Source organism: Siphateles boraxobius, unplaced genomic scaffold, assembly GCF_051911475.1.
Source record: "Siphateles boraxobius isolate OS27281-9 unplaced genomic scaffold, OSU_SipBor_1 120, whole genome shotgun sequence".
Classification (NCBI taxonomy): Eukaryota; Metazoa; Chordata; class Actinopteri; order Cypriniformes; family Leuciscidae; genus Siphateles; species Siphateles boraxobius.
The window spans coordinates 3,660,001-3,793,572 of NW_027508723.1; the positions used below are offsets into that span (position 1 = coordinate 3,660,001).

A 133,572-nucleotide genomic window follows, 5' to 3' on the forward strand; every position below is an offset into this window, starting at 1 on the left:
TTCCATTTCTGCTTGAGTCTTTAAAACGTCCTGTTGCCTTTCCAGATTACCAAAGGAAAACTCAGATTTTAGTGTTGGTAGTTTGCATGAGACTGGCTCCTGACTCATGCATATACTTGAGATATAATAATAAGATATAGATATTTATATACACTCACCTAAAGGATTATTAGGAACCCCTGTTCAATTTCTCATTAATGCAATTATCTAATCAACCAATCACATGGCATTTGCTTCAATGCATTTAGGGGTGTGGTCCTGGTCAAGACAATCTCCTGAACTCCAAACTGAATGTCAGAATGGGAAAGAAAGGTGATTTAAGCAATTTTGACCGTGGCATGGTTGTTGGTGCCAGACGGGCCGGTCTGAGTATTTCACAATCTGCTCAGTTACTGGGATTTTCACGCACAACCATTTCTATGGTTTACAAAGAATGGTGTGAAAGGGGAAAAACATCCAGTATGCGGCAGTCCTGTGGGCGAAAATGCCTTGTTGATGCTAGAGGTCAGAGGAGAATGGGCCGACTGATTCAAGCTGATAGAAGAGCAACATTGACTGAAATAACCACTCGTTACAACTGAGGTATGCAGCAAAGCATTTGTGAAGCCACAACACGCACAACCTTGAGGTGGATGGGCTACAACAGCAGAAGACCCCACCGGATACCACTCATCTCCACTACAAATAGGAAAAAGAGGCTACAATTTGCAAGAGCTCACCAAAATTGGACATTTGAAGACTGAAAAAATGTTGCCTGGTCTAATGAGTCTCGATTTCTGTTGAGACATTCAGATGATAGAGTCAGAATTTGGCGTAAACAGAATGAGAACATGGATCAATCATGCCTTGTTACCACTGTGCAGGCTGGTGGTGGTGGTGTAATGGTGTGGGGGATGTTTTCTTGGCAGACTTCAGGCCCCTTAGTGCCAATTGGGCATCGTTTCTGACCATGTCTATCCCTTTATGGCCACCATGTACCCATCCTCTGATGGCTACTTCCAGCAGGATAATGCACCATGTCACAAAGCTCGAATAATTTCAAATTGGTTTCTTGAACATGACAATGAGTTCGCTGTACTAAAATGGCCCCCACAGTCACTAGATCTCAACCCAATAGAGCATCTTTGGGATGTGGTGGAACGGGAGCTTCGTGCCCTGGATGTGCATCCCACAAATCTCCATCAACTGCAAGATGCTATCCTATCAATATGGGCCAACATTTCTAAAGAATGCTTTCAGCACCTTGTTGAATCAATGCCACGTAGAATTAAGGCAGTTCTGAAGGTGAAAGGGGGTCAAACACAGTATTAGTATGGTGTTCCTAATAATCCTTTAGGTGAGTGTATTTCAAGTATATACTGGATATCACAGTCCACTGACACACAATGAAAGCCAGAGCTTCCCACAACCTCGAGACTATGACGCTGGTACTAGTACATGTATAGCCTTTCAGATCATCTATAGAGAAAGAACAACATATCAGGTTTGTCCACTAACTTGTTTCAAAAATAATTTCATTACCCCATACACATATTTCTTATATAACATGTTAACTAGACCTATATAAGGGATAATCCACAGCAAATGTAGTAAAAAAAATTAATGCATGAGGTGGAGGCAACCCAGATAGCAAGAGCTTTTTTAGTCATTTGCCAGCATTGACAAATGTGACATAATGCATTGCAGTGGTCAATGCAATGGTGATGTTACATGCATGCATCCTCTCAGTGTTTACATGCTTTGGACTCTGTTTATCATGATGCATTGATTGAGGTTCATAACACATTTTAAACCCCAATCCAATCCACTTTATTTATATAGCACAATTTAAACAAACAACAAGGTTTCCAAAGTGCTTTACAGAAATAAAAACAAAATGTTCAGAATGATCATCATTATGTTCATCATGTTCATCATTATGTTCATAATAATATAAATAAAATAAAAAAACTCAAATAACATTAACAATGACAGCAACAACGAAGACCACAGCAGCTCATGGTGAATCAAAAGCCAGGGAATAAAAATATCTTTTTAAACGCGCTTTAAAGGTGTGGAGGGTGGGCGCAACTTTAATGTGTGGGGGTAAGTCATTCCACAGTTTGGGGGCAATTACTGAAAAAGAGCTGTCACCTCTGGTCTTCAGCCTGGTCCTGGGCACGTTCAGCCGCAGCTGATCACCAGACCTCAGTGACCTTAACGGGGTGTAAGTGTGCAGGAGCTCAGAGATGTACTGATGTGCCAACCCATTAAATGACTTAAAAACGAACATTAAAATCTTAAAATGTATTCTAAAATGTACAGGGAGCCAGCGGAGCAAGGCCAAAATTGGGGTAGGCCTAATGTGTTCGTGTTTCTGGGTTCCATTTAAAAGACAAGCAGCTGCATTTTGGACTAACTGTAGGCGTGAAAGGGAGGTTTGGTTCACGCCAATGTAAAGTGCATTAGTCCAAACGGGTCGAGATAAAAGCATGAATCACGTGCTCAAAAACATCAAAAGATAAAACGGGTGTAATTTTAGATAAAAGCCTCAAATGGTTAAAACTGGATTTAACAACCGTGTTTATCTGCTTGTCAAGTTTAAAATCACTATCAATTTTGATGCCTAAATTGGTGACTACTGGCTTTACGTATTGCTGCAAGAAACCAAGGTTTACGGGAGTGGAATCACAAACCCGACTGGGTCCAAACACAATGACCTCAGTTTTTTCTTCGTTTAAATTAAAAAAATTAAAAGACACCCAGGCTTTAATATCCTTAAGACATTCAAGTAAAGGAGTCTGGGAACTATTTGCATTTTTTCTCAGGGGTAAATAAATTTGCGAATCATCTGCACAAAAATGGTAGGAAATACCATGTTTTTTAAAAATGTTTCAGAGAGGAAGAAGGTACAAGGAGAACAGCAGTGGTCCAAGAACTGAGCCTTGAGGAACTCCACAGAGAATGGGGGCGGTAGATGATGTAGAGTCACCAGGTTTTACAGAAAAACATCGGTCAGATAAATACAATCTGAACCACTTCAGGGCAGTGTCTCGGATGCCTACACAGTGCTCTAGGCGAGAGATGAGAATGGCGTGATTAATAATGTCGAAAGCAGCAGTGAGGTCTAAAAGCACAAGAATAGCAGAGTCCCCACGGTCTGTAAAAAACTCTTAAAAGTACAGTCTTGGTACTATGAAAAGCTTTAAAACCAGATTGAAAAATTTCTAAAATACCATTTATATCTAAAAAAGATTGTAGTTGTGCAAAAACTGTTTTTTCTAAGATTTTAGAAATAAAAGGAAGCTTTGATATCGGTCTGTAGTCAGCTAAAATCGTAGTGTCCAACTGTTGCTTTTTAATTAGAGGTACAACAGTTGCTTCTTTGCAATAAGCTGGGACAGTTCCTGAAGTCAGACTGCTGTTAATAATCTTTTGCACACTTGGCCCTATAGTGGTCCAGACCTCCTTAAAAATGCGAGGGGGGTCAGGCTGAGGGTTTGAGCTGTGAAATTATTTTATTGAGGCAAGGAAGCGACATAGGCTCAAACTGATCAAATACTGTAAAACAGGTCAACATTTCAGAAGGGTCGGATACAGGTGGGTAGATATGAGCTCTAATGGAGGGGATCTTGTCTAAAAAATAGTATAAAAAAATCTCACAGACTTCAGAAGAAGCTTCCAAATTGAAGGATTGGGGTGAATTTAAAATTGAACCGATGCTTTTAAAAAGGACACGTGGTTTGTTTAAATTTTGGAAAAAAAATTATTTTAGATATCTAGTTTTTTCAGCTTTAACTATTTTTTGATACATTCTCCAGCTTTCCTTTAACATTTCATAAGAGAGATTAAGCTTGTCTTTCTTCCACCGGCGCTCTGCTCTCCTGCACTCTCTCCTCGCTGCACGGGTAGTGTCATTAAACCATGGCTCAGATTTAGGTCTGGGGCGCAAAACTTTTAGTGGAGAAACAATGTCAAGAATGCTGGCACATGTGGAGAGAAAGGAAGAAGTTAATTTCTCTGTGTCAGCTAAGAGACCAGTCTCAGACTGACATGACATTTGAAAAGCACAAGAAAACTGAGCAGCAGTGGTCGGCTTAATCACACGTGTAAGGGCAGTTGGTTTAGATTTAAGACAGGACAAGGTAAAATCAAATAAAACCGGCATGTGATCGGAAAATACAGCATCCTGTGTCTGGATATTTAAAATGGGCAAACCATAAGATAACACAAGATCTAACGTGTGCCCCTGCTCCTGTGTGGGTCCACTGACATATTTTAAAAAAAGTTAAAAGCATCAATCAAAAAATCTTTGGTAAGTGGTTTAGAAGGACAACAGACATGTACGTTAAAATCACCAACAATTAAAACTCTGTCATAGTCTATCATGATACTGGCCAAGGCAAGAAGTCAGAGAACTCTTTTATAAGTTTGTTGTATTTCGGCGGGTGATATATCACCACACACAGTACGGGATCTGATCAAACCCCTCACTCATCATTGCGAGTTGTATGCTTGTGTTGGATGCTCTGTAAAATATATCTAAAATATATTATATATCTGTAAAAAATGTGTAGGTAGTTAGTTATAGCCTTCGGTCTCATGATATTTTCTTGTTCCAGTGGTGTGGACTGAACTGGGAAAACAGGCATTTAAATGTGCAGCTCCTTCTGCCTGGAATAATCTGCTAAATAAGTTGAATCTCAGGGAGTTGGTTTCATTGGACATTTTTAAAGTGATTTAAAAAAAACTTGGAGACAGAAACATCTGTTTGTGTGCTTTGCCTGACTTATGTATTGATTTACCCATTTTATTTCTTAAACTTGCCTGTGTGTTTTCTGTATGGATGTATGTTACTTGTTAAACTCACATGAGTTGTGTGCTGATAATCTTGCTGTCTAATAGCTGTCTTGTATGCCAGCGGGAGTGCCCGCGTGAGCAACTGGAGGGCACTCTCTCCTTGTGTTATGTTTTCACCATGGACTCATTAAGTTTAATTATGTTTCAGTTGTATTTGATTACCGGATATTGAGTTCCTTATTTAAGCCTGAGTGATCCCTGTGTCTGGCACGAAGTCTTGTTACATTGTAAGCGTACATCTCTGAGCATTATCCTTGACCCTTGCCTGTCTTCTGGACTGTTTATGAACCTGTGCTGCCTGCCTCTACCTAAGGCTGTTATCACCACAAGTTACTGGTTTCCCCTTGTTTAACTGTATGCCTGGGTTTAGGTCTGCTTATGTTTAAGTTGATATAAAATGCTGCACATGGATCCGACCGCCTCTGTCCGTGCGTTACAGAAGACTTCACCTCCACAGGATCCAGCAGACTTTCAGCCTTTATCCACTGTGGTCAAGACCCAAGCTTCGATGCTAGCCTCTCATCATTTACAGCTGACGAGACTAACATCTCTCCTCGAGGCACTAGCAAGCTCTATGCAATCGTTGTCTCCGCAGAGCTCAAGCACAGCTAATTATCCTTGACCCTTGCCTGTCTTCTGGACTGTTTATGAACCTGTGCTGCCTGCCTCTACCTAAGGCTGTTATCACCACAAGTTACTGGTTTCCCCTTGTTTAACTGTATGCCTGGGTTTAGGTCTGCTTATGTTTAAGTTGATATAAAATGCTGCACATGGATCCGACCGCCTCTGTCCGTGCGTTACAGAAGACTTCACCTCCACAGGATCCAGCAGACTTTCAGCCTTTATCCACTGTGGTCAAGACCCAAGCTTCGATGCTAGCCTCTCATCATTTACAGCTGACGAGACTAACATCTCTCCTCGAGGCACTAGCAAGCTCTATGCAATCGTTGTCTCCGCAGAGCTCAAGCACAGCTAATCAAACCCAAGCTCCCGCTGCACCTGTTCCACCTCAACCCAGTGTGAGTACTGCACTTAGCTATCCCAGTCTGTCACTTCCTAAAAAGTTCAATGGCTCACCTGTGGCGTGTGAAGGATTTCTTCAGCATTGCAGCTTGTATATGAATCATCAGCCCAAGTTTTACACCTCGGATGACGACCGCGTTTCTTTTATCTGCTCACAGTTCACTGGAAAGGCTCTGGAGTAGGCAGGTGCGTTCTGGGAACAAGGTCGGGTGTCGTTCCCTTCTTATGACGTGTTTATCGCCCTATTCAGAGAGGCCTTTGAACTCCCCGCAGGAGAGGAGGATCCTGAGGAACTGCTCTTGTCCCTGCATCGGGGAGGTTCGTATGCAGCGGATTTCTCTCACTCATTCCGAATGCCGCTAAAGCCCCATCTCGCCAAACTGTTCGATCCTCCCTTGATGACCGTCAGAGGGGCTTGCAAATATACCGTTTCTGCCAAACCCACTCATCGTGTCGGACCCCTCGAGCCTGTATTCCGCACTGGTCCTGTTGAACTTGCTAATCCAGAGACAGCGGAGGTTTCGCCGGCCGAACTGGAGTTTGAGCGCGTGCCAGCCGACTCGAAAGAATCAAGTATTGAGTCGAGTGCATCAAGGGGGTTAAGCGAGTCAAGTGAACCAAATCCCGAGTCAAGTGAACCGAATCCCGAGTCAAGTCCTGAGTCAAGTGAATCTAGCCCTAAATCAAGATGATCAAGTCTTGAATCGAGGGAATCCAGTGAAGAAAGTGAGTCAAGTTCGGCTGAATCTATGGAGTCAGGTCCAGTTAAGCGAAACGAGTCTGTTCCCCTGGATCCAGAGTTACCAGTTCCAACAGCGCGCCGCCGCAGTAGGAGAAGGACTCGCTCGGCTCGTCAGGTTCCGGTGAGCGTACCCAGACTCCTCGCCCTGCCGGCCCCGCCTCTGCGCCTCGCACTGCCGGCCCCGCCACTGCGCCTAGTCTTGCCTGCGCCCTTCCAGCTCCAGGAGGCTTCTCTTGAACCCGTTTACAGCCCGGAGGTTACGCCCGTGGATTTCCCCAAGTATTTTTTTGGGGGGGGGGGGGGCAGTAGGTACCCTGAGAGGGCCATGGAGGTGGCGGTGACATGGACCTTGTCTGTGCTATCTCCTCTTGAGCCTCCCATGCCTCTAGTCCCGTCTGGTCCTGTGCTTCTCATGCCACTGGTCACGTCCAGTCCTGAGTCTGCTCTGCCCTTGTCTCCGTCTAAGTGTGCTCCGTCCTGGTACCCTTCCAAGTGTGTTCAACCCTGGTCTCCTGTCAAGTGTTCTCCACCCTGGTTGCGTGCTTCCCCATGGTCTCTTGCCCTGCTCTGGTCTCCAGGCCCCAGGTCTCTCCATGGGCCTAGCCTCCAGCCTCTCCACGGGTGTCTGGAAGCCGCTCCTTTGAGGAGGGGCTATGTCATGTATGCCAGCTGGAGTGTCCGCGTGAGCCACTGGAGGGCACTCTCTCCTTGTTTAATTATGTTTCAGTTGTGTTTGATTCCCGGTTATTGAGTTCCTTATTTAAGCCTGAGTGATGCCTGTGTCTGGCGCGAAGTCTTGTTACATTGTAAGCGTACATATCTGAGCATTATCCTCTGTTTTAGTATTCCGTGTTTCCCTGGAATCTTGACCCTTGCCTGTCTTCTGGACTGTTTATGGACCTGTGCTGCCTGCCTCAACCTAAGCCTGTTATCACCACGAGTTACTGGATTGCCCCTTGTTTAACTGTATGCCTGGGTTTAGGTCTGCTTATGTTTAAGTTGAAATAAAATGCTGCACATGGATCCGACCGCCTCTGTCCATGCGTTACAATAGCGGTCATTCCAGTAATTTTTTACCCTTTTGTAACTTTGAAAAATGTTGTTATGGAGTTATTGGTATAATAATGGAGTATTGGTATAAAAAGTTATAGAAGATTTTCACAAAATGGGTAAAACTCACACACTCTATTAATTATAATAACCGGGTTAGGCTTATACTACACAAAAATGAACAGGATGGAAATAAACACCAAAAATATAAAACTTAAAAAAACGTATTTTTCAACTCTAACTTTGTAAAGAAAGTTTTGTACAGATCATATACATGAGGACTTGGACTTATCATTCTTTGAAAACTATTACAGAACAATGTTATATTTCCTAACACTCATAATTAATGCATTATTTTAAATAGTTTTTTGAGTGTGATTAATCATTATTTTCTTTTAGACACATGGCAGCTCATGTTCCTTTTTGTTTTATGCTTAATATGCATTTTATGGTTTCAAGCTGTGTGCCAGGTTTTTTTTTTGCCATCTAGTATTTTCTCTCAGAATTTGTGCAACTATAACACAAATATCTTTATGCAAAGGTTTTAAAAATATTAATTATCTGAGACTTTCAAGAAATCACTTCGGGTTAAGGTTAGGGTTAACATATCTTATCAAAACATTTCTTAGTCCCAAAATACCAGAAATAACCAGATATTTAAGGACAAATCGAAAGGGAACGTAGTGTAAATAAATGAAATCCTTTTGGCTTTATAAAAATGATAACATAAAAATAGTAAAACATGTGAAAATGTAGATGTGGTGTAATGTGACGTGTGACTAAGCGAGGCGAGGTAATACTTCACGTGAGATTAATCATGTTTCTTTCAGACACAGCTCCCGTGACAATGTTCCTGTTGCTTTAATGCTTAAAAAGCATTTTATAGTTTCTATAACTGAATGCAAACTTAACATAGATAGATAGAATGATAGAACGAGATAGATAGATATATAGATAGAAAGAATGATAGATAGAACGAAAATGATGTCCTCCATTATAATTTATGCAGCTGTATTGCAGAGTTTTTAATTGTGATTATTATTTGAGACTTAATATTCTAGCTGATATTTCAGGAATAGACACACAAAACTGTCTGTTTGCTTTGAAGACTCAAAGATTAAATAAATCTATTAATTACAAATGAACCAAGTCTGATTTTCTAGCTTCCCCAAATATATATAGACACTGTGATCAAAAGTTAAGAGCTTTTTATATAGCGAACAGTTTGCATGTAATGCATCACTGAATTTGACTGAGGATCAGAAACAGGATATGAGAAATAGAGACTCAAAATCTCCTCAGTTTGAAACAGAATCTTTTTTTTTTCTTTTGTCTGAACTGGTTAATGGTTGAGATTTTCAGGAGGTTGATAACTAGTTTGCACTGCAATATCAACATCTAAAGAAACATGAACTGGTTTTAGTGGGCATCTGGCTTGAATGTTGGCATGTTGTAGTTCATTTGCAAGTGCAACTGTTCAGATTTAGTCATGATGATTAACTACATTTCGTTCAAATTCTCATCTTATCTTGAAACAAACAGTTATTATATTTAACTGCAACAGCTCACCAGTTATTTTGTTGCATACACGTTCAGATCTTAGAAGAGATAACGGTTTCACACGTTTTATCAGAATACACTGTAAAAGTCATAGCCTATACACTAAATTTGTAAGAATTTCTCTTCATATGACATTCAAAATGTGTTTATGTACCCAGGGAAGTTTATTAATAGTAATTTATATGTCTGAGTTTAGTAATAACAGCTAATGTAGTTGTACTGTATGCTGGTGATGGTATTATTACTGGCACATTCTTTTGGAGGGTGTAAATGAAACAAAGACTTGAAATTGAACAAATGAAATTTATTTCCCTTTATTTTAGAAGCAGCATCTTTAAAAAAAACAGATCTGTATAATTTGTGCAATTCTTTCACCTCAATACAACTTTTGTAAAAGTGGAAAAAGATCCTATAAAACTAATCTACATACAATAGGCACAGTATTGGGTTCATTTTAATGATGCACGTACGAATACAACTTTTGTAACAGCATTAGTTGAGTAGATCACATATTTTAACCTATTCCGTATGCAGTGTGTGTGTGAGAGGGAATGAGACACTGATTGAGAAGATGCACTACGTGTTTAAAAGTATTCAATGGCATCCTGCTGAGATTTTGAGGTCTGAATGCCGTGCAGTTGTAGTTTTTCTCCAGCGTGAGGCAGTGCTCTGTGAACCCTCAGATGAACGAAGTCTCCCCCTACATCCACCTGAAGAGGATAGGACACTTTAAATACACTTTCAGCAAGTATCATTAACACAATATGCAGGTTGTGACATGGTACAACAAGTTTACCTTGATAAAATAGTTGGTCCCAGCCACAATCTGTGCGGTGTAAGATACGGCAGTGAAAACGGTAAAAGTCTTTCCAGTCTTCTTTTCTGCAGCAGGCTTGACCTGAAGCAAATTATGCAGAATTCATATTTATGGCAAATGTGGTTAATCTAAATCGGGTCCAAAAATTTGCTTAATTATTTTATAAAAAAAATAAAAAAAAAATCTTGTTTTTTTTCTCTCTCTTTTGATCCAGATATGCTTGTTATATTCACCCTTGTATTATTATATATTCTTATGCTACATTTATTTAAAAATAAACCAAAAAATCAAAGTATAGTAAAAACCAACTGAAAAAGCCTAACACAAAGAGTGTATAAATTGCTGTGACACACCCATCTCAAAACAATGGATTATTAGTTTAATTGTGTTTGGTTGTGAATATAGAGATTCTCATGAGTCTAGACACATAAAGTAATGCATACATTTTTGTAAACTTCGAAGGGATGACAGTACAAAGTGCAAATAGTGCATTTTTATAAAAATATTTAAAAAAAGATCCCTTTTGATCCAGACATGCTATTGACATTCACTCTTACATTATTATATATTCTTATGCCAATATATATATATATATATATATATATATATATATATATATATATATATACACACACACACACATATACACACACACATTCTCAATTATTAAACTCAATTTTGCCTAAACCTGATATACAATGACAATAGTGCAAAGTTAACAAATGAATTTTACTTTGTCACAGTGTAGATTCCTTTGGGTGTGTCACTGATGAATTACCGTGACACACCCATCTCAAATCAACACCTACCGAAGATTAGTGATTCATTTAGGTGCTGAATCAGTATTTATTGTGTTTGGGAGGGAATATAGAGATTCTCATGAGTCCAGACACTATAAGTATATAAAGAAATACATTCATTTTTGTTAACTTTGCACTATTGGCACTGTATATCAGGTTTAGGCAAAATTGAGTTTAATAATTGTCTCTTTGAAGACTAGCTATTAAATTAAACCATTCTTCCATAATACACCACACAATGCAAGTTAATATAATATAATATAATGAAACATATAAATTAAATATTAAGGTGGTTGACTGTTTAAAGTTGTATATTACTATTATTATTATTTTTTTTTATTTACATATAGCACAATAACATACAAACTTCTGAATACTATTAAATAGCTAATACTAACTAAAAAATAAACATCAAGTGCACTCCCACATCAGCTGACTTACACCATCAAAACAAAAGTAAAAGCTCCAGTTTTACACCATCAAAACAAAAGTAAAAGCTCCAGTTTTACCTCATCACAGATCTTCTGCACCTCTGGAGTGGCTTTCTTCACCTCGGAAGGCCCTCCAACAACCGTTTTGGTGGCCATTGCAATAATGTGTCGTTGATCGGCGTCGAGATGTAAAAAAGGTGCTAAACAGTATAAAATCACTGACACTGCAACAGTATTTATGCTGCTTAGATCATATGACTATGAGGCATCACCAGAATATACCACGTGTTCAGAATAGGCAGGGGAGGATAAAAATAACTATTTTATAAAATGAGGCTAAAACCGTAAAATGATACATAACTATATCACATATAAAGCTAATATGGTTAGTTTTTAAAGTTAAATAGATTTATGAAATATAACATTGGATCTCTAATGTTTCTTTTTAGTTTAATCTGAGGCAGGACGAGTTCAAAAATGAGCAGAAAAAACAATTTGGGGCGGGACTTAGTAGCCCGGGCGTTCGCTCTGATTGGTCAAGTCCAATGGTATTTACAACTTTTACCATTATAATTACACAATGTAAAATTTCCCGTTTGACATGCTAATAAAATTCCTTAGCGCCATTATTAAAGAGTAAAATATTGCCCAGACCAGTGCAGAAGAACAAATATAAGCGACAGTCACGTGGTAAGTGTTGCAATTCTCAGCGCTTTTCAGAATGGACGAGTAGTAGGCTATGAAGCTGCAGACTCGGAGACCCATAGATATCATGATGTCTATGCGGAGACCTGCATCTACAGTCCCCCTGCACCCAGAGTCCCGCATTCTCAGACCCCTCATTTTTCGAGACAGCGCCTCCTATCAAATTGTATCGGATAAACATGTGAAGAAAATCTGAAGAACTTAAGGCAAAACGTGAGTAGGCTACCTTCAATTTTATTTAGCGAATCGTAGTAGCCTACTCGTTTGATTTATATTTTAATAAAACTAATTTAACTCAATCGATACAACATATGAATAGTCCATTTAATATTTGTAAAGATAGTTTGTAACAAGATTTGAGCCGTTAATGTATGTTTTTTCGCCCTCTTCCCCCCCCCCCAAATATTTTGATAGCTAACGTTAGCCTTTAACCTTGGACTTTTTGTATATGTCACAAATGCTGCAGTGATTTTCACTGCCCATTTTGTGCCCCCATATATTTCAAACCCACAAAGTGGTCCAAAGTTCAAAAACATCTCAAGGGACACTTCAACAGAGCAGTGCAACATGAAGGTAACATTAGCAAACATCTTTTTCCTTTTTTTTTTTCCCTTTCTTTTTGAAACATCATAAGACCTATACTGTTGTAGGCTATTCCAGGGTACACCATACATCGATGGAGTCGCCCCTGCCGAACCCAGCAACATATCATTTTATGATTATGCAAAGCGACTTATAACTTAGTTTTTTAATGCAATTGAAGACGAAAAGTAAAGTCACGAACACAGTTTTTTCTTCCTTTTTTCTTTACAGCAAGATGATGTTTAGGTGATCATTAAATAAAGTAGGCCTACAGAATTGTTTATTTTTGGTGTTTTGTCTATTTTGATTTGTTTTGCTTCGCATTCAAAATATCAAAAAACAGATTTTGTAATGTTAGCATGGTAATGTTAATTAGACCATTATAGGTTGAACTGAAATAAAAATTGGAATTTGAATAAGCAGGAGCCGCTGTCTCGAAAAACGAGGGGTCTGAGAATGCGGGACTCTCGGTGGGGGACTGTAGATGCAGGCTCCGAGTCTGCAGCTCCATAATATTGGAGTGGACCGACCACAGTCTGAGTATGATTAGGCTACTACATAAGGATTTGTCTTTATTGCATTTAAAGGACTGGTTTTGAACAAGTTCCATGGTTATATCATATATTGCTCATTGAATTATTAGGTTTAAACGATTATAGTGAAACATCTCCAGTAAATCATAAACGCCCATATATATAAAAAGGATCAATAGAGCAAGCGGCTTTTGAGCAACTGAGCGCCACCTGGAGGAAAACATGCACTCAGATCCGTGCGTGTATCGTCTCAGTCATACGACGATACATGGTCAATCCATAGACTGTAAGGGTCAAACCAATACACTGCTGTAGACCAGGCTTTTTAGATTTAATTCTATCTGTACATACGAGCACGTATCGATCTTCTCTTAGATAAGATAGACATGAATGCAGTAATGCGCGTGAGTTCAGGTGTGCGCGCTCTCGTGGCGCTCCTGCTTCTGTCTGTCTCAGCAGATCAGTGTGAAAACGGAGCTGATAACTGCGATAAATGGACTAAAACATCCAACAACCAACCTCTAAATACAGGTAAAGTATTGAGTTTTCTATGTATCTGAGTTAATAATCACTGGCTTATATCAGAAACAAAATCATTTTGTGATAGGCTAACATAACATCATGCACAGTAAATCATGTGAGTTTGCACGTAGGGTCAGTGACTCATGGGTCAACAAAAGTTAAATGTTGCATCATGTGATGAATAACATGTCTGATCTATGCTACTACATTAGAAAAAAGTCATACCTTGGTAAATCATAACTGTGACAATAAATTATGGCATAAAAAGTAGTGATAAAGAAGTCAATTGACTTTCCAATTATTTGTATCTCATAACTTTTTAAATGTCGTAATTATAGTTTACCAATGCATGATTTTTTATAAAGGGCTTCCATAGGTAGGCTATCTTTATAAGGTCAGGGTGATTATATCATTTTAGATTAAATATACATAATTCCAGATATTTGCATATTAAAGTTCATGCACTTCATGTAGGCCTGCAAGAGGGATATATAATACAAATGCCCTCAAGTTTATACAAACACTTTAAACTGGTGTTTCAGCAGGTACATATTGATGGCAATATGAAAGTAATAACACGGCAATTAAAATAAATGCAGATGTTATATTTAACGTACATGTTTCATTATCATGAACAATGTCTAAAAATAATATAGTCCTAAAATGTTCTTTATTACGATCCAGACGTGTTCTTGGCAGGTTTGTGATAACTGTTCTATTAATATGCTACGTTTATTTTTGGTGTAAACAAATTAGTAGTAAAAACCAACTGCCATCCAAGATATCCATGTATTTCTTTCCTCAGTGGAAGAGAAATTAAGTTTGAGGAAAACATTTCTGGATTTTTCTTCGAATAATGAACTTCAATGAGGGAGGCGTACAAGATGGCGCCCTGAACACATACGTTTGTGAGCTCGGCAATCCCAAACTGTTTTATAGTAATTATAACGAACTTTAGAGTTTTTTTTGTTGAGAATTTCCGTTAATTAATGTTTTGAATTCTTGGAACAACAATAATGGGAGGATCTGATAAGAGGAAAGATGCGAAGAAGTCAGGGAAAACAGTGCCGGACACTCCTGCTAGATCTGCTAGAACAGGTGACGATAAACAAGCAGTTTGTCCTGCATTCGGGGTATTGAAGGACAGTTTGCATGATTATTGTGAACAAAATGATGAGTCTGAAATTATGCTGGCGGAGGAGGTGATTCCGCCGCTTCCCGACACTCCGTGCAGTTCTCCGGCCGTTAAACTTCGAAGAACTGATAACGTAAATACGGCAATTATTTCCACACAGCTCTCTGAGCTCTCTCAGTTGGTGAAAAATAGATCAGACGGTTTGGAAAAGTTGATTGGCGAAAACTCGCGGGTGATTAAAGACATGAAGGAAGAGATCTGTAGGAATACGGAACGAATCTCTGGAATGATGGAAACCATTGAGTTTGTTTGCAGCGAGGTTAAAAGTTTGAAAAAAAGAGTTGATTTTATTGACTCGCGCGCAAAGAAAGAAGAAAATAACCCCACTGAGCGAGAAAATCGCCTGGCTCATCTAGAAGCCTACACACGCAGATCCAACCTGAGAATCCAAGGAATTCCAGAGAAAGAAAGAGAAAACGTCCGTCATGAGGTTATCAACGTGTGCCAACGTCTTCTACCACAATTTAAAGATACATTTCCTGAAGTTGTTGATGTGGCGCACCGACTTGGCCGTGTTAATTCAAATAATAAAGCTCGTGGAATTATCTTCCAATTCACCTCGCGTTTTTACCGAGATGCTGTCTGGCGTGCCGCCAAGGACGCAGAGTTTCTGATTGAGAACCGACTGAAAATCACGGAAGATCTGTCACCGGCCGATAGAGCGAGGAGGATTACGCTTTGGCCCATAGTTGAAAAGGCCCGTAAAGAGAACAAAATAGCTTTTTTCGTCGGCGGACGAGCATTTGTGGATGGTACGGAAATATTTCCTCCTGCTTAAAAGATAACGGATTTGAATTCCGCATTGACTGATGCTATGCTGACTTGACCTGAACATCCACTTTGAGCCAAAATGCCGTTACCCACTTTGACTGTGGTGCGTTTTTTTTATTTATTTTTTATTTATTTTTTTACATCCACTTAAAAGAAATAGGATTATTTCAGACTTTCTTCGATCTAAGTAATAATGTGAATTACTTCAACCCTTAAAATGGGAATTATAGTTGTTGTTCCTCAATTGTACATATTTTCTAGATAGATTAATGAAGGGATTGTTGAGCTCATTCCTTGCTTGTTCTGACCGGTTAGGTTCTGTCTCGGTGACTTAGTCCTTATACTTGTTCTTAGAACTAATTCTTTCTTCTATTATTGTTCTTTTCTTCTTCTCTTTATTCCTCTATGTCCTTATCTGTTATTTCTTTAAACTGTAGAGGGCTACGAAACATTCTTAAGCGTAAAGCAGTCTTTCTGTATCTTAAAAGTTTCAACAAAGATTTTTGTTTTTTACAAGAATCTCATTCAACTTCACAAGATGTCAATTTATGGAGATCACAATGGGGGTTGGAAATGTGGATGTCTCATGGAAATGAGTATTCTGCTGGAGTTTGTATTTTAAAAAATAATTTTGGTGGAAAGATTCTGGCTACTGATTGTGACATCAATGGTCACTACGTTATACTTGCTTTTCAGTTCGCAAATATGACTTGTATTACTGCTAATATTTATGGATATAATTCACCAAAAGATAATACGATAATAAAAAGATAATTTTTTTTAATAAATTAGAAATGCGTATTTGTCATATGTTATCTAAATTTCCAAATTCTTCCTTAATTTTCGGTGGTGACTTTAATGTTGTTTTGAATTGTACCTTGGATAGATGGCCCCCCCAATCTACTAAAACTAATTCTGAGTATTTATTATCCTTTATGCAAAAATTTTCTGTTGTTGATGTGTGGCGAGAAACCCATCCCTTGCAAAAAGTTTTCACATGGAACAATAATTCCCTTTCTAGACAATCCCGACTTGATTTTTGGTTGACATCAGCAGAGTTGTCAAATATAAAGACTGATATACTTCCCTCACTATTGTCTGACCACAAGGCCATTTCTATTTGTATTCCATTTGTATCTGCTCCCTCACTAAGTAAAAGATCCTCATATTGGAAACTTAACACCTCAATTCTTCAACACAACGAAGTTCTCACTAGGATTAATAACTTAATTTCCTTTTATTGGCTTAAAGCTAACAAAGAGAATATTTTTTGCATTAATTGGGAACTTCTTAAATACGAAATTGGGAAGTACTGTCGGAAATACAGTAGTTCGTTAGCAAAATCAAGAAAAAGTAATGAAAACCAGATTATTGCTAGAATTTCGACATTATCATGTAAAAATGTAGATGATCTTACAGACTCAGAAAAAATTGAGCTTAATTTAGAGGCTATATATAGACGGAAGGCTGAAGGCGCCTTCATCAGATCTCGACGGAATTGGCTAGAGGAAGGTGAGCAGAGTTCTGCCTATTTTTTTAGGTTAGAAAAGCAGCGAGTTAAAAATTGTATTCAGCAACTAAGTATTGATGGGAATGTAACTGCTGACTTTAAGATGATTGCAGACTTTTGTGCTAAATTTTATAATGATTTATATTCTTCTAAATTCTGCCAGCAGTCCACCACGGAATTTTTTGAGTCCATATCTCACATAAAACAAATTAATAATGAAGATTGTAGTCTGTGTGATGCACCCATTAGACTTTCAGAAATTCTTGATTCTATAAATAATTTAAAAAGTAATAAATCCCGAGGGACTGATGGACTATCTGCAGAGCTTTATAAAGCATTTAGTCAAAAATTAGCACCTTTTTTACATAAAATGTTTTTAGAGAGTATTGTGAAAACCAAGCTTCCTCCCTCTTTATGTCAAGGGCTAATAACTTTGATTCCTAAGCCCAATAGAGATCCCCTTCTATTAGAAAATTGGCGCCCGATTTCTTTATTGAATACCGATTATAAAATTATTGCCTTAGTTTTAGCTAAGAGGCTAAAACTTATTCTTAATAATATAATAGATGAGTGCCAATCAGGTTTAATGCATCAAAGACATATTTCTAATAATATACGCTTGATTTTTGACTTGTTGGATTATTCAGACCTTATCTCTACTGATAGTTTTATCCTCTTTCTTGACTATTATAAAGCATTTGATTGCTTAGAACACGAATTCATGTTACAAGCCCTGCACAGATTGGGTTTCGGTAATTTTTTTTTGCAAATGTATTAAAATGCTTTACTGTAATGGTAATAGCTCTATCCGACTCAATAATGGCACCTCTCCTAGGTTTTTTTTAAAGCGTGGTGTAAGACAAGGTTGTCTTACACCATTTCCCCATATCTTTTTCTAATAGCTACACAATTTTTAAATTTACATATTAAAGAGAGCCCTGTGAAGGGAATTTCTATTGCTGGTACGGAATTGTTTATTAGCCAACTGGCAGATGATACAGCATTGTTTCTAAGAGATGTCTCTCAGATCCCAATTGCTTTAACCTCTCTTCAATCTTTCTCTAATGCATCTGGCCTTTTGCTTAATGTTAATAAATGCGAATTACTCCCGATTAAAAAATGTGCTGCAACCTCTGTCTCAAACATTCCCATCAAAGAAAGTGTCACCTATTTAGGAATAAAAATAATAAAAGATACTAAACTAAGATGTCAGATGAATTTTAGTTCAGTTGTGGAGAAAACACACAAAAAATGTAACTTTTGGTTGTTAAGAGATCTATCTTTAAAAGGCAGAACTCTGCTTACTAAAGCAGAAGGGATTTCCCGCTTATCCTATGCTGCTCAGTCTTTAATTGTGGATAAATCTACTTGCAAGTTGATTGATGTAATGTTGCTCAAATTTCTTTGGAAAAATAAAACTCATTATATTAGAAAATCAGTTATTTTGAATTCTTATAATAAAGGTGGCTTAAATTTCATTGATTTTGATTCTCTTAACAATACCTTAAAAATTAATTGGCTTAAACGTTTCCTTCACAATCAATCTTCTATTTGGAGTATAATCCCAAGATATATCTTTTCTCAATTAGGAGGTATACATTTTCTTTTAATGTGCAATTATTCAGTTAGTAAACTTCCTGTCAAACTTTCCAATTATCATCAGCAGATGCTTATGGCTTGGAGACTTTCCAAAACTTAATTTCTCTTAAAGAAAGACATGGATATCTTGGATGGCATTGGGGTGAGTAAATTATTTGGAAATATTTATTTTGAGGTGAACTAATCCTTTAAGGCTGTTTCCCACAGTGAGTATATTGGTTTAGTTTGATGAATTCAATGGATTCAAGTCACTGAATCAGCATTTCTTGTGGGTGGAAATCCAGATTCCCATGAGTTTACACACATTTTTTGATAACTCTGTACAGTTTAATGTACATACCATCTCATACAGGCAAAATAAGGAATTTAAGAATTGGCTCTTTGAAGACTATAGGGAGAGTCACTAAAATATTGATTTAAATATAATAAATATAAAGTAGGGCTGGGTGATTTGGCCAAAAAAAAAAAAAAAAATTTTTTTATATCAGTCGATGTCGATAAATATCAGGATAAATGTCAAATCTTTATTTCTTTCCAGTTTAAAGGGAGATTTTTGCTCCTAAGTGAAAGTTGTAGAAACCAGTGTTAATTGTGGTTTTAAACTACTCTTTATTGTCAGAAGATAGCATGACAAACACTTGCCAAACAGGTGAACATTTCACAAATCTGAGGTAGAACATTCAAACATGTCATTTTTCCTTAACATAATAAATATCTGAATAGAACAATATATTTCTTAGTTTCTACATGTGCTAATGGGGGATATTGTTCAAGTCTTGAAACAGGTTTTTGTTGCCTGACTTTGATGGCCCGTATCTTCACCACAGTTTGCAGTGCAGGCTGCAATATTAATATTACATGTTTTGTCTCGAAACGCATATTTGACAGTGAGTTGACTGTAAATCTGCATCCTAACTCAAGCTAATACTACTTATTGTTAAATTTATGTTCAATAACAAAAACAGTAACATCTGTTAAAAAAAATGTAACGACCACATTTTTATTTGGTAAAATGTAATATTCTGACTGTTTGAGTTTTATTAAAATTAACCATTGGTCATCCAGTATCATGCATATAGATCATGATAACCACAGATAAAACCAGGCATAGCCTATAGCACCTCACATCATGGCAAAATGTAACTTTATGGTTTCTATGGTATTTGTATGAAAAACAGTAGCGTAAATACATTATTAAATACTGTAATTATATTCCATTAGTCATTTAATACATTGTCTACATTAATAATATAGGCTAATACAATTCAATATGTATATCCCACACTTCATGGTGCAGTTAATATTACTAGGCTAACGTTACAGTAAATCCATGGTAAATGGATTTAGTATCAATTCAGATTCTGACTATCGTTGCGCACAGTGTTTCTCCTGTTCTCCTGTCAGCGCTGTTTCATCTGCCTTTAAACTGGTTTAAACTGGACATTTGTGTTCTTTGCTAATTTGAGCCGAGCGGATAAATGGTCCGTGTGGCGCGCGGTTCAAATGAGTTTAGTTCCACTTTTGGCGCATAAACATTATCGAACATTTATTGAACTCTTGATATCGTTTTATCGAGAAAAATGATATCGCGATAATCATCTGTTACACCCCCGTCTAGAGGAAGAGGCGCAACATGAAAGAGTCAGAGAATTACAAGATTTGGAACAAAAAAAAGTTATTCATTTTCTTAATATGGGACTTGTGGTTCAGGAGCTGACCCAGCCAAAATAACAAACAAAACAACCTTGTCTTTAACCTCCTTACTAAACCCTAACCCAAAAGAAAAGAAAACGAATATACAATCTGTAAAGCTAACTCCCTAACAGAGTTCAAACAGTTTACAATAAAAAAAAGAATGGCGTCAAGCTCCCTACTTTCCCAAAAATCAATGTGTACAATATATTTACAATCAGGCAAACAAAACCGAAAAGGGCAGTCCAAATCGGTGTCGGTAAGCAGGCAAAGGGTCAAATATACCAATGGGGATATTTAGATAAAAGACAGTTCACAATTCAAACAAACAAACAGTACTCACAGTCTCAAATACTCTTAACACTCAAATACTCTTAACACTCAAATACTCTTAACACTCAAATACTCTTAACACTCAAATACTCTTAACACTCAAATACTCTTAACACTCAAATACTCTTAACACTCAAATACTCTTAACACTCAAATACTCACAAAAACCCAATCTGCCTCTCTAGGAAATGATGATGTGTCTTTTAAAACACTCTGCACCAATCAGGATAGAGGATCAATCACCATGCAGAAACCAATCAGATGGTGTTCCAATCATCCTGTAGGAACCAATCAGATGATGTTCCTAGACAAGCAAACAGAGAAATAACAAAATGCAACCCATAGGGTCGTAACATTATCGTTATCGTTTTATCGCCTAGCCCTAATATAAAGTAAACAAACTAAATTTTAAAATGAACATTTATATAGATGGCCCAACCATTTTACTAGCATTGCCATATACATATCCTTTCTCTTTAAAGGGTAACTAAACCCCGTGGTCAGAGCCTGACTCCACCCACTGGCAATATTTGAAAAATGCTGGAAAAGTGGGCAGAGCCTAAATAACTATAAATGCTATGCTAAATAGATGCTAAAATACTCTATCCTGATCATTTTCAATACTCGCAATTCCAACTCCTGACTCGCTACAGTGGTTTTGACGAAACAAGATGGTTTTATACTGCCAAGGGTGTGGTGAGCTGGAGCCTGCTAACGTCACGAACCACCCCAAACATCCAATAGGAAAATTCAACTGCAGTAGCCACCGTTCAACCTGAAGAGGGCAGCACTCAGACGTTTTTACACCATATATTGTAGAATTAAAACACTTTATACCCAAATGTCAAAAAAGTTACTCAAATCAATGAACAGCACTAATAAAGCCCCATTCTTACAGATCATTAACTAAAAAAAAGTTGGTTTAGGGTTTAGTTACCCTTTAATGGTTTAAATTAGCTGAATTTACATTTTTCTAGGAATTATTTGACATTTACACCCACGATGGCCTGAATGACAACCATCATAGAATCAAGTTTAGGACCTAAATAAAGTGCTCCCATAAAGTATTTAGATAAAACACTGCCTTTTAAAAGCTTCGGGTTCAGCAAGAGATTTTGTTTTAATCATTTTTAAAGAAATTAATACCTTTAAGAAAGCATTAAATTGATCAAAAGTGACAAAGAGATTTATAATGTTTAAAAGATTTCCATTTCAAATAAATGCTGTTCTTTGTAACTTTATATTCATCAATGAATTAATTCAGTTTCCCGAAACATATCAAGCAGCACAACTGTTTTTAACACTGATAATAATAATAATCAGAAATGTTTCTTGAGCAGCAAGTCATCATATTAGAATGATTTCTGAAGGATCATGTGACTCTGAAGACTGGAGTAGGCCTAATGATGCTGAAAATTCAGCTTTGATCACAGGAATAAATTAAATTGAAAATATATTGCAATAGTATTTCATATTGCTGTTTTTACAGTGTTTTTGATCAAATAAATGCAGGTTTGGTGAGCAGAAGAGGCTTCTTTCAAATAAAATAAAAAAACCTATAATCTTACCAATCCCCCAAAAAAAATTATGTTTGAAATAAAGCAATAGATATAGTTTTGGCACGTCACTTGAACCTTCTTTGGAGCTGCTGTAGTTCATATATCTGGAGTTATCCATAACCAAAATATCAGATATCCAGTGATGTGTGTAATGACTGTATCATATACAATAGATCACATAGGGGTGGTGATGGCGCAGTGGATAAGACACATGCCTTTGGTGTGAGAGACCTGGGTTCGAATCCACTGTGAGACACCGATCTGTCCCTGAGCAAGAGACTTAACCCCTAGTTGCTCCAGAGGCGTGCGACCTCTGACATATAGCAATTGTAAGTCGCTTTGGATAAAAGCGTCAGCTAAATGAATAAATGTAAATGTAAATATGAATTCTCAGCAGCAGATTGTCGATACTCACCCGTCGTGTGTTTCAGATGGTGTGGTGACGTACGAGCAGCTGAAGCTCATGATGTCCACTCGAAGCGTCCAGCTCGTCGATGTTCGTGAACCGGATGAGCTGGAAGCAGGATTTATTCCAGGAGCAACCAACATTCCTTGTAAGTCACACAGTTCAGCTCTACACACACACACACACACTAAGAGTGACAGTACTTTTGTTGATGTAGTGGGAGAGGTGGAGCAGGCCCTCAGACTGAGCCCGGATCAGTTTAGAGAGCGATACGGCGTCACAAAGCCTCACAGTAGGGATGGGCGGATCGATCCTTAAGTATCGATATTTTCGATACTGCTTTTGTATCAAAAGGATCGATCCTCAAAAACAAGTATCGATACTATCTGTTTGTTTATTTTTTTATTACGTTTATTTTTTTTAATTTTTAAAATTAGTAGTACACCCTATTGCATATAAATACACTTAAAGCATAACGTCAATGGGAACTATATCTTCTTCCGCTGTATCACCGCGTTCGCTCACGTTACGTCTCCTTCCGCTGTATCACCGCGCGCGCACACTCTCACTCTCACTACCAGTCCAGCAGGAGCACATCAGCACACTCAGTCAGCGCAGAGTCCCGCAGACAGGTTTAAAAAGGTGTTCGAGTGCATGACTGCGATGAGTGAAAGAAAAAGAAGCGTAATTTGGAGTTATTTCACTGAAGCCTCGTGTGACATTTGTAAAAAAAACATACGCCACTGTGGCAATACCACAAATTTGACAAAACATCTTAAAGCAAAACACCCTACAGAGCACGACGAAGTGCAGCTGAAGCGAGCAGAGGAGGTAACACAGACACGACCCCCATCTTCTGGCTCGAGGCAGAGTGCATTAGCAGAATGGTTTCAGAGAGGTCAACGTTATCCAGGTATCAAGTGGTGGTTAGATTATTTGAATACAAAAAGTCAAGTTATTTATAGCTATAGGCTACTTTGTACAATATATACTGTTTCAGATATGAAGATATTAATTACAGTATTTTATGTGGAGCAGAATATTAAACTGGATATTTTGCTTTAAACATTTTTCATTAGCTATATCTATTTCTGTTATCTGATAGGCTATCTGGTGGATATTCTTAATTAAATCATTTATATATTTATCATTTAAAAAATGTTTATTAAACAAATGACAGTTTAAATGTCCAGTAATACGGGAGAGATTTACTATCATTATAAATTCTTAATGCCTGTAACACAGCTTTAAGAACATAATTTCTGTATTATATTTTATAGATGACTCGCAGAGAGCATCAGAAATTACAAGAGGGATAGGAGAGATGATTGCAAGGGACCTCCAGCCAATCTCACTTGTAGAAGACAGGGGATTTATTGCTCTTGTCAAGATTCTTGATCCACGTTACCAAATCCCTTCCCGGAAAAAGCTGATGGAGTGTACAATTAACAATATGTATGGTGAATGTAAAGCCAACGTAATGACAACATTACAACATGCAAACCATGTCATTCTCACAACAGATATGTGGACCTCAAGGTCCACAGAGGCATATTTAACTGTGACCTGTCATTTTATTGACAACTGGCAAATGGAGAATTTTGTGCTAGAAACCTGCCATTTCAGTGTACAGCACACAGCTGACAATATTAGTGCAGAGCTGAAAAGAATAGCTGAAGAATGGGGCATAACTCAAAAGGTGCTTGCAGTTGTCACAGACAACGGTGCAAATATGGTTGCTGCAGTGCATAAGGCTGGGTGGATGCATTATCCATGTTTTGCCCACACATTAAACTTGGTGGTCAAAGATGCAATAAAGGCATCTCCGGAGACCGTTCATCTGCTGGAAAAATGCAGAAGCATTGTATCCTTTTTCCACCACAGCACAAAAGCCACAGAGAAGCTTAAACAGATACAAAATCAACTGAAAGTGGCAGAACATAAACTGATAATTTCAGTTGAAACCAGGTGGAATTCAGCTTTCTACATGTTGGAGAGGCTACATGAACAAATAGATCCAGTTACCACAGCCCTCTGTTTACTTGGAAAGAGTGACCTGTGCTTTACAACTGAAGAGCGGTCTGTTATCCACCTAACCATTGAGGCCCTGAAACCTTTTGAGGAGGCAACACGTGAAGTATCAGCAGAAAAATACACTTCTGTCTCAAAGGTCATTCCCCTAGTATCACTGCTGCTTAGAGCATCTGCTGCCACTGAGCGTCAAGGAAGCTCTTTTGCCACAGAACTGGCACAGCAATGTCAGCGGAGATTCCGTGGAATTGAAACCATACACAGTCTTGGTGCCAGCACCTTTCTTGACATAAGGTTTAAGCACCTGGCATTTCGTGACAAGGATCATGTAGAAGCTGTAAAAAAGCGACTCCTATCTGAAATGCGGGATGTCCACTTGGCGGCTGCACCACAAGCTACCTCAACATCTACCCTAAGGTCTGTGTCAGTACCTAGAGCAAACTCTGCATCATCAGAGACTCCTCCAATGACCCCATGTACTGCATCATCTACAGCTAAAGGAGGCATATGGGGGGATTTTGACTCACAGGTTCTATCAGCACAACAACAACAATCAGGAAGCAGCGATTCCATAATTGAAATGCGTCGCTATGCAGAGGAAAAAGTACTTCCCCGTAACCAAGACCCATTAGTTTGGTGGAGAAATCACGAACAAACCTTCCCAGCTCTCAGCAAACTAGCAAAAAAATATCTTGGGGTCACTGCATCATCTGTCCCTTCTGAGAGAATTTTTTCCAAAGCAGGGGAGTTGATCAGTCAAAGAAGAAACAGACTAAAGGGGAAAAATGTCAACATTCTCTTGTTCCTTAACAAAAACCTTTAAATCAGTTCTAAATCATTTAATGGTTTACATATGCTGGCTGTGTATATCAGTACATGCACATATGAAGATTCCAACTTAAAATTCTGCCTGAAGTTCAGGTTCAAGTTTGACATTTAAATAATTTGAAGTGTTCTCAGCCTAACAGTCATCCCTGGTTTGATTTTCAGTGCATTCCAGTCTTTTATCAGGGGTTTATTTTATTTTATTTTTAAGCCGTAGAGTTTATCAGTCATAGAAAAAACAGGCTCAAGAGGAAAATGTTAATGTCAACTTGTTTCATCTCAAAAACCTATAAAGGGAAGAAATGTGGTAAAAGTGTTCAGTGTTTGTTAATAAACATAAGCAAAACGTTTTCATGTCCATTTTATTTATTATTAATAATGTTGCTATCAAAATACTCTATAAAATCACTTACATAAAAATATTTCATAGAAGTATCGGTATCGGTATCGGTATCGGCGATACTTGTCTTGAAAGTACTTGGTATCGGATCGAAAAGAAAATAACTGGTATCGCCCATCCCTAGACTCCACAGTTTGAAAAATTAACTGTCACTTGTAGGTTCATCTTCGCCAATCCACCAATAGGAATTCAAGGATGATGCAACGCATATACGCCACCAGAGGGCATTTTTACGATTAATATTTTTAATGTTCCCTTCGATAGATTAAAACCATCACTATATGATACACATAATAAACTAACAAAGTGTTTTCTTTATTTTTTAAAGTGTTTCCTATAATGTTTTATTACAAAATGATTGGTCAAAAAGGCAAACTATAATGTATTAGGAAATATAAGTTTCATGCTAATGTACAAACGTGCATAAAGAAATCTCAAATCATACATTGACTAGATATTAACATTTTGTTAACTCTGGTTTTTGACTACAGTCATTATCATGGGTCTTCTTGACTCAAAAAGCTTTGTGAATGTGTTGTGTATAATTATTGTGAAACGTGAATCTTTAGTTTACACTTCAGTCATAAAACATGAATTATAGAACCATTTTAATAAAAAAGGTTCTTTGCTCTCCAAGGGTTCTACATAGAACCATTTTGTCGGTAAAGGGTTCTATTGGCCAAGTACGGAACCCCAGGGTTCTATATAGAACCCCGAGGAACCCTTTTTTTTAAGAGTGAAGTTATAAGTGAAACACAATCTGGTTTTATTAAAGGCACAATATGTAATTTTTTTTGCTTTAAAAATATAAGAAATCACTATATCTATGTTATATATATTTTTTAAAGTTGTGTATTTACATTATCCCGACAGTTCCAATCAACTTCTAAATTCAGAGAAATTAATATTTTAATTCGAAGACACGGACCGTGTCTTTATTTCCGTTATGTCGCCCGTCTATCACGTCATATCCGCGTTTGCGTCTTCCTTCCTGCGGAACTCGGCGGAACCGCCAAACTCAAAGAGGAACACTGACGGTATAAGGGGAACACCCTTATAAAAAAGTCTGTATGGGTGTGGATCGGGCGGTTTCCGGAAGACGGCGGTGGCGGTTTGTTTGTATCTCCAAGAGATATTTTCTTTGCTTTTTTCTTTTGTTGTTTGTTTTGGTTTGTTTTGTTTATTTTTATTTGGCGGTTTGGCATAATCTGATTTGTGACTGGGTCTGGATAGTATAATGGAGGAAGATGATGAGAGTGGGGATTGGTTAAAAGGTCAAGAAGATTGGAAAAATCAAGGTTATGTAATCGGTAGAGGGAGAGGAGGAAATTATACTAGGTCTAATGGGGCTGAGGGAATGGGGAAAGGACCATCGAAGAGGAGTATTGAAGATGTATCTGATGAAGTAGGTAGAGATGTGAGAAGGAAGGTAAGTCAGGAAGATGATTTGAAAGTAATCGTTAAATTTAAAGAGGGGCATGATATAAACGAAATTGGTTTGTTTACATTGACGAGTGGATTGAAAAAGGTAGTAGGAGACATAGAAATGGCAAAAGTGTTACGAGATGGCAGATTACTAATTAAATGCAGGAACATTGAGCAAAGAGAGAAGGCTGAGAGATTACAGTCGGTGTGTAAGAAAGAAGTGAGTTAAGTACGAAGGTTTGTAGGTATAAGAACAAAGGGAGTGATCACAGGTATACCGATTGGGGAAAAATTGGACGATCTTAAAAAGAACATTAAGGGAGGAACTGTAGTGGACATAAAAAGACTTAAAGCAAACCGTAATGGAGAGAAAGTAGATAGCACTACAGTACTTTTGGAGTTCAAGGAGCAAGTGTTGCCAGATAAAGTGATGGTGGGCTATTTGAGTTTCAGGGTGCAGGAGTACATCCCTCCACCAACTCGATGCTATAAATGCCAAAGGTTTGGTCATATAGCAAATGTATGCAAAGGGAAATTAAGATGTGGGAAGTGCGGAGGAGAGCATGAATATGGGAAATGTGGAGAGGGGGTTGAGAGGAGATGTTGTAACTGTGGTGGGGATCATACGGCTGCGTATGGGGGATGTCCTGTAAGCAAAAGGGCAGTGGTGGTACAACAGATACGGACAACAAAAAAAATTACATATGCTGAGGCGGTAAAGGTCGTCAATATGGAAAGGAAAGAGACACAGGAGATAAATGCAACACAAGGTGGTGCTGAATGCAGAAGGCCAAAGGAGGATGTGTTAAGCTCAGAGAAATTGATACTGTTCATTGCGTACGTGGTTAATTGTTCTGATCAAGCTAAAACGAGAACTGAGAAAATAAAAATAATTGTTAAAGCTGCTGCAAAGTTCTTGAATGTGGATAATTTATCATGGGAAAAAATACAAGCTGATCTTATGCAGGGTGAAACAAATGATCCATCATTAACACCTCTAAGAACTTATTGATTTTACAGTGGAATGCAAGAAGTCTTATAGCAAATGGGCAGGAGTTAAAAGGTTTTATTAATAATTTAGAGGTTAAACCAGATGTAATTTGCATTCAGGAGACATGGCTTAAACAGTCATTAGATTTTGTTATAAAGGGGTACATAAGTATAAGAAGGGATAGAGTGGAGGGAAGTGGTGGAGGGTGTGCAACATTTGTTAAAAGAGGGATGCAGTTTAGAGAGGTTAAGAAGGGTGTGGATTTAGAATATATTGTAATAGAAATATGGACAGATAGTGGTAGTATGGGTATCATTAATTTTTACAATCCATGCAGACAACTAGAAGATGAGAATCTGGATGAAATGTGGGATAACTTAAATGGTAAAGGTATTTGGTGTGGTGATTTTAATGCGCATAGTACTCTTTGGGGGGATAGGGATGATTCTAATGGAAAAGTTATTGAGGAATATTTGGGTGTGAAGGGGCTAGTATGCTTGAATGATGGATCAGGTACGAGAATAGATATAGCTAGGGGATATGAATCTGCAATAGATCTGACTTTGGTTACAAAGACAGTAGCTGATAAATGTAGCTGGGAAGTATTGAGGGAAAGTAATATAGGCAGTGATCATTTTTTAATTACAATTAAGGTAGGAGTGGAGGTGATAAGAGAGAGTGTAATGAGGGAAGGTAGGTGGATGTTAGAAAGAGCTGATTGGGACACATTTAGAGAGTTGAGTGAATACAGATTGGTAGGTGTAAATAAGGATCAAAGTGTTGAGAATTTATGTAGGGAAATCAGCAGCAGTGTAATAGAAGCAGCAGAAGTAGCTGTACCTAAAACAAAGAATAAAAATGTCATCAAAATTGTTCCTTGGTGGACTAAGGATTGCAGTGAGAGTATAAAGCATAGAAATAGAGCTTTTAGAATTTTGAAAAGATCACACAACTTTCAGAAAATGATTGAATATAAAAGATTGCAAGCAATAGTGAGACAGACAATAAGGAAGGCAAAAAAAATATACTGGGAAAAGTTTTGTGAATCTATTGGTAGAACTACACCAATACAACAAGTGTGGGGTATGATAAAGAAAATGAGGGGTAATGGGAGAGAATATGAATATCCAATAATGTTAGATGATAATAGGATTATTACTAATAGCAGGGACAAGGCTGAAGTTATAGCAAAGACATTAGTAAAGGTACATAGTGAAGCAAATTTAGATCAGATAGAAAGGGAAGGAAGAGAAGCTACTAAATTAAGATATAGTGCTGAGTTGGGTAATGATAAGGAGGAAGGTGGTGTGATGGAGGTTCTATTTACAATGAAGGAACTGAATTGTGCTTTGAAGAAGGTGGGGAAATCTACACCAGGGAATGACAAGATTTGCTATGCAATGATAGGAAATCTAACTGATAAAAGTAAGGAAGTAATATTGGCTCTTTTTAATAAAATATGGGTAGAAGGGGTAATCCCTTGCACTTGGAAGGAGTCAATTATTATTCCTATTAGGAAACCTGGTAAAGACGCTAAATTGCCTAGTAGTTATAGGCCTATTGCACTGACATCTCAGTTGGGTAAGACCATGGAACGAATGGTAAATGATAGATTAGCATTCTATTTAGAAACTAAAAATGCATTGAGGAATTACCAGAGTGGTTTTAGGAAAGGTAGGGGGACTATGGACCCAACTGTGTTACTTGAAGATGACATCAGAAAAGCTCAGGTAAACAAAGAAACAGTTTTAGCTTTATTTTTTGATATAGAGAAAGCATACGACATGATGTGGAAGGAGGGGCTTCTTATCAAATTATATCAGTTGGGAGTAAAGGGGAGAGTGTTAGTGTGGGTAAAATCCTTTTTATCTGGGAGGAAAATTAGAGTTAAAGTAAATGGGGTTTTGAGTGAAGTGTATGAGGTAGACAATGGTACTCCTCAAGGGAGTATTATTAGCCCATTATTTTTTTCAGTAATGATAAATGAGATATTTATAAATGTAGAAAGGTCTATTGGTGTAGCTTTATTTGCAGATGATGGAGCAATGTGGAAAAGGGGAAGAAATATCAATCACATTGTAAATAAGATACAACAAGCAGTGGATACAGTACACACATGGACAATTGAATGGGGATTTAGGATATCTGTGGAAAAAACTAAGGTCATTTTCTTCACAAGGAAGAAAATAAGTCAGGAGTTACAGATTCAAATATCAGGTAAGGAATTGGAAAGAGTAGAGAGCTTTAAATATCTAGGTATATGGTTTGACAAAAGATTAACATGGGCAGTTCATATTCAGAAGATGGAAGAAAAGTGTAAAAAGGTATTGAATGTAATGAGGTGTTTGCATGGGGTGGAATGGGGTGCAACTAGGAGTGCTATGCATACAATATATACTGGACTGATTAGATCAGTTTTTGATTATGGGTGTGTTGTATATGGGTCTGCTGCTAAGACAGCTTTAAATAAACTAGACAGAGTGCAGAGTCGAGGTTTAAGATTATGTTGTGGAGCCATGAAGACAACTCCAGTGGCAGCCATCCAAGTAGAGATGGGGGAGTTGCCTTTAGATCTCAGAAGAGACCAGCTTAGCCTGGTTTTTTGGGCAAACCTTAAAGGTCATAGGGAAGACCATTTGAGTCAATCTACATTGGTAGAGTGTCAAGAGAGACAGAATGGTAGAAAAAGTAGTTTTGGATGGACTATTGGACAGAAAATAAATGAGATGGAAATAGCCTTGTTGGATATAAGTCCCACAGTAGTATTTTCAAGAGTTCCTTTATGGACTCTTGAAGATCTTTCAGTTGACCTCAGTCTTTTGGAGGAAACTAAGAATGGGGATATAGATAGTAATATGGTGCAGGGGTATTTAGTTGAAAGATATGGGGATAGGATTATAATGTACACAGATGGGTCCAAAAGGGATGGGAGAGTGGGGGTGGCTTTTGTTATTCCAAAATTAAAAGTAGCAACACAAAAAAGAATTAATGATAATTTAGCAGTTTATACAGCAGAACTAATTGCTATTTTAATGGCACTCTCTTGGGCTGTGAGTAACAAGCCAAGAAGTTTAGTAGTTGCTTCAGACTCAGCGTCAGCTCTGATGAGTATTCAGAACATAAATTCACAATCTAGACAAGACATTGTTGTAGAAATTGTCCAAATGGCTAGTACATTAATTAAAACTGGAGTCAATGTTGGACTTGTATGGGTTCCTGCCCACAAAGGAGTAATAGGGAATGAGTTGGCTGATAAGTATGCAAAAAAGGCAACAGAAATGGAGTATATAAGTTTAAGCATTAAATATAGTAAAGAAGAGGTGAAATCAATCATTAAAAGAAAGATAAAGGAGAAGTGGCAAGTGTTGTGGGATAATGGTCAGACTGGTAGGAGACTATATAATATCCAAAAAAGAGTGGGGGTGAGTAGAAGTACTTGCAGAAATACACAGGAGGAGAACATCATTTCAAGAATGAGACTTGGGCATACAGGCTTAAACAGTACATTATTTTTAATGGAAAAACATGCTGATGGGAGGTGTAGTGTATGTAACACACAGGATACCATAGAACATGCTATTGAAGAATGTACTAGATATAGTAATGAGAGACAACAGTTAATTCAGCAGCTAGAAGATGAAGAGATACCTTTGAAAGTAAGATATATTTTGCTAAGGAATTCGGGAGATTTTTATTTTGGGCTTTTATTTTCCTTTTTTAGAAGAACAGGTTTAATAAAGATAATTTAAGTGTAGGGAAATAATTTATCCAGACCTACACTCCATTTCAGAAGGTGGCGGTAATGCAACCAGACGTTATTTGCCAACCGCCATAAAAACAAGAAGAAGAAGAAGAAGAAGAAGAAGAAGAAAAGTCTGTATGATAATGGATCATGACTACTCTTTGGCTGTACGTTCTGCCAGCTCAACAAAGCGCAAACGTACGGGTGAAAAAAATGACCCGAGAAGATTTTGGGACCATAGAAGAAGCAAGAGACGTGTAAACCTTGGAGAAGCCTTTGAAAGATGGCGAAAGCTTCGTGACAAGCTCGCACTGCAGAGAGATGCTGATCTCGCTTGCGTTTTAATAAACAGGTAAGTTAAGTAACCATTCAGCTAACATAATAATCGTATAATCATAGCATGCTGTATGTTTGCATATTGCATAGCGATCTTGACCACATTGAGACGCGTTTAGCTGAATACGTAGGCTATACATTTTGTATTGTATGGGCGTTTCAAACAGGCAGATCCATTTGTTTTGGGAGACTGAAACTATTTTATAAAAACTGATTTAAAAGTATATTTCTATCCCTATATTTGGTGACACGATGATGTGTAAAACGCAGATGGATTGGTTTTTATATCTAGCTGGAGAAAGTAACGTTAGCTTCATGGTAACATGTCTCTTGTTCAATTAATGTAAGGTGACCGTCACTTTTATCACCTGTTAATACGAGCTAAATATAATATAATATTGATTTAATAATGGTCTGGTAATTCATATATCTCTGAGTTCCAAAATACATGTTTATTAGAATACTAGATTAGAATGACTGTTAACTAACTGTAGCTCGCGGCTATTTCATTAGATTGACATTATATAAAGTGAAAAGCCGTAACTAAACGTAACAACAATAGAGATGTAATATAACACATTACCTCGTCAGTGAACATGTTTTCTGCTGGAGATGCCAGATTCGCTGCTTGACAGTGACAATGACAACAACTTTTTTTTATTTTTTTTATTTTTTATTTTTTATTTCCAAGATTGTATCAAAATACAGTAGATACAGATATTTCACATATACTGTACTAAATGATTACAAATCATCATCAGATATGAAAAGCATTAAAGATAACATTCATATCAATGAAATTAAAGAACACTCAATCACACATTAGAAAAATAAAAGAAAGAAAAAAAAGAATCAACAACAATGTAAAGGAGGTATACATGTATACTTAAAATACAGAAGAGGAGTTTAAATCTTTGAGGATGTCCATCGTTCTGGTTGCTTTGCGGTTTGAGAGTCCTTTCAGTGTTTCAAAATAAATCTTCATTTCAGCTTTAAAATGGTAGATGTTAGGCATCCTTTCAGACCATTTACATTTATGTATGTAAAACTTACCAAGTAATAAGATCAAATTTAACATAAAATCGTGACTCTTGTCTAAATCTTTTTTTTCATAATAAAAAAAAACATCTCTTTTCTCTAAACTTATCTTAATTCCACTCAACATATTAAATAAATATTCCACATCAATCCAGAAAAACTTCACATACATACATTCAAAGAAAAGATGTAAGAGAGTTTCAGTATCCTTTTTACAGAATGTACAGGATTCAGAAAGGTCATTTTATATCAACACCGTTTAACAAAACCTGTTTTTTATCCATTGATTGCTTATGTGGTTCACTACTGCCTCTCAAGAGTCTCAAAAAACCTACTGGTATAGCATCAAAAACAATACTGTATTCTCGTGGAGATATTGGAATCTCAAATATGTTTAAAAATTCAGTATATGTAAGTAAGAAACCCTTGTTATTTACCAATTGTGAGACCATTAGAATATCATTTTTAACCCAATTGTCGTAAAAGATTGATTTATTCTTATATTTAACCAATTTATTGTTCCAAATTAAGTGTTTGTGGGGGGAAAAGTTATGTTTGTATATAAGAAGCCAACATAAAAGAGCCTGTCTGTGAAAATTGGATAACTGAATGGGGAGCTTATTAACCTCAAAGTCGCATTTTAAAAGAAACTCTATACCACCAACTTTTTCAAAAATAAGATTTGGAATTATATACCATAGTTTATCAGTATGCTTAATATAATGTTTAATCCAGTTCAACTTGAAAATTGTATTAGAAGTACCAAAATCGAGCACATTTAAACCTCCTTGATTGTAAGAATTACATAAAATATTTTTATTTAAATAGTGTGACTTGTTTTTCCATATAAAGTTGAATAAGGTCGAATCAACTTTTTTAATAAAAGATGTTGGTATATCTAACACTTTTGCAGGATATACTAAACGAGACAGCCCCTCAGTTTTGGACAAAAGAACTCTACCTTTGAGTGATAAATCCCTCATGAGCCACATATCAAATCTCTTTTTCATTTTCACCATAAGAGGTTGGAAATTAGATTGCACTCTGTCTAATTGATTTTTACATATATTGATACCAAGGTACGTAACTTCCTCCCTAACTGGTATACCTTCAAATTCAGTTAAAGGAATATCATTGTTTTTAAGTGGGAAAAGAATACATTTTTTAACATTTAAAGATAAACCTGAAGCTTTAGAAAATATATTGAGACATTCCATAACTTTTTTAACCTGTGATATGTCTTTTAAAAAAATAGCTGTATCATCAGCTAGCTGACAACATTTAATTTCTTTATCCATAATTTTGATGCCTTCAAACGAGTCATTGTGTATATATAGAGCCAAAGTTTGCATAATCAGAAGGAATAAGAAAGGAGCTGCCGGATCTCCTTGTTTTATGCCCCTGGAAATGCTAAATCTACGAGTAGTTCCCCATGGAAGTTTAACTGAACTATTGCAATCACTATATAAAGTTTGTATTGCCCTTTTAAAGTGTTGACCAAAACCAAAAAATTCTAAAACGTCAAATAAAAATTCATGTTTTACAGTATCAAAGGCTTTGTATATATCTATAAATAAAATGTAACTATTATTGGTTATGTAATCCTTATAATCAATTAAATCTAAGATTAATCTAATATTGTTACTAATATGTCGTCCTTGCATAAAACCAGACTGACTGTCATCTATTATTGTATCTAAACATAATTTTATTCTTTGCGCAAAAATATGAGACAACAATTTCGCATCATTATTAATTAAGGTTATAGGCCTCCAATTGTCAAGAAGCAAACAGTCCTTATTGGGTTTAGGTAACAATGTAATTAAGCCTTGACACAAAGTTGGGGGAAGTCTACAAGTTTCTATAGCCTCCTTAAAAACTAATAATAAGAATTCAGAAATGTAATCTTGGAATGCTTTATAAAATTCACCTGTTAGGCCATCATTCCCTGGGGATTTATTATCTTTAAGCTTACTAATGTTCTTTTTTAATTCTTCTAGGGATATGTCTTGATCACAAATGTCCTTCTGAGTTTCATCAAGACCTTGAGCCACACTTTTTATACAGGAGAGAAAATATGAGCTCTGACAACTGTTGTGTTCGGAGTATAGTTTTTTATAAAAATCTTCCACAAAATTAGAAATTTTTGAGGGGTCTTCAGAGATCTGATCATTTATTTTGAGTTTATATATACTGTTAACACTAACATTTCTCTTTTCTAAATTATGAAAATATTTCGTATTCCTTTCACCATGCTCTATCCATTTTCGTCTAGAACGAATAAAGGCTCCCTGTGCCAGATTTTGATAGATATTGTCCAATTCAGCTTGTAATTCGAATAAAATATTGATGTCAGCTTGTGATTGCTCATCTTTTTCATAGATAGAAATTATTCCCTTGAGTATTTTATCTTGTCTCATTCTTTTTTCCTTAGATAATTCTTTAGCCCTTTCAATGGCCATATTACGAATCTGAAATTTTGTATATTCCCAATGTTTGCCATATATTTTGTCTTTTTTTGCTTCTATCAAATTTTCATTTATAATTTTTTTTGGCTTTTTCTTTGAAGATTCTATCACTCAAAAGTGTATTATTTAATTTCCAATAATTTGGTTTATATTTTATTGATTGATCCCTTATACATAGTACTAAAGTTATCAAATTATGATCAGAAAAAACTGAGGGCTCTATTTTGGTTTCTTCCACATTGTCTAGCAACTCATTTGAAATAAGCCAGAAGTCAATCCTGGATCTCTTAGATAAATTTTTGTTATTCCAAGTGAACTGGATTTGCTGTGGATTTTTAAGTCTCCATATGTCACAACAGTTTAAATGCATACACAGATTATTAAACTCTCCATAATTACTTCCTAAGGATCTTTGAGGTTGACAGTCTTTGATGGGGTCACTTATGCAGTTCCAGTCCCCCCCCAAAATTAATTTAGCGTTCATAAAGGAATTTAATAAGGTATTTATTTGTTCATCAAATTCTGCAAAAAGGAGTGTGTTTCTATGACTATTATTATGACCATATATATTACCCAAAATGAAAAGATTCTCCATAAATTCAATAACTAGAATAACCCATCTTCCTGAATCATGAACAACATTTTTAAGGATTTTTCCCTGAAAGGAGCCCTTTAATATGGCAGTGCCAGCAGATTTACTGTTTCCATAAGCCATCCAAATATTGTCTCCCCACTGATTTTTCCAGAAATTAAAATCTGAAGCTAAGGCATGTGTTTCTTGTAGAAAATAAAAATCTGCCTTGAAAGTTTTACAAAATAAAAATACAGCTTTCCTCTTAGTCTGTTCTCGTATACCCCTCACATTAAGTGAATAAAATGACAAAGACAAATTGAAAAGTAGAACAAGTTAACTAAAAGAAAAAAGAAAAACTTGAGTTTTAAATGTAACAAGAGGGAAAATGATTTTCTTCACCTTTTTAAATATTGATCTGAACAAGCAAACTTGGGATTATAAATCTGACCTTTTAACTTTCAAACATTAAATATAACAGCACATCACTAGATGCATTTAGAATACAACTGAACTTCTCAACGAAAGTCCATGGCAACTCCACTTTTAGAACGCATCAGAGCTATTATTAAGTTGGCTTGTGAGAGCCAACTTACTGATATTGTACTTAAACTTATTATTAAGTTGGCTTGTGAGAGCCAACTTACTGATATTGTACTTAAACTTATTATTAAGTTGGCTTGTGAGAGCCAACTTACTGATATTGTACTTAAACTTATTATTATTATTATTATTCTTACTAAAATTTACAACTCAATCTCCTCCTAGAGCTTTAACTCCACATACTCCAAACTCGGCTCAGACACTCAAACTGTTCTGACTCGGTATGCTATATCTTTTCTAACTGATCGGACTTACGGTTTTCCTAAAAATGACGATCAAACTCGGAAAAAATCCCATTGACTTAACATGGCGGAATGTTCAGATTTTCAAACTCCCCAACTGTCAAAAATTCAAATCTAAACTCCTTGAAGCCCTAGACTGAATCAAACTGCCATTCTATATACTATATGAGCCATTGAGACTCATTTAAACTAATAAACTCATCTATCTATGACACTTTTCTATCTACACTTAAACTCTTAAACTCATAATAAATTAATAAACTCTAAACTTGAACTCTTAGACTCATTTAAACTTATAAACTCTAAACTCATAAACTCGTACACTTATAAACTCATACACTTATAAACTCATGAATTCAAACTCTTATGAACTCAAACTCATAAATTAATAAACTCTGAACTCTTACTCATTTAAACTTATAAACTCATAAACTCGTACACTTATAAACTCATGAATTCATACACTTATGAACTCATGAATTCATAAACTTATAAACTCATACACTTATGAACTCATGAATTCATACACTTATGAACTCAAACTCATGAATGAATAAACTCTGAACTCTCACTCATTTAAACTTATAAACTCATAAACTCGTACACTTATAAACTCATGAATTCATAAACTTATGAACTCATGAAATCATAAACTCATAAACTCGTACACTTATGAACTCATGAATTCATACACTTATGAACTCAAACTCATGAATGAATAAACTCTGAACTCTCACTCATTTAAACTTATAAACTCATAAACTCGTACACTTATAAACTCATGAATTCATAAACTTATGAACTCATGAAATCATAAACTCATAAACTCGTACACTTATAAACTCAAACTCATAAATTAATAAACTCTGAACTCTTACTCATTTAAACTTATAAACTCATAAACTCGTACACTTATAAACTCATGAATTCATAAACTTATGAACTCATGAAATCATAAACTCATAAACTCGTACACTTATAAACTCAAACTCATAAATTAATAAACTCTGAACTCTTACTCATTTAAACTTATAAACTCTAAACTCATAAACTCGTACACATAAACTCATAAACTTATAAACTCATGAATTCATACACTTATGAATGAACACCCTAACAACAACATAGCAACCATCCAGCACACCCTAGCAACCACCCAAAATACCTTAAAACACCCTGGCAACACCCTAGCAACCACCCAAAATACCTTAAAACACCCTGGCAACACCATAGCAACTACCCAAAATACCATAGAACACCCTAGCAACTGCCTAGCAACCACCCAGAACACCCTAACAACCACCCAACATACCTTAAAACACCATAGCAACACCATAGCAACCACCCAAAATACCCTAGAACACCCTAGCAACTGCCTAGCAACCCCCAGAACACCATAGCAACTGCCTAGCAACCACCTAGAACACCCTAGCAACCACCCAAAATACCTTAAATCACCCTAGCAACACCATAGCAACCACCCAAAATACCCTAGAACACCCTAGAAAACCCTAGCAACCACCAGAACACCCTAGCAACTGCCTAGCAACCACCCAGAACACCCTAGCAACCACCCAAAATACCTTAAATCACCCTAGCAACACCATAGCAACCACCCAAAATACCCTAGAACACCCTAGCAACACCATAGCAACCACCCAGAACATCCTAGCAACCACCCAAAATACCTTAAAACATCCTAGTAACACCATAGCAACCACCCAAAAAAGCCTAGAACACCATAGCAACACCATAGCAACCACCCAGAACACCCTAGCAACTGCCTAGCAACAACCCAGAACACCCTAGCAACCACCCAAAAGGCGTTAGAACACCCTAGCAACACCATAGCAACCACCCAGAACACCCTAGCAACTGCCTAGCAGCCACCCAGAACACCCTGGCAACCACCCAAAATACCTTACAACACCCTAGCAACACCATAGCAACCACCCAGAACACCCTAGCAACTGCCTAGCAACCACCCAGAACACCCTAGCAACCACCCAGAACACCCTAGCAACTAATATAAACTTCAAACTACTTTAAAATTCAAACTACTTTAAACTTCTAACTACTTTAAACTATAAACTAATTTAAACTTCAAACTACTTCAAACGTCAAACTACTTTAAACTTTAAACTAATTTAAACTTCTAACTACTTTAACCTTTAAACTAATTTAAACTTATTTAAACTTTAAACTAATTTAAACTTCAAACTACTTTAAACTTCGAACTACTTTAAACTTCAAACTAATTTACACTTTAAACTAATTTACATATTAAACTAATGTAAACTTCAAACTACTTTAAACTTCTTTAAACTTTTTGGTCCAAACTTTCACAAGCCAACTTAAAGTTTGTCTCTCGACGAACTTTTTCTAGTTAGTGGTGCTTGCCTATGGCAAAGCAACACTATTGTTATCTCACATACTTATTATTAGTGGTGCTTGCCTATGGCAAAGCAACACTATTGTTATCTCACATACTTATTATTCTTATTCTTATTCTTATTCTTATTCTTATTCTTATTAGTGGTGCTTGCCTATGGCAAAGCAACACTATTGTTATCTCACATACTTATTATTCTTATTAGTGGTGCTTGCCTATGGCAAAGCAACACTATTGTTATCTCACATACTTATTATTCTTATTCTTATTCTTCTTATTCTTCTGGCCACTTTTTGACGCGCTACTCCTCCCGCAGTTTTTGTCACAGACCCACGAATGAGGCGTCAAAACGTGCGGCCTGTTCGGGAATGGTGTGCTATGACTTTTATAAGGGATCGGGGGTACGATGTTCGCCCCAGGGGCGAAAAACCGCCCGAAAAATCCCATAGACTTAACATTGCGTCAAACTTTGACGAGTCGTAGCTCGGAACGAGGATGTCGCAGAAACGTGTAATTTACCACATTTGAAGAGGCTGACAGACTCTGTAAGAACATACCACACAATGGGGTAAAAGTTGCACCCCTGGGGGGCAGGAGCTGCCCAAAGTTTCCCCATTGACTTACTATGGTGTAGGACGGCCCATGAAATGGGCCGTCCTACACCATAGAAACCGCTTTTATATTGAACATAACTCTGGATCACAGTGTCGTAGAGACAAAGGGGCGGGCTCATTTTACTCAGACAACCAATCAGTCTCTCAGGATCATTGTGAAGCTATCAAGCCACGCCCTAGCAACCATTTAGAGCACCTTAGCAACAACTCCCATAGACTTCCATTGAAAGAGATCGAAGGGATATCTCTGGACTGAATTGTCATAGAAACATGAGGGTGGTCTCGTTTGACTCGGGGCAGCAAACAGCCAATCATGAATCACCTCAACACTTCCTAGCCACGCCCTAGCAACCATTGTCGAGCACCTTAGCAACCAAAATCCAAAGAGGGATATCTTCCATTCTGAATGTCACAGAGGCATGGGAGTTGGTTTATATCATTCATACTGACAAGCAGCCTTTGGAGTTTCATGATTGGCAGCTGCCAAGCCACTCCCTAGCAACCAAACAGAGTACCCTAGCAACCATTTTGCAAGACCTATATCTCTGCATCAAAACATCGTATAGAGATGGGGGTTGGTTTATACATTCACATTGACTTTGGAGCTGCATGATTGGCAGCTGCCAAGCCACTCCCTAGCAACCAAACATAGTACCCTAGCAACCGTTTTGCAAGACCTATATCTCTGCATCAAAACATCGTATAGAGATGGGGGTTGGCTCTTTTTACTCATGCTAGCAAACAGGACTTGCTACATGCTAAACATGCTAGCAGTGAATAGCTACATGCTAATATTGATTAGCTAAGTGCTAAATCATGCCAATAAAATGCTACAAACTCAACAGTAACCATCTTTGACAACTACCAACCACCTAGTAACACCATAGCAACCACCCAAATTACCCTAGCAACACCCTAGCAACCACCCAGAACACCCTAGCAACTGCCTAGCAACGCCCTAGACACCACACAGAACACCCTAGCAACCGCCTAGCAACCACCCAGGATACCCTAGCAACCGCCTAGCAACACCCTAGCAACCACTCAGAACACCCTAGCAACCACCTAGCAACACCCTAGCAACCACCCAAAACACCCTAGCAACCGCCTAGCAACACCCTGGCAACCATCCAGAATACCCTAGCAACCGCCTAGCAACACCCAGGCAACCACCCAGAACACCCTAGCAACCGCCTAGCAACGCCCTAGCAACCACCCAGAATACCCTAGCAACCGCCTAGCAACGCCCTAGCAACCACCCAGAATACCCTAGCAACCGCCTAGCAACACCATAGCAACCACCCAGAACACCCTAGCAACCACCTAGCAACCACCCAGAACACCCTAGCAATGCCCTAGCAACCACCCAAAATACCCTAGCAACCAACCAGAACACCCTAGCAACCACCCAGAATACCCTAGCAACCACCCAAAACACCCTAGCAACCGCCTAGCAACCCCCCACAATACCTTAGCAACCGCCTAGCAACCACCCATAACTGCCTAGCAACACCCTAGCAACCGCCTAGCAACACCTTAGCAACCAACTAGCATCACCCTAGCAACCGCCTAGCAACCACCCAGAATACCCTAGCAACACCCTAGCAACCAACCAGAATACCCTAGCAACCGCCTAGCAACACCCTAGCAACCAGTAGAATACCCTAGCAACCACCTAGCAACCTCATAGCAACCACCTAGCAACCTCATAGTAACCACCCAGAACACCCTAGCAACCACCCAGAATACCCTAGCAACCGCTTAGCAACACCATAACAACCACTCAAAACACCCTAGCAACCGCCCAGCAACCACCCAGAACACCCTAGCAACGCCCTAGCAACCACCCAGAATGCCCTAGCAACCACCCAAAACACCCTAGCAACCGCATAGCAACCACTCAGAACACCCTAGCAACCACCTAGCAACCACCTGAACAACATGAATAAGCCATATCTCAGCACCAGAACATAGTACAGACATGTTTGTTGCCTCGTATGCAATCATGTACCACACCCTAGCAACCGAGTGGCGAGTTTTGCCACTGCAAGCACCACTTCACATTTTCTTCTGGAAATGTACATTCTAGTTAAGTTGGCTTGTGAGAGCCAACTTACTGATATTGTACTTAAACTTATTATTATTATTATTATTCTTACAAAAATTTACAACTCTATCTCCTCCTAGAGCTTTAACTCCACATACTCCAAACTCGGCTCAGACACTCAAACTGTTCTGACTCGGTATGCTATATCTTTTCTAACTGATCAGACTTACGGTTTTCCTAAAAATGACGATCAAAGTCGGAAAAAACTCCCATTGACTTAACATTGCGGAATGTTCAGATTTTCAAACTGGCCAACTGCCAAAAATTCAAATCTAAACTCCTTGAAGCCCTAGACTGAATCAAACTGCCATTCTATATACTATATGAGCCATTGAGATTAATTTAAACTAATAAACTCATCTATCATGACACTTTTCTATCTACACTTAAACTCTTAAACTCATAATAAATTAATAAACTCTAAACTTGAACTCTTAGACTCATTTAAACTTATAAACTCTAAACTCATAAACTCATACACTTATAAACTCATGAATTCAAACTCTTATGAACTCAAACTCATAAATTAATAAACTCTGAACTCTTACTCATTTAAACTTATAAACTCTAAACTCATAAACTCGTACACTTATAAACTCATGAATTCATACACTTATGAACTCATGAATTCATAAACTTATAAACTCATACACTTATGAACTCATGAATTCATACACTTATGAACACAAACTCATGAATGAATAAACTCTGAACTCTTACTCATTTAAACTTATAAACTCTTAAACTCGTACACTTATAAACTCATGAATTCATAAATTTATGAACTCATGAAATCATAAACTCATAAACTCGTCCACTTATAAACTCATGAATTCATACACTTATGAACTCAAACTCATAAATTAATAAACTCTGAACTCTTACTCATTTAAACTTATAAACTCTAAACTCATAAACTCATAAACTTATAAACTCATGAATTCATACACTTATGAATTTTCATAAATTCATACACTTATGAACTTTTAAATTCACAAATAGTTCACCATAGCAACCACCCAGAACACCCTAGCAACTGCCTAGCAACCACCCAAAATACCATACAACACCCTAGAATACCCTAGCAACACCATAGCAACCACCCAGAACACCCTAGCAACTGCCTAGCAACCACCCAAAATACCTTAAAACACCCTAGCAACACCATAGCAACCACCCAAAATAGCCTAGAACACCCTAGCAACCATCCTAAATAGCGTAGAAAACCCTAGCAACACCATAGCAACCACCCAGAACACCCAAGCAACCACCCAAAATACCTTAAAACACCCTAACAACACCATAGCAACTACCCAAAATACCATAGAACACCCTAGCAACTGCCTAGCAACCACCCAGAACACCCTAACAACCACCCAACATACCTTAAAACACCATAGCAACACCATAGCAACCACCCAAAATACCCTAGAACACCCTAGCAACTGCCTAGCAACCCCCAGAACACCCTAGCAACTGCCTAGTAACCACTTAGAACACCCTAGCAACCACCCAAAATACCTTAAATCACCCTAGCAACACCATAGCAACCACCCAAAATACCCTAGAACACCCTAGCAACCACCAGAACACCCTAGCAACTGCCTAGCAACCACCCAGAACATCCTAGCAACCACCCAAAATACCTTAAAACATCCTAGTAACACCATAGCAACCACCCAAAAAAGCCTAGAACACCATAGCAACGCCATAGCAACCACCCAGAACACCCTAGCAACTGCCTAGCAACAACCCAAAACACCCTAGCAACCACCCAAAAGGCTCAAAACACCTTAGCAACCACCCAAAATACCCTAGAACACCCTAGCAACCACCCAGAACACCCTAGCAACCACCCAAAATACCTTAAAACACTCTAGCAACACCATAGCAACCACCCAAAATACCATAGAACACCCTAGCAACACCATAGCAACCACCCAGAACACCCTAACAACCACCCAAAATACCTTAAAACACCCTAGCAACCACCCAAAATACCTTAAATCACCCTAGCAACACCCTAGCAACCACCAGAACAACCTAGCAACTGCCTAGCAACCACCCAGAACACCCTAGCAACCACCCAAAATACCTTAAATCACCCTAGCAACACCATAGCAACCACCCAAAATACCCTAGAACACCATAGCAACCACCCAGAACACCCTAGCAACCACCCAAAATACCTTAAATCACCCTAGCAACACCATAGCAACCACCCAAAATACCCTAGAACACCCTAGCAACCACCAGAACACCCTAGCAACTGCCTAGCAACCACCCAGAACACCCTAGCAACCACCCAAAATACCTTAAATCACCCTAGCAACACCATAGCAACCACCGAAAATACCCTAGAACACCCTAGCAACACCATAGCAACCATCCAGAACACCCTAGCAACCACCCAAAATACCTTAAATCACCCTAGCAACACCATAGCAACCACCCAAAATACCTTAGAACACCCTATTAACACCATAGCAACCACCCAGAACACCCTAGCAACCACCCAAAATACCTTAAAACATCCTAGCAACACCATAGCAACCACCCAAAAAAAGCATAGAACACCATAGCAACACCATAGCAACCACCCAGAACACCCTAGCAACTCCCTAGCAACCACCCAGTACACCCTAGCAACCACCCAGAACACCCTAGCAACTAATATAAACTTCAAACTACTTTAAAATTCAAACTAATTTAAACTATAAACTAATTTAAACTTCAAACTACTTTAAACTTCAAACTAATTTACACTTTAAACTAATTTACATATTAAACTAATGTAAACTTCAAACTACTTTAAATTTTCTGGTCCAAACTTTCACAAGCCAACTTAAAGTTTGTCTCGACGAACTTTTTCTAGTTATTATTATTATTCTGTCAAAAATTTACAACTCTATCTCCTCCTAGAGCTTTAACTCCACATACTCCAAACTCGGCACAGACACTCAGACTGTTCTGACTCGGTATGCTATATCTTTTCTAACTGATCGGACTTACAGTTTTCCTAAAAATGATGATCAAAGTCGGAAAAAACTCCCATTGACTTAACATGGCGGAATGTTCAGATTTTCAAACTCCCCAACTGTCAAAAATTCAAATCTAAATACCTTGAAGCCCTAGACTGAATCAAACTGCCATTCTATATACTATATGAGCCATTGAGACTCATTTAAACTAATAAACTCATATATCTATGACACTTATCTATCTACACTTAAACTCTTAAACTCATAATAAATTAATAAACTCTAAACTTGAACTCTTAGACTAATTTAAACTTATAAACTCTAAACTCATAAACTCATACACTTATAAACTCATACACTTATAAACTCATGAATTCAAACTCTTATGAACTCAAACTCATAAATTAATAAACTCTGAACTCTTACTCATTTAAACTTATAAACTCTAAACTCATAAACTCGTACACTTATAAACTCATGAATTCATAAACTTATAAACTCATACACTTATGAACTCATGAATTCATACACTTATGAACACAATCTTTCTATCTCTCTTTCTTTCTTTCTCTCTTTCTTTCTAAATAATCTTTCTATATTTCTTTCTTTCTAACTAATCTTTCTTTCTAACTAATCTTTCTATCTTTCTTTCTTTCTTTCTTTCTAACTAATTTTACTTTCTATCTTTCTTTCTTTCTAACTAATCTTTCTTTCTTTCTAACTAATCTTTCTATCTTTCTTTCTATCTCTCTTTCTAATCTTTCTTTCTAACTAATCTTTCTATCTTTCTTTCTTTCTTTCTAATCTTTCTTTCAATCTTTCTTTTTTTCTTTCTTTCTAACTAATCTTACTTTCTAACTTTCTTTCATTCTAACTAATCTTTCTTTCTAACTAATCTTTCTTTCTTTCTAACTAATCTTTCTATCTCTCTTTCTTTCTTTCTCTCTTTCTTTCTAACTAATCTTTCTATCTATCTTTATTTCTTTCTAATCTTTCTTTCAATCTTTCTTTCTTTTTAGCAACCACCCAAAATACCTTAAAACACCCTAGCAACACCATAGCAACCACCCAAAATGCTCTAGAACACCCTAGCAACAACCCAGAACACCCTAACAACCACCCAAAATACCTTAAAACACCCTAGCAACACCATAGCAACCACCCAAAATACCCTAGAACACCCTAGCAACTACCTAGCAACCCCCAGAACACCGTAGCAACTGCCTAGCAACCACCCAGAACACCCTAGCAACCACCCAAAATACCTTAAATCACCCTAGCAACACCATAGCAACCACCCAAAATACCCTAGAACACCCTAGCAACACCCTAGCAACCACCAGAACACCCTAGCAACTGCCTAGCAACCACCCAGAACACCCTAGCAACCACCCAAAATACCTTAAATCACCCTAGCAACACCATAGCAACCACCCAAAATACCCTAGAACACCCTAGCAACACCCTAGCAACCACCAGAACACCCTAGCAACTGCCTAGCAACCCCAGAACACCCTAGCAACTGCCTAGCAACCACCCAGAACACCCTAGCAACCACCCAAAATACCTTAAATCACCCTAGCAACACCATAGCAACCACCCAAAATACCCTAGAACACCCTAGCAACACCCTAGCAACCACCAGAACACCCTAGCAACACCATAGCAACCACCCAGAACACCCTAGCAACTGCCTAGCAACCACCCAGAACACCCTAGCAACCATACAAAATACCTTAAAACACCCTAGCAACACCATAGCAACCACCCAAAATAGCATAGAACACCCTAGCAACACCCTAGCAACCACCAGAACACCCTAGCAACTGCCTAGCAACCACCCAGAACACCCTAGCAACCACCCAAAATACCTTAAATCACCATAGCAACCACCCAAAATACCCTAGAACACCCTAGCAACACCCTAGCAACCACCAGAACACCCTAGCAACTGCCTAGCAACCCCAGAACACCCTAGCAACTGCCTAGCAACCACCCAGAACACCCTAGCAACCACCCAAAATACCTTAAATCACCCCAGCAACACCATAGCAACCACCCAAAATACCCTAGAACACCCTAGCAACACCCTAGCAACCACCAGAACACCCTAGCAACACCATAGCAACCACCCAGAACACCCTAGCAACTGCCTAGCAACCACCCAGAACACCCTAGCAACCATACAAAATACCTTAAAACACCCTAGCAACACCATAGCAACCACCCAAAATAGCATAGAACACCCTAGCAACACCATAGCAACCAACCAGAACACCCTAGCAACCACCCAGAACACCCTAACAACCACCCAAAATACCTTAGCAACCACCTAGCAACCACCCAGAACACATTAGCAACCCACTAGAAACACCCTATCAACTTTAAATTACTTCAAACTATACTTTAAACTTTAAACCACTTTCAACTATTTAAAACTTTAAACTACTTTAAACTACTTTAAACTTTAAACTAATTTAAACTTCAAACTTCTTTAAAATTCAAACTAAATTAAACTTTAAACTACTTTAAACTTTAAACTACTTTTAACTTCAAACTACTTTGAACTTCTTCAAACTTTCTGGTCCAAACTTTCACAAGCCAACTTAAAGTTTGTCTCGACTTTCTAACTAAACTCTAAACTCATAAACTCATACACTTATAAACTCATACACTTATAAACTCATGAATTCAAACTCTTATGAACTCAAACTCATAAATTAATAAACTCTGAACTCTTACTCATTTAAACTTATAAACTCTAAACTCATAAACTCGTACACTTATAAACTCATGAATTCATACACTTATGAACTCATGAATTCATAAACTTATAAACTCATACACTTATGAACTCATGAATTCATACACTTATGAACACAATCTTTCTATCTCTCTTTCTTTCTTTCTCTCTTTCTTTCTAAATAATCTTTCTATCTTTCTTTCTTTCTAACTAATCTTTCTTTCTAACTAATCTTTCTATCTTTCTTTCTTTCTTTCTAACTAATTTTACTTTCTATCTTTCTTTCTTTCTAACTAATCTTTCTTTCTTTCTAACTAATCTTTCTATCTTTCTTTCTATCTCTCTTTCTAATCTTTCTTTCTAACTAATCTTTCTTTCTTTCTTTCTTTTCTAACTAATCTATTTCTTTCTAACTAATCTTTCTTTCTTTCTTTCTAACTAATCTTTCTATCTTTCTTTCTTTCTTTCTTTCTTTCTAATCTTTCTTTCTAACTAATCTTTCTTTCTTTCTTTCTTTCTTTCTTTTCTAACTAATCTATTTCTTTCTAACTAATCTTTCTTTCTTTCTTTCTAACTAATCTTTCTATCTTTCTTTCTTTCTTTCTTTCTAATCTTTCTTTCAATCTTTCTTTTTTTCTTTCTTTCTAACTAATCTTACTTTCTAACTTTCTTTCATTCTAACTAATCTTTCTTTCTAACTAATCTTTCTTTCTTTCTAACTAATCTTTCTATCTTTCTTTCTTTCTTTCTTTTCTAACTAATCTATTTCTTTCTAACTAATCTTTCTTTCTTTCTTTCTAACTAATCTTTCTATCTTTCTTTCTTTCTTTCTTTCTTTCTTTCTAATCTTTCTTTCTAACTAATCTTTCTTTCTTTCTTTCTTTCTTTCTTTTCTAACTAATCTATTTCTTTCTAACTAATCTTTCTTTCTTTCTTTCTAACTAATCTTTCTATCTTTCTTTCTTTCTAATCTTTCTTTCAATCTTTCTTTTTTTCTTTCTTTCTAACTAATCTTACTTTCTAACTTTCTTTCATTCTAACTAATCTTTCTTTCTAACTAATCTTTCTTTCTTTCTAACTAATCTTTCTATCTCTCTTTCTTTCTTTCTCTCTTTCTTTCTAACTAATCTTTCTATCTATCTTTATTTCTTTCTAATCTTTCTTTCAATCTTTCTTTCTTTTTAGCAACCACCCAAAATACCTTAAAACACCCTAGCAACCCCATAGCAACCACCCAAAATGCTCTAGAACACCCTAGCAACCACCCAGAACACCCTAGCAACCACCCAAAATACCTTAAATCACCCTAGCAACACCATAGCAACCACCCAAAATACCCTAGAACACCCTAGCAACACCCTAGCAACCACCAGAACACCCTAGCAACTGCCTAGCAACCACCCAGAACACCCTAGCAACCACCCAAAATACCTTAAATCACCCTAGCAACACCATAGCAACCACCCAAAATACCCTAGAACACCCTAGCAACACCCTAGCAACCACCAGAACACCCTAGCAACTGCCTAGCAACCACCCAGAACACCCTAGCAACCACCCAAAATACCTTAAATCACCCTAGCAACACCATAGCAACCACCCAAAATACCCTAGAACACCCTAGCAACACCCTAGCAACCACCAGAACACCCTAGCAACTGCCTAGCAACCACCCAGAACACCCTAAGAGTTCTCTCTAAACTTGAACTCTTAGACTAATTTAAACTTATAAACTCTAAACTCATAAACTCATACACTTATAAACTCATACACTTATAAACTCATGAATTCAAACTCTTATGAACTCAAACTCATAAATTAATAAACTCTGAACTCTTACTCATTTAAACTTATAAACTCTAAACTCATAAACTCGTACACTTATAAACTCATGAATTCATACACTTATGAACTCATGAATTCATAAACTTATAAACTCATACACTTATGAACTCATGAATTCATACACTTATGAACACAATCTTTCTATCTCTCTTTCTTTCTTTCTCTCTTTCTTTCTAAATAATCTTTCTATCTTTCTTTCTTTCTAACTAATCTTTCTTTCTAACTAATCTTTCTATCTTTCTTTCTTTCTTTCTTTCTAACTAATTTTACTTTCTATCTTTCTTTCTTTCTAACTAATCTTTCTTTCTTTCTAACTAATCTTTCTATCTTTCTTTCTATCTCTCTTTCTAATCTTTCTTTCTAACTAATCTTTCTTTCTTTCTTTCTTTTCTAACTAATCTATTTCTTTCTAACTAATCTTTCTTTCTTTCTTTCTAACTAATCTTTCTATCTTTCTTTCTTTCTTTCTTTCTTTCTAATCTTTCTTTCTAACTAATCTTTCTTTCTTTCTTTCTTTCTTTCTTTCTTTCTTTTCTAACTAATCTATTTCTTTCTAACTAATCTTTCTTTCTTTCTTTCTAACTAATCTTTCTATCTTTCTTTCTTTCTTTCTAATCTTTCTTTCAATCTTTCTTTTTTTCTTTCATTCTAACTAATCTTTCTTTCTAACTAATCTTTCTTTCTTTCTAACTAATCTTTCTATCCCTCTTTCTTTCTTTCTCTCTTTCTTTCTAACTAATCTTTCTATCTATCTTTATTTCTTTCTAATCTTTCTTTCAATCTTTCTTTCTTTTTAGCAACCACCCAAAATACCTTAAAACACCCTAGCAACACCATAGCAACCACCCAAAATGCTCTAGAACACCCTAGCAGCCACCCAGAACACCCTAGCAACCACCCAAAATACCTTAAATCACCCTAGCAACACCATAGCAACCACCCAAAATACCCTAGAACACCCTAGCAACACCCTAGCAACCACCAGAACACCCTAGCAACTGCCTAGCAACCACCCAGAACACCCTAGCAACCACCCAAAATACCTTAAATCACCCTAGCAACACCATAGCAACCACCCAAAATACCCTAGAACACCCTAGCAACACCCTAGCAACCACCAGAACACCCTAGCAACTGCCTAGCAACCACCCAGAACACCCTAGCAACCACCCAAAATACCTTAAATCACCCTAGCAACACCATAGCAACCACCCAGAACACCATGGCAACCATCCAAAATACCTTAAAACACCCTAGCAACACCATAGCAACCACCCAGAACACCCTAGCAACCACCCAGAACACCCTAGCAACCACCCAAAATACCTTAAAACACCCTAGCAACACGATAGCAACCACCCAGAATACCCTAGCAACTGCCAATGCAACCACCCATAACACCCTAGCAACCACCCAAAATACCTTAAAACACCCTAGCAACACCATAGCAACCACCCAAAATAGCCTAGAACACCCTAGCAACACCATAGCAACCACCCAGAACACCCTAACAACTGCCTAGCAACCACCCATAACACCCTAGCAACCACACAAAATACCTTAAAACACCCTAGCAACACCATAGCAACCACCCAGAACACCCTAACAACCACCCAAAAGGCGTTAAACACCCTAGCAACACCATAGAAACCACCCAGAACACCCTAGCAACTGCTTAGCAACCACCCAGAACATTAAAACTTATTTAAACTTTAAACTACTTCAAACTTCAAACTACTTTAAACTTCAAACTTCTTTAAACTTTAAACTAATTTAAACTTCTAACTACTTTTAACTTTAAACTAATTTAAACTTATTTAAACTTATTTAAACTTTAAACTAATTTAAACTATAAACTAATTTAAACTTCAAACTACTTTAAACTTTAAACTAATTTCAACTTCAAACTACTTTAAAATTCAAACTAATTTAAACTTTAAACTAATTTAAACTTCTTCAAACTTATTGGTCCAAACTTTCACAAGCCAACTTAAAGTTTGTCTCGACGAACTTTTTCTAGTTACATTTGTATTTCTTTACCCTCAATTATGGCTCTGGCTCCGACGAAGAAGGCTCTTCTCCCTTGCTTCCGCGCCTCTTCAATCTGTGGCCACAGTTTAGTGCGAGTCTCTTTGTCTTTCGTAGTCAAATCTTCGCCGAATTTTAACTTCTTTATTTTGAGGAATTCCGAATTCTTCGCGCATTTCCAAACCTTTTCTTTAACCGATCTTAATGCAAATCTTGTAATCACCGGTCGAGTTTTACCATCCTCTCTCCTCCCGATCCTATGGCTCACATCAATTTGGGAGCGGAGATCCTCATCAGGGTCTTGAATGACTGCCTTGCAGATGTCAATCACACGCTGTTTAACGTCTTCTCCTTCCTGCTCGGGCAAGCCATACAGCCTCAAGTTCCATCTTCTGTGATAGCGTTCCATTTCATTCACTCTATCTTCAAGGCCTGTAATTTTCTTCTGATGGTCATCACTTGCAATTTTAACCGTTTTTATTTCTGTTTTCATATCTTGAACTTCGTTGAAGAGAAACTCCGATGATTCCTTTAACGCTTCGATAGTGTCTGCATTTTTCTTTATCAGGCCTGCAAGATTGTCCGCGTTCTCTTTTATTTTTTCAGCTACAAGCCTCACAATGTTATCTTGAAGTTCGGAGAGTGTAGGTTCAACTTTACCTTTCTTTGCGACTGGAGTGCACGGAGTTGACTCAGGAAGATGGACAATTCCTCCGTCAGAATTAGTGTAGGTGTGTATATCACCTGCTTTGACAACTTCCATAACATCCTCAGTCACATCTCTGTGCTCAGAGTTGAATGAAAGCGTCTTGTTTGTCTTTTTACCTTGATCTCTTTGTCTTTTGTCTGTCATCTTTTTTTAAGCAACTGTGCTAAATAGTCACGCTTGAAAAGGAGTCCAAATCGTCCTCTTATTTTTTGGTCCTCTTCCAAATCGTCCTCTTATTCAACTACAGCAATATAAAGATATATTTCCAGATGTTTGCACTAATCAGACTTAACGTTTAAGGTGAGAAAATCATTTATATTTCCTTAGCCTTGCATATTGCCAACTGTCACGGCCGCCATCTTGCGCGCGCATATTGACAACAACTCCCATGAGCCCACGCACTTTCCCGACGTCATCAAAGTACGTCTTTTGTTATCATTTTGATTGAGTGACCCCTGGTGGCCAAAAGTTACATACTGTGCGTTTAAAGGAAGGTTAATACACAACAATATTAGACTTGTTTTGGAATTAATGATTATGCACATTTGATTAAGGATGATGGGTTTATTTTGTTTCTTGATTTCTAGCTATTCGATAGCCTACTGTAGAACATACGTTTATTTTACATGCACTTACATCTTTTGGATTTGGTTCTAAATTTGTTAAATTGATAGAGATGTTGTATAATGATATTAATAGTTCAGTATCACTTCCAGGTGGGACTTCTAAGTGTTTTAACATAAACAGAGGAATTAGACAAGGAGATCCGACAAGTCCGTATTTGTTTATTTTAATAGCTGAACTTTTGGCAATTTATGTGAAAAATAGTAAAGAGGTTAAGCCGTTGAATGTTTTGGGGAGTCAGCTATTAATAAGTCAACTAGCAGACGATACTACTCTGTTTCTTAGGGATGCAGAGCAGATCCCAGCCATTCATTTGGTGTCACATTTTTCCAAAGCTTCTGGTTTGAAATTAAATTTAAAAAAGTGTGAGTTGATGGCAGTGCATAATCGGACTGAATCTCAATTATTTAATATTCCATTAAAAAATGAGGTAAAATATTTAGGTATTGTTATTACTAAAGACACTAAAACTAAAGAAAATTTTAATTTGGCTGACAATATAACAAAAAGTCAAAATATGTTAGATGTGTGGTTACAAAGGGATATTTCCATTTTTGGCAGAATTTTATTACAGAAAACTGAGATACTTTCTAGGCTGATTTATCCTGCATATTCTTTAGCTATCTCTGACAGGTGGATAAAGGATATTAATCAAGTCAAGTCAAGTCAAGTCAAATATATTTATATAGCGCTTTTCACAATACAGATTGTATCAAAGCTGCTTCACAGTAGGGCTGCAACAACTAATCGATATAATCGATTATAATCGATTATGAAAATCGTTGTCAACGAATGTCATTATCGATTAGTTGGTCTGCTTACGTCACGGGGAGCGTTTACTGGTACGCACACACACGCAAGGTCTCTCTCCCTCAGGCGCTCTGCCGAGCGCGCGCGCTACACGGTTTGGAGCAGTCTCTTCTGTCTCGCATGCGCGCTCTTGCTTGCGCGCTCTAGATTTTCGAGCATTAGTTTGAACTAATTCGCGGGCATCAGGGAGCCGCAATCAATATGCGGGAGACTCCCGGGACTTCCGGGATGTCTGTATTTTGTCTCGAGCATCAGGTTGTGCAATCAGTTCGCTCGCAACGTAAGTGATGGATTAAAATAGCGCTACCGCAGAAATAGGTTAAATTAAAACGGTGTTTACAAAGTGAAGCATTAAATACAAAGGCAGTTAATAACAGCAGCAGTAAAATATTGTTTTTTAGTCACTGTACTCAGTGGTTTTCAGCGAATGCTTGTGCACTAATGCATAATTTCTCCTGTCCTTTACTCAAGCCTGTTAGCTTGCTGGGTAACGTTACCTCCATTCCGTTCTCTTTTTATAGCATTTGTCTACTAAGTTTTAATTGTTTTTCAAACGCGATCTACTGCGGCTCTACATTCACACAATTGTTTTCAGTCTTTCTATATTTATTTAATCAATTTATCCTTATATTATATTCTTTTATATAGTATATATATAATATATATTATATTCTTTATCCTTATATTCCTTATATATAATTAATTTTAAATAAAAATTAAATGAATTATATATTTTAGATGTTTTTAGTTTGTTTTTAGTTCAGATATTCACATCTGAACAACATGTCTGTGTAAATTTGTTTTAACAAAAATTGTGTTAAAACATAATATGTTGGATATCATTTTTTTTAACAATAATCATGTTTATCAACTTGCCATCAGCAATTATCATTAAAAACAATGCAAATATTGATATTAGTAAAACTCAATGTGTGGCTTTTGCACTTTTTAAAGTACACTTTTACACATAAATACCCTGATTTACGGTTTTATTTAGTTATAATAAAAAAAAATCTAATTTAATTTCTATCCGATTAATCGATTAATCGAAAAAATAATCGTCCGATTAATCGATTATCAAAATAATCGTTAGTTGCAGCCCTACTTCACAGTATCAATCAAAACAACTTAATGTTTGTTTATTACTGGAAAAAAGACATCCAAGTTTGGTAGAGCTGATCAATGGTATGATCAGCTCTAATCAAATTCAGTATAAATTTCTTCGGAAAAACAAACACCATTACATAAGAAAATCAGATGTAGTGAAGTCAGTGAGGGAGGTTTGAATATTATTGATTTCGATGTTATGAATGGCACTCTTAAATTGAGATGCTTCAAGCTTTCCTTAGGAATAAACGTTCTGTTTGGTCTAGTTTTTCTTCAAAAATCTTTGATGTTTTGGGGGGCATTGATTTTCTTTTGAGGTGTGATTTTGAGCCATCAAAACTAAAGTGTGAACTGTCATCTTTTCATAGTCAGGTATTATTGTATTGGAAACTGATATACAAACACAATTTTTCCCCACATAGTTGTTCTTTGTGGAATAATAAATGTACCCTTATTAATAGGAAATCTGTGTTCTTTCAAGACTGGATGGATAAAGGTGTCTGGTCCATTGTACACATTATGGATGGGGAAGGAAATTTCCTTAGTTATGACAATTTTTGTGAAAGATATAATTTTATTTGCACTCAGAAATTATATGTGACTTTGTTAAAAGCTGTTCCTGGTGGTTTGGTTCAGATGGTTAAAGGTGCATTGTGTTATTCACCTGTGATTTCGAGATTGAAAAGTTTAATAATTTCTGGTCTTAATTTTACAGAGGAGGGCTGTAAGATTAAAGTTTTAAGAACATTGGTAAATATAGAGACTTTCCCTTGTAAAGTTAAAAAGAGACCTCTTATATTTGATTTCCCGAAAGACAAAGTGGGTCAAATTAGAACAAGATTTCTCACTTTTTCCAAAGGTAAAAGAGGTTCAGTTTAAAATTATTAATGATATTTATCCTTGTAATGATTTCCTCAGACACAGATTTAATATGGATTGTAATGAGTGCACCTTTTGTGAAGCAGATATAGAGTCGTTGGAACATTTATTTTATTTATGCAAATTCTCAAAGAAATTCTGGGATGACCTTTATGGTTGGTTAAGATTGAAATATGAAATACCTGACTTTAATTTTAATTTTAAAACTATAAAATATTTTAGGGATGCACGATATATCGACCACATATCGATATCGGCCGATAAATGGTCTTTTTTGATGTTATCGTTATCGGTCCGATAAGAAAATTGGGCCGATATATCAAAGCCGATAGATAATAGATTATTTACTTCAGTTGAGAGACGCGCGCTGTTCGCCATGATGGTTCTGAATGATTGGATTCACTTCGAAAAGGAAGATACAGTTCAGTGCAACATGTGCAGCACAAATCTGTCACATAGGCTTCATAACATTATAATAAAAACAAGCCTGCAAAAGAATGTTGTGAATTCTTGTTCGCCCACGTGTTTCAGCGCGTCGAGCGCGTTGCGGCGGAAAGAGCGCGTCTATGGAGTTAAGCCTTCATGACAAGCACAGTCAAGTTCTCTTGAGCATTCGCAGCATTCTGTGCCATTGTAAGTTATAATATGTTTAATTTGTGTATATATATCTGATTAATCTAATATAGGATGCGTTTGGTTTTGTTAATGAACGATGCAGTAGCGCTTCATTGTACCGGTGATCATCTTTATCTTTAGCGTGCGCGCAGCTCAAACAGCAATACACATTTATAACTATAATTGGGACTGTCATAGATGCCATTATAATGAGAACACTATTGTAATAAAACGTTGTGAATTCTCTGTTTAGTTGCCGTTTCAGCGCGTTGTTGTGGGAATAGCGCGTCCAGAACAGGGATATTACACATTATGACCAGCACAAGTTCGATTGTGCATTCACGTCATTTTGCGCAGATAAGTCGTAATATAAAGTTGATGTAATATAAATATCTGATTAATCTCACATATGATGCGTTTCGTGGATTTAAACAACCTGCTAGAAAAGTTCTTCAGTTTCCCGGTGCTCGTTCTCTTCAGCTTCAGATTAAACAACAATGCAAAACATTAAAAGCTATGATTGGGACTGTCATACAATTATAATTGTATTCACTATTGTAATACATTTGTAAATTCTTTGGGTTTGCATTCTTCAGCAACCGTCGAGTTGATTAACCTTCTAGCAAAGCGATTCGGTTTTAACGTTCGTTCTCTTCAGCTTCAGCGCGCAGCTCACACAGCAATGTCATTTGAAACAGTAACTAAGCTATTAAAGATGTTTACTATCAATGTAATATTAAAAATGTTTATTTTTTTCAAAAACATTGCGTTATAATTAATAACTAACATTATTTTGTTCTCGTATAATTAATAACTAACATTATTTTGTTCTCGTATTATTTTCATCAACGATATGGTTTGATTAAAATATATTTTTCTTATTGTCCGTGCGGAGGCGATTCCATTTTATTGATCAATGCCACATGCATTTTGTTTCTTTATATGCAGCCCAATGTTATCCAATGACTTGTTTGCATTATTTATGTATTTAATTTTTTGTTAGGCAATAGATTTTTTGATAACACTTTACAATAAGGTCTAATTTGTTAATGCATTAACTAACAGAGAGCAATAGCCTGTGTTATTGTTAGTTAATAAAATATGTGTGTTCATGTTAGTTCACAGTGCATTGACTAATGTTAACAGATACAACTTTCTTAAAAATGTTTTATAAAATTGTTGGTTCATGCTAACTAATGCTAACAAAATTAAACCTTATTATAAAGTGTTACCATTTTTTAATAAAGAAAGTTGTCCATATGAGTGTAAAATTAATTTTAAAATTTAAGGAATCTTACACTGGTTCAAACTAGGCTATACTGTATTGTATATGTTTGATTTATGTTAAAAGTGTTTGAGACAAGGCTTTTAATGGTGAGCATTTTGTTATACAGGCTATCAAAGTATATAATTTTTTTTATTTAGATTTATCGGCCAATATATCGGTTATCGGCTTTCAAATGTAAAGAATTATCGGTTATCGGTATCGGCCAAAATGTTCATATCGGTGCATCCCTAAAATATTTGTTTTTTTCTTTGAATTACGATCATGAGTTTTTGGTGAACAATATTGTGCTGTTGGCCAGTTACACAAATGCCCTCCCATTTTCTTACTTTTCCATAAAGATTTAATGATCTTCTTTAAATCTTTAAGACTTGTGCATAACAAAAAAGCCCTTAAATTGTATAATCTTTTGAAGGTATTTTTTGATGATTACCCCCTTGTGTAATATTTTATTTGTTAAGTTCTTTTTTTTTTTTTTTTTTTTCTTGTTCAGATTTATGGTGTTTATTTATATTTTGTGCTGCTATTTAGACTTCTTTGTAATCGGTTAAGATTTGTATCTTGAGGTTTGTTTGGTATTTTGTATGTTTCTTTAAGCAATAAAAAAAAAAAAAAACTTGAGCCTCGGGCTAGAGGAGTGGTTATGAACAGAGGCGAGGTTTACCTGAGTCTGGAGACGACAGCGCCAGATGATTCTGTCAGCATTAAATACTTTTAAAATAATTTAACTCACTTTCATGTTTGAATGCCTTCTGTTTTTCATTCGATGTGGATAGAAATATTTATACGCGATGCAAAAGACCATGCGCGCTAACCATTACCATAGACGCTTGAAGATAGGCCTACGCATAGTAAAAAAACATGGTGAACGCTTGAAGAAATCAGACCAATCATAAAGGCTATCACAATCATGTTTTTATTTTATCTGTCAGTAGCCTACGTCTCGTCTCTTTATACCGGACTAGGCTATCATAAAATAAAGCAACTTTCTTTTCGGGAGCTTCTCTGACTGAAAATAGCCTACTGGGAGTCGAGAGAGTGCTAAAGCTCCTCAGGTCGTATTTTTGGTGGCATATATTTGTAGAAATTATCATTATTTCTAAATGTGATGTAAATATGTCCTGTAGCATAACTACCAAATAAACAGAAACAGACGTGACCGAAGAAGTAAGTGTGTCCTCTTTCTTTCGTGAAAACTAACGGTAATTTATTTCTGTGTGACTAATGTGCAATTTCGACATACATCAATTCATGATCAATGTATCACTTTTTATTGTAAACCTGTGGTAAAAGATCGATGCTTGGGTTTTAAATATTCAAGTAGGCCTAAACTGTAATGTTTAGTGGATGCAAGTTTGAATAATCACGGAGACACTGGTTTCATGCGACTTGTTGGTTTTTACTGAACCGTGTTATTCTGTTCTTTTACAGGTTACAACTCAACACATCTTTAGACTGCTAGCGCCATCCTCAGGTAAGGAATGATAATACAATTACCATACATCACATCTCCCCTCTTAAGAAATAAATTCCCTTACTAAATAGTTAACACATCTAGTATTATTATTATTTTCTCAATTACACTCTATAACTTTAATCAGTGTTGTTCCCATAACCCATTAACTATAAACATTTCTTTACTCTTTAACTCCTCTTTAATGCTTTCATGGAGAATAGAGTTTTGGTGGTCTAATCAGTCTACCCCATCTTGACCTTTTGACCTGTTCTTCCTTGTCCACAATTGGTGTTACAGGTCTTTTCACTGGTGAAAGTGCAGGTGATTGCACTGGAGTGCTACTCTCTGCCAGCTCTCCGTTTGCTGAAGAACATTCCTCCAACTCTATAGAGCTTGGTTGTGGAAAAGTCATTTCTCTGGTTTTCAGCAGGTGTCGTCGATTTCTTCTGAAGGTGTTTCCATCAGGCCTTTGAATCACATATGATCTCGGATTTTCATGACTCCTCAACACAATTGCTGGTTGCCAGTTGTTTTTGACTTTTACTCTCACTTTCTCTCCATCTGCTATAGGTGGTAACTGTTTTGCTCCACAGTCAAAGTAACTTTTTTGTTTAAGCTGTCTGTCCTTGATGTCTTTATGTACATTTCTCTACAGTTGTGGTCTCAACAGCTGTGTTGATGTAGGCAATTTTGTTTTCAGTCTTCGACCCATAAGCATCTGTGCAGGAGATAGTTTCACACCATTCATAGGAGCATTTCTGTACTCCAATAGTGCAGTATAAGGATCTCTTTGGCTCTCCTGTGCTTTCTTCAACAGGTTCTTGACTGTCTGGATTGCTCTTTCACTTTGTCCATTTGCCTGTGGAAATCCAGGACTTGAGGTGGTATGTCCAAACTCCCAGTTTTCTGCAAATGCTTTGAATTCTGCACTCGAGAATTGTGGACCATTATCCGACACCACTTCATCCGGGATCCCATGTCTCGCAAAGATGGATTTAAGGGTTGTCACCACATGTTTGCTTGTTGTCTGTGTGAGTTTAGCAATCTCCGGAAACTTCGAAAAGTAATCTACACACATCAAATATTCACCTCTGTCGAAGTGGAACAAGTCTACTCCTACTTTTGCCCATGCTCTGTCTGGAATGTCATGGCAGATGAGTGGCTCTTTGGTGTTACTCCGTCTGAAAGTATTACAGATAGCACACTTCAACACAACATCCTCAATTTGTTTTGCCATGCTGGGCCAAAACATCACATCTCTTGCCCTCTCTTTGCATTTGACAATACCCAGATGTGATTCATGAACTCTTTTTAGCATGTCAGTTCTCAAGCTTTGTGGAACTACTATTCTCCAGTTCTTGAAGAGTAAGTTCTTCTCTGAGTAAGGGTAGAGTAAGGGTAAGTTCTTCTCTGTAAGTCCAATACTTTCTTATGTCTTTGGGAACTTGTCTTATGTCTGCAGGCCATCCTGACTGAACTACTTCCACGACTTTTTGCAACTCTTCATCTTCTGCTGTTGCTGTTCTGAATGTATTCTGCTTTTCCTTTGAGATTGGCAGACAAACTGACAAAGTATGAACTTGTAACTCATCTTCCAGAAGTGGTTCCGTTTGTTCTTTTAGGTAGGCACGACTCAGAGTGTCTGCGATGTACAACTCCTTTCCAGGCTTGTAACTAACACGCAAATCATATAGCTGCAATCTCATCAGCATTCTCTGCAGTCTCGGAGGAGCTTTTTGGAGAGACTTTTTGAACACCGTCTCCAAGGGCTTATGATCCGTCTCCACTTGTACTGTCTTACCATACACATACTGATGGAACTTCTCGCAGCCATAGACAATCGCCAAGAGCTCTTTTTCTATTTGGGCATATCTTTTCTGACACTCAGTGAGAGACCTTGAGCCGAATGCCACTGGATGTCCTCCTTGCAGCAACACTGCTCCCAGACCTTCAGCGCTTGCGTCCACTGACAGCATTATCTCTTTGTTGACATCAAAGTACTTTAACACTGGGGCGTTGCTCACAAGTGACTTCAGTCTTTCAAAGCTCTTCTGTTGTTCTGACTCCCAATGCCATGCTACATCTCCCTCTAGCAGTTTCCTCAATGGAGCATTGATGTCTGACATGTTTGGAACGAACTTGGACAGATACTGAAGCAGGCCTAAGAACCTCATTAGTGCAGCTTTGTCCTCTGGCTCTGGCATGTTCTGTATCGCTCTGACTTTCTCTTTGTCAGGCCTTAACCCTTCTGCAGTCAGAATGTGTCCTACATAGCAGACTTCGGTCATCCTGATCTTGCACTTGTTTTTGTTCAACTTTAGGTTGATGTTTCTGATTCTGTCTAACAGTTGTCTTAGTCTCTTATCGTGTTGTTCCATGTCTTCACCCCACACCAGAATATCATCCACTATGCTCACGACTCCTTCTAAACCTTCTAGTCTTTGTGCAATGCATTTTTGAAACACTTCTGGAGCTGACACTATGCCAAATGGAAGTCTCAAAAAACGGTATCTTCCAAAAGGAGTGTTGAACGTACATAGTTTGGAGCTCTCATCATCCAGGGGTACTTGCCAGAATCCATGATTGGCATCAAGCACTGAGAAGACTTTAGCATTTGGCATCTCAGCTACTATTTCTTCAATTGTACGCAATGGATCGTGTTCTCTCTTGATGGCTTTGTTAAGATCTTGTGGATCGATGCAGATCCTGAGTTTCTCTGGCTTCACGACTGTAACCATACTATTAACCCAATCAGTGGGCTCGGTTTGCTTTACTATGACTCCAAGATCTTCCATTCGTTTCAGTTCCATTTTGACCCTGTCCTTTAACGCTATGGGTACTTTTCGTGGTGCGTGAATGACTGGAGCAACATCTGGATTGAGCTGTATGTGATGCAGTCCTGGTACACATCCTAAACCAGTAAACACATCTTGATATTCACTCAGAATGCAAGTTTGTTCTTTGTTCTCTACTTTGTACACTCTTTTAATCAGTCCAAGTTTTGAGCATGCTTCTCTTCCCAGAATTGCTGGTGAATCTTCATCTACAACTTGGAAGTCTAGATCAAACTCAGTGACTTTGTAACCACATTTAAGCCTTACTTTACCCTTTGTCTCCATCGTGTGGCCAGAATATGTAACTAACGTGCAGTTTGACTTCTTTAGCGTTGTTGTCTTGTTAGAGGTTTTCTCAAAATCTTTAAATGACAACACGTTGCACTCTGCTCCTGTATCTAGCTTAAAGGTAAGTATGCAGTTGTTTATTCTGAATTCTTGAGTCCATTTCTGGTTTTCCCTTTCCAAGGTAGAGACTGTATTCATTTGTGTCAGCCATTTGCTAGCTGTTTGCTCACTTCGTTCAATTTCGATAGTACCTATAAACAATTCAGCATCTTCTTGTTGTTCTATCTCATGGACTTTTTTCTCAAATCTTCTAGGTTTGCCTTTTTGTTGTGGTGTTTTGCACATGCGGCTAAAATGGTTCATCCGTGAGCACTCGTTACAAATTTTGCCATATGCCGGACACTTCCTTGGCTCGTGTACATAACCACATCTCGTGCATTCTTCCTTCTCTTTCTCTGTGTGCTTGAAATTCGCCTGTCTGACAGTTGACTTTGTTTTTGTGATTTTGTTCACAGCCACTTCTGCTTCTTCATGCAGCACTTTCAGATGGCCTTGTGTTATTTCGTTTGCACGACAGATATCCACAGCCTTTGCTAGGTTCAAATCTGTTTCCCTGAGAAGCCTAGCTCTCACTGTGTAGGCTCACAATATTCTCTAAACTTCTCTTTGAGCACTTCAAAATCATCCACATCATCATCAAAGTCCATGGAATTAAATACCTTTATGGCATCATCTCCCGCCACGTGAAGAAATGTCGCACATTTTACCTTGTCACTCTTTTCTGCAATGCCAGTTGCAATGAGATACAGATCAAACTTTTGAATCCACGTTCGCCAGTTTTCCGCCAGATTTCCTTCGAAATCCAAACTGTTAGGAGGTTTCAACTGATCCATAGTTTTCTTCTGACACCATGTAATGTTTAGTGGATGCAAGTTTGAATAATCACGGAGACACTGGTTTCATGTGACTTGTTGGTTTTTACTGAACGGTGTTATTCTGTTCTTTTACAGGTTACAACTCAACACATCTTTAGACTGCTAGCGCCATCCTCAGGTAAGGAATGATAATACAATTACCATACATCACATAAACAACAAAAATGCCAGCAAACGGTCGCTTTTATCATGTTTGTTTTGCAATGCACGCGTTTCCAGTGATTTCTTTCTGAGTAGTTTTCTGATAAAACTTCCATTGGTGAAATGATGGGTTAGTGTGACGTTGTTCCAGAGAGGCGTGTTTTAGTGAAGCGCTGTGGAGCTTCTGGCCCGACAGTGGAAACGCAGGCCAGGTGCTAATGGCCCGGGGCTATTAGCCCGGCACAGCTCGTTTAAAGCCCTGGCTCGCACTGGCCCGAGGCTATTAGCCCGGCACGGCCCGTTTAAAGCCCTGGCTCGCACTGGCCCAAGGCTATTAGCCCGGCACGGCCCGTTTAAAGCCCTGGCTCTCACTGGCCCGCACTGGCCCGAAGCTATTAGCCTGGCACGGCCCGTTTAAGGCCCGTTTAAAGTCCTGGCTCACACTGGCCCGCACTGGCCCGAGGTTATTAGCCCGGCACGGCCCGTTTAAAGCCCTGGCTCGCACTGGCCCGAGGCTATTAGCCCGGCACGGCCCGTTTAAAGCCCTGGCTCGCACTGGCCCGCACTGGCCCGAGGTTATTAGCCCGGCACGGCCCGTTTAAAGCCCTGGCTCGCACTGGCCCGAGGCTATTAGCCCGGCACGGCCCGTTTAAAGCCCTGGCTCGCACTGGCCCGCACTGGCCCGAGGCTATTAGCCCGGCAGGGCCCATTTAAAGCCCTGGCTCGCACTGGCCTGGGGCTATTAGCCCAGCACGGCCCGTTTAAAGCCCTGGCTCGCACTGGCCCGAGGCTGTTAGCCCGGCACGGGCCGTTTAAAGCCCTGGCTCGCACTGGCCCGAGGTTATTAGCCCGGCACGGCCCGTTTAAAGCCCTGGCTCGCACTGGCCCGAGGCTATTAGCCCGGCACGGCCCGTTTAAAGCCCTGGCTCGCACTGGCCCGCACTGGCCCAAAGCTATTAGCCTGGCACGGCCCGTTTAAGGCCCGTTTAAAGCCCTGGCCCGCACTGGCCCGAGGCTATTAGCCCGGCACGGCCCATTTAAAGCCCTGGCTCGCACTGGCCCGGGGCTATTAGCCCGGCACGGCCCGTTTAAAGCCCTGGCTCGCACTGGCCCGAGGCTATTAGCCCGGCACGGCCCGTTTCGGCCGGTTTAAAGCCCTGGCTCGCACTGGCCCGACATGTGACACCTCGGGCGCTTGACCATGCTTCAGTTGTTGACGGCTCTGGAGTGAGAATGGGTTGAAAATGAGTAACATTTAAACAAAAATATCTGAATAACAGACAGACGTTAAAGATGAATTTAGAACTCTTTATTTTTTATTGCTGATAATAAGCTGATAACAAGCAGAATCACTGAAGGAAAGAGAAACACAAGAACTACAACTGACTTCAGCCTAAGATGAAATTAACTGAAAGACACAACTATCTCTTATTACTAACCAGGCTGACTTTATTTCTGTCATTTGTCTAGTTCTTTTTGAAAATTAACAGAAGTTTAGATGTTAACGGTTTATTGAAAATATTTGTTCACCATTATGGAGATCGGTGTTTCATGTAGTTGGACAGTTTGACTCAGACTTTTTATGTCAGTTTGTGGTTTTTGTAATGGTGTTTGCCAAAGCATTTAAATTGCTGCAAAGAAAACCATAAACAAAGGCGATCAAATGATAAAGTTTTAAACATTGTAAAGAAAAATAGATGCTAAGTCTTTTGATTGATCAAAACTTATTTGATATTAATCGACTTTCACCAATATCATTTTTTTGGCACAGATCACTCTACATTTAGATTTTTAAATACGTTATAGGATTTTTTATTTTTTTTTTATACAGGGACATCAAGAATCAGCATATGGATCTCAACAATGGTGACATGCTTCATGCCGCAATGCATGCTGGTAGCTATGAGTTGTATACTATGGTGACTCCCAGACAGTGGGAATTTAGTGAACTTCTCAGATAAAGGTTGTGGTAATGCACACACGCTGGCCCTGTCTCTCTCCCCTTACAAAAATGTACCATGGTTTTACTACAAATAAAAAATAAAACATGGATATTGTAGTTAAACCATGATAACCACAAATTAACCACAGCTCTCTCTCTCTCTCTCTCTCTCTCTCTCTCTCTCTCTCTCTCTCTCTCATAAAAATAAATGTCATATTTTTATGGTTATACCTGGACATACATTTGCACTTCCTAGGGCAGATCAGAGCTAAACGCTTCTCTTTTAGTGGAAATAAAAAATACAATATCATGTGAAATATTTTAAGTGTTTATGGGTTTTATTAATTTAATTTTCAAAATGCTCCTCTCATGAACACTGAGTGAAGAAGAGAAACTGTACAGGTTTGTAATGAAGTGAGTTTGAGATGAACAAGATTTCAGTTCATATAATAATGTAAAAATACAGTCTGTATGTTAAGAAATGTTTTAAAATTACATTAATTTAGATCTTAGTCTTAAAATTATGAAATTAATGTAATTCACTCTTTACTGTTTTTTATGTTAATGTTTTAATGTTTATTGTTTCAGCATAAAACCATTTTAGTAAAGTGAAGTGAATTGGGTGTTGTTCATATAAACACACTGACACAGGCACTGAGTTTTTGAGTTATTGAGTTTATTGAGGAATAAAACAGTTTTCAATAGTTCCTCTATACAGTATGGCAGCTCATTGTGTGTCTGTTATTATATCAGACTATTTTCTGCGTGCGGTTAGAAATGTTCGGGTTTCAGAGGGTCACTTTTGGTTTTAGGGTACTGGACTCCAGTCACAGCTGGGTCACTGTTTTCAGTCACTTTATCGCCGCAGAATAAAGCTCGATTTATCTTCACATGAAGGTACTTATCTACTCCGACCTTCACCTGAGAGAGAGAGAGAGAGAGAGATATTTTCACACTTGAATTTTAAGTGATCTCTTCCATGTAAAACTCTGTTCACATTGATATCAACCTAAACACATTCATTCTCCATGACAGCAAACAAATTTCTATGAGTTCTGCTACAGTGACCATTGCAGACTAGATGTGAGTGTCCAGAAACGCTACACAGTTGAGAAGTTTTCTCTTATACAAATGCAGAGGAACTTTATACAGTGACTTGATTCACTTAACCTTTTCAGAGAGGACTGAAAAATTACTGGACACATCACACCCGTTTAGGACACACTGTCACAGTTTGCTTGTTGGTATGGGAAAAATACAAATTGTGCCAGAAGTATTTAAGTGATGAAAACATCAAGCTCAAAATCCATAAAAACCAAAAAAATACTAATTTACCTTGACCAGATAGTTTGTTCCACCACACATTGTCTGAACCCTATAGGTTTTAGGAATGCAAACATCAAAACGGACTCCAGCCTGCTTCCCTGCCTGAATAAACAAATGCACCTTTTATATTCATCTATATTATTATTATATTATTATTATTTAAAAAATATTTTGTTTATTGGTCTCTAGTGAGGTACGTCTATCAGTCAGATATCAGAAAACTGTTTTGTGACTTTAAGTACAAGTACAATAAAAAATAAAAAATATTTTCGCTAACACATTTTACAGCATCAGAATAGATAACTTTACTAATCTGTTTTAACAAAAACACATTTTCTATATGAGTGATTTTCTGTCTCTTACCTCAATGCAGATGTTCTCCACCTCTCCATTGACAGGCTCCTCTGTGCTCCATCCTCCCAAAATTTGCTTTGCATCAGTCATTGTGCTGGTGATCAAATCTGGATAATAAACTGTATTATCAGGCAGTTTGTCTCACAGATTGATTCTGATCCACTATTTATGCTGCCAAAATCGCATGACGTCAGTCGTCATTGTAATTCCATGTAATCACATAAAAGAGACTGAATGAATAGGCGGAGTTTCTCTTTGGGGTGTTGTGTAATATTCAGAAAAACTGTTCATTCTTCTGTGGAACAGAAAAGAAGATATTCTGAAAAACATTGGGAACCAGTTGAACGAACATTGGTGCCCCGAGTAACACAACTTTGAAACAACATGAGTGCGAATTGTTATTTACAATTCGCACTCATGTTGTATGTTGAACTATACCTTTAAAATTGACCCACAAAAGCATAATGTTTTTCTTTATTATATCTCTCAACATATGCATTTTGTGTGTGCTGCGCTTCAGTGAAGTTTCATCAGATACAGTTTGAAATCCATCATCCGTGACACTGTACATGTCAACCGGCAAATGCAACTCCAAAAAAATATATAAAACTGAAAATACTGAAGACAGCCGCATGACGTCTCATAAACAGCTTTCAGTTCACATAATCACAGGATTACAGGTAAAAAAAAAAAATGCAATTTCGGACTTTATGTTTTTAGGAACATTTTGTCCCAATCTTCAAGCAGATCCTTAAAAAAGTAAAAAAAAAGATTAAAGAAAAATATTAATAATTTCCTAACAATACTTAGAGTAAACCTCTAAAAAACATTGCTCAAAATATTTATTTTTTAAATAATATTTTTAAGTTCAACACATTTCACCACAGCAAACACTGCCTGAGACATAGTAAAGGGGGAACAATAAATAATACAAAAATCAAATATGACAACACAATATAAATGGAAAATAATTACAGGAAAAAAAATACAAAAAAAATTGTATGCCAACCTTTTAGAGTGGGTGACTTATCACTAATCCAAGATATAATTTTTTTTTTACTAATAGTTAAAAAGTAAAAAAGTCGTTGCTTTTTAATTTACATGTGACTTTAAATTACAATATGTGACTCAATTCAACAGCTTTATTATGTGACGGTCTCATAAACAACCGGTGTAATCTCCTGCATTTGAAGAAGAGATGAGAATAAACTGAATTAATAAGGTGTGATATGTAAGCTGTGTAAGATCTTTAGCTGAATCACTCTTGTCCTTTTGCACAGAGCAAGTCAGGATCTGAGGGGAAAAAGTTTTGCTTCTATTATCATTCATTTTAATATATCTGACTCCATTCAGCTGCTTTTCATGGATTGAATATGAAAGTCAGTTACTGTACATTCAAGGAAGATTATGTCCAAATTAAATACTTTCTAAATTATTGTGTTTTTGAATTTTTGAGACTGTCTTCCTCTGAAAAACAAGCCCATATGTCGTTTGTACATGCAGAGAATTACGACCAACAGTGACGTTTTAAATGAAGTGGCCTCTAGCAGTCTTATAGTCTCAAACAGTATTATATATATATATATATATAACAAAATGTGTGTGTGTGGAACTTCATCACTTACCTGCTGGTCTCAGTATCTCCACTTGTTGTTTGTGAGTTTTTAATCACTTCAGACTGTTTTATGTTGTTGTATCAGTTTCTGGCCAACAAAAGTTCTTGATTGTTTACAAAGATAAATTAGGAATTTGATACTGTCGAATTAATGCAAGTGGCTTGACACATCTTTAATTATTCTCTCAAAGTGTCTTTTGTGTCTCTGTACGCGTCATTCCTTAAAAAAACAAAAACAAACAAACAAACAAAAAACAATAATATTACAATACTAATGCATTATTAATATTCAAGGTACACATTTGATCAGATCATGAATTCCCTGGGAATTGCAATGACTTTGCCTTTTTTGTTTGAGCAACAGAAACATTATTACCCCAAAAGCGTATATCTGTCATCTAAAGATATTTCAAAATAAATTACAGTTTATTTTATTTCACCATAACCAGTTGTTCCAGTTGGCCAGTTTATGTTCACAGTTGGTTTATGTATCTATTTGTCAGGTAAGTATGAATCAGTGCCTTTGAATGACCATTTACATTTATGCATTTGATAAACACTTTTGCTCAGTGACTTGCATTATTAATATTCAGGGAAGCCTATACATTTTATAAATTCCAGTCCATGAATTTCCTGGGAATTGAACCCATGACTTTGCCTTTACTGTTTGAGCAACAGGAACTCTACACTATTTATCATAAGGTGTATTTCTGTAATCTAAATTGCCACACGTTGTTGGGTGCATTTTTTCTACGAAATACATAAAAGTGTAACTTTCTGAATTTTCTTTTCTTTTTTTCATTTTAATATATCTGACTCCATTCAGCTGCTCTTCATGGATTGAATATGAAAGTCAGTTACTGTACATTCAAGGAAGATTATGTCCAAATTAAATACTTTCTAAATTATTGTGTTTTTGAATTTTTTAGACTGTCTTCCTCTGAAAAACGAGCCCATAATGTCGTTTGTACATGCAGAGTATTACGACCAACAGTGACGTTTTAAATGAAGTGGCCAGCAGTCTTCAATCAATGCAAGTGGCCTGACACATCTTTAATTATTCTCTCAAAGTGTCTTTTGTGTCTCTGTATGCGTCATTCCTAAAAATAAAAAATACAAATAAAAAAAAATAAAAAATAATATTACAATACTAACGCATTATTAATATTCAAGCTACACATTTGATCAGATCATGAATTCCCTGGGAATTGCATGACTTTGCCTTTGCTCTACTGTTTGAGCAACAGAAACATTATTTCCCCAAAAGCGTAAATCTGTCATCTAAAGATATTTCAAAAGAAAATACAGTTTATTTTATATCAGTTTTTATTTCACCACTGTAAGGGTGGGTATCCTGCAGGGGTTAAGGCTGCAAGACTGCCGAATGACTAAAGAAACGTTGTCAGCAAGATGGAAGAAAACTGTATATTTCTTGTCTATTCCACCCACTGCCACTTATACCAACGACGGAAATAAGCGCAGTTACAATAGCTTAATATATGGGAGAGCGTTGCTATATAGAGTGACAATATTGTATTGCAATAAGTAGCACTTCAAAGTCAATACCAAATCAAAACTAGTTAGCACATTATTGAAAAGGTTTAATGACAAAATATGGTAATGGTTACACTAAAAATAGTGTGTGTGAGAGAGAGAGAGAGAGAGAGAGAGAGAGAGAGAGAGAGAGAGAGAGAGAGAGAGAGAGAGAGAGAGAGAGAGAGAGAGATACTTTTTGACTTTTTAAAGCAATTTATTCCATCATTAAAAAACTTTTTTAACATCTAAAAAACATAATTTTTTATCAAAACATTACCATTTAAAAAAAAGATCTTCACCTTCTATAAAAATTAAACTTTTGTTTACACACCATTTCTTCTCAAACATTAGGAGATTACAATTCATTTTATTAAATTCATATTCTAATCTTATCCTGGATTCAACCAAGGCCTTGAATAAATTAACCATATTAACTTTTTGTCCTTCCATTTCAATTCTATACGCTTTCCAAATGGCTAATTTTGCTTGACCAACCAAAAAATTAGAAAAAGTACAGATTTCCCACTTATCGCGAGAATACTTACAACCAAAAATAAACACTGTATTTGAAAAAATTATCCCTAAACTGCTCAAAATTCTATCCAAAATATTAAAAAGTGGAGATAATTTACAACATTCACAGAAAACATGAAAAACTGTGTCAAGTTCATTACACAAAGTACAGAAAGAAGAATCTGAATATTCACATTTAAACAAAAAAACTTTTATTGGTAATGCACAATGTAAAATCCGCCACTGTAAATCACCAGACATTTTTTGTAGGGGGTTTTTATACAGTAACCGCCATGAAGGTGATTTATTCTCTGTCAATGAGAGATGAGATCTCCATTTTGTATCTCTCCTCTCTCTTAATTGTCCAGCAAAGAAAGACTTTACACAAACATTATATAAATTTTGCTTGTTCACAACAGAAAAAGGAAGGCTTTGTAAACCTTTAAAAGAGAGCAACAAGTTCACATTATCGTCATTATCATTCTCATGTTGGTCTACCTGTGGTGTTATATACACTTCAGGAAAAAGAACTTCTGAATAATTATTACCAGACATAAAATTGGTTATATATTCCCACAAAGACGTAGGAAAAGATGTTTTCAGATTCTTCAATATATTCCCAACAATTCTCTCTGATCTACCTCCAATCTTTGTAGTTAAATGTTGTACTGAAACCCACTCTCTATCAGTCAAATCAATCAAATCTCCAACTTTAGTTACACCAGCTAAACCAAAGCTGGAAAAATCAATGTTAGGCATAAAAGTATGGGAAAACCAGGGATTGTGAAAAGTGGTTCATTAAAGCCGAAATGTCCTTTTCGCTCCAACTTAAAATAACTCCAAACTTCAAACACAGATCCATAAAACTTGATCTTAAACATGTCCTTTACAACATTTACTGAGCTCAGAAATATTTGTTTATCAAAACCGATGTTGTTTTTCTCTCGTAGAATGGCAAGACCAAAACTGATCCATGGTATAGAGTCAGAAGAATAAAGCAGTTTTTGGGCAGTCTGTAACCTCATGGCTTTCACCCTAGAGGATAGATGAATTAGTCCTTGACCGCCCTCAATAACTGGAAGACACAGAACTCCTGGAGGGAGCCAATAATGGCCTCCCCAAAAAAAGTCAACAAAGGCTTTTTGAAGTTGCAATAAAAGCTCTTTGGGAGGGTCCAACACTGTTAGACGATGCCACAGCATTGAGGCGGCTAGATTGTTCACTACTAACACTCTGCCTCTGTAAGAAAGCTGGGCTTGAATCCATTTCCATCTCTGGAGCTTGCCTGTCACTTTTTCTAGAAGTCCTTCCCAATTATTTTCCATAAACTGTTCAGTCCCAAAGAACAGTCCAAGTATCTTTACACCTTCTTTATTCCAAAGGCACTGATGTGGAAGTTGCGGTAGATTCTGATTCAACCAATGACCTAATAATAAAGTGTCTGTTTTTTCCCAATTGACACGTGCCGAAGAAGCACTCTCATAGGTGTTGAGACATGAGATTAGATGTTTAACATCGTCTTCAGATCTAATGACCACTGTGATGTCGTCGGCATAAGCTGTTAGTTTAACTGATAGAGTATTCGAGAGGCAAGATGATGGAACCGTCAATCCTTGCAGCTTCTCCCTCAACATCCTCAACATTGGTTCAATGGAAATTGTGTACAAGAGGCCAGATAAACTACAACCTTGTCTCACTCCTCTATGTACAGAAAAAGGTCTTGTCAGTATTCCATTAATTTTCAACATGCTATAAACATCTTCATACAGAAGTCTAATCCATGAAGTAAACTGCTTTCCAAAGCCAAAGCCTTCAAGTATTTTGAACAGATATTCATGATCAACTTTATCGAAGGCCTTCTCCTGGTCCAAACAAACAAGACCAAGATCAAACTTATGCAGTTCGGTTAAATACAACATGTCCCGCACAAGAAAAAGATTGTCAAATATAGACAGCTTTGGTACACAATAGGACTGATCTTCGTGAATAATGGATGCTAAAAATTCCTTGAGACGATTTGTCAGAGCTTTAGATAATATTTTATAATCAGTTCCCAAAAGAGAAACTGGTCACCAGTTCTTTAATAGGCCAAGATCTCCTTTCTTGGGTAAAAGAGTGATTACAGCTCTTCTGCAACTCAGGGGTAAGATTTTTGATTCAAAACTTTCACAAAATACAGCATACAGATCCTGTCCGATGAGGGACCAGAAGGCTTTGTAGAAATCAGAAGTCAAACCATCTAACCCTGGAGATTTCCCTGAGGATTGCTGCTGAACAGCCTCAGTTAGCTCGTGAAATGACAAGGCTTTGTCTAATTCAGCTTTATCTTCTTTTGTAAGATGTGGAAGTCCATCTAAAAGCTGATTTGTTGCTTCAAGGTCACAAGGTTGTGTTGTATATAAATCTTCATAAAAAAGTAAAGTTTGTGAAATTATTTCTTTCTTTTCCATTATTTCTTTTCCATTTGGCAATTTAAGATAATTTATATTTTTCTTTTCTCTAATATTCCTCTCCAATGAAAAAAAGAAAGTTGTTGAAGAATCCATGCTGTTTAGCTGAAGATATTCTCCCCGTATCGACGCACAGCGACTTCTTTCTTCATACAAATTCTTTAAAATCAAATTGTACTCTTTAAGCATTTTTGCAGTTTCTGTCTCTTCACCATCACTGATGGAACTGCTTAACTGGAGAATTTGCTCTTCCAAGAACAGGACCTTTTCTTTCAGTTCCATCATACGGCTCCTTGTATATTGCTGACAAAAAAGCTGGATCTGTACTTTTCCAGTATCCCACCACTGGCCTAAATTTTTATACTGTAACTTTCTCTCTCTCCACTCTCTCCAAAACAAAGTAAAATATTGTACAAAAGACTTATCTTGCAATAATCTATTGTTAAAACGCCCAATATGATGGTGGGAAGTGCTCTGTTTTATGGTCATAGTTACCGCAATATAATGATGATCAGAAAATGATGTTGGCAAAATTTTACTATTAAAAAACCTTCCTCTATTATTCTTTTGAACGTAAAATCTATCAAGTCTTGCACCAGAGACTGTGTCAGAATTAATTTTCAACCATGTATATTCTATCTCTAGGGAAGGCTTCTCTCCAAACGTCTACAAGATTGTGAAAACGAATAACAGTTTTGAGAGTTTCAGACGAATTGAGATTAGGTTCAACATGATTCCGATCCATAGTATAATCAAGAGTACAATTAAAATCACCAGCTAAAATTATTATTCTATTATTTGGAATTTTTGAAATAACATTTTTTAATTTTTTGAAAAAAGAAACTCTTTCTACACCGTCATTAGGATCATAAATGTTAATAAGAGAAAAAAATAACTCATATAACTTAAATTCTATAATTTGCATTCTGCCAGGTATAACTTCTTCAGCTCTGCTATCTTGTACTTGTACATCTGAAGAAATAAGAACTGCTACACCGGCACTAACATTTGAACCATGGCTAACGAAAGTTTTACCTTTCCACTCACTTAGCCATTGCACCTGATTATTCAAATCTGTGTGTGTTTCTTGCAGAAAAACTATACCAGATTTTTTCCAATTAAAAAAAATCAAACAAAGCACACCTTTTTTCAGCACCACGACACCCATTAACATTCAAAGATCCAAAGTTTAAGGATGCCATGATGCTGACTATTAATAAAGAGACAAAAAGCGTCCAAACACAGGCTATAAATTCTCTTCTCTCCATTTAAAAAAAAAGAAAAGAATATTCAAACCTTCTTTACATTATGTTTTACCGTGTTTTTTACCTTTGTTATTATTTTCTTAAGGCGATAACGCTTCTGTCTACTTAGTTCCTCAAAGGTTGCTTTGTTCATTGCCATTTTACATGTCACCAAAAATCGCCTCAAATCAGGGAAAAACGTCTCTATTTGTGGTTTGCGAACTCCCTTAGTACTATCTAGAAAGTCATTGATTTGCTTTACTGTGTACAATCTAGAGCCAAGCGACTCCGATCTTTCAGCATCATTTACATCAGAAAGACTATCTGTACTCTCAAGATCCTGATCTGAATCATTTTCAGAAATAGCATATCCAGAACTCACATTGGACATCTGGGTATAGCTTTCTTCCTCAGCTTCCTCTCTTTCACCTTCTGTTTTATCATCTTCTATAACTGTTTGCTCTTTTTCTAATTGTTTGTCCTCTTCATTTATAATCAGAGTGGATTTTTCTACACTTGCTAGATTTACAATCTCCTCACCCGTATCATGATTTTCTACGTCTCTTATTAAGCCTACATCAGTGTTTTCTTTAGGTGCTGTTTCAACAGCAGGAACAAGAACATTATCTTGTCCAACGTGTTGCTCAATTATTTGCGGATTAGATGACTTATCTGTTTGTTTATTTGGACATGTTTGCCTAACATGCCCGTGTCCTCCGCACGCAAAACACCGGATGTGATCTGAGCTAATAAAGATTGTAGCCTATAATCTTTGCCTTCGTTTTTGAGTTTTACTGCTAAATTGAGCGGATCTTGTTGCTCATTCAATATCATGTACGTAAAGCGTCTAAAAGACATAACGTGCTTGATATTCGGATTTGTCAGACCCAACGGAATCATTTTTATAGGTGCTGTTAATCTGCCATATATTTCAAGAACGCCTTGGATAGTTTCGTTCTTTATGAACGGAGGAACGTTCGATAGTACGTGTAGTGGCCGTTTGTCAACAAACAAAAGAAAATTAAACTTAAATCAAACCTTCAAACGACAACTTCTAGCACTCTGGGCAGGTGATGTACGCAGGCAAGAAATAAATCAAATTCAAGGCTGGATTCAGGGTTTGTGGGTGGTTTATTTGATCCAACTGAGCAAGCAATACAGCATCTCTCGCGCTGGTAAAAAACCATGTGCCCATCACCCAGGTGCTACAGGCCACCTCCTACTTCCTACCTATATTTACCCTCACCTGTGCCCAATACTGCCCTCAGGTGTCTAAATCAAACATTGCAATTATTAAACTAACCAAAAATAAAGACTAAACATATAAATAAAAACAATTAACTAAACAAACAAACAAAAGAACATTACCAAAATATATATTACTAATGTGAACAAAATAATAATAATAAACAAATTAATTAACAAAATTACCACTACTGAAAGCAAACTAATGTAGCTCCAACACTCCGGCCCCTAATTGTGCATTATCACAATTACTGAACTCTCAAAAACGGAGCTACGCACTATGTATTTTAAATATATAAGGCGCAGACGTCTTGCCGCACCTGCAAGGAAAAGAGAAAGAAAGAGAATAATAGAGGCAGACAAGGAGAAAGAGAGAGAGTAACTTCATGTGTTCATACTGCCGCCTCCAGCAGCAGGCACAGCTTCGTCACAGGCCTCTCTAAGATGCTGGTCTTCGTTTGGAGGCGGACAGAGCGCACAAGCCCATTCACATCTGATCTGACATCCAAAACTTTCCCCATCATCCAAGAGCCTCTTGAAGCTGTAGCATCTGCCACAAGAACAACATCTCCAGGTGTAAGGTTTCTTCTTAGTGCTGTCCATTTTTGTCTCTGTTGCATCAATGGCAGGTACTCAAGAATCCATCTCTTCCAGAAGAGTTCCGCCATGTACTGTATCTGCTTCCATCTTTTTCTGACATACAGATCATTTCTGTCAAACAATCCTGGTGGCATAATTGGTTTACCTTTCAACAACAGAATGTGATTCGGCGTCAAAGCTTCCAGGTCATTTGAATCATCTGAGGCCCTTGTAATAGGCCTATCATTCAATATTGCTTCAACTTCGCAAAAAACTGTTTGGAGCGCTTCATCATCCAGGGTCTGCTGTTTAAGGACTGAGGTAAGAACACTCTTCACTGAGCGAATCAAGCGCTCCCAAACGCCGCCTTGATGGGAAGCTGATGGGGTGTTAAATCTCCATTCTATACCATCCTGAAGAAAGGCTCCTTGAATTTTACCATGATTCAGAGCAGTCAGACTCTCCTTGAGTTCACGGCTGGCTCCAACAAAGTTAGTTCCGTTGTCAGACCTGAGAGTTGAAACTGGGCCTCGTCTGCAGATGAACCTTCTCACAGAATTTATACAGGAGTCTGTATCCAACGTGTATGCTACTTCCAAGTGTACAGCACGACTGGTCATACAGGTGAAGAGCACTCCGTATCTTTTGAGAAGACTTCTGCTTCTTTTAACTTCAATGGGCCCAAAATAATCAATGCCAACATGAGTGAAAGGGGCTTCATCAGGCAACACTCTTTCAGCTGGTAAGTCCGCCATTTTTTGTTCAAGGAGTCTTCCTCTGTTGCGTCTGCAAACAACACAATCTGATATAACCTTTCTTGCAGCAGAGTTTGCATTTATAATCCAATACTTCCGCATTAAACTGGACAACATATAATTTCTTCCAGTATGACCTATCTGCTGATGAATATGGCGCAGAATTAATGTTGATACATGCAGGTCTTTTGACAGAATAGCAGGACGCTTGGATTCCACTGGCAGTGAGGCTTTGCTTAACCGACCACCCACTCTGAGAATCTCACCATCCATCACTGGGTCCAATCTATACAGTGGACTGTCCTTGGATATGGATTTCACACCACTCTGCAGCGAGGTAATTTCATCCTTAAACCGTTGATGTTGTACATACCGGATGATTGACAGCTCTGCCCTGGTCACATCTTGAGGCGTCAGACTCTGTCCTTTGAGCGTAGCCTTAAAGCTCTGCATTTGGCTTTCCACCTGTTGATGACAGTCTGTAGTGTCCATACTGAGGTCAGCAGAGGCATAAAGCTCCTTTCTCCTATGTCCCAATAACACAAGAGTATCTTTGATCTTAAGAAGCCAAGCTACAGCTACCTGCAATCTCTTCCAAGATGAAAAGTAATGAATCAGGTGGCCCATAGCATTGTCTGTGTCTTTAACAACAGCATTCACTGTCAAGACCCTTTTGATCTCAGGGTCAGCGCCAGGAATCACCTGAAGGTCTACATCTAATTTAGGCCACCCATCCTTGGACTTATAAAGGAAATCAGGTCCCATTATCCATCTCCTTCCATTCAGGAGATCTTCTGCCCTCATTCCTCTTGACGCTTCATCTGCTGGGTTTTCCTTTGTCCCCACATACCTCCACTGATCAATATCAGTTGCCTCCCTGATGACTGCAATTCTGTTGGCCACAAAGGTATAGAATCGCCGGTTTTCATTTGATATATATTTAAGGACTGTTGTGCTGTCGGTCCAGAAAACTGACTTCTCCAGCCTAAGTTGCAACTCCTTCCGTAGCATGCGGTCTACTCTTACAGCGAGGACTGCAGCTGTTAGCTCCAGGCGAGGAATTGTCATCTGCTTCAGCGGAGCAACTCTGGCCTTCCCCATCATAAATGCAACATGCACTTTATTATCCCTTTCCAGTCTTAAGTAAGAGACAGCTCCATACCCAACCTCACTGGCATCAGAGAAGTGGTGAAGCTGTATAGTGACAGGGTTGCCAAAGTCGTTAGGCTTAATGCAACGATCGATCTTAAACTTTGCCACCTTGCGGAGATCTTCCAACCAACCAGCCCATTGCTTAGCGAGAACATGGGGAATATCTTCATCCCATCCTAGGTTTCTTTTACAGAGTTCCTGCAGTAACAACTTAGCCATCATGCTGAATGGAGCAAGGAAGCCCAATGGGTCATAAAGGGAGCTGACCACCGAAAGAATTCCTCTTCTCGTCCGTGGTTGCTCGTGTGCTGAGGCCTTAAATCCAAATTGGTCAGTCTCAACGTACCTTTGTAGTCCTAATGTACGTTCAACAGGAAGTTGATCTGTATCCAAATCTAGCTCCATCATGTCTTTTGCTCTGTGGACTTCGCTGACAGAGCGCAACACTGCACGACTATTGCTGACCCACTTTGACAGAGTGAATCCTCCTTTCTGACAAAGTGCAGTTAAATCCTCGATCATTTTCCTAGCTTCCTCTTCTGAGGCCATTGAACGGAGGCAATCATCAACATAAAAATTGTTTTTCACTGTACTCACAACCTCTGGAGGGAAGTGTTCTGCGTTGTCATCTGCAGTTCTCCTTAAGGCATAATTGGCACAGCTTGGCGATGATGCAGCTCCAAATAGATGTACCTTCATGCGATATTCCTGCGAAGCCTGTGCAGTGTCACCACCTGGCCACCAGAGGAAGCGGAGAAAGTTAACGTGCTTATTTGAGACATGAACCTGGTGAAACATAGATTGGATATCAGCCACTATTGCAATAGGCTCCTGCCTAAATCGGACTAAAACTCCAATGAGGCTGTTGGTGAAATCGGGGCCTTGCAAAAGCTGACTATTGAGCGATGTTCCTTTGTATGAGGCTGCACAGTCAAAAACAACTCTTAGCTTGCCCTTCTGAGGATGATACACACCGTGGTGAGGTATATACCACACTTTCCCATTGTTCTGTGTCAGCTGGTCAAGAGGAACTGGCTCAGCATGTCGCTGTGATATTATTGCATTTAGGAACGTGATATATTCCTCCTTAAAAACACTGTTCCTGTCAAACTTTCTTTTCAGGCTACATAAGCGCTGTTCTGCTATATAACGATTATCCGGCAGGGTTACATTTTCCTTTCTGAATGGCAAATCAATACAGTAATGACCTCCAATTAGCTTTGCTGTGCTACTGACAATATCCATGAACTTAATATCTTCTCTGGACATTTCAATCTGCTCTTCTGATGATTTCTCATTAAAGTCATGGTGATACTGCTTAACAAGCATTTCTTGCAGATGTTCAACAGAGATGCGATTTGCTGTTACAGCAGAATAACCACTCTTACCTCTACAGCTTCCACCATGAAGAGGACCATTAATGACCCAGCCAACCCTGGTTCTGACAGCGTATGGGCCCTCATCTAGGCTATTTATTACTTCCCACGGCTCCAAAACCTTAGGGGCGTCAGTTCCAATAAGCAGATCTACATTTGCATGAATGTCATAGAGTGTTACATCCTTCAAATACGGCCATGGATCAATATCTGCTTGTCGTGGAATATTAAGTGTAGACACAGGTATAGTTCTTTGAGTCAAAACATCAGGAAGCTCTATGAAATCTTCAACACCCATGCCAGACACTTCAAGACCTGACAAAACATGAGCATTCACAACCTTTCGTTGGCCCATTGTTCTCAACAAAATGCTTGTCTTCTTACCTCGCAAATTTAACCTTTTCGCCATGGTTTCTGTACAGAATGTGCCGGAACTGCCAGGATCCAGAAAAGCATATGTCTGCATGATCTTATTAGTCAGTTTGCTTCTAACCTTTACTGCAACAATAGAGAAGGTAGAATCATCTTCCACACCGGCCCCAATATGGCCACACGTCTGAAAGGTTACGATTGAATCACTTGAAAGGCTCACAGGTAGTTTGGCTTGTCTTACAGATGTGCCTTTATCCTGTCTTTCTATATGAAGGACCCCGGGGTGTTTCTGATGACATACATGGCAATCCAATCGACTCCTGCAGTCCTTGCTCGTGTGGCCTACCTTCAGGCAACCAAAACAAATACCCTTGTCCTTAATGAAGTTGATCTTGTCCCGGTGTGCCTTGGCCTTAAACTGTGAGCACTGACCTAGTGTGTGGTTTCTCTGCAGGCAGAAAAGACAGCAATGAGTGGAGGGTGTGCCATGTTCTGCAGGCCGTGCCATAGCTTCTTCCCTCACAGGAGTGACATTCGTAACGTAGCTGCTTTCCTTCCTTCTTTGTCGTAGCTGACTGCTACAGGAGGCCTTGACATTAGGATGTTGAGGATCTTGAATGTTTCCAAAAACTGGATCTGTAACAATTTTCACTTGTCTCTCAATAAAATTTACAAGATCAATGAATGTAGCCCTCTGTCCACTTCTTTCTTGCAGATCACATGCAATATTCCTCCAGTTTTCTCTTAGTTTGTAAGGAAGTTTTAAAATGATACTCCACATGTTAGCTGGTAAGTCCAGTTCCCTCATATACATTACTTGTTCTGTTAGGTTTGAACATCCTCTGAGAAACAGAGAGAATGATTGTAATCCTTTTACATCTTCACCTTTAACGGGTGTCCAGTTAAATATTTTTTCCATGTAGGCAGATGCAATTTTATGTTCATCTCCAAAGTGCTGAGCAAGAAGACTCTTGGCTCTGTGATAGCCTTGATCTGGAGGCATATGCTGACAACTATGCACAAGATCCTTTGGCTGCCCCCTAGTGTATTGTTCAAGGAAGCTCAAACAGTCGCTGGGATTATTCGTTTTCTTCTCCACTACATTTTCAAAGGCTCTAATGAAGGATTTATATTGAAGAGGGTCTCCATCAAAAACTTGCAGATTTCTTGGAGGAAGAACAGAGGATATATTTTGCTGAACCAACAGTGCAGTGATTTCGTTTTGTTTTTGCATAATGCCCACCATGTCATTTTTGTTGTTACCGCTTTGAGTTTGAGAGTTTAACATATGTCCCATTTGACGTCCATTTGCAGTCTGTACTTCTTGATACGGAGCTTCTGGCCCAAACGGCCTTCCATACATTTGCTCAGCAAATCCTTGTCTTGGCCTAACAACTGTTGCAGGATCAGGTACAGCAAGAACATCATTTTCATGTGGGACAAAAGCTTTGACAAGAGGATCTAAACCGATGGATCTTTGAGCTTTGCTCCTCTCCAAATAAGAGTTCATTCCATCAGATCGTCTTGAACCGCACTGTGATGAATTAATTTCAAAAACTTGAAGCCTTGCAGTTGTAGCTGCCAAATCTGTTTCAAGCGCTAATTGCTCTTTTTCTCTACGAAGCCTTTCCTCCTGCGCTTCTATATGATGTTTCCTTTTTAAAGCTTCGGAGCGTTTAAGAAGAGCTGCTCTCTCGGCCTCCGCATTAATGCGCGCCGTGGATGTTGCAGAAATCTTTGATATGCCGGTGGTGCGTGATTTTACAGAACTTGCTCCTACACTTGAGACGTTAGAAATACTGTCTTCAGGTTGTATTCCATCGTCAACACATCCTGCGTCGATAGGTTCTTTTGGCTGCGAGTATGGATAACCAGCTTTAGACAGCCACTCCTTCACATCTTCAACAAATGCATGACATGATTTCATCTTCTCCTCAAAGGTTTTAGTTTTAGTGGTGAGTATTTCATCATCTGGTAGAGGCAATTCCATAAATGTTTCATGTATATCGAGTGCTTCTTCATAACACTTAATGAACAAAGCGAGCTGAGTGTTCACCACGTCGGCATTTTCAGTTAATTCCATTAAGGCACGGATTTTATCCATAAGCTTCTTAGCCTGGTTAGTTTTTGCAGTGCGTTTTTCTTGACAAGTTTGTATGTAAAAGCACATTCCTTTAGAAGTCAATTTGATTGACCGCTTTGATTCCGGCCTCTCCACATCAGTCATTTTGTTGCAAACTTGTAGCCTAATTGTTGACAATATCAGTGAATGTTCACAATCGGGCAACAAGGTTAGCAAAGATGGCGATCTTTATCGAAACAACTTTGTTTTATACAACAAATCCTCTTCATCCACACAAGCACACACAGCACTGGCTTTACCCTTTTATGAATGTATAGGCCACCCAGTGGGTTGATAATTCAACAAGCGCACAGCCAATTAAAGCAGTTCAAGATCACGTACCTCTTCATGAAACCGTTTTCCTATACGGCATTTCTTGCAGTACATACCAACTGGAGATTTCTTAGCTCGGGCAAGGCCTCTGTCTCATGCCAGCAGATAATCCATAAATGGTAAATAAAACAATCCATACTGATTTTCCATCGGGTATCCCAATAATATCCGAAGCTAATTCCAAGGAAAGTTCTTCTTCTTTCTTTAATCAATGAGCGGGTTTTTTACTTGTTGTAGTGGCCGTTTGTCAACAAACAAAAGGAAATTAAACTTAAATCAAACCTTCAAACGACAACTTCTAGCACTCTGGGCAGGTGATGTACGCAGGCAAGAAATAAATCAAATTCAAGGCTGGATTCAGGGTTTGTGGGTGGTTTATTTGATCCAACTGAGCAAGCAATACAGCATCTCTCGCGCTGGTAAAAAACCATGTGCCCATCACCCAGGTGCTACAGGCCACCTCCTACTTCCTACCTATATTTACCCTCACCTGTGCCCAATACTGCCCTCAGGTGTCTAAATCAACATTGCAATTATTAAACTAACCAAAAATAAAGACTAAACATATAAATAAAAACAATTAACTAAACAAACAAACAAAAGAACATTACCAAAATATATATTACTAATGTGAACAAAATAATAATAATAAACAAATTAATTAACAAAATTACCACTACTGAAAGCAAACTAATGTAGCTCCAACAGTACGATTTTCTTAGATGGACTCGATAACGGCAGTACTGGCACAAACATATCGTTAATCGTAATTCCGCGTTCAACCAAACCATCAACCATCTGAACATCGGCAAGAAAAACAACAACAATTTGTTCATCCTTGAAGCTGACTTGATATTTAACCCACCAACCTGTTCGCTGACTGCAACCACCACATCTTCCACAGATATTGAATCATCAGGTGTGCATTTCAAACCGTGTCTAAGAGTCAAGCGTGAGAAATCTCCGCTTGACCCCATTTATCTAGGTTTGCCGACCTCAGTCGGCGTTCAAAAATAAGTTTGTTAAATAAACTAAACTCTTTAACGAAATCTTATAAAAAAGAAAACGAAAAAACAAGATTAAAGTAAACAAACTCTCATGTGCTCCCGAACTCTAATTCTTCCCACTACCCACAATCCCTAGCGAGAGAGAGAGAGAGAGACCCAAGAAAGGGACCCAGAGAGTCAGAAGAGAGCAGAGCATAGAAAAAGACAGAGCATAGAAAGAGTCCCCTTTTATCCTTTCTCTGACCATGTGACTATAACCCAAATGTGAGACATTTAAACTGACCAATCAGATAAATACAACTTCCCCCAACGTAAAAAAGGTGGGACAATTTCATAGACCCCCGAAGTACACCCAGTTTGGCCTTGAGTCTTATCAGCAGTCAGCACCCCTGTGTCTTTAGGAATTCCAAATGTTCCTTGTGGAAGAAAGAGGGGGTGGAAAACAATAAAACAAATGTCTTTGTTATTTTATTTAAGCAGGAAAATCAATCCTTACAGCAGTATGCAGATGAATACACCAATCAGCCTCAGAACAGGTCTCAGTAAAATCTACTACTAATCTGGGCCCGGTTCCCCGATAACGCTCAATCTTAGCGCGCTAAGAAGACTCGAAAATATATATTATACCAAAGTTGTTTATGTGTGTTCCCCGAAGTGTCCCTTAGGAAGCTTCTTAAGACGCTGCCTCTTACGTTCGACGTTACAAAGGCGCTGTCCCAAGTGAAGGTGCTGAATTAGTTGGCATCGATTGCTCAGGAATCGATTTTCCAATTCACGCGAAGGAGCAATACGGCGTTAAGAAAGACAACACGTTCTATGCAAATGAAACATTCCTCAAATTATTCCAGTAACATTTATTTTAACATAGTTTAAGTTATCAGTAAAATATAGACTATTAATTAAATTATCAAATTGTCAGTATATGTTCACACGATATGTTGTGACGGGTAGACGAACCGGGTATCCCTCGCTAATCATCCACCCTCCTTATCCCGTTGTGCCACTTGTGCCGCTTGACATGGGTTTAACGACTTCCAAAAATTATGTAATACACTTTTATATTAATGGTAAGGTACTTTACAATCAGAATTGATTGGCAAGCAGCTGCAGTTACTTACTACAGTTGTTTAATGCGGTAGGCCTATTGATTGCCATTGGTCTACATGAACAGAGAGAGAGAGTTAGATACAGAATATGGTGGTAAGCGCAGGTCTGAGAAGGTCCAGCAGCTGCATAATGAGTTGTCTTGGGAGGCGAATTTTTTTTTAATATAGCCACGTCAGGCAAAATGTCAAAAGGGCTTAAGTTTTGCCGAATAAAAAAATTGACATCCGTGGACTAAACGGCTCCGCGGCCGGCGCCGTCTTTGATTCAATACAAGGACATGTTGGATCGCTGCCATAGTTGATCGCTTACTGGACGCCACCATGCTTACCCATTTATAGATCTTAGCCATTTAGAGCTAAATTGTTTGCCAGATTTTAATTATCAAAAGTGATTGCCAATTTAAATGCTTTAGTGACATTGCGAAATAGCCTAGGCTAATTACCACCATATTAGTTCTGATACCAAATAAAGTCAACTTCATAAATAGGCCTGTATCCATTGCAAACATATTTTATTATTAGTCTTAAAATGTCCATAACATAAAATCATTGTTGAGCCACAACATTGTCAACATACCATAGTTTGACTTGTACTGCGCTGCGCTGATTTCTAAAGACTGCTGCACAGTGGCGGCGACTAGCGTCTTGAGCTCAAACAACGCTAAGAGAGAGCTTACGAATGGTCCAGACCAACCTTACGAAAGTGTGACTTACAGAAGATATACTTAGCGTACGAACGTGTCGGGAATCGTGCCATCAGGTTAAGAGAGAGGTTAAGGAATAGGTTAAGAACTAGGCTACTTAGCGATAAGAACGTTTTGGGGAACCGGGCCCAGGAGTTTTGGTGCGAATGGCAGGATAAATTGAACATTGTGCATAAAGTGATTTAAATGTTCATACATTTCATATGTAAATTGTTCTGTTCATGTATAACTTACATGTTTGAGCCTGTAATGTTTAAATACAACCCATATAGAAGCAAAACTTTTTCCCCTCAGATCCTGACTTGCTCTGTGCAAAAGGACAAGAGTGATTCAGCTAAAGATCTTACACAGCTTACATATCACACCTTATTAATTCAGTTTATTCTCATCTCTTCTTCAAATGCAGGAGATTACACCGGTTGTTTATGAGACCGTCACATAATAAAGCTGTTGAATTGAGTCACATATTGTAATTTAAAGTCACATGTAAATTAAAAAGCCTTTTGTAAAAAAAGACTTTTTTACTTGTTAACTATTCGTAAAAAAAAAAAAAACAATTGATAGCTTGGATTAGTGATAATGGTATAAATTTTTTTTTTTTTTTCCTGTCATTTTTTGTTGGTTCAATTGTATTTTTCATTTTTTTTTATATATACATCTATTTATATTGTGTTGTCATACTTGATTTTTGTATTATTTATTGTTCCCCCTTTACTATGTCTCAGGCAGTGTTTGCTGTGGTGAAATGTGTTGAACTTAAAAATATTATTTAAAAAATAAATATTTTGAGCAATGTTTTTTAGAGGTTTACTCTAAGTATTGTTAGGAAATTATTGATATTTTTCTTTCATCTTTTTTTTACTTTTTTAAGGATCTGCTTGAAGATTGGGACAAAATGTTCCTAAACATAAAGTCCCAAATTGCATTTTTTTTTACCTGTAAAGCCTGTGATTATGTGAACTGAAAGCTGTTTATGAGACGTCATGCGGCTGTTTTCAGTATCTTCAGTTTTATATTTTTCTTTGGAGTTGCATTTGCCAGTTGACATCATGGTTGACATGTAGGCCTACAGTGTCACGGATGATGGATTTCAAAATGTTTCTGATGAAACTTCACTGAAGCGCAGCCCACACAAAATGCATATGTTGTGAAATATATGTCAAAACGTTTTTGCTTTGTTTTTCTGGAAAAACAAGAAAACCTATATATATATATATATATATATATATATATAAGATGTATTCATTCACTTTGGTTGTAACGTACGGACAGAGGCGGTCGGATCCATGTGCAGAAATTTATTATAACTTGAACATAAACAGAAATAAACCAGGTACACAAATAAACAAGGGCAATCCAATAACTCATGGTGTAAACAGGCGTAGGTCGAGACAGGCAGCACAGGTTCGCAAACAGTCCAGGATACAGGCAAAGGTCGAGAGTCCAGGGAAACGGAGAAACAGAACAGGGAATAACGCTCAGAAATGCACGCTTATGGTGCGTTCACACCGGACGCGAATAGCGCGTCAGGCGCGAGTGATTTCAATGTTAAGTCAATGCAAAGACGCACTCCACTTTATTCCTATGGGTGACGTCACGCGACTTTAACGCGCCCGCAAAGCATCCCGGGAAGGCGGTGCTTCATTGTGAAAAATGCTGCGCGTCAAAAAGCTGGCCGATGCCCATCTTTATGCAAATGAATCCGTCAAACGCGACGCGTCTATCCAATAGAAGTAGTCTCTCGAGGGGCCTTTGTTCTAGACTGGCCGCTGGGTCAAAACCACGCCCATAGCTGTAAAGTTGAGGAACGCCCATCAACTTACAAATGTGGAGAGGCGTGCGACACCACGCTTCAGTCGTGTCGCAAAAGTGGATCAGTACCGTAAATCATTCGCGCGTAACGTGCTTAACGCGCCATACGCTCAATTCGCGCCATTCGCGCGAACGAGGCGTATTCGCGTCTGCCGCGCTCTACGCCTCATTCGCGCCGCAGGAATTTTTTACGCGCGTAACGCGTCTTTGCATTGACTTAACAGTACTGATCCACTTTTGCGACACGACTGAAGCGTGGTGTCGCACGCCTCTCCACATTTGTTAGTTGATGGGCGTTCCTCAAGTTTACCGCTATGGGCGTGGTTTTGACCCAGCAGCCAGTCTAGAACAAAGGCCCCTCGAGAGACTACTTCTATTGGATAGACGCGTCGCGTTTGACGGATTCATTTGCATAAAGATGGGCATCGGCCAGCTTTTTGACGCGCAGCATTTTTCACAATGAAGCGCCGCCTTCCCGGGATGCTTTGCGGGCGCGTTAAAGTCGCGTGACGTCACCCATAGGAATAAAGTGGAGTGCGGCGCGACTGAAGTGTCGCACGGACAAGTGGATCAGTACCGTTAACATACATTGAAATCACTCGCGCCTGACGCGCTATTCGCGTCCGGTGTGAACGCACCATTAGGCAAGGCAAGTTTATTTATATAGCACATTTCATACACTGTGGCAATTCAAAATTCTTTACATAGAAAGGAATTAAAATAATCACACTATGGCAATTCAAAGAGCTTTGCATAGAAAATAAACACAAAATAAAAGCAAGGGAAATTAAAAAAGTTATGAAAGGAATTAAGAGATAAATGATACAGTCATAAAATGATTTTTTTGAAACAGTCCTAACATTATTATTTATATGAATGCTGCGTTCGTCACCGTCAATGATTCACACTGATAATAATGTGCCAGTTTGTTTCATTTGTACATTGATTATTTATTCTACGGCAACAACAACATAGTCATGTGTGTGTAAACAATTTCATCTATACCACGAATTTAATTTCTCGTGTCATTTATACGCTAAAAATAGTTTTTGCGTGTATATGATACGCACTTTATGGCGTGTAAGACGCACTCACACCCTAATCCTACCCAAGGGGTTTACAGTGCGTAGCATATGCACGCAAAAACCATTTTTGGCGTATATATGGAGAAATTAAATTCGTGGTATAGATACGCACTTTTACGCATATTAGAATTATTTCTGAAGCATCTGAAACATTTCTCAAATTATAACATCTTGTACTCTTAAAAATAAAGCTTCCAAAATGTTTTTTTTTACAGCGATGCCGGATAGAAGAACTATTTTTGTTTAGTGAACAGTTTTTAAAAGAACCTTCTTTTAGAGTGAAAAACATTTAAAAAAAATCTTTTAAAAAAATCCACTATAAATAACTTTTTGTTAATAGAAAGGTTCATGGATGTTCAAGTTTCTTCATGAACCATCGATGCCAATAAAGAAGCTTTATTTTGAAGAGTAAAGCGCTCATGTTGACAGAGATCATGCAAACCACATTTGTATTTGATAATGACATTTAAGCGAGAAGACATGATCAGATGATCCGCACACATACTGTATCTGTACACAAAAACACATTTTTTAATGTTTTTCTTTTCTTACTCTAAAAATTTGTACTCTGTAGAAGATACTGATTATTTAAAAAAAAAAAAAAATTTATTCATCAATTCTTTGAAGACTGGAGTAATGATGGTGAACTTTCAGCTATTATCACAGGAATAAATTACATTTTACAAAATATTCAAATAGAAAACATGTTATCTCAGATTCTCTAAACTGTTAAACATTGCTCTGTATTTTGTTAACTAAATTAAAAAAAAACATTATCCTTTTGTGGGTCAATTTTAAAGGGATAGTTCGTTCAAAAATAACAATTCTGTCGCACTCATGTTGTTTCAAAGTTGTGTGACTCATTCTTCTCTGGAACATATTTTGAAAAATGCGTCAGTTATGTTGTTTGTACATACAATGGAAGTCAATCAGCACCAATATTAGTTTAAATGGTTCCCAATGTTCTTCAGAGTATCTTCTTTTCTGTTTCACAGGAACTGAATATTACACAACACCCCAAAGAGAAACTCCGCCTATTCATTCACTCCCTTTGATGTGAACACATGGAATTACAATGTGACGTCATGCGATTTTGGCAGCATAAATAGTGGATCAGAATCAATCTGTGAGACAAACTGCCTGATAATACAGTTTATTATCCAGATTTGATCACCAGCACAATGACTGATGCAAAGCAAATTTTGGGAGGATGGAGCACAGAGGAGCCTGTCAATGCAGATGTGGAGAACATCTGCACTGAGGTAAGAGACAGAAAATCACTCTTGTAGTAAATGTGTTTTTGTTAAAACACAGCCAAGTAAAATTATCTATTTTGATGCTGTAAAATGTGTTATTTAAAAAAAAAATGTTTTCCTTTTCACTTCAAATCACAAAACATTTCACTTGAGTTTTATGATATCTGACTGATAGACGTACCTCCCTAGAGACCAATAAACGAAATCTTTTTAAAATAATAATTTAGATCAATATGTCCCAAAACGCCGGATCCGTCTGGACGAAACGCCGATCCGATAAAAAAATTTGTACGTATACAGCTAAACGCGTCTCCGTGCGGACAGGGCCTAAAATGTGTATTTGTTTATTCAGGCAGGGAAGCAGGCTGGAGTCCATTTTGATGTTTGCATTCCTAAAACCTTCAGGCATCAGATTGTGGCAGGAAAAAACTATCTGGTCAAGGTAAATGAGTGTTTTGTATTGTTTCACAGAAATACTTTCAGCAAAATTTGTATGTTTCTAATATCAACAAGCGAACTATGGCAGACAGTGTGTCCTAAACGGGTGTGATGTGTCATTTTTCCGTCCTCTCTGAAAGATACAATTTCTTCACTGTAAAAAACTTCACTGTATAAAGTTTCTCTGCATTTGTATAACAGAAAACTTTTCTCAACTGTGTAGCGTTGCTGGACACTCAAATCTAGTTTGCAATGGTCACTGTAGCAGAACTCGTAGAAATATGTTCGCGGTGTCATGGATCAATGTGAACAGACTACAGTTTTACGTGGAAGAGATCACATAAATGCATGTGTATTCTCTCTCTCTCTCTCTCTCTCTCTCTCTCTCTCTCTCTCTCTCTCTCTCTCAGGTGAAGGTCGGAGTAGAGAAGTACCTTCATGTGATGATATTTCAAGCTCTCTCCTGCCATGGAGAGAAACTGACTGTGCTCGGAGTCCAGTACCCTAAAACCGCCAGTGACCCTCTGGAACCCTTTAAAATTAAACACTAACCGACCGCATGCAGAAAATAGTTTGTCTGATATAATAACAGACACACAATGAGCTGCCATACTGTAGCCTATAGAGGAACTGTGAAAACTGTTTTATTCCTCAGTAAACTCAATATTCAAACCCTCAGTGCCTGTGTCAGTGTGTTTATGTGAACAACACCAAATTCACTTTACTTTACTACAATTGTTTTATGCTGAAATAATAATCTCAAAAACAGTTAAAATTTCTCATTCCATATCTTTAAAAACAAAAAGTAAAATAAAATACTGTAAAATGGCATTCATTTTTCAGATGAATTAAATAAATCAAAAACTTGTGCACCACACGCGGCTATTGACTGATGAACAGGTAATACTTGATTTTTCAAAAGTGTGTTGTAACGCAAGCGTTACTGAACATGTACCGAGTAAAATATGACTGGAAATTGATTAGTAATGCCTTACATTACTGCGTTACAGCAAAAAGTAATATGTTACTGTAATGCATTACTTTTGTAACGCGTTACTCCCAACACCGGTGCTAATTAGATGATGAACGTTTATGTTGCTACACAATTAGGCTGCAAATATAGTGGGCTTTAAATTGCTGCATCAACATTTATGAAGTCCCACATTTCAAACTATAACCATAAACAATGTCAAACTTTGCTGCTAAATTAATATGCATTCACATGTCAATCTCACGAATTAGCTCTTATTCATACGTTATTTGTGTACTCATTTAGGGTCATTTTACTGGAAGCAACACTCACGAAAATTCGTGGCTGTACAGGAGGTTGATCTCCAAGCTATGCAACAAAAGAGGCGGAGAATCTCGTAAGAATCTCGTTATAAGTCTAGGGGGAGGGTCACCCAACTTTTGTAGGCCCTATGCATGAAAACAGCAAAATTTCAAAGTGGCTTGTTTGGTGCATATTTTTTATTTTTTTCATAAAAACAATGTCAGGTGTCAGGTAGCCTAGGTCTCGTACAATTAGGCATCAGACGAAACGGCATCAGACAAAAAGGCATCAGACAAAACAGCCTCAGACACAAAGGCATCAGACATAACGGCATCGGACAAAACGGACTCAGGTGGAGTTTAGAGGTTCGCATTGCCCCGCCCCATGTGACGTCACATGTACGCGGTTTAGGGCTGGGTTTCCCAAAAGCATCGTAAGCCTAAGAAGTTCGTAAAAACGATCGTACGACTGATCTTAATGGTCTGTTTCCCAAAAGCATCGTAACTTAAATAGCACTTGAAAATCTTCGTAGAACTACGAGTGCTCTGGAGTAATCGTTAATCCCCAAGTGCATCGTAAGAAGACAGATTTATGAGGTCTCCTGCAGGACAACCGGCTGATTACACTTTTTTATCTAGATTTAACAGATTACACTGCAACGTGAGTATAATATAAGGTTTTGATTGTACTTTATTGTACACTTTATTGTACTCGTGTTTTGTTTTAATGAATTTATATATAAAATAATTAAAAAGGGAACAAAAAATAGAAATACACAAATTAAATGAATGAACAAAAAAATCATACAATAAGTAATGTGGGAAATATGCTTTAAAGACTGGGCAAAATACAAATAAATTTAAAAAAAATCTGTCAATGACTTGCTGACGTGCACGAAAACCAGCCATGTATTGGGCATTTCTTGCGGACTGATCTTTGAACACCGGTTGCAGTGAGTTTGCAATGTCCTCCCAGATGTTTTGTTTTTCCTTATTTGTATGGTGTCATTTAAATCTGTTAAAAATAAAATCTTTGTTTCGCTCTATCTCCTCTAAAAGGACATTTAATTGAATCTTTTTGAAAGGTATCTTCTCTTGTTTTTTTTTTGTTTTTTGTTCAGCCATTTTGTCAGTGCCTCCGCCTGTATAGGTGCTTCATATAGGCCTAGACTTGTCTTAATTTCTAATCCACAACAAATGACGATTATTAGGTTAAACGTTCAGAATATGATTCCATATAAGGTTATATTCCAGCACTTCCCGAATGGACAGCAACGCTTAAGTAGCACGTAGAACGCGTTCTCTTCTCGCGCGTTTATGTTAAGTGCATTAGTAACCTTGCACTCTTAAAAGCTAAGTTATCGGGAAACCCGATATCGTTATCGATCGTTATCGGGAAACCCGATCGTTATCGGGAAACCCGGCCCAGATCAGATACAACAACAGCTGATGGAGGAGATAACCCGTCATGATATATTTATATATGTGCTTTCATCAAATGTTACACTAATTACGTTGTATACAGAAGAGAACATGCATTTCGGGAGTTTTATTTGCACGTTTAAAAAGTTAGATGACATTTCAACTAGCTAGCTTGTATGTTGGCAAACTGATAGTTTTCACGATCGTGAAGTTAAAGCCTTCTTTCGAGCTATTAGACTGCTTGATTTAACATTGCTGTAAACATTTTTTTGAAAAATAGATATATTTTTCATGTCTGTGAGCCATACACTGAGTTTAACTTTATGATGAGATGCGCTCCAGTTCACTGCAATGCAAGTGACACACCGGCGCCTCCATAATGATTATAATTGTCTGCTATATTTGCCTCTTATTTATTAAATCCAGGCAATTGGTTGATAAAAAATGATTAAAATTAAGATACAATTTATTCAAAACGAAATTCACTTTCTACAAAACAAAACTTAATGAAGTGGTCAAAATCATGTCTTACCCATATATTGCGCATCCTATCTTACTCATGCTGTTCACTTTTTCATAATCAACATGGAAAAAAAAATAACATTCTAATATTTTAACAAATATGAAACTAAATGCGCTTATTTAGTAGCCCTCTATTGCTGCACATTCATTTAATTCTGAATTTTGCACATACGTTTAAAGGCATTTGTTTGTGTAAAACATATCTGTCACATTTATCAAGTTCACGGTTAATTGTACGTGCATGTATTAATCTTTATGATACTAAAATCATAATAAAGTAGGCTATACTACAAAAAATCAGATGAGAATATTAACGCAACGCGTTTAATTAAATGTTTAGCATTTTCCTCCCATAGAAAACCATTATAAAACGCATAATAATGCAGATTAGAATGCCCCCTTATTATGTCGAAAAATAGCAAGTTATTATGTCGAAATAACAAGATATTATGTCGAAATATGTCTGAGGCTGTTTTGTCTGATGCCGTTTCGTACGATGCCTTTGCAACATTTCACATTTTTATTTTTTGTATATATTTTATAGTTTCACATGATTTTATAATTGTATTAATTGGTTTTTAATACAATTACAGTTAAAAATACAGACACTATATATGTTTGATTACTGTATTATGTTTAATACAGACAGTATCTCTTCAGTTTAAACCATAAACGCATGCTGTCCACTCAAGTGGACATCTGAAAATCTCTTTGAAAAATGTGTTAAAAAAAAAGAAAATTTCAAATATTGTTTTTCATGCCCTAAGAGCAATAAAAACACAAAGGAAAAAAAATCCTGACTGAGGTTATCATAATTCATGCATGAAAGGGTTAAAGCAGAGCTTTTCTCAAAGCGGTGAGTGTTTGAGTCTCACCGGCACCGTCATAATAATGTGCGGGAAAAACACTCTGATGAACCATTTCATTTCATTGTCATCCCTTCATTTTGTAGAAAATTTAGTTGTGAATGTGACAGGTTGAGATACTCTAATATTTGTTTTGGCTCATTAGATCTCAAATGGGAATTCACGAGCTGTGTTTACAATAATATCGCAGTTGATGATATCCTCAGCCTGTTCCTGTTTATTCATGTCACTATACTACTTAATTATTTGTTAGGTTTAAATGGGAGGGCTGTATAGTGCGCAGTTTGATATTCATTGTCAATATATCACTTTCGGTTTCAACGTGTTCAACTCGCTCGGTCCATTTATGGTGACAAAATGATATGGCATAAAAACAAACAAAGTGTATCATAAACAATGCAATATTTATTGAGTCTTTGCCAAAGACACATTTGATGAATACATTTTTGGTCTCTGCTGTAATTTTAACAGTCAAGTGGAGTATAAATTCATAATCATAGTCTTAGGTCCTGAAATAAGCATTATTCCTCTGTTGTCAAGTTTTATGCTCGACTCTTGCTCGCAGATCTTCCCGCTGACGCCACTCGTTGAATCCTCCAGCGTAATGACGGGCCCTGAGAGGAAACACACACGGATACCTGACTTTTGTCATCTGTGAGTCAGTGAGGATGAATCCAATGAATGATCATGACTTGCTTAGGTTTTTCTGATTACCGGATGAGGATTTAAATCATAAAAATAATTTAATAGCAATATTTACAGCGCATTTTCTAGCCAATTAAATAATTAATGCATTATATTCATAAAACCATTTCTACATAAAAAAAACAGTCATATAACTAATGTCACTACCTATAAAAACAAAACAAATAGAAAATGCAAGAAAGCATAGGAAAAATAAATGTTGACATATGAAGGACACCAAATCATAGAGGGAAACTCTCTTAAATGAACCCATAATATCATATTTGCTTTGCAAAATATAATATCATAAACATGATCAAAACTTTTCTGAAAAACCATCTGTACTCGATCTACTACATGCCTTCTGTCGTCTGATAGATAGTTTACACTTTTTAGCAAGTAAAAGACCTTTTTTTACAATTGTGCAAACGTCCCCCTTCAGCTTGTGGTTCACAAGGTCTTTTTGCTGTGAAATCTTTCATTTTTATAAAGTAAACGTAAGAATAACTTTGATATTGTTATAGTAATATTTGAACAATTAGTGCACTGTAGCAGTTTAGGTTTACTTGATTATCATACATAATTTATTAGAAAAATCATGTTAAAATGTGAGTCTCAAATATGATCATCAGGCTTTTGAGGAACGTTTATTTGCTCATCTCTCAGTCATCTTTGTGTTTGCATTGAATTATGTGTTTTAAAACTACAGAGTGTTGTAAACCTTGTTCTTCTTAAGTGTAGGAGACTTAGAAGCGAAGACCAGGAGACGTTGGGGGTCAGCTCAAGTAATTGAAGGTAACAGACGAGCAGGTTATGCAGTAACGTCCACCACGGAAGTGTTAGCTTCAGGACGTCTTCCAGATCATTTTTCAGCTCAAGCTGCAGAACTAGTAGCCCTAACAAGAGCATGCACGCTAGCTTCAGGATCAGTTGCTAATATCTACACAGATTCCAGATATGCTTTTGGGGTAATTCATGATTTTGGTGTCATTTGGCAAACCAGACAGTTTCTAACTTCTGCTGGATCCCCCATTAAGCATGCTGAATTAGTGAAAGATCTAATGTTTTCCATGAAACTTCCAAAGAAATTAGCAGTGATAAAAGTGAAAGCACATCTCACAACTAATACTACGGAAGCTAAAGGTAATGCTCTTGCTGATATAGCAGCTAAACAGGCTTGTTTCTATGCAACTGTACAAGTGTGTTCAGGTAGTGCAGCACAGAAGACAATTATGCCTCCTGAATCAATAATTGATCTGTACAAAGACGTTCCTCTGTATGAAGCATGGACATGGTTAGACAAAGGAGCCACAGTGGATTCATCCGGGTGCTGGACCAAAGGGGAAAAGTATGTTGCTCCCGAATCACTGTTGCCATATTTGGCTCAACAAATACACAATTTGGGTCACAGTGGTCCAGCAACGATGAATCACAGGTTCTCAAATCAGTGGTGGAATCCAAAATTCAGAAATGTAGCCACAGAAACAGCCAAGAGGTGTGTTACATGTCAGAAAAATAATGATGTACCAGCAGCCACTACACCAGCAGCACATACCCCAGCCCCACCAGGACCATTTCGTCACCTACATTTACATTTACATTTACATTTAGTCATTTAGCAGACGCTTTTATCCAAAGCGACTTACATTTGAGGATTAAACCAAGCGAGTCATCATGGAGAGGCAAAAACAACGCAAGAAGTGCTCAGAATACAAAGTTCAAACATTGCTCAGAGTAGCATAAACCAGACAAGCGAAGATTTCAAGAAAAAGTTTTTTTTTTTTTTCTTATGTTAAGTGCTCACGGAAGACATGAGTTTTCAGTTGTCTTTTGAATGCTGTCAGGGATTCTGCATTCCGGACGAGGGTGGGTAGGTCATTCCACCAGCATGGAACCGTGAATGAGAATGTTCTGGACAGTGATTTTGTGCCTCGCTGTGAAGGCACCACGAGCCGTCGCTCCTTGGCCGATCGTAGGCTTCTGGTAGGGATGTAGACCCGTAGGAGCGAGTGAAAGTAGGAGGGAGCTGAGCCGGTGGACAATCTGTAAGCAAGTGTCAGCGCCTTGAACTTGATTCGAGCAGCGAGTGGTAGCCAATGCAGGGAGATGAACAGCGGAGTGACGTGGGCCCTTTTGGGCTCGTTGAAGACAAGACGAGCAGCAGCATTCTGGATCATTTGTAAGGGTTTAGTTGCACATGATGGAAGACCAGCTAGAAGAGCATTGCAGTAATCAAGCCTAGAAATAACCAGGGCCTGGACAAGAAGTTGTGTTGCATGCTCAGTTAGGAAAGGCCTGATCTTCCTGATGTTGTGCATTGCAAACCTGCATGATCGAGCTGTCTTTGAAATGTGGTCTGTGAAGGTTAGCTGGTCATCAAAGATTACTCCAAGATTTCTGACTGACCTTGATGGGGTGATTGAGGATGAGTCTAGCTGGATAGTGAAGTCGTGCTGTAGAGACGGATTGGCAGGGAGAACGAGAAGCTCAGTCTTTGCCAGATTGAGCTGCAGGTGATGTTCCTTCATCCATGCCCAAATGTCTGCCAGACAGCTAGAGATACGTGCAGCTACTGTGGGATCGTCTGGTTGAAATGAGAGGTAGAGCTGGGTGTCATCAGCATAGCAATGGTAAGAGAAACCATGTGCCTGTATGATGGGTCCCAGTGATGTGGTGTAAATGGAGAAGAGGAGGGGTCCAAGGACTGACCCCTGGGGAACCCCTGTGGTCAGTCGATGTGCTTTGGATACCTCGCCTCTCCATGCGACCCTGAATGACCTACCTGTGAGATAGGACTCAAACCAGTGGAGGGAAGATCCAGTGATCCAGTGATCCACCTGCAAGTTGATTACATATCATTGCCTCGTTGTAAGGGAAAAACTGATGTTTTGGTAGTAATAGATAAGTTCTCAAGATGGGTAGAAGCTTATCCAACAGGGCGTGCTACAGCTGCACATACTGCTAAATGTCTTGTCACTGATTTCATTCCCAGATGGGGATTACCAGATTGCATTGACTCAGATCAAGGTACACACTTCACAGGACAGGTAGTCAAGGAAGTGTCTAGAATTTTGAAGATTAAGTGGAATCTTCACTGTCCATGCAGGCCACAAGCATCAGGACAGGTTGAACGATCGAACAGAACAATCAAAACCAGACTAAGCAAAATGCATCAGGAAGGGGTACCATGGGTCGAAGCACTGCCAGCAGTACTGTGTAGTATGAGAGCATCACCTAACAGAACAGTAGGACTGAGCCCTCATGAGATTATTACTGGACGCCCCATGCAGATGTCAGGTGTGATTGATCTTAGAAATGCTGATGAACACATTGCCTCAGATGCCCTGATTGCTTACTGTGAAAACCTAACAAAGGCGGTACAGAGTGCCAGAGGGAGAGTTGAGTCATGTTGGCAGACTCCACCAGAAGGTGGACACACAATCATCCCAGGTCAATGGGTCATGATAAAGTCATTCAGGAAAAAGCCATTAGACCCTAAGTGGCATGGACCACATCAAGTGATGTTGATTACAGCAGCTGCAGTATTGTGTCAGGGAAGGAAAACCTGGACTCACGTATCACACTGTAAAGTTGTTCCCCCTCCAACAGGGATAGGATAGGACACGAACCAGTGGGGAGCCGAGGGAAGAACCGATTGCAACAGGCGTCGGAGGCCAACCCTTTGGTGAAGAATCCCTCATAGGCCTTCCCATCCATTAATCCATCCTCACCTCACTGCGTTCTTTAGGTGTCATAATTAAGAAATAGGGAAAGAAGGAACAACAATAGCAGACTCGGAAAATTTACCACCCTAGTGTTTGAACCAATACTGCTCTACTGTTTAGCAGACTCAGAAAAAGTTTACAACCATAGTGTTTGAACAAATACTGCCCTACTGTCTAGCAGACTCGGAAAAGTTTACAACCCTAGTGTTTGAACAAATACTGCTCTCCTGTCTTTTGTTTTCTGTCTTCCTCTGTGCAGATACCACTTGATGGCTGTCCCGAAACCCATACGCACCGACCTCTTCACCTGCGTATGAAGACACCACTTCCAGAAAACAACGAGACCTACTGCCGAGCCAACTATCACAAAAGGATATAGTATTATCCTTTTTATCCTTATTATTATAGATATAAAATAGTATTTTAACTGAGAAAGATGCACACACTGTTTTCCATTTTGAGGCAATCAAGGTTTCAGACATTAACCTCTTGTCACATCTCAAAGGTCAGCTGGGCCTTTTGTTGATCTAATCAGGCTTGTTGGATTAGCATCTCAAGACTCTGAGTTACACTGTTACCTGATGAAATCAGGTAACCAGCTGAATCAAGAGTCCCCTCCTCTATGAAATTAATTCCACCCCCTTGAAATGTATATAAACTGCAATGTAAAGTTCTCTTATTTAGACTTGATTGAGATGACTACAGCGACGCAATAAAGAACTTCTGCTCGAAAGATACCTCTTAAAGTCTCCTGGTCTGCACTTCTAAGTTTTCAACACTTGAAAAGAAAAAAATACACAACGCAGAGACCCACATACGGAACCTTCAGTCATCCAGCAACATGATCAAGATTGTCATACTACTCCTAACCATCAGGACATAGCACAAAGTGTAGACTCCAGCCATGACTCACTTGTGCACAAACATGATGGTCCAACAAGACAGTCTTGGTCTTTCAACAAAATTACACCAGATGACTGAAGATAACTCTTCATGGTTCGGGAACTTGTTAGGTAAACCGTGGATGTGGATGAAGGAAATAGCAATTCTGCTGTTGTTTCTCTCATTAGCGTACTATCTATGCGTCCACAGTATCAAGTTTTTCATTTAACAAATGAATCACGTCTCTCACGAAAAAATCACAGTTCCTACCAGAAAAGACTATTACCCGTAAGAACATCACGGACCCTAAAATTGCATGTTTGTTTCTGTGTCAGCATGCAATTGCAGAAACAGCAACACAGAAGCATGTGCCTGTAACGATCACAAGTTACAAGAATGAACTTTTAAGTGTCTAAATTTGTATTTTGTGAGAGTTATTTAGAACTCTCAAAGGGGGAAATGTAGGATTACAAATTGTATTTAAATGATTTATTGAGCTTCCAATACTATAGTATTTTAACTGAGAAAGATGCACACACTGTTTTCCATTTTGAGGCAATCAAGGTTTCAGACATTAACCTCTTGTCACATCTCAAAGGTCAGCTGGGCCTTTTGTTGATCTAATCAGGCTTGTTGGATTAGCATCTCAAGACTCTGAGTTACACTGTTACCTGATGAAATCAGGTAACCAGCTGAATCAAGAGTCCCCTCCTCTATGAAATTAATTCCACCCCCTTGAAATGTATATAAACTGCAATGTAAAGTTCTCTTATTTAGACTTGATTGAGATGACTACAGCGACGCAATAAAGAACTTCTGCTCGAAAGATACCTCTTAAAGTCTCCTGGTCTGCACTTCTAAGTTTTCAACACTTGAGAAGGAAAAATGTTACAACAGAACAGCACAAAGTCTGAGTCTTCTCTGTGAGGCTTTGTGACGCCGTATCGCTCTCTAAACTGATCCGGGCTCAGTCTGAGGGCCTGCTCCACCTCTCCCACTACATCAACAAAAGTACTGTCATTCATAAAGTGTGTGTGTAGAGCTGAACTGTGTGACTTACAAGGAATGTTGGTTGCTCCTGGAATAAATCCTGCTTCCAGCTCATCCGGTTCACGAACATCGACGAGCTGGACGCTTCGAGTGGACATCATGAGCTTCAGCTGCTCGTACGTCACCACACCATCTGAAACACACGACGGGTGAGTATCGACAATCTGCTGCTGAGAATTCATATGATCTATTGTATATGATACAGTCATTACACACATCACTGGATATCTGATATTTTGGTTATAGATAACTCCAGATATATGAACTACAGCAGCTCCAAAGAAGGTTCAAGTGACGTGCCAAAATTATATCTATTGCTTTATTTTAAACATAAATGTTTTTTGGGGGATTGTAAGATTATAGGTTTTTTATTTTATTTGAAAGAAGCCTCTTCTGCTCACCAAACCTGCATTTATTTGACCAAAAACACCGTAAAAACAGCAATATGGAATACTATTGCAATATATTTTCTATTTAATTTATTTCTGTGATCAAAGCTGAATTTTCAGCATCATTAGGCCTACTCCAGTCTTCAGTGTCACATGATCCTTCAGAAATCATTCTAATATGATGACTTGCTGCTCAAGAAACATTTCTGATTGTTATTATTATCAGTGTTAAAAACAGTTGTGCTGCTTGATATTTTTCGGGAAACTGAATTAATTTTGTTCAGGATTCATTGATGAATATAAAGTTCAAAAGAACAGCAATTATTTGAAATAGACAATTTTAAAACATTATCTCTTTATTGTCACTTTTGATCAATTTAATGCTCTCTTAAAGGTATTAATTTCTTTAAACATGATTAAAACAAAATCTCTTGCTGAACCCGAAGCTTTTGAAAGGCAGTGTGTGTTGTATCTAAATACTTTATGGGACCACTTTATTTAGGTCCTAAACTTGATTCTATGATGGTTGTCATTCAGGCCATCGTGGGTGTAAATGTCAAATAATTCCTAGAAAAATGTAAATTCGGCTAATTTAAACCATTAAAGAGTAACTAAACCCTAAGCTAACTTTTTTTAGTTAATGATCTGTAAGAATAGGGCTTTATTAGTGCTGTTCATTGATTTGAGTAACTTTTTTGACATTTGGGTATAAAGTGTTTTAATTCTACAATATATGGTGTAAAAACGTCTGAGTGCTGCCCTCTTCAGGTTGAACGGTGGCTACTGCAGTTGAATTTTCCTATTGGATGTTTGCGGTGGCACGTTAGCAGGTTCCAGCTCACCCTTCTTATACTGTCTATGAGCTCACCACGCCCTTGGTACAAGCTACCACGCCTTTGGCAGTATAAAACAATCTTAAGTCAAAACCACTGTAGCGAGTCAGGAGTTGGAATTGCGAGTATTGAAAACGATCAGGATAGAGTATATAGATAGAGTATATTAGCATCTATTTAGCATAGCATTTATATAGTTATTTAGGCTCTGCCCACTTTTCCAGCATTTTTCAAATATTGCCAGTGGGTGGAGTCAGGCTCTGAAAGGATATGTATATGGCAATGCTAGTTAAATGGTTGGGCCATCTATAGAAATGTTCATTTTAAAATTTAGTTTGTTTACTTTATATTAGGGCTAGGTGATAAAACAATAACGATAATTATCGCGATATCATTTTTCTCGATAAAACGATATCAAGAGTTCGATAAATGTTCGATAATGTTTATGCGCCAAAAGTGGAACTAAACTCATTTGAACCGCGCGCCACACGGACCATTTATCCGCTCGGCTCAAATTAGCAAAGAACACAAATGTCCAGTTTAAACCAGTTTAAAGGCAGATGAAACAGCGCTGACAGGAGAACAGGAGAAACACTGTGCGCACGATACAGTCAGAATCTGAATTGATACTGAATCCATTTACCATGGATTTACTGTAACAAGTAATATTAACTGCACCATGAAATGTGATATATACATATTGAATTGTATTAGCCTATATTATTAATGTAGACAATGTATTACTAATGGAATATAAACAGTATTTAATAATGTATTTAGGCTACTGTTTTTCATACAAATACCATAGAAACCATAAAGTGACATTTTGCCATGATAGTGAGGTGCTATAGGCTATGCCTGGTTTTATCTGTGGTTATCATGATCTAAATGCATGATACTGGATGACCAATAGTTAATTTTAATAAAACTCAAACAGTCAGAATATTACATTTTACCAAATAAAAATGTGGTCGTTACATTTTTTTTTAACAGATGTTACTGTTTTTGTTAATGAACATAAATTTAACAATAAGTAGTATTAGCTTGAGTTAGGATGCAGATTTACAGTCAACTCACTGTCAAATATGCATTTCGACACAAAACATGTAATATCAATAATGCAGCCTGCACTGCAAACTGCTGAAGATACGTGCCATCAAAGTCAGGCAACACAAACCTGTTTCAAGACTTGAACAATATCCCCCATAGCACATGCAGAAACTAAGCATCTTTTGCAGCGATTTTTGTGTATGCTCACACATGCAAAAGATCAGTGAACGTGTGAGGCTACTAGAAGATAGGCGGTAATTTTGCGTTAATTTGTAAAGGAAAAACTAAAATTTATCATTAGCCTATCATTAAATCCATAAAATAACTAATTTTACATTCTGGTATTTATGTGCTGTTTACTTCCGCCTTGTTCACATTCTTGCACATAGGGATTCAAAAGAGATGTTTTCCCCCCTTTTTAATTTAGGTATGATAGAAGGGTTTAGATTCTTTATTTTGACAACTAATATAGAAAGTTGAAGAGTTAATTGATTATATAAAATTCAATGAAGGTTAAATAATCTAACCTAATAAATAATCTAAATAATAAAATAATTTAAATAATCTAATATAATATAATTAGCTATAGTGTGTGTGCTCTTTATTAATATGCCTGGAGGTAGTAAGTAGCTAATAATAATAAAAAAGATCAAATTCACTCAGTATTCCATGATTCCTAATTCACTACTATCTCAATTACAATTAAGTACAAATTAACTGTATTCAGTTGTGTAGGAAGGCACTAAAACAGTCCAATACATTTATTTAAACTAATTTTTATGTTAAAATAATTAAGATTTATATGCCACCCCAGACTGTTTGCTGGCCCTTGCCTGGCCACCCCTATGAAAAAATCCTGGCTCCGCCACTAGGCCGTGTGTTTAAGCCGACCACTGCTGCTCAGTTTTCTTGTGCTTTTCAAATGTCATGTCAGTCTGAGACTGGTCTCTTAGCTGACTCAGAGAAATTAACTTCTTCCTTTCTCTCCACATGTGCCAGCATTCTTGACATTGTTTCTCCACTAAAAGTTTTGACTCACAAATCCTTCAGTTTGGAAGCTTCTTCTGAAGTCTGTGAGAATTTTTTACACTATTTTTTAGACAAGATTGCCTCCATTAGAGCTCATATCTCCCCACCTGTATCCGACCCTTCTGAAATGTTGACCTGTTTTACAGTGTTTGATCAGTTTGAGCCTATGTCGCTTCCTTGCCTCAATAAAATAATTTCACAGCTCAAACCTTCAGCCTGTCCCACGGACACTGTAACAGAGGAGCCTTTTGAACAGTTATTGTGTCACTTATTCACTGTTTAGCTTGATGTACGGCTGCTACATTATATTTTATGTTATATGAGAGTGAGGTTACCTGATTGTGTGAAATATTATGTTAATAGTGTCAAACGTGATCAGCCAGTTGTAATGTCTCAGCATTTCTGCCGTGTTAATTGCACACAGGCCCGCCGACAGGGGGGGGACAAACGGGTCTGTTGTCCCGGGCCCAGGGTTGGGGGGGGGGGGGGGGCCCAGAACTGGGCCCTCATTAAATTATGGAATAATTGTTAAAAAATAAATAAAATAGGCATATTTGTGGAAAAAGTATCTAATATTTTTTCTAATAAAATATCTAGTTACATAAAAGCTTTTTATTTGTTTTCTTCCTAATTGTCCTTTAAATAGTGTAGTGGTCAAGAACCCCCCCACCCCCAAAACAAAAATGGTTTGGCCACTGATCGAAATTTGATGTTGTCATTTGATTTGAAGTTCAGTAGGCTAACGTTACGCTTAAAATGTCCGGTCATCACAAGTCCGGTGTTCAGAAAAGAAAAGAGAAGAAGAAAATAGAGGCCTTCGAGTCGAGATGTCCTAAACAAATATTTTTAAAAAGGTGGTGACGGTGAAGCTGGAACTAACATTAGTAACTTAAAGTCAACGTAGAGCAAGGTAAGAAACAGCGCAGCCAACGTCTATGAGTGTTGTCAAAGACCCGGTACTTCGGTACCAAGTCGGTACTAATTTTCTTTTTAAACGTCACGCCACGGTACCAGGTTTTCTCAAACCCGGTACTTGATGCGCGTGCATGCCCGAAGCGCGTGCAGTTGCGACCTCTTCATAAAAGTGCTGAGACATTGCGACCGGCGGTGCTGCTGATGTGGTGGCTGTAAATCCACTTGTTGATAAGAAAGGAGAAAAGAGCCACATATGGAAATATTTTGGCGCGCAAGTTCATTGTTGCATAGCAACGACAGACGCCACGGGAGAGCACGCGCTTGTGGAAAGAAGAAAGCGGTGCGAACTGCGCTCTCCATGATGATGAGGAAGTATTAGCAAAGATTTCATTGAAATCCTAGCCCTTGCATTAGCTTTACTACTAGATATATTTATGGAGATGAGAAATAAAAAGCCGGCTGAAATGTGTCACTGTCGTCATCGGTGAACAGATAATGGGCCAGATCCGAGTCTATTTTTGCTGCGCTGCTCATGCTTAGCTAATTAAAAGTGAAAGCACACTTTTGATGGACAAAAAATAAATATGATTTCACACAAAAAGTGCCCAAAATGCACAGATTTTGCATGTCTATTTGTGTTTTAACACTGCAGTAGGCTATGTAAGAAAAGAAAATGAAGACATTTATAGAAAATGTACCCATTTAAACGTGTTTTTATTATTCAGTTTAGGTGAAAGAAGGCTATATGGTGTTTTATAAAAAAAAAATGGGGGGGGCCCATCTAAGATTATCTTGTCCCGGGCCCAGGCAAGACTGTCAGCTGGCCTGATTGCACATCTATTCAGTTTATGTTACTGATTACTTTATTTGTTTATTGTAGAACCACATTTGAGAATCATACATCAGCAAGATAAATACTCAGTAATACACTAGATTACACACCTACATTTATCATCGCAGAGGATTCATCATACATCAGGGCCTGATACTGCAGCTCGACGACGAACTTCACAAATCTATTTTGGACATTTGGACATCTTAAAGAACTGCAGAGACTAACACGGACTGTAACAATCTTTGTTTTCACTGCCTAACCGCAAGACCAGCTAACATCTAGCCTATCCTTGAAATTCAAATCTGTTGAAATAATTAATTGTTTATTTTGTTTATTATTTTGCTTATAGACCTACGCATTCATTTTCCATGACAGCAAATCTCTGCGAGTTCTGCTAGAGTGTCCAGCCAGCAACGCTACAAAGTTGAGAAAAAAATTCTATTATAGGCAACGAATGCAGAGGAACTTTATACAGTGACTTGATGCATTTTAACTTTCAGAGAGGAAAAATTACTGGACACATCACACCCGTTTAGGACACAAATTGTCTTTGGATCTGGTTTTACTATAGAGAACCAGCTAATGCAACTGCAAAGCCTCACTTTTTGTTCTAGGAACATTATGTCCCTTCAAGCAGATCCTTAAAACAGTTTAAAAAATAAACAATTTATTAATTTACTAACAGCATAGAAATACCTTATAGATTAAATAACATTCACAATGCAATGCTCAAAAATATTTTAAAAAATAATATATTTTTTTTAATTTTAAGTTCAACAAATTACAACACAGCAAACATTGCCTGAGACAAAGGGGGGAAAATAATAACAAAATCAAGTATGACAACACAATATAAGTAGGGCTAGATATGATTAAATTAAAAATATAATTGAACAAATATAATGTGTAGAAAAAAAACCGCATAATTGTATGGGAACCTTTTAGAGAGGGTGACTTATCACTAATCTAAGACATCAAAATATTTTCCCATAGCCTATAGTTAACAAGTTAAAAAGTCGTCAATGTCAACATATTTGAGAGATGACCATCAGATCAGATGCGGGCTTTATGTTCACAGAAGCAGCTGAGCGTGAATTCTGGCGCAACGCTTCAGAAACTGTCATAAAGTGCGAGTTAAACTGTCTAATCTAAACATTTCATATTTGACAGCTCTTTTTTAGGATAGAAATCTTAAACGACCGACGAAAATCCGCCCCTAAACCTAGCCATCACGTGGGTTTAGACAAATCGTACAAATTCGTACAAGTGAGGTCGTGAGATATGGTCTAAAAACATTAACGAAGCCGTTTTCATCATCATACGATTAATAATGAATGTGTAGCTATTGTGGAATTTAATAAACTTAGTTAACAATCTTTCCTTGAAGGCTACTTATCTAAGAAATATCCTTAGGCTATCTATTCATAACTTAGATTATTACAATTTATAGTTTAAAAGCACGACGCTTCCCTCTAGCTAACTCATTCTCGAGAAGATCCTCCTGAACCTCCTTCACTGAAGCACATCTCTTATTATAAAGTTTTATGCTCTTATGGTAGAGTTAAACATTGAATCACAGATTGACCCGGAGAGGGAGTTTTGGATGGACGTTTCAGGAGAGGAACGAGAGAAGGTTTGGACTCTCTCTGCAAAAGGACAAGAGTGATTCAGCCAAAGATCTTACATATCACATCTTATAAATTCAGTTCATTCTCATCTCTTCTTCAAATGCAACAGGAGATTACACCTGTTGTTTATGAGACTGTCACATAATAAGCCATTGAATTGAGTCACATATTGTAATTTAACGTCACACAATGTAAATTAAAAAGCGACTACTTTTTTACTTGTTAACTATTAGGACAAATATTTTGATATCTTGGATTAGTGATAAGTCACCCTCTCTAAAAGGTTGGCATAAAATTATGTTTTTTTTTCTGTTTTTTTTTTTGTTGGTTCAATTGTATTTTTCATTTTTTTTATATCTATTTATATTATGTTGTCATACGTTTTTATTATGTATTGTTCTGATTGTTCCCCCTTTACTATGTCTCAGGCAGTGTTTGCTGTGGTGAAATGTGTTGAACTTAAAAATATTATTTAAAAAATAAATATTTTGAGCAATGTTTTGAAAATGAAATGTAATGAAAACTGCATATCATATGCACGTAAAAACTAATTTTCGCGTATAAATTGCACTATAATACGATAATAATACACAATGCGTGCTATAGGGACGCATTTACGACTGATGGATTTCAAACTCTGATGAAACTTCACTGAAGCGCAGCTCACACAAAATGCATATGTTGTGAGATATAGGCCTATGTCAAAACGTTTTTGTTTTGTTTTTCCGGAAAAACTAGAAAACCTATATGCAAAAATACCTTATCACAGGATTGTGTGAGCTGAGTTATGTTGATCAGTGGAGGAGATGTGGACTAATTCCGCTGTCATTCAGTTTACATTCGTTTTTTTTTTTTCTCGTTTGTATTCGCTTTGGTATTAGGCCTACTAAATGGTAAATTATCAAAAGTCTTAGTCCTAATTGTCACAGACAAAAATGAAAAGACTATCAATCAAAGCTCAGCTTTAGGAGTGGAAGAGACTGTGAAAAATAAGAAGACTGAGAGAACAAGAAAGAGTGATGGAGATGAGGAGAGAGCAGGTATTGACAAATAATCTACTGCCCACTGACAAATTGTAATCCAATTTTTGGCCTTTAAACGTCTTGAAATGCACATAAGAGAATTAAATAAATTAACACACAATGTAACAAATATGAAAATACGCTGAAACAGTTAATTTTTTACTCTGCTTGTGTAAATGGTGCCAAAGAAGAAAAAGTGTATATCATGACACTTCAATATTTATCACTGATGTATGATTAATAGTGAAGCAGAGTCTATTGGAATGTGAGCATGTGATCTTTGTCTTGTATGCTTGTATCTGCACATCAGATTCACACAGGTTTAGCAGTCGTTATAGATGCAATCCATCTTCACATAATCTGTCAAACACTCAGAAACAAAGAAAGAAACAAGATAAGATTTTGACAAAAAAAAAAAGGAAAACACCAACATGGAATGAATTCTGTTTCTAAAGAAAATCTGATCAAAAAAGTGATTTATTCTTCATTGCAGCGTGTGACACGTGTACCATTCATGTCTTTTCACCTTTATAATCAGTAATGGTATCAACATACACGTTTTAAAAGAAAAGAAAAAAAATATGATAGCTAAATCAAAGTAATTTAATTATCTCTTTATTTTTGTTGATACATTTTGTATATATTATAAACCTACATATATATTATATCTCATTTAATATTAAGAAAGTCCAAACCACCCATCCAGCAAAAGAGCTGCGGTTTGGAGAATTTCAGTAGGTTTACTTTTGCTTTAGATAAATGAGCTTTTGAATCTTTTGGTTTGCAATGCCCAATTCGTATGAATTCGTACGAATGACTAAGGAAACAAAGACCTATGGGGCAATGCCAAAATAACAAAAGTTTAGTCTACCTTGGAGTTAAATTCCAGGAGAAAACGGGGGACTACAAAATAAAATGGCGCCCACCTCCCATACAGTTCCCAAGTAATAAAGAAATAAAAACAAACAATGAGGAGAATAACAGCTTAAATGGTAAAGCAAATCACTGTACAATATAAAAGTTGTAGACTCACAAGGAAGCAACAGTGCCTTAGGCTACAGCATTCAACAATAAGCAGGCAATAAAGCAACAATAGGTCTAAACCAAAAAGGGAATGCAAACAGTCACACAGATCCACAAAAAGTTGCACTTCCAACAACTGGACCGCGCAGGACACAGATCATGCTCTGGAGAAACATTCTCCATGATTGAGAGTTCTGCTTGCTTTTATGCTGCTTCACTCCCGGTTGGTAAGCAGGTGCAGCTGGGGACGCAGTCAGATACAGTTCCTGCCAGAGTGAAAGACTGGGGGAGCCAAAGGAGAGCAGGAGACAAAACAACAACAAAAAGAAAAAGAAAACATACCACAGTATGCACCTCTCACAAAAATATACATCTTTGGATGTAACAATCAGCAAATGAGCGTCGGCTATTAGAATGATTTCTGAGGCATCTGAATCATATCTCAAATTATATCATCCTGTAGGCTACTCTTAAAAATAAAGCTTCCAAAAGGTTTTTCTTTTTCTTTTCTTTTTTACAGTGATGCCAGATAGAATAACTATTTTTGTTCAGTCAACAAATCTTAAAAGAACGTTTTTTTCTGAAAGTGAAAAACATTTTTAAATTTTTTTACATTTTTCCACTATAAATAACCTTTTGTTGAATAGAACGGTTCCATGGATGTTAAAGTTGCTTCATGAACCATGAACCAAGCAGCGCTACTGTTGACAGAGAGATCATGCAAACCAGATTTGTATTTGATAATGACATTTAAGCGAAAATACATAATCAGATGATCAGCACACATACTGAATCTGTAAATAAAACATTTTTTAATGTTTTTCTTTTCTTACTCTATAAATGTATGATCTGTAAAAGACACTGATTCTTTTAAGTTTAGTTTACTTTTTTATTCATCAATTATTTAAAGACTGGTGTAATGATGCTGAACTTTCAGGGTACTGTCCATCCCGTATTCCACCATCATAAATCTGGTCACTCCATTGAGCGTGTTGCAACCTGGCTGTCATATCTGTGTTGTGTCATGAAGGATTCAGTCACAAGAACGAAAGAACCAATGAGATTCAAAGTAATCGAAGTGGAGCTGACGTGGTAGCATGTTGAATGTTCTTCAGTCATCAGTAATGTTGACATTCAAACACATTACAAAGCTTGGAAGAGCCAGGATATTATTAAATATATATCAGATTGTGTTCAAATGAAGAAACGAAGTCATACACATGTTGGCTTGTTGGTGATGGGGTCATTTTAAATCTGTTTGATGACTTCTGTTAATTGGTGAAAAGCACTCAAAAGGTGAAATGTTTGTTTCACAGGAACCCAAAGGTCCTACACCAACTACAGTGTTTAACGGCTCTCCTGATCCCCTCAAGGCTGAAAGTGTCAGCATTATAATGGACAACGTGAACATTACAAGAGCGGCAGACATTGACATGACACAGGCTGTGGAATGCATGTTTGCTGTCTATTTTCTTTTCAATGTAATACCCGGTTGACATTAAGCACACAATGACTTTTATTCAAAAACATATGCTTAAACTTAGACAAGAGCATGACACAAGAACACCAATACCTGTACTAAAAATGTACAGTCAACTTATGTAAATTGTAGTGCTATTTAATAGATGTTTTAATTGTTCATTTATTATCTGCATTGTCAAATATCAAAAATGATTTGTTTTTCCTTATTTCAGAGATACATGTACAAGTTCTGTATGTGTGTATACAGTACATAAACAAACTTATGTATGTTTATTGCAAAGTGAAAATGCTCGAAATTATTTCATTTAAATGCTTAATTTGAAATAATTCAAACTAAATGGTTGAATGTAATTAAACACCTTAAATGTAAAAAAGTTTTGCTGTCTAATACAGAGAGGTGCAATTTTAAATATGACACTAATATTTTTGAAATCAATTGAATAAATTGAAACTTTTTGAATTTTCTGGATTGGTTATATTTTCTTATTCAATAATAATTAACTCGTTTAATAATAAAGAACCCTTAAATGGTTCTATATAGAACCATCTAACTTGATTCAAAGAACCATTTGGGGTTATTTTTATGGAACTCATTAAAATGGTTCTTTATATAACCATTTTGGAGTTCCATATATGAAGCGGGTGATGGAACCATTTCTGGTTCTAAATAGAACCATTTCTTTTAAGAGTGCACCCACTCGAACAGTTTTACAGTATTACACAACACTCCAAAGTGAAACTCCACCTATTCATTCAGTCTCTTTGACGTGATTGAATTACAATGACGACTGATGTCATGCGATTTTGGCAGCATAAATAGTGGATCATAATCAATCTGTGAGACAGACTGCCGGTTTAATTCATGCAGGCTTTGATAACAATCACACTGCAGTAATGTCAAACCTTGGAGGATGGAGCCCAGAGAAGCATGTCTCTGAAGAAGTGAAGAAGATCTGCATTGAGGTAGGAGACTGAAAATCAGTTTTTGTTAAAACACAGCCTAGTAAAATTATATATTTTAATGCTGTAAAATGTGTTGGGAAAATTAAAAAAGCTCTGTATTACAAATTTGTTGTCATTTTTAAAATACTTTTCACAAGGGCGTAGGTTTAGGGGGGGACGCTGGGTACTAGTCCCAATCAATATTTTGAGATGACAAATTTGTCCCCACCAATATTTAGCAAGCTCCTTTGAACTGCTAGTTTGATATTTGCGCTGCATTTGGATCGATTCCAACGGCCAGGACGACGACAGTACAAGATACGCCGTAATTTGATTGGCGGCGGGTTATCTGACGGGCAGGCTACACGCGCGGGCCGGGACTACTTTTTGTGCTTGCACTCACTGGCAGCGAGCGGGTGGTTTATGCGTGTGTGCGCGCGTGACGACGCCGATGGTAAGTTACCAGGGCTGTCTCTCTGCCTGCCATATACAAAGGCCAGAGTAAAACATTTTAATATTCCGTTTTTTGCCCCTTTTTGTACTTTGTAGATCAGCTATGTCACCCAAGAAGAAGAAAGGGGACATACGAAGCTTTTTCATAAAGCAGAGTGTAAGTAGGCAAAAATAACTAGCCACACAAATAACTAGCAGTAGCAGTGACTGACCAGGCTTTCAAATGCAGATTCTACTGTGGAAAATAGTATTAACTGGTGATCCTGGTTACCCAGGATATTGTTACAGTTAAACCTAGCTTCTGCAATCTTTCAAGGTTAGGAGCATTAATTAGGGGTGTGCAGCACGGATAGACTCATAGAAGTTGCGCTATCATGATAGAATGCTACGAAGTCACTGAATGTTAATTAGCCTACCTTAACTTAGAATCTTGCAGTCATAAACTGGATCATCTGAGACATTTTTCGTTTCTACATTCTGTTTATGTAATGTATTTGTGAGTGTAGCCTACTTGCTAGACACATGTGCTGGAAAAACATGTTGGCAATGTTAAAAAAGCGAAAGTGAACACTGTTGGTTATTCAAATATAATGAATCATTACTTGATTGATAATATCCAAATAACAATATCTGGTAGGAGGGTTAAACTTGCTAGCCATAGGATAGACTACAAAATTAATTAACCATTTTGTATGCAGGAAAGACCGCATCAAACCACAACAGATTTACATTTATTCATTTAGCAGACACTTTTTATCCAAAGCGACTTACAATTGAGAACAATAGAAGCAGTAAACCTAGGATAACAATATGCAAGTTTTATGACCCTTCCCAGTTTAATCTAATGGACTTTTTTTAAAGAATAGAATGGGGGGGGGAAAGGGGGGGGGGGGGAAAGGGGGGGGGGGGGGGGGTGTCCCCGTCCCCGTCCCCGTCCCCGTCCCCACCAAAGCTGAGACCAAACCTACGCCCATGACTTTTCACTCAAAGACACAAAACATTTCACATGAGTTGTCTGATATCTGAGTGATAGACGTAAGTATAGAGACTAATAAACTTTTTGTTAAAATAATAATATAGATGAATATATAAAATGTGTATTTGTTTATTCAGGTGAAGTCAGACATAGAGAAGGAGGCTGGAGTCCCTTTTGATGTTTTCATTCCAAAAAGCTGTAGGTTCCAGGTTGTGGCAGGAATAAACTATCTGGTCAAGGTAAATGAAAAAAGTATTTTTCATGGGTTTTGAGCTTGATGTTTTCATCACTGTCTGAAACTCTTCCAAGGCACAATTTCTATGTTTCCAATATCAACACGCCAACTGTGGAAGTGTCCTAAACGGGTGTGATGTGTCCTGTAATTTTTCTGTCCTTTTCTGAAAGTTAAAATGCATCAAGTCACTGTATAAAGTTTCTCTGCATTTGTTGCCTATAAGAGAGAACTTTTCTCAACTTTGAGGCATTGCTGGACCTGGACACCAAAATCTAGTCGGCAATGTCACTGTCAGAATTTGAGGGAATTTGCTTGCTGATATGGAAAATTAATGCGTTTTGGTCGCTATCAATGTGAACAGATTTTTACGTGAAAGAGATCCATTATAAACCCATGTGGATTCCTCTCTCTCTCTCTCTCTCTCTCTCTCTCTCTCTCTCTCTCTCTGTTTCCGGTGTGCTGGGAGTGTGTGTGGGAGCTGAGTGTGTTTGCTGAGAGCAATTGTGGAATTTTCCTTTTTTTTTTTTCTCTCTCTTTTCTTTTCCCCTCGCTTTTACACAGAATAAGGAATAGGTTTTTCTCTCAGTGTGTGTGCGTTTTTGAGACGCCAGCATGGCGTCGTTTCCCACGCCAGGAACGCCAACACTGTCACTGCGTAACGGGTGCCGGTGTGTATGGAATGATATTCCGGACATTATTCAAAAGGAATTGCAAATTGTATTTGCAATTGCGTTTTCAATTTGTGGACGCATAAAATGTGACATAATCCAAACGCAATTGCAAATCGCGCATTACCGTTTGCATTTTCGTTTAAGCGAACGCACACTGACTGCCAAATTTCAAATGAAAATGCATTTAATCATTCCAAAATATCATTCCATATCAAAGTGGGTGGGATTATGACTGATCGTTATAGTTTATCCCAGAGCCGTTAAATATGAGAGTTGCGACACACTTTGATCTCGCCGCCACGCGGTCACGTGGTTTATGTAGCTCTCAATAGTTCCAAACAAATCCGCGTTGCCAATGATTTTAAAGCGGGGCAGACAGCAGCAGCTGTATTTGCAGCAATTATCGGTAAATATTGACGCATAATGTACATTGATTTTTACGTTGACACTTAAATGGCTTGCATATAATAGCATATTTTTTCTGGGGAGTAGCAGAAACGGCATTAATACGTTTTTGTGTTTATTTTTGGAGGGAAATGGGGTGCTCCCATAACGTAGAATACATTTACAGCACAGCAACGACCATTTGCAGCACATTTCTGTAAATATGATTTAGAGACGGCATTAAAGTTAACAGTGTGGTCAGTTGAAATGAAACTGGAGATATGGTTACTGATACTGACTGGAATAATTCATAACATTAACGTTATTGTTAAGGGGATTCATTTCAGTATACATTTACATACTGTACACAGTACATAGTATGCATGTATTTGTGTGTGTTCTGATGAATGGTTTGAAGGGATGTAGGGGTACATTAGCCATACTAAAATTAATCCTATAACGTTAATGTTAGATCGTATTTATTGTTATTTCACTCAGTAACCATCTCTCCAGTTACACACACATTTATATGTATACATACACACACACACATACATAATATATATATATATATATATTGTGTGTGTGTTTATGCATACTCTACCAGCCAAAGTTTTGGATCAGTAGGCTAAGATTTTTAATGTTTTTAAAATAAGTCATCTCTTCTGCTTAACAAAGCTGCATTTATTTGATTAAAAATACACATTTTATAATTTAAAAATGTGTATAAATATAATATAATTTGTCCATTTTAGAAAATAACTATTTTCTATTTTAATATATTTTAAAATCTCATTTATTCTTGTGATCAAAGCTGAATTTTCAGCATCAGATCCTTCAGAAATCATTCTAATATGTGGATTTGATGCTCAAAAAACATTCATTATTATTATCAATGCTGAAAACAATTGCGTACAATTTATTTCAGGATTTTTTGATGAATAGAAAGTTCAAAAGAAGTGTTTATTTGAAATAGGATCTTTTGTAACATTATAAATGTCTTTACTTTAACTTTTGATCAATTTAATTTATCCTTTAAATTCATCCCTTATTCATCCTGAATAAAAGTATTGATTTATTTTATTTCTTTCCCCCAAAAAATAAAATAGAAATTCCTACTCACCCCAAAATTTTGAACGGTAGTGTTTAATGTTACAAAAGCTTTCTATTTCGGATAAATGCTGTTCTTTTGAACTTTCTATGCATTATATAATCCTGAAATAAAAATGTAAATAACTTTTTTCAACATGGATAATAATCATAAATGTTTCTTGAGCATCAAATCATCATATGATACTGATTTCTGAAGGATCATGTGACACTGAAGACTGGAGTAATGATGCTGAAAATTCAGCTTTGATCACAGGAATAAATTGCACTTAACTAATAATATATATATATATATATATATATACACACATGTATATACATACTCACATAGAAACAGTTGTTTTAAATTGCAATAATATTTCACAATATTACTGTTTTTTTTCTTTTCTTTTTAATCAAATAAATGCAACTTTGGTGGGCAGAAGTGACTTCTTTTAAAAACATTAAAAATCTTACCGATCCAAAAATGTTGACTGGTAGTGTACATACACATTGTAATTGAAACTTTTATGTCAATAAAGCCATTTGAATTAAATTTATTTTTTTGTGTTTTGAATTTTGGAGGGAAGGGGGACTGCTCCCATAATACATTTGCAGTATTTACTGTATATATTTTTCTCATGCTTCTATGGTCATAATTAATAACATCCTTATGTTATGTTAAAATACATTCACATAAACCTGCACAACAAGCAAATATCAATTAAAGCGGCTCAGTTTAAGTCAAGAAAGAAGTTTGGTCAACAGTAAAAAATATACAAGGCAACCAATTGCATTCAACAAAACATTTAATTATATATTATATCTAGGGAGAGGGTAGGTAAGTTTTCCTTGAATGTTCTGTCTTCAAAGAAACTTGTTCGACTTCCTACAGGGAGAGAAAGATAGCAGAAAGCCGGCCAGAAAGGGAATACAAGTGTTCACAATAGCCATTACATTCTGTCCCCGAAGCTGATGACCTGGAGACCTGCTGGTGAATCGAGAATCAGTCAAATGCTTAGCCATACACTGATAACAAAAGCATTCAAACTCCACGCAATAAGTAATACTATAGTTATTATACTATAGTGAGAGCATTCCCCTGCCAGAAGCAGAGCGTGTCACTTGCTTTTCAGTTCGCAAATATGACTTGTATTACTGCTAATATTTATGGATATAATTCACCAAAAGATAATACGTTTTTTTTTAATAAATTAGAAATGCGTATTTGTCATATGTTATCTAAATTTCCAAATTCTTCCTTAATTTTCGGTGGTGACTTTACTGTTGTTTTGAATTGTACCTTGGATAGATGCCCCCCCCCAATCTACTAAAACTAATTCTGAGTATTTATTATCCTTTATGCAAAAATGTTCTGTTGTTGATGTGTGGCGAGAAACCCATCCCTTGCAAAAAGTTTTCACATGGAACAATAATTCCCTTTCTACAATCCCGACTTGATTTTTGGTTGACATCAGCAGAGTTGTCAAATATAAAGACTGATATACTTCCCTCACTATTGTCTGACCATAAGGCCATTTCTATTTGTATTCCATTTGTATCTGCTCCCTCACTAAGTAAAAGATCCTCATATTGGAAACTTAACACCTCAATTCTTCAACACAACGAAGTTCTCACTAGGATTAATAACTTAATTTCCTTTTATTGGCTTAAAGCTAACAAAGAGAATATTTTTTGCATTAATTGGGAACTTCTCAAATACGAAATTGGGAAGTACTGTCGGAAATACAGTAGTTCGTTAGCAAAATCAAGAAAAAGTAATGAAAACCAGATTATTGCTAGAATTTCGACATTATCATGTAAAAATGTAGATGATCTTATAGACTCAGAAAAAATTGAGCTTGTTGATCAAAAACATAATTTAGAGGATATATATAGACGGAAGGCTGAAGGCGCCTTCATCAGATCTCGACGGAATTGGCTAGAGGAAGGTGAGCAGAGTTCTGCCTATTTTTTTAGGTTAGAAAAGCAGCGAGTTAAAAATTGTATTCAGCAACTAAGTATTGATGGGAATGTAACTGCTGACTTTAAGATAATTGCAGACTTTTGTGCTAAATTTTATAATGATTTATATTCTTCTAAATTCTGCCAGCAGTCCACCACGGAATTTTTTGAGTCCTTATCTCACATAAAACAAATTAATAATGAAGATTGTAGTCTGTGTGATGCACCCATTAGTCTTTCAGAAAATCTTGATTCTATAAATAATTTAAAAAGTAATAAATCCCGAGGGACTGATGGACTATCTGCAGAGCTTTATAAAGCATTTAGTCAAAAATTAGCACCTTTTTTACATAAAATGTTTTTAGAGAGTATTGTGAAAACCACGCTTCCTCCCTCTTTATGTCAAGGGCTAATAACTTTGATTCCTAAGCCCAATAGAGATCCCCTTCTATTAGAAAATTGGCGCCCGATTTCTTTATTGAATACCGATTATAAAATTATTGCCTTAGTTTTAGCTAAGAGGCTAAAACTTATTCTTAATAATATAATAGATGAGTGCCAATCAGGTTTAATGCATCAAAGACATATTTCTAATAATATACGCTTGATTTTTGACTTGTTGGATTATTCAGACCTTATCTCTACTGATAGTTTTATCCTCTTTCTTGACTATTATAAAGCATTTGATTGCTTAGAACACGAATTCATGTTACAAGCCCTGCACAGATTGGGTTTCGGTAATTTTTTTTGCAAATGTATTAAAATGCTTTACTGTAATGGTAATAGCTCTATCCGACTCAATAATGGCACCTCTCCTAGGTTTTTTTTAAAGCGTGGTGTAAGACAAGGTTGTCTTACACCATTTCCCCATATCTTTTTCTAATAGCTACACAATTTTTAAATTTACATATTAAAGAGAGCCCTGTGAAGGGAATTTCTATTGCTGGTACGGAATTGTTTATTAGCCAACTGGCAGATGATACAGCATTGTTTCTAAGAGATGTCTCTCAGATCCCAATTGCTTTAACCTCTCTTCAGTCTTTCTCTAATGCATCTGGCCTTTTGCTTAATGTTAATAAATGCGAATTACTCCCGATTAAAAAATGTGCTGCAACCTCTGTCTCAAACATTCCCATCAAAGAAAGTGTCACCTATTTAGGAATAAAAATAATAAAAGATACTAAACTAAGATGTCAGATGAATTTTAGTTCAGTTGTGGAGAAAACACACAAAAAATGTAACTTTTGGTTGTTAAGAGATCTATCTTTAAAAGGCAGAACTCTGCTTACTAAAGCAGAAGGGATTTCCCGCTTATCCTATGCTGCTCAGTCTTTAATTGTGGATAAATCTACTTGCAAGTTGATTGATGTAATGTTGCTCAAATTTCTTTGGAAAAATAAAACTCATTATATTAGAAAATCAGTTATTTTGAATTCTTATAATAAAGGTGGCTTAAATTTCATTGATTTTGATTCTCTTAACAATACCTTAAAAATTAATTGGCTTAAACGTTTCCTTCACAATCAATCTTCTATTTGGAGTATAATCCCAAGATATATCTTTTCTCAATTAGGAGGTATACATTTTCTTTTAATGTGCAATTATTCAGTTAGTAAACTTCCTGTCAAACTTTCCAATTATCATCAGCAGATGCTTATGGCTTGGAGACTTTCCAAAACTTAATTTCTCTTAAAGAAAGACATGGATATCTTGGATGGCATTGGGGTGAGTAAATTATTTGGAAATATTTATTTTGAGGTGAACTAATCCTTTAAGGCTGTTTCCCACAGTGAGTATATTGGTTTAGTTTGATGAATTCAATGGATTCAAGTCACTGAATCAGCATTTCTTGTGGGTGGAAATCCAGATTCCCATGAGTTTACACACATTTTTTGATAACTCTGTACAGTTTAATGTACATACCATCTCATACAGGCAAAATAAGGAATTTAAGAATTGGCTCTTTGAAGACTATAGGGAGAGTCACTAAAATATTGATTTAAATATAATAAATATAAAGTAGGGCTGGGTGATTTGGCCAAAAAAAAAAAAAAAAATTTTTTTATATCAGTCGATGTCGATAAATATCAGGATAAATGTCAAATCTTTATTTCTTTCCAGTTTAAAGGGAGATTTTTGCTCCTAAGTGAAAGTTGTAGAAACCAGTGTTAATTGTGGTTTTAAACTACTCTTTATTGTCAGAAGATAGCATGACAAACACTTGCCAAACAGGTGAACATTTCACAAATCTGAGGTAGAACATTCAAACATGTCATTTTTCCTTAACATAATAAATATCTGAATAGAACAATATATTTCTTAGTTTCTACATGTGCTAATGGGGGATATTGTTCAAGTCTTGAAACAGGTTTTTGTTGCCTGACTTTGATGGCCCGTATCTTCACCACAGTTTGCAGTGCAGGCTGCAATATTAATATTACATGTTTTGTCTCGAAACGCATATTTGACAGTGAGTTGACTGTAAATCTGCATCCTAACTCAAGCTAATACTACTTATTGTTAAATTTATGTTCAATAACAAAAACAGTAACATCTGTTAAAAAAAATGTAACGACCACATTTTTATTTGGTAAAATGTAATATTCTGACTGTTTGAGTTTTATTAAAATTAACCATTGGTCATCCAGTATCATGCATATAGATCATGATAACCACAGATAAAACCAGGCATAGCCTATAGCACCTCACATCATGGCAAAATGTAACTTTATGGTTTCTATGGTATTTGTATGAAAAACAGTAGCGTAAATACATTATTAAATACTGTAATTATATTCCATTAGTCATTTAATACATTGTCTACATTAATAATATAGGCTAATACAATTCAATATGTATATCCCACACTTCATGGTGCAGTTAATATTACTAGGCTAACGTTACAGTAAATCCATGGTAAATGGATTTAGTATCAATTCAGATTCTGACTATCGTTGCGCACAGTGTTTCTCCTGTTCTCCTGTCAGCGCTGTTTCATCTGCCTTTAAACTGGTTTAAACTGGACATTTGTGTTCTTTGCTAATTTGAGCCGAGCGGATAAATGGTCCGTGTGGCGCGCGGTTCAAATGAGTTTAGTTCCACTTTTGGCGCATAAACATTATCGAACATTTATTGAACTCTTGATATCGTTTTATCGAGAAAAATGATATCGCGATAATCATCTGTTACACCCCCGTCTAGAGGAAGAGGCGCAACATGAAAGAGTCAGAGAATTACAAGATTTGGAACAAAAAAAAGTTATTCATTTTCTTAATATGGGACTTGTGGTTCAGGAGCTGACCCAGCCAAAATAACAAACAAAACAACCTTGTCTTTAACCTCCTTACTAAACCCTAACCCAAAAGAAAAGAAAACGAATATACAATCTGTAAAGCTAACTCCCTAACAGAGTTCAAACAGTTTACAATAAAAAAAAGAATGGCGTCAAGCTCCCTACTTTCCCAAAAATCAATGTGTACAATATATTTACAATCAGGCAAACAAAACCGAAAAGGGCAGTCCAAATCGGTGTCGGTAAGCAGGCAAAGGGTCAAATATACCAATGGGGATATTTAGATAAAAGACAGTTCACAATTCAAACAAACAAACAGTACTCACAGTCTCAAATACTCTTAACACTCAAATACTCTTAACACTCAAATACTCTTAACACTCAAATACTCTTAACACTCAAATACTCTTAACACTCAAATACTCTTAACACTCAAATACTCTTAACACTCAAATACTCTTAACACTCAAATACTCACAAAAACCCAATCTGCCTCTCTAGGAAATGATGATGTGTCTTTTAAAACACTCTGCACCAATCAGGATAGAGGATCAATCACCATGCAGAAACCAATCAGATGGTGTTCCAATCATCCTGTAGGAACCAATCAGATGATGTTCCTAGACAAGCAAACAGAGAAATAACAAAATGCAACCCATAGGGTCGTAACATTATCGTTATCGTTTTATCGCCTAGCCCTAATATAAAGTAAACAAACTAAATTTTAAAATGAACATTTATATAGATGGCCCAACCATTTTACTAGCATTGCCATATACATATCCTTTCTCTTTAAAGGGTAACTAAACCCCGTGGTCAGAGCCTGACTCCACCCACTGGCAATATTTGAAAAATGCTGGAAAAGTGGGCAGAGCCTAAATAACTATAAATGCTATGCTAAATAGATGCTAAAATACTCTATCCTGATCATTTTCAATACTCGCAATTCCAACTCCTGACTCGCTACAGTGGTTTTGACGAAACAAGATGGTTTTATACTGCCAAGGGTGTGGTGAGCTGGAGCCTGCTAACGTCACGAACCACCCCAAACATCCAATAGGAAAATTCAACTGCAGTAGCCACCGTTCAACCTGAAGAGGGCAGCACTCAGACGTTTTTACACCATATATTGTAGAATTAAAACACTTTATACCCAAATGTCAAAAAAGTTACTCAAATCAATGAACAGCACTAATAAAGCCCCATTCTTACAGATCATTAACTAAAAAAAAGTTGGTTTAGGGTTTAGTTACCCTTTAATGGTTTAAATTAGCTGAATTTACATTTTTCTAGGAATTATTTGACATTTACACCCACGATGGCCTGAATGACAACCATCATAGAATCAAGTTTAGGACCTAAATAAAGTGCTCCCATAAAGTATTTAGATAAAACACTGCCTTTTAAAAGCTTCGGGTTCAGCAAGAGATTTTGTTTTAATCATTTTTAAAGAAATTAATACCTTTAAGAAAGCATTAAATTGATCAAAAGTGACAAAGAGATTTATAATGTTTAAAAGATTTCCATTTCAAATAAATGCTGTTCTTTGTAACTTTATATTCATCAATGAATTAATTCAGTTTCCCGAAACATATCAAGCAGCACAACTGTTTTTAACACTGATAATAATAATAATCAGAAATGTTTCTTGAGCAGCAAGTCATCATATTAGAATGATTTCTGAAGGATCATGTGACTCTGAAGACTGGAGTAGGCCTAATGATGCTGAAAATTCAGCTTTGATCACAGGAATAAATTAAATTGAAAATATATTGCAATAGTATTTCATATTGCTGTTTTTACAGTGTTTTTGATCAAATAAATGCAGGTTTGGTGAGCAGAAGAGGCTTCTTTCAAATAAAATAAAAAAACCTATAATCTTACCAATCCCCCAAAAAAAATTATGTTTGAAATAAAGCAATAGATATAGTTTTGGCACGTCACTTGAACCTTCTTTGGAGCTGCTGTAGTTCATATATCTGGAGTTATCCATAACCAAAATATCAGATATCCAGTGATGTGTGTAATGACTGTATCATATACAATAGATCACATAGGGGTGGTGATGGCGCAGTGGATAAGACACATGCCTTTGGTGTGAGAGACCTGGGTTCGAATCCACTGTGAGACACCGATCTGTCCCTGAGCAAGAGACTTAACCCCTAGTTGCTCCAGAGGCGTGCGACCTCTGACATATAGCAATTGTAAGTCGCTTTGGATAAAAGCGTCAGCTAAATGAATAAATGTAAATGTAAATATGAATTCTCAGCAGCAGATTGTCGATACTCACCCGTCGTGTGTTTCAGATGGTGTGGTGACGTACGAGCAGCTGAAGCTCATGATGTCCACTCGAAGCGTCCAGCTCGTCGATGTTCGTGAACCGGATGAGCTGGAAGCAGGATTTATTCCAGGAGCAACCAACATTCCTTGTAAGTCACACAGTTCAGCTCTACACACACACACACACACTAAGAGTGACAGTACTTTTGTTGATGTAGTGGGAGAGGTGGAGCAGGCCCTCAGACTGAGCCCGGATCAGTTTAGAGAGCGATACGGCGTCACAAAGCCTCACAGTAGGGATGGGCGGATCGATCCTTAAGTATCGATATTTTCGATACTGCTTTTGTATCAAAAGGATCGATCCTCAAAAACAAGTATCGATACTATCTGTTTGTTTATTTTTTTATTACGTTTATTTTTTTTAATTTTTAAAATTAGTAGTACACCCTATTGTATATAAATACACTTAAAGCATAACGTCAATGGGAACTATATCTTCTTCCGCTGTATCACCGCGTTCGCTCACGTTACGTCTCCTTCCGCTGTATCACCGCGCGCGCACACTCTCACTCTCACTACCAGTCCAGCAGGAGCACATCAGCACACTCAGTCAGCGCAGAGTCCCGCAGACAGGTTTAAAAAGGTGTTCGAGTGCATGACTGCGATGAGTGAAAGAAAAAGAAGCGTAATTTGGAGTTATTTCACTGAAGCCTCGTGTGACATTTGTAAAAAAAACATACGCCACTGTGGCAATACCACAAATTTGACAAAACATCTTAAAGCAAAACACCCTACAGAGCACGACGAAGTGCAGCTGAAGCGAGCAGAGGAGGTAACACAGACACGACCCCCATCTTCTGGCTCGAGGCAGAGTGCATTAGCAGAATGGTTTCAGAGAGGTCAACGTTATCCAGGTATCAAGTGGTGGTTAGATTATTTGAATACAAAAAGTCAAGTTATTTATAGCTATAGGCTACTTTGTACAATATATACTGTTTCAGATATGAAGATATTAATTACAGTATTTTATGTGGAGCAGAATATTAAACTGGATATTTTGCTTTAAACATTTTTCATTAGCTATATCTATTTCTGTTATCTGATAGGCTATCTGGTGGATATTCTTAATTAAATCATTTATATATTTATCATTTAAAAAATGTTTATTAAACAAATGACAGTTTAAATGTCCAGTAATACGGGAGAGATTTACTATCATTATAAATTCTTAATGCCTGTAACACAGCTTTAAGAACATAATTTCTGTATTATATTTTATAGATGACTCGCAGAGAGCATCAGAAATTACAAGAGGGATAGGAGAGATGATTGCAAGGGACCTCCAGCCAATCTCACTTGTAGAAGACAGGGGATTTATTGCTCTTGTCAAGATTCTTGATCCACGTTACCAAATCCCTTCCCGGAAAAAGCTGATGGAGTGTACAATTAACAATATGTATGGTGAATGTAAAGCCAACGTAATGACAACATTACAACATGCAAACCATGTCATTCTCACAACAGATATGTGGACCTCAAGGTCCACAGAGGCATATTTAACTGTGACCTGTCATTTTATTGACAACTGGCAAATGGAGAATTTTGTGCTAGAAACCTGCCATTTCAGTGTACAGCACACAGCTGACAATATTAGTGCAGAGCTGAAAAGAATAGCTGAAGAATGGGGCATAACTCAAAAGGTGCTTGCAGTTGTCACAGACAACGGTGCAAATATGGTTGCTGCAGTGCATAAGGCTGGGTGGATGCATTATCCATGTTTTGCCCACACATTAAACTTGGTGGTCAAAGATGCAATAAAGGCATCTCCGGAGACCGTTCATCTGCTGGAAAAATGCAGAAGCATTGTATCCTTTTTCCACCACAGCACAAAAGCCACAGAGAAGCTTAAACAGATACAAAATCAACTGAAAGTGGCAGAACATAAACTGATAATTTCAGTTGAAACCAGGTGGAATTCAGCTTTCTACATGTTGGAGAGGCTACATGAACAAATAGATCCAGTTACCACAGCCCTCTGTTTACTTGGAAAGAGTGACCTGTGCTTTACAACTGAAGAGCGGTCTGTTATCCACCTAACCATTGAGGCCCTGAAACCTTTTGAGGAGGCAACACGTGAAGTATCAGCAGAAAAATACACTTCTGTCTCAAAGGTCATTCCCCTAGTATCACTGCTGCTTAGAGCATCTGCTGCCACTGAGCGTCAAGGAAGCTCTTTTGCCACAGAACTGGCACAGCAATGTCAGCGGAGATTCCGTGGAATTGAAACCATACACAGTCTTGGTGCCAGCACCTTTCTTGACATAAGGTTTAAGCACCTGGCATTTCGTGACAAGGATCATGTAGAAGCTGTAAAAAAGCGACTCCTATCTGAAATGCGGGATGTCCACTTGGCGGCTGCACCACAAGCTACCTCAACATCTACCCTAAGGTCTGTGTCAGTACCTAGAGCAAACTCTGCATCATCAGAGACTCCTCCAATGACCCCATGTACTGCATCATCTACAGCTAAAGGAGGCATATGGGGGGATTTTGACTCACAGGTTCTATCAGCACAACAACAACAATCAGGAAGCAGCGATTCCATAATTGAAATGCGTCGCTATGCAGAGGAAAAAGTACTTCCCCGTAACCAAGACCCATTAGTTTGGTGGAGAAATCACGAACAAACCTTCCCAGCTCTCAGCAAACTAGCAAAAAAATATCTTGGGGTCACTGCATCATCTGTCCCTTCTGAGAGAATTTTTTCCAAAGCAGGGGAGTTGATCAGTCAAAGAAGAAACAGACTAAAGGGGAAAAATGTCAACATTCTCTTGTTCCTTAACAAAAACCTTTAAATCAGTTCTAAATCATTTAATGGTTTACATATGCTGGCTGTGTATATCAGTACATGCACATATGAAGATTCCAACTTAAAATTCTGCCTGAAGTTCAGGTTCAAGTTTGACATTTAAATAATTTGAAGTGTTCTCAGCCTAACAGTCATCCCTGGTTTGATTTTCAGTGCATTCCAGTCTTTTATCAGGGGTTTATTTTATTTTATTTTTAAGCCGTAGAGTTTATCAGTCATAGAAAAAACAGGCTCAAGAGGAAAATGTTAATGTCAACTTGTTTCATCTCAAAAACCTATAAAGGGAAGAAATGTGGTAAAAGTGTTCAGTGTTTGTTAATAAACATAAGCAAAACGTTTTCATGTCCATTTTATTTATTATTAATAATGTTGCTATCAAAATACTCTATAAAATCACTTACATAAAAATATTTCATAGAAGTATCGGTATCGGTATCGGTATCGGCGATACTTGTCTTGAAAGTACTTGGTATCGGATCGAAAAGAAAATAACTGGTATCGCCCATCCCTAGACTCCACAGTTTGAAAAATTAACTGTCACTTGTAGGTTCATCTTCGCCAATCCACCAATAGGAATTCAAGGATGATGCAACGCATATACGCCACCAGAGGGCATTTTTACGATTAATATTTTTAATGTTCCCTTCGATAGATTAAAACCATCACTATATGATACACATAATAAACTAACAAAGTGTTTTCTTTATTTTTTAAAGTGTTTCCTATAATGTTTTATTACAAAATGATTGGTCAAAAAGGCAAACTATAATGTATTAGGAAATATAAGTTTCATGCTAATGTACAAACGTGCATAAAGAAATCTCAAATCATACATTGACTAGATATTAACATTTTGTTAACTCTGGTTTTTGACTACAGTCATTATCATGGGTCTTCTTGACTCAAAAAGCTTTGTGAATGTGTTGTGTATAATTATTGTGAAACGTGAATCTTTAGTTTACACTTCAGTCATAAAACATGAATTATAGAACCATTTTAATAAAAAAGGTTCTTTGCTCTCCAAGGGTTCTACATAGAACCATTTTGTCGGTAAAGGGTTCTATTGGCCAAGTACGGAACCCCAGGGTTCTATATAGAACCCCGAGGAACCCTTTTTTTTAAGAGTGAAGTTATAAGTGAAACACAATCTGGTTTTATTAAAGGCACAATATGTAATTTTTTTTGCTTTAAAAATATAAGAAATCACTATATCTATGTTATATATATTTTTTAAAGTTGTGTATTTACATTATCCCGACAGTTCCAATCAACTTCTAAATTCAGAGAAATTAATATTTTAATTCGAAGACACGGACCGTGTCTTTATTTCCGTTATGTCGCCCGTCTATCACGTCATATCCGCGTTTGCGTCTTCCTTCCTGCGGAACTCGGCGGAACCGCCAAACTCAAAGAGGAACACTGACGGTATAAGGGGAACACCCTTATAAAAAAGTCTGTATGGGTGTGGATCGGGCGGTTTCCGGAAGACGGCGGTGGCGGTTTGTTTGTATCTCCAAGAGATATTTTCTTTGCTTTTTTCTTTTGTTGTTTGTTTTGGTTTGTTTTGTTTATTTTTATTTGGCGGTTTGGCATAATCTGATTTGTGACTGGGTCTGGATAGTATAATGGAGGAAGATGATGAGAGTGGGGATTGGTTAAAAGGTCAAGAAGATTGGAAAAATCAAGGTTATGTAATCGGTAGAGGGAGAGGAGGAAATTATACTAGGTCTAATGGGGCTGAGGGAATGGGGAAAGGACCATCGAAGAGGAGTATTGAAGATGTATCTGATGAAGTAGGTAGAGATGTGAGAAGGAAGGTAAGTCAGGAAGATGATTTGAAAGTAATCGTTAAATTTAAAGAGGGGCATGATATAAACGAAATTGGTTTGTTTACATTGACGAGTGGATTGAAAAAGGTAGTAGGAGACATAGAAATGGCAAAAGTGTTACGAGATGGCAGATTACTAATTAAATGCAGGAACATTGAGCAAAGAGAGAAGGCTGAGAGATTACAGTCGGTGTGTAAGAAAGAAGTGAGTTAAGTACGAAGGTTTGTAGGTATAAGAACAAAGGGAGTGATCACAGGTATACCGATTGGGGAAAAATTGGACGATCTTAAAAAGAACATTAAGGGAGGAACTGTAGTGGACATAAAAAGACTTAAAGCAAACCGTAATGGAGAGAAAGTAGATAGCACTACAGTACTTTTGGAGTTCAAGGAGCAAGTGTTGCCAGATAAAGTGATGGTGGGCTATTTGAGTTTCAGGGTGCGGGAGTACATCCCTCCACCAACTCGATGCTATAAATGCCAAAGGTTTGGTCATATAGCAAATGTATGCAAAGGGAAATTAAGATGTGGGAAGTGCGGAGGAGAGCATGAATATGGGAAATGTGGAGAGGGGGTTGAGAGGAGATGTTGTAACTGTGGTGGGGATCATACGGCTGCGTATGGGGGATGTCCTGTAAGCAAAAGGGCAGTGGTGGTACAACAGATACGGACAACAAAAAAAATTACATATGCTGAGGCGGTAAAGGTCGTCAATATGGAAAGGAAAGAGACACAGGAGATAAATGCAACACAAGGTGGTGCTGAATGCAGAAGGCCAAAGGAGGATGTGTTAAGCTCAGAGAAATTGATACTGTTCATTGCGTACGTGGTTAATTGTTCTGATCAAGCTAAAACGAGAACTGAGAAAATAAAAATAATTGTTAAAGCTGCTGCAAAGTTCTTGAATGTGGATAATTTATCATGGGAAAAAATACAAGCTGATCTTATGCAGGGTGAAACAAATGATCCATCATTAACACCTCTAAGAACTTATTGATTTTACAGTGGAATGCAAGAAGTCTTATAGCAAATGGGCAGGAGTTAAAAGGTTTTATTAATAATTTAGAGGTTAAACCAGATGTAATTTGCATTCAGGAGACATGGCTTAAACAGTCATTAGATTTTGTTATAAAGGGGTACATAAGTATAAGAAGGGATAGAGTGGAGGGAAGTGGTGGAGGGTGTGCAACATTTGTTAAAAGAGGGATGCAGTTTAGAGAGGTTAAGAAGGGTGTGGATTTAGAATATATTGTAATAGAAATATGGACAGATAGTGGTAGTATGGGTATCATTAATTTTTACAATCCATGCAGACAACTAGAAGATGAGAATCTGGATGAAATGTGGGATAACTTAAATGGTAAAGGTATTTGGTGTGGTGATTTTAATGCGCATAGTACTCTTTGGGGGGATAGGGATGATTCTAATGGAAAAGTTATTGAGGAATATTTGGGTGTGAAGGGGCTAGTATGCTTGAATGATGGATCAGGTACGAGAATAGATATAGCTAGGGGATATGAATCTGCAATAGATCTGACTTTGGTTACAAAGACAGTAGCTGATAAATGTAGCTGGGAAGTATTGAGGGAAAGTAATATAGGCAGTGATCATTTTTTAATTACAATTAAGGTAGGAGTGGAGGTGATAAGAGAGAGTGTAATGAGGGAAGGTAGGTGGATGTTAGAAAGAGCTGATTGGGACACATTTAGAGAGTTGAGTGAATACAGATTGGTAGGTGTAAATAAGGATCAAAGTGTTGAGAATTTATGTAGGGAAATCAGCAGCAGTGTAATAGAAGCAGCAGAAGTAGCTGTACCTAAAACAAAGAATAAAAATGTCATCAAAATTGTTCCTTGGTGGACTAAGGATTGCAGTGAGAGTATAAAGCATAGAAATAGAGCTTTTAGAATTTTGAAAAGATCACACAACTTTCAGAAAATGATTGAATATAAAAGATTGCAAGCAATAGTGAGACAGACAATAAGGAAGGCAAAAAAAATATACTGGGAAAAGTTTTGTGAATCTATTGGTAGAACTACACCAATACAACAAGTGTGGGGTATGATAAAGAAAATGAGGGGTAATGGGAGAGAATATGAATATCCAATAATGTTAGATGATAATAGGATTATTACTAATAGCAGGGACAAGGCTGAAGTTATAGCAAAGACATTAGTAAAGGTACATAGTGAAGCAAATTTAGATCAGATAGAAAGGGAAGGAAGAGAAGCTACTAAATTAAGATATAGTGCTGAGTTGGGTAATGATAAGGAGGAAGGTGGTGTGATGGAGGTTCTATTTACAATGAAGGAACTGAATTGTGCTTTGAAGAAGGTGGGGAAATCTACACCAGGGAATGACAAGATTTGCTATGCAATGATAGGAAATCTAACTGATAAAAGTAAGGAAGTAATATTGGCTCTTTTTAATAAAATATGGGTAGAAGGGGTAATCCCTTGCACTTGGAAGGAGTCAATTATTATTCCTATTAGGAAACCTGGTAAAGACGCTAAATTGCCTAGTAGTTATAGGCCTATTGCACTGACATCTCAGTTGGGTAAGACCATGGAACGAATGGTAAATGATAGATTAGCATTCTATTTAGAAACTAAAAATGCATTGAGGAATTACCAGAGTGGTTTTAGGAAAGGTAGGGGGACTATGGACCCAACTGTGTTACTTGAAGATGACATCAGAAAAGCTCAGGTAAACAAAGAAACAGTTTTAGCTTTATTTTTTGATATAGAGAAAGCATACGACATGATGTGGAAGGAGGGGCTTCTTATCAAATTATATCAGTTGGGAGTAAAGGGGAGAGTGTTAGTGTGGGTAAAATCCTTTTTATCTGGGAGGAAAATTAGAGTTAAAGTAAATGGGGTTTTGAGTGAAGTGTATGAGGTAGACAATGGTACTCCTCAAGGGAGTATTATTAGCCCATTATTTTTTTCAGTAATGATAAATGAGATATTTATAAATGTAGAAAGGTCTATTGGTGTAGCTTTATTTGCAGATGATGGAGCAATGTGGAAAAGGGGAAGAAATATCAATCACATTGTAAATAAGATACAACAAGCAGTGGATACAGTACACACATGGACAATTGAATGGGGATTTAGGATATCTGTGGAAAAAACTAAGGTCATTTTCTTCACAAGGAAGAAAATAAGTCAGGAGTTACAGATTCAAATATCAGGTAAGGAATTGGAAAGAGTAGAGAGCTTTAAATATCTAGGTATATGGTTTGACAAAAGATTAACATGGGCAGTTCATATTCAGAAGATGGAAGAAAAGTGTAAAAAGGTATTGAATGTAATGAGGTGTTTGCATGGGGTGGAATGGGGTGCAACTAGGAGTGCTATGCATACAATATATACTGGACTGATTAGATCAGTTTTTGATTATGGGTGTGTTGTATATGGGTCTGCTGCTAAGACAGCTTTAAATAAACTAGACAGAGTGCAGAGTCGAGGTTTAAGATTATGTTGTGGAGCCATGAAGACAACTCCAGTGGCAGCCATCCAAGTAGAGATGGGGGAGTTGCCTTTAGATCTCAGAAGAGACCAGCTTAGCCTGGTTTTTTGGGCAAACCTTAAAGGTCATAGGGAAGACCATTTGAGTCAATCTACATTGGTAGAGTGTCAAGAGAGACAGAATGGTAGAAAAAGTAGTTTTGGATGGACTATTGGACAGAAAATAAATGAGATGGAAATAGCCTTGTTGGATATAAGTCCCACAGTAGTATTTTCAAGAGTTCCTTTATGGACTCTTGAAGATCTTTCAGTTGACCTCAGTCTTTTGGAGGAAACTAAGAATGGGGATATAGATAGTAATATGGTGCAGGGGTATTTAGTTGAAAGATATGGGGATAGGATTATAATGTACACAGATGGGTCCAAAAGGGATGGGAGAGTGGGGGTGGCTTTTGTTATTCCAAAATTAAAAGTAGCAACACAAAAAAGAATTAATGATAATTTAGCAGTTTATACAGCAGAACTAATTGCTATTTTAATGGCACTCTCTTGGGCTGTGAGTAACAAGCCAAGAAGTTTAGTAGTTGCTTCAGACTCAGCGTCAGCTCTGATGAGTATTCAGAACATAAATTCACAATCTAGACAAGACATTGTTGTAGAAATTGTCCAAATGGCTAGTACATTAATTAAAACTGGAGTCAATGTTGGACTTGTATGGGTTCCTGCCCACAAAGGAGTAATAGGGAATGAGTTGGCTGATAAGTATGCAAAAAAGGCAACAGAAATGGAGTATATAAGTTTAAGCATTAAATATAGTAAAGAAGAGGTGAAATCAATCATTAAAAGAAAGATAAAGGAGAAGTGGCAAGTGTTGTGGGATAATGGTCAGACTGGTAGGAGACTATATAATATCCAAAAAAGAGTGGGGGTGAGTAGAAGTACTTGCAGAAATACACAGGAGGAGAACATCATTTCAAGAATGAGACTTGGGCATACAGGCTTAAACAGTACATTATTTTTAATGGAAAAACATGCTGATGGGAGGTGTAGTGTATGTAACACACAGGATACCATAGAACATGCTATTGAAGAATGTACTAGATATAGTAATGAGAGACAACAGTTAATTCAGCAGCTAGAAGATGAAGAGATACCTTTGAAAGTAAGATATATTTTGCTAAGGAATTCGGGAGATTTTTATTTTGGGCTTTTATTTTCCTTTTTTAGAAGAACAGGTTTAATAAAGATAATTTAAGTGTAGGGAAATAATTTATCCAGACCTACACTCCATTTCAGAAGGTGGCGGTAATGCAACCAGACGTTATTTGCCAACCGCCATAAAAACAAGAAGAAGAAGAAGAAGAAGAAGAAGAAGAAGAAGTCTGTATGATAATGGATCATGACTACTCTTTGGCTGTACGTTCTGCCAGCTCAACAAAGCGCAAACGTACGGGTGAAAAAAATGACCCGAGAAGATTTTGGGACCATAGAAGAAGCAAGAGACGTGTAAACCTTGGAGAAGCCTTTGAAAGATGGCGAAAGCTTCGTGACAAGCTCGCACTGCAGAGAGATGCTGATCTCGCTTGCGTTTTAATAAACAGGTAAGTTAAGTAACCATTCAGCTAACATAATAATCGTATAATCATAGCATGCTGTATGTTTGCATATTGCATAGCGATCTTGACCACATTGAGACGCGTTTAGCTGAATACGTAGGCTATACATTTTGTATTGTATGGGCGTTTCAAACAGGCAGATCCATTTGTTTTGGGAGACTGAAACTATTTTATAAAAACTGATTTAAAAGTATATTTCTATCCCTATATTTGGTGACACGATGATGTGTAAAACGCAGATGGATTGGTTTTTATATCTAGCTGGAGAAAGTAACGTTAGCTTCATGGTAACATGTCTCTTGTTCAATTAATGTAAGGTGACCGTCACTTTTATCACCTGTTAATACGAGCTAAATATAATATAATATTGATTTAATAATGGTCTGGTAATTCATATATCTCTGAGTTCCAAAATACATGTTTATTAGAATACTAGATTAGAATGACTGTTAACTAACTGTAGCTCGCGGCTATTTCATTAGATTGACATTATATAAAGTGAAAAGCCGTAACTAAACGTAACAACAATAGAGATGTAATATAACACATTACCTCGTCAGTGAACATGTTTTCTGCTGGAGATGCCAGATTCGCTGCTTGACAGTGACAATGACAACAACTTTTTTTTATTTTTTTTATTTTTTATTTTTTATTTCCAAGATTGTATCAAAATACAGTAGATACAGATATTTCACATATACTGTACTAAATGATTACAAATCATCATCAGATATGAAAAGCATTAAAGATAACATTCATATCAATGAAATTAAAGAACACTCAATCACACATTAGAAAAATAAAAGAAAGAAAAAAA

The 133,572-nt window shown here is 37.3% G+C and overlaps 2 protein-coding genes and 2 long non-coding RNA genes across 5 annotated transcripts; 2 read left to right on the plus strand and 2 right to left on the minus strand.

The window, feature by feature from the left end:
* Nucleotides 1-9,497: 9,497 nt before the first annotated feature.
* On the minus strand, nucleotides 9,498-11,745 carry LOC143731411 (cystatin-B-like). The gene is made up of 3 exons (XM_077222332.1): nucleotides 11,341-11,745; nucleotides 10,011-10,112; nucleotides 9,498-9,924 (listed from the first exon to the last, which is right to left on the minus strand). The coding sequence occupies exons 1-3, from the start codon at nucleotides 11,416-11,418 to the stop codon at nucleotides 9,799-9,801; spliced, it is 306 nt and encodes a 101-aa protein (XP_077078447.1). The 5' UTR covers nucleotides 11,419-11,745; the 3' UTR covers nucleotides 9,498-9,798.
* Nucleotides 11,746-11,963: 218 nt separating this feature from the next.
* LOC143731418 (uncharacterized) lies at nucleotides 11,964-22,962 on the plus strand. The gene is made up of 3 exons (XR_013200759.1): nucleotides 11,964-13,613; nucleotides 22,695-22,817; nucleotides 22,887-22,962. It is a non-coding gene; the product is annotated as an uncharacterized LOC143731418 (long non-coding RNA).
* A 9,091-nt stretch (nucleotides 22,963-32,053) lies between these two features.
* Nucleotides 32,054-100,255, plus strand: LOC143732408 (uncharacterized). The gene is made up of 6 exons (XR_013201109.1): nucleotides 32,054-32,435; nucleotides 59,512-59,554; nucleotides 63,669-63,711; nucleotides 89,358-89,624; nucleotides 89,971-90,060; nucleotides 90,467-100,255. It is a non-coding gene; the product is annotated as an uncharacterized LOC143732408 (long non-coding RNA).
* Nucleotides 66,352-70,552, minus strand: LOC143732362 (cystatin-B-like). 2 transcript variants are annotated; one of them, XM_077223363.1, is made up of 4 exons: nucleotides 68,982-70,552; nucleotides 67,366-67,651; nucleotides 67,012-67,104; nucleotides 66,352-66,597 (listed from the first exon to the last, which is right to left on the minus strand). In XM_077223363.1, exons 2-4 carry the CDS (start codon nucleotides 67,444-67,446, stop codon nucleotides 66,448-66,450), a joined length of 324 nt encoding a protein of 107 aa, XP_077079478.1. In that variant the 5' UTR covers nucleotides 67,447-67,651; nucleotides 68,982-70,552; the 3' UTR covers nucleotides 66,352-66,447. The 2 variants fall into 2 exon arrangements, with proteins under 2 accessions (XP_077079478.1, XP_077079488.1); XM_077223373.1 differs by lacking the exon at nucleotides 68,982-70,552 and having other exon boundaries at nucleotides 67,366-67,737.
* Nucleotides 100,256-133,572: the final 33,317 nt, after the last annotated feature.

Coding starts and splice junctions, on each gene's coding strand:
- LOC143731411 (XM_077222332.1), bottom strand. CDS start 11,418: ATGGCCACCAAAACGGTTGTTGGAGGGCCTTCCGAGGTGAAGAAAGCC. Junction 10,113..11,340: donor TGCAGAAGATCTGTGATGAG/GTAAAACTGGAG, acceptor AATTTGCTTCAG/GTCAAGCCTGCTGCAGAAAA. Junction 9,925..10,010: donor GGACCAACTATTTTATCAAG/GTAAACTTGTTG, acceptor TATCCTCTTCAG/GTGGATGTAGGGGGAGACTT.
- LOC143732362 (XM_077223363.1), bottom strand. CDS start 67,446: ATGACTGATGCAAAGCAAATTTTGGGAGGATGGAGCACAGAGGAGCCT. Junction 67,105..67,365: donor TGGAGAACATCTGCATTGAG/GTAAGAGACAGA, acceptor TTGTTTATTCAG/GCAGGGAAGCAGGCTGGAGT. Junction 66,598..67,011: donor GAACAAACTATCTGGTCAAG/GTAAATTAGTAT, acceptor TCTCTCTCTCAG/GTGAAGGTCGGAGTAGATAA.